Below are 143972 nucleotides of genomic sequence, written 5' to 3'. Positions count from 1 at the left end.
AAAAAAATGTTTTTTGAGACCACAAAATTCCCTAGAGAGAGATTCTACAAATTTCGTTTTTATCTCAAAAGCAAACTCTTTGAAGAAACATCTCAATACAAATCTGATGTAGCGCGATCCGGGCACTCCTAGCTAACTGCTGACTGGCTCTTTGCTAGCAACGGACGGGACCTGAGAAGATGAAAGGAAGGATTCCCGGGGGTTTACCTGGTGGGAATACTCCGATGCTTAAGTTAGTAATGTGTGCGGGAAATGAAAGGAAAAACGAGGGTTAAGAGTGTAGGTCGCGCTGTGTTCCTGTACTCAAGAGATTTTTTGGTCTATATCTCCAGAAGAAGTTTCTCCTCTGCCCTGAGGGCTTTTATAGGGGCACTCCTTGGGGGATTGGGCGTAACCGTCACCGGATCTCCTGCCACAGTCGTTACCTGCCAGGGCTACGCAGGTGGCCATTGGGACGTACTCTTTACCTAGGCAAGTGACACATCTCCAAGGTGACAGGCACGCCTCCACCTATTGAGAGATGTGGGTGCAGACTGCCGAAAGGATAGGGACTACACCATCAGTAGGGGATATGGAGCAGTCTGACTGGTATGGCCTGTCAGATAGAAGCTTCTTGCGGAATGCTCGTACAATCCATTCGCGAGCTACTTTGTAGCGAGCTAGGAATGCTTCAGGAGTGCCATTAGTAGACTTCTTCGGGATGACTTGTCTGCTTGGGAGTTCGGGCGAGTTGGTTTTCTTAGCTTGCGAGCTGAAGTTGCCTCAGAATATTCCTTTGGGGGCCTGTTACTTAGCTATACCGGACCACGATGTTGAGCTGTGGCTTATGTCTGGTCAATGTCCACGTGTCGCTGTTTCATAGATCGGGTCAAATCACCCTTCATCAATTGCCCTCCACTTCTCGGGCTAAGAGTATTGCCTTAGCGTGGGGAGTTTATGAAGCACGATGGCCTGATTTGATCGAAATTCAAACTTGATTGACTACCCCTATTAAATGCGTTCGCGGGAATCAAGAGATCTTCTTGTCTTCCCTAACTTTTCGGATTCTGAAAACGTGCTGAGGTGGCCTTCAATTTCGAACGTCGTGCGGCTGCGTCTACCTCAATTGTGGAAGATGTTCCGCCAATCGCCTTCAGTTTTCAGGAGGCGTGCAGTCAGGAAATCTACGGACCGTTGGATCTGCTTTGATCCGGGCCATTAGTTGAAAGGGCGGGGGCTATAACTAGGTGCCCCCCTCAGGCCCTACCTTCTTCCACGCCATCCTTTGGATTCTGAGGTTGCATACTTCGCCTAGCTTACTTGAGTTCCTCAGCTTCATTCCGTCTTACTCTGGTGAGTCCCAATTGCCGTCAGCCATGTCCGGGTACCCACGTCATGCCTATCGCAGGGGCGATAGCCAAGATGATGATGCTCCCTCGAGTTCCGGGGGAGCCTGGGAGCATGCTTTGGAGGCTTGGGAAGCCTCTGGCGACACGGCATATACTTATAGGGGAAGGGAGCCTGATACTTTTGGCCCCTCCTTAATGACAGCGGAGAGACTTAGGTCTCTGATCCGCTACTTTCGTCTTCGTAGGGACCTGGTTTATAGCCTCCCTACTGGCAACTTCCCTTGGGAGCATGGTCCCAATGACATAGTAATTTTTCAGGAATAGCTCGAGGCCGGTTTGCGTCTCCCCCTGCACCCCTTGATAGTGGAGATGCTAAATCATTTTAACGTCACCATTGACCAACTTCATCCCAACACCATTCGAAACATGGTTGGGACTATATCTTTGTGTTACGAATACTGTCTCCCTTTAGATCTTGATATTTTTGCTTCTATCCTTTGTATAAAGAATGCTGCTCCTAGGGTTCCTCCGGAGAGGCGTTTTTATTACCTCTCCCCCATCGGGCTATAAGCTCTTATACGAGCTGCCGAATAAGATTCCCGCTTGGAAGCGGGACTATTTTGTGTTCCGTAACCCCGAGGGGTGGCCCTTTCCTACTGCTTGGAGGGGCGCTGTCCAGGACCCCGGGGCTGAGCTGGACCCTGAGACTCGAAAAATGATGCTGTCCTGGGCGTCGGTAGGCTTCCATTGCTCAGACTACTTAGGCGAGGAGAAGCTCGTGCAGGTAGGCTTGAGCCCGGGTAGGTCGGTCTTTTAGGTCGCATAGTGCCTTGCGACTTGTGCACACATGCATTGTCTTATTATCGGACTAATACCTTGTGGTCTTGTGGCAGCCATCATGTCTAGTGCTGATTTGTGCCGCTTTCTCTCGAGCAGCCAGAGATGCCAAGCGAAGAGGACGCGCCTTGACCGAACCCCGCCTTTGGGGAGCACTGAGTTCAGGTCCGCCGAGTCGGTCCTTCCCTCTCCTTCGCCCGAGGTTCCGATGCCCCCCTGAGGGGACTAGTGGGGCTAACCGTGGGGGGAGCAAACTCCCTTAGTCAGGGAAGGCATCCTTCAACCCCCTTTAGCCCCGTCCTTACCCCCGATTCCCAGTGGGAAACTGGGAGGGGATAAATGATTATCTGGTAGCTCGATGGAGGAGCCGGAAAGAGGTTACCAATGATGAAACCGCTCAGTGGGGAAACAAGGAGCCTGGGGATTTATCTGCGTTCGCCTTTGCTCACTATATGGTGGTAAGTGACCTTCCCTCTTCTCTTCTTTTTCCCTTTTCCGCTGTCTTCTGATCTTCCTTTCTTGCCGACAGGTAAATTTTTCCATTCATGCCATGGCTCTCCAGATGCACATCCATTGCGTTGACGCTCTCGACTAGCGTGCTACTAACCAGAGGCTCCAGGTCAAGCTCGACCGGGTCCGGGGCGAGCTCCAGCACACACGCAAGGGGAGCGAGTCTCAGGAGCTGCTTGTCCATGACCAGGAAGCTCAGATCGCTCGGCCTACTAAAGAGAGCGCACGCTACAGGGAGGAGTCATCGAGGATGGCGGGGGAGAGGGAGCTTCTCAGGCAGCAGGTGCGGGACTTGGAGTCCAGTCTTCTGAACCGGACCCGAAACTTGATCTGATGGTGGAGGCTGAGCGAGAGAAAGCGATCTGGGATTTTAAAGACTCCCAGGAATTTCATGACCTCCAGGCGGAGTATGGTTCGGGTTCATACCGCTCGAGGTTTAAGCTCTGCCGGTGGCTGGTTCGGAAGAAGTTTTCCGGGCTCAACCTCAATGGCATTACTATGAAGGGTCTGTCTCCTGAGACAGCGGACCAGGCGGATGAAATCGAGTCCGATTCCCTGGAGGATGAGGAGGCGGATTCTTGAGGTGGCGTTTCTCTGGGCTTCTGTGGCCCCTGGGTGCCATAAACCCTGTCTTTCACAAGTTCAGTTGGGCAGTTGTGCCCTATGGTGATGGAACCTTGCCCGAGCTGTTTAGCTCGGTTATTGCACTTGTCATTCATTTTTTTTTGAATGAATGAAAGTTTCTTCCTTCTGAGTATGATGGACTTCCTTTATTTTTACTAAAGCAATCTCATCACTTGAACTATTAAAGTTACATACTTGAAGTAGTGCCCTTCGGTAGGCGTTATCCCGATTTGTCACTTTTAAGGCCCGCGTGCTATATCACGGAGTGATTGCAGCATATGCCCAAACTAAGCATCGGTTGGCTGTTTCTCAGTTCAACCAACGTATCGGGATGAACTATGCTTCGAGGGGTTTAAACCCGAACTACTTACGCTTTAAATGTTTCATACCTTTCCTTTGCCATTGTCGTTTTTTCACGCCGAGGTCTTTGTCAGCTCGGCGTTTTGGCCCTTAGGCTTTGGGAGGGACCCGTAGTCCACTCCTGGATTTCTCCTAGGCCGAAGTGGCAACTAGGTTCTTCTTGTGCCAAGGTCATGTTAGCTCGGTATTCTGGCTCTTAGGCTTTGGGAGGGACTCGTGGTCTGCTCTTGAAGTTTTACAGGTAATATTGCCTCAGGTTGACAATATTCCATGCCCGAGGTACTTGTTTCCCTTCGAGGGTCTCGAGTTCATATGTTCCTTCCCCGAGCACTCGTTTCACTCGGTAAGGACCTTCCCAGTTGGACCCAATCTTGCCAGCACCGGGCTTAGGCACCATAACTTTACGAAGGGCCAAGTCGCCAACACGGAGGTTTCGCCTCTTGACCTTGGCGTTATGGTACCGAGCTACTCTCTGTTGGTAGGCTGCGGTCCTAATGTACGCGAGGTCCCTCACTTTGTCGAGTAGGTCGAGGTTGGTATGTAGCTCATCTTCGTTCGTTTGATCGCTGTATGCTTCTAGGTGCATCGTAGGTACTTCGATCTCTGCGGGAATCACTGCTTCAGTGCCATAGGTGAGATTGAAGGGTGTTTCTCCCGTGGCGGTCTTCTCCGTGGTTCAGTAGGCCCATAAGGCACTAGGTAGTTCATTTGCCCACAATCCTTTAGCTTAGTCCAGCCGTGCTTTTAGTCTGCGGAGGATGGCTCTGTTCGTGACGTCTGCCTGACCGTTTGCTTGAGGGTGCGCGACTGAAGTAAAGTTCTGTTGGATCCCCATGTCTCTGCACCAATCTTGAAATTTGATGTCCTCGAACTGTTTGCCGTTGTCGGAAATCAATACCCGAGGTAGTCCGAAATGACATACGATGCTCTTCCAAAAGAAGTTTTGGACATTTCGGGCCATGATCGTCGTGAGGGGCTCGACTTCTACCCACTTGGTAAAATAGTCCACCGCCACTACTAAGAACTTTCTTCCTTCCGTTGCTGGCAGGAATGGCCCGAGTAGATCGATGTCCCACTGCGCAAAGGGCCACGGGCTGGTGAGATACTTGAGGTTGGTAGTAGGTTGGTGGTGAATATTGGCATGTCTCTAGCATTTGTCACATTTTTTGACGAACTCAATAGTGTCTGCTTTCATTATTGGCCAGTAGTACCCTTGTCGGAGTGCCTTTTGGGCGAGGGCCCTGCCCCCCAAGTGCCCACCACAAAGACCTTCATGTATGTCACGGAGTATGAGCTCGACTTCAGTGGGTCGCAAGCAACGCAGATAGGGGAGCGTGTAGGATCTCCTGTATAGCCGCTCGTCTATTATGACATATTTGGCTGCCTGGCACTGCACCCTTCTGGCTGCATTGCGGTCTGCAGGGAGGTTCCCGTGTAGCAAGAAGCTCGCGAGCGGGTCAATCCTGTTCAGCTTTGCTTGAACGACGGGAGCGACCTCCTCTGCCCCCCTGAGAATGCTAGGCCGAGACAGGTCCTCTATGTATACGGTTCTCATGGTGATGTCGCTAGTGCTGGCTAACTTGGACAGGGCGTCGGCCTCAGCGTTCTTCGACCTAGGGATCTGTCAGATGAAGTGTGACTGGAAATTGAGCAGGGCCTCTCTAACTTTGGCTAAGTAGGCGATCATAGTTGGCTCGCGAGCTTCGTACTCGCCGGTGACCTGGTTGACCACAAGCTAGGAGTTGCTGCAGATAACGATGTACTTGGCTTTTACTTCTCCAGCTAGAGCTAGTCCAGCTACCAACGCCTTGTATTCCGCTTCATTGTTGGATGCCTCAAATTCGAAGCATAGCGTGTACTCCAGTTTTATGCCACTTGGGCCGTATATCACTATTCTGGCACCGCTGTCCTGTTGGTTCGAGGAGCCATCTACGTAAAGGATCCAAGGCTCCTCATCCCAATGCACGGTTGGCCAAGCTAGGAGAGGTGCCACACTGGCTACTACTACACGGGATTCGTACTCGACCGATCCGGGAGCTCCGGGCTCACCCGAGGGGGGAGCCTCGCGCTCGACCGGACTGGGAACTTCGGAGCTGAATGTGCATTCGGCTATGAAATCTGCTAAGGCTTGAGCCTTAATGGCAGTCCACGGCTTGTACTGGAGGTCGTACTCGCTGAGCTCAATGGCCCACTTCGTCAATCGGCCAGAGACCTCGGGCTTAAGCAAGACTTGCCTCAAAGGTTTGTCAGTAAGGACGATAAGAGTATGAGCTTGGAAGTATGGGTGGAGCTTCCAAGCTGCAATTATCAATGCGTATGCTAGCTTCTCCATCTTTGGATATCTCATTTCTGTACCCTGCAATACTTTACTAACATGTTAGATGGGTCATTGAACCCAATCTACTTCTTTTATTAGTACTGACTGACCACTTCGTTGCTCGCCGAGAGGTACAGTTCTAAAATATCGCCCTCCTCGGGCCGGGTTAAGATCAACACACTAGAGAGGTAATTCTTGAGCTTGTCAAATGCGAGCTGAGAATCTTGGGTCCACTCGAACCCTTTGCTCTTGATTGCCTTAAAGAACGGCAGACAGCGGTCCGCCAATTTGGACATGAAGCGGCTCAGGGCGGCTATGCAGCCATTCAGCCTTTGAACCTCTTTCAACTTACGGGGCGGTCTCATGTCTAAGATGGCCTTAACCTTATCCGGGTTGGCTTCAATGATACACCGGTTAACAATGTATCACAGGAATTTACCTGAGGTCACGCCGAACACACACTTGTTTGGATTTAATCTCATGTTAAGCTTACGTAAAATTTCAAAAATAGAATGCAAGTCTTGTATTAATTCATATGAGAATTGAGTTTTGACGACCATGTCGTCAACATAGCATTCTACTTTTCTGCCGATTAATGGCGCAAACAATTTATTTACAAGTCTCTGAAAGGTTGCCCCTACGTTCAACCCGAAGGTTATAACCTTGTAACAGTAGAGGCCAAACTCTATGATGAAGGCAATTTTTTCTTCATCTGTCGGGTCCATCTTGATCTGGTAATAGCCCGAATAGGCATCCAAGAAACTGAGCAACTCATGCCCTGAGGTCACGTCCACCAAACGGTGAATTCAGGGGAGTGGGAAGCAGTCTTTTGGGCAAGCCCGATTCAGGTCGGTGTAGTCGACGCACATGTGCCACTTGCTGTTGGCCTTCTTTACCAGGACGGGGTTGGCTACCCAGCTCAAGTATTGGACTTCTCGCTTTCCACCGTTCTGGGGCTAGGTTGCGTTTCTTTTGTCTAACGTGCCTAACTACAGGATCAGTGTTCAACTTGTGAGTTATGAGTCCGGGGTCTATACTGGGCATTTCTACTGCGAACCATGCAAAAATATCTAAATTTTGAACTAAAGAACTTACCGGTTTGGATCGTAAGGGCTCCTGGACGGAAGCGCCGATCTGAAGCTTCCGAGTTGGGTCTACTGTTGAGGTCGGGACTGCGACTGTTTCTTCCGTGGGCGCGGCTCGCTCATCGCCTTGCTCCGTGGGTCGTTCCAGTTCGAGGTCATTGGCTACCTTGGTTTTTCCCTTTAGGGCGGCAACGTAGCACTTGCGGGACTCGAACTGGTCGCCCCACGCTACTCCCACACCGAAATCTGTTGGGAATTTCATAGCCAAGTGGTAAGTGGAGACCACCGCCCGTAGGACATGTGTGATTGGTCGACCTATTATGGCATTGTAGGGAGAGGGGGTCTCTACCACCAGGAAGTTGTGTTCGAATCTAACCACACAAGGCCACGTGTCGATCTCTATAGGTACTGCTAGGGGGTGGACTTCCTCCCTGCTGAAGCCCACTAAGGGGGTGTCCGTAGGCCTCAGATTGCTTCTCTGCAACTGTAGCTGGTCGAATGCAGCTTTAAAGAGGATGTTGGCCGAGCTGCCTGAGTCCACGAGTACATGCCTGACCTCGAAGTCGTTGATCCTTAGCTTTATCACGAGTGCATCATCATGGGGGTAGTGGACCCCTCGCGCATCGTCTTCTATGAAGAGAATTGGGTCTCCCATCTTCGGCCGCTTTGGGGGGTTCTGCTCTTCCCGGGCGACCTCACAAACTGACGCCCGAGCTGCTGCTGAGGTGCAACCCGCAACGATAAAACCTCCTACTATCATGTGGATGGTTCCTCGAACCGACCTCTCCTCCAGAGGCTGCCTCTGCGGTTGTTTGGCCAGACTGCTGCTGGATTCCGGAGCGTCTTTGTCGTGCTCCCCTTGCCGATGTGCTCTACTACTATTATTATTATTATTATTATTATTATTATTATTATTATTATTATTATTATTATTATTATTATTATTATTATTATTTGTACAAAGTTTCTCAAATATCCACGACGGATGAGCTCCTCTATCTCATCGCGGAGGTTTTTACAGCTTTCGGTGCTGTGACCGTGGTCTCAGTGAAAACTACAATACAAACTCTTATTTCTTTCATTGGGGTTCCCTTTCAGACGGGGTGGCCACTTCACATATGGGGCATCCTTGATTGCCATCAAGATTTTGGCCCGCTTCGCGTTCAGTGGGGTGTAATCAGCTCGGTCCGGTGTAGGAGCTCAGAACAATTGACCCGGCTTCGCACCTCGAACTGTTTCCTTTTTTCTTCGGGTGTCTGCTTGACTGGATGACTCTTCTCTTTTTCTTTTTTCTGGTGCGCCCTCCCCCTTCTGGTTGATCTCTTCTTCAGTGGCTATGAATTTATCCGCATGCTTTAGAAACTCGGTTATAGTCGCGGGTTGGTTGACGACCATGTGCCACTTGAACTCCTTGTGCTTCACGCCCTTCTTGGCCACTGCTAGGCGTACGGCGGGATCCGGGTGCGGTATCTGAATACAAGAGTCATTGAACCGCTTGATATAACTCATGATGGACTCTCCCTCCCTTTGTGCTATGTTGAAGATGCTTTCTTCAGTTCGCGGGCACTGCTTGCTGGTGACGAAGTGCGACGTGAACGCTTGTGCGAACTGCGCCCAACTCTTTATTGACCCGGGCGCCAAGTTCTGGTACCACGTGCTGGCTGCTCCCCTAAAAGTAGTGGAGAAGACCATGCACATGCACGACTCGCTGGCTCGCGCTAGGTGCATTTGTGACTGAAAGGCATCTACGTGATCATTTGGGTCAAACGACCTGTTGTACTTATCAAGAGGAGGGAGCTTGAAATCCTTGGGCATCGAGACTGCCAAAAGTTCGGAAGACAAGGGGGACGGAACTGAAAGAAGGGGAGTTTCGGCTTCGGCCGAGCCTACCTCCTCCTTGCCCATGGGCTCAGGCAAATCGCAGGTGACAGATCGACGAGCTCGATGTCGGCGCTTCTGCTTCCTGACGGGCTTGGCATTTGTGCTGCTCACTTCCGTGTTATCCAGGACTGTTTGCATCGGGGGTAGCTCGGTTCGCTGGTGATGGCTATGGATGGAAGGAGCTTGCCTGGAGTCTGCTGCTATGATTTCGAACTAGTTCTCTAGGATCGGGGTCCCAAGCTTCGACTGCCGGGGCGACGTAAACCTGCCCAGCCGGGGTCCTCCTGACCTATCCGCCCGCGATGAGATCGGGGTAGCCGGTCTCTCCCGTCTGCCGTGGGCGGAGGCCTGGTTTTTTGGGTGGTTTTGGGGGGCCTCTCCTCGGCCAGAGTGCTCGTTCTAGTGGTGAGATTTGGCTTGTTGCGAAGCTAGGCGCTGAGGCGAGAGCTGAGGCTGCTGAAGTTGAGGTTGGGGCAGCTAGGGGAACTACTGCTGGTATTGATACTGGGAGACCTGATGCAGTACGTGCTGCTGATAGAGTTGAAGTTGTTGGAACTGTTGCATTTGAGCCTGAATGGCCCTCATGCACTGCACCACGTCCTCCAGCTGGTTCGGGTTGTCCAATAGGGGCATGACCGAAGGTTCGGTGAAGGTTGTCCCGACTGTAGCAGGAAGTGGGGCGATGACAGGTGCCATTGTGAGAGGCACGCTTAAGCTGGGGATTCCGTCCGCTGAGAGGGGGACGGTGAACTGTCCGATACAGATAGTAGGAAGCTGGGTTATTCCCTGGAGTTATCTATCTCCGTGCTTCGTCCTACGTTGCTAGAGGAGGCCATGAGCGTTGGACTGTTTCATGGAAGAAGAAAGGACTGAAAAAGTTTAGATAAGCTTTTTGAAGCTTTTCCCACAGATGGCGCCAAATGATGTAGCGCGATCCGGGCACTCCTAGCTAACTGCTGACTGGCTCTTTGCTGGCAATGAGCGGGACCTGAGAAGATGAAAGGAAGGATTCCCAGAGGTTTACCCGGTGAGAATACTTCGATGCTTAAGTTAGTACTGTGTGCGGGAAATGAAAGGAAAAACGAGGGCTAAGAGTGTAGGTCGCGCAGCGTTCTTGTACTGAAGAGATTTTTTGGACTATATCTCCAGAAGAAGTTTCTCCTCTGCCTTGAGGGCTTTTATAGGGGCGCTCCTTGGGGGATTGGGTGTAATCGCCACCGGATCTCCTGCCACAGCTGTTACCTGCCAGGGCTGCGCAAGTGGCCATTGGGACGTACTCTTTACCTGGGCGAGTGACACGTCTCCAAGGTGACAGGCACGCCTCCACCTACTGAGAGACGTGGGTGCAGACTGCCGAAAGGATAGAAGCTTCCTGCGGAATGCTCGTGCGATCCATTCACGAGCTACTTTGTAGCGAGCTAGGAATGCTTCAGGAGTGCCATTAGTAGACTTCTTCGGGATGATTTGCCTGGTTGGAAGTTCAGGTGAGTTGGTTTTCTTAGCTTACGAACTGAAGTTGCCTCGGAATATTCCTTTGGGGGTAGCTCGGGGGACCGAGAACTCGCGTCATGGTGAGCTACTTTAGGGGCCTGTTACTTAGCTATACCGGACCACGATGCTGATCTGTGGCTTATGTCGGGTCAACGTCCATGTGTCGTTGTTTCATAGATCGGGTCAAATCACCCTTCATAAATTTTTATAGGGAAAGGAATTCCCTTGAATTTCTAAAAAACTGAGGGATGGCAACATCTTTCAAAAATTAGATTAAAGCTAGACCAATCTTGGGATTTGGATCTCAATGGATTAATCCATAGAAAGTTAACCACTGAGGAGGCGACTGAAATGCTAATACTCCCAATAGGGGATGGAATTGAGCATGTGGTCAAAGCAATGGAACCTTTATCTGTCATAGGTCTAGATGGATTTAACCCTTTCTTTTATCAGAAATAATGGTATGCTATAAAATGGGATGTGTGCAACTAGGTAAAAAATGTTTTTTGAGACCACAAAATTACCTAGAGAGAGATTCTACAAATTTCGTTTTTATCTCAAAAGCAAACTCCCTTAAGAAACATCTCAATACAAATCGATTAGTGTCTGTAATGTCTTATATAAGGTTATTGTTAAATGTCTAGATATGAAAATGCAAAAATACATCAATAAATAAATTTACCCAAACCAATATGCTTTTTATCCAAGGTAGACAATGTGTCGACAATGTAATTGTGGCAAATGAAATCAAAAATAAAATGAAAAAAAAAAGATGAAAGGAGTGGGATGGATAATTCTAAAATTAGATATGTGAAGTACTTATGATAGAATGAGACAGGATCTCCTGGTGAAAATGTTAAAGGAGATGGCCTGTCCTAAGAAATGGTGCAAATTGTGGAAGATTGTATCAAAACACCAAGGTTTTCCGTGAAGATTAATGGAACATAAAATGATTTTTTTGAGGTAAAGAATCAGTTAAGGCAAGGAGATCCATTATTCCCATACCTTTTCATCATTGGAATTCAAATGTTATCAAATTTATTAGAAAAGACAGAAGATTTGGGAGAGATTAAGGGTTTCAAGCTTTGTAGGAGGGGAATTCCAATAACCCATTTGCTCTTTGCTGATTACTGTATAGTCATGTGCAATGCAGAACTAAAATAGGTTGACAAAAAAAAATCTAGCATCGGTTTGGAACGATATTAGGACAAAGGATAAACCCGAACAAATTGACTACTTTGTTTAGTTGGGAGTATATAAAAGGAATAAGAAAATGCTCATAAGAATGTTGGGCTTTTAACATATGTCAGCAGAAGAAAAATATCTGGGAGCTAAACTTCAGCTTGGGAAAATAAACATATCAAGGCAGTGGGAAATTATACACAAAATGGAAATAGATTGACACCTTGGAGAGCAAAACTATTATCCCAAGCAAGAAGAACTACCTTAGTGAAAGTAGTAGTTCAAGGCTTTCCTACATGCACCATGGGCACCACATTTACACCATCAAATATTCTCAAAAAAAATGGAACAAATCCAAAGAAAAAAAAGTAGACACAGTATTGCTGCCAAATCTGGATCCGAGGGTAGCTGGGTAACTTTTGAGGTCTGATGGCCGAGGCTCTCACCTACTAAGAGTGAAAAGATGTCAGAGGCTTCAAGAGTTCCCAAGGGCAAGGACTCTAATAGTCAAGTCAGCCAAGGGCTAATGGAATCCAAGGTCACAATAAGAGAGTAAGGATTAGCTTAAGTGTGCATGCGTAAGAGTATAACTTAGCCTTTGGTGCCCTTTTATTGTTGGATTTACCTAGAAGAAGAATATTGGGCAATCGATAACGATCTCGTGAATCTCGGTCATGAATGTGGATGTTATAGGGATAGCAACTGAGTGTTACCCCCTCATAAGTGCACTAGGAGGAAGTTCAACCAAGAACGTAACATTTGTAATAAATGCTCCGTATTTAATGATTCATGGGAGTTATGAAAATGCCCTTGGCCGAGGTCAAAATAATGACTTGGGTGATGCCACCCGTCGTCATCTAGTAAAGTGGTTGATTATACCCACATCACTTGGCCCCCACTCTTGACATTGAGATCAAAGCCATCATTTGATTATTTGCTTAGGCCTTGGCATTGACCGATGGGAGTAGAGAGAAGCTTAAAAAATATTCTAGTCTTTGACCATCAAGAAGTTGGTGTTGTTAAGGAAGTGTGAGCATCTACTGTTAGATGGTTGTGTCCAAGATGGGTTTCTGCACCAGTTCATTGGAGGCAATGGGTTGTCTTGCGGCCGCGATTAGGACAAATGAACGCATTGGTTTTGAGGAGCCTAGGCCAATGAGTTTGAGCAAACTAGGGCTGGGCCTTGTGGTGTCGCTTCGCATTTTGAGGTCGATGCTACGTGGTGGCCATCAATGCGGGTAGTTAAGGTGGTGCATTGGTGACTGTTGGATGCAACAGATTTTGGTTGTCTGCTTTTCTTTAAATGGATAGGAGAAGGAGGGGAGAAGACCATCATTTGTTGATCGTGCATTTTCTTAGAGCTTTCAAAACACCTCAACTAGATATTCACTTTGCTTAGGCTTAGTTTAGTCGGAGTACAAATACAAATATGTACTGTGCAAATGTATACGAAATAATACAAAATACAAGGTTTTGCACTCTACAAATTTGTATTTGTATTCCTCCCAAACTAAGCCTTTGGTAAAACCTTGTCTTCTACCATGTCTACCTCTGATTCCAAGCATGTGACTTATTCCCTCCTTGATTGGAGAGCCCCCAATAGTACTCCTACCTAGGATAGTATTAGTAGTAGTAGTAGTAGTTCTTGGAGCTCCTCTTAGCCTTCTGAGGTGGAGGTTTTATAGGCCGAGCATGACCAATGGAGTGAGGGCTCCATTGATGAGAGTACTGGGTCCTTTAGGCTAGGGTGCAATTCCCAAGGTGGTCCCGCAATGGTGCCTTCGATGGGTGATGCATCAGGTGGTGCCTTGGTGGTACATTTGTTGGTTTGTCTATGAAGAAGAGACCGAAGGGGAGTCCGGTGTTGAGGAACAAGGGGCTGAAGGATGAGGTGTGAGGCGTGAACGTCCAATGCACTTCGATTTAGATAGTGTTCTTGGCAAGGAAGATATTAGGAACCTTGCTAAGAAGTAATTCATCCTCAAGGATTACAGGGTAGAGTCCTTCGGGTTGGCAACAGGTTGTGGTTTTGTCGGAAGTGTGAGGTGTACGCCCACGAGCACTACTTGTAGTTGGGTTGCACTTCCTGTTGCATCATCTGATCTCTGAGCTATTGAACCATTACAAGATTACCCCTAGTCAACTTTCCCCCAACACTATTAGGACCACCGTGGCCATCCTGGTAGTAGCCCGCAACTGATGATAGTAAACTTCTTTCAAAACTTGTTTGCTCTTACGAAGCACCCTGAGGGCAAGGGGCTATGGTATTTCTATGGCCGAGAAGGTAAAGTGGTGGATAACTCGTTGTCTATCCACAACTGGAAGTAGTTTTTTTTTCATGAGGTGCCCTGAGGGTTGTCTATCCAAGAGGATCGCACTACATTGTAGTGATGTAGAGAAGGCACTATTGAATTGACTTTGGTTGGGTGGGATGATCCACATCGGACCCTTGGTGAAGGAGGAAGACTTGGTGAAGATTGGCCTTAGTCTTGCCCCCCTTTGTAGGGGAAATACCATAGTCTATAATTTGGTGACTCCGATTTAGTTTTCTTTTGTTCACTAGGTGTTTCCCTTATCTAGAGATGGATAGAGGACAAAAGGTGTTTCTACTGGAGATAGCTGCCAAGAAGGTGAAGACTATCAAGAGAGGAGCAATAGTCGAGGGGACGCCTTGGAGATGTTCTAAGGAGGAGGCAACGAAAGGGAAGGTCGTCACCGGTGTTTCTTAGAAGAAGGGCACTACATAGAAATGATCTATCGAGGGGGGAAGGACACTAGGCCCCTAAAGAAGGCAACAATGAGGGACTACTGAAATGAGGCCCTCAGATGTCCCCTCGCAAAGTTATGCCCTACCGTAGTGATTCACCACAACTTGCAATAGGGATGGCCCTCCCTGGAGATCGGCAATAATGGACCCATTAGTTTTTAAACTTTATCTGTAAGGTGTTGCTGGACAAGGCGGTCAAGGTAAGAGTCATATTTCTTTGTAGAGTTCACTTTGTGTAGTGACCCTTGTGAATCTAACTTGTCCTTTCTGTAGATGGTTTTAGCTTCCATCAGCCTATGTGACAAGGTCCAGGTCCTATTTCAATAGCTAAAGCTAGTGAAGGATGACATCGATTTATCTAAGCATGAGATGGCTGAAGCCCAGTCGATGAGGGAGGAAACCGAGGCCTGCATGAGTATAATAGCCGAAAGAAGGCTGAGGCTGAGGTTATGGCCAAGAGAGACATGGTGAAGGACTTGAAGGCGTCCCTTGGGTCCATGGAGTGAAAGCTCGTGGAGGCGTCCACCAAAACCATCACTGAATACAAGGCCTCAAACCAATACAATAAAGACTTGGCCAATTTCACCACCTTGTCCTATCAGGAGGGGTTTGATGATTGTAAGGATCAAGTGGCAAAGACCGTTCCAAATTTCAGCATCGAGTAGTTGGGTCAGTTCAGCAAGGGCCAGAAGATGGTTGATATTGTTTAGACAACCGAGGTATAAGGTGGTGACACTCTTCACCAGGCCAATAGACAAGAGGTCGCTGCTGTAACAATGAAGACTGAGGTCGAGGGGCAGGTTGGGCTTACCTAGTGTTGAAAAAAATTTCAAGTTGTTGATAGTTGGGCTTGCATTGGCTCCATTCTTTATTTGCTTTTTACTTTTTTTTTTTTGTAAGGGCTGAAGTGCCCTCTTTTTGTTATACTTGTACAAAACATTTCTCCATTAATACAAAGTTTTTTTTTGCTTAATTTGTGAAATTGTGTTTGGTGAAATAAGTGGTTAGTCTTGATTTTTCATATTCTATCGAGATGTTTAACCCTGGCTGAGGTTTGTTCAAGGCCTTTAGCTACTAATGTTTTAACCCAATAGTCAAGGTCCCATGTTTAGATGAGGGGTTTATAGGGTGTGTAACCTAGAAAAGGTTGTATGCCAAAGACCGTGACTAGCAATGGATGGGATTCTTGTAAAATTGAAACAAGGCAACCAAGTTGGAAAAAAGTTGTGGAACAAAGTAGTTGAGAGGAATATCTGCTTTCATTAACAACAATAGAAGGTTTTCTGAGTTCCAAGTACGAGGTACTGCTCTTCCACTAAGGTATTTGAGACAAAAGGTTCCCAATCGCACTACTTGTTTGATCTTGTTAGGCCTTTCCCAATTGAGGTCAAGCTTCTCGGCCTCATTGTATGCCTCTATTTGATGCATTGGCTAGCCAATTTCTACAAGGGTGACAACTTTTATTCCATAGGCCAAATTGAATAGGGTTTCTCCAATGGCCATCCGAGGTGTAGTCCTGTAGGCCCACAACACATTGGGAGTGGTGAAATTGGACATTTTAAAATCTTACGATACTCCAGAGTGGGACTACCTTGGGTGGGTGATGGAAAGTTAGGGTTCTCCTCCACTTGATGTGATCATGTGATCTAATTTGATTTTGTATCTCTTCAATTAGTTTCTCACTTGTTATTTATGGATTTATTGATGGTCATTTCTAGGCAATCGGTGGCATTAGATAAGGAGATCCATTATCTCCATACTTTTTTGTCTTGGCAATGGAAGGATTTTCAAGGTTTATGGGAAAAGCTAGTGATGAAGGAAATCTATAGGGGATTAAAATTGCTAGGGAGGCCCAAAAATTTCTTGTTTGCTCTTTGTTGATGATGTCATAATTTTTGGCAAAGCAAATAGGGAAGAAGCAATAAACTTGTTGGATATACTCAAGGAGGTTCAAGATGTCTCTAGACTAGGGATATATTTCTAGAAATCAGGTTTTTGGTTTACTAAAACTACACCATATATAGGGCAAAAGATGATTGGAAGACAATTGAAGATGTCACCCCTTAATCGAGACTATGAATAAGGGGTTTCTTTATTACGGAAAAAGATTAAGGCTGACTCTTTAGAAATTTTCTTGGATAAAATGAAAAGTAAATGGGTATACTAGAAGGCTTCCTATTTGTCCTATGCTTAGAGAAGGTTGTTAGTCCACTCCATGTTGCAATCTATCCCTCTTTATAGTATGAGTGTTACTTAATTCCCCAAAAAAACTTTAAGAAAATGGAGAGAATATAAAATAAGTTTTGGTGGTTCTATTATAAAAGAGGTTTTTAAATCAATGTTTAAAGTATCGATAGGATACTATTGATATTGGGTGTATTGTATCCGTATCCATGGCTATGGATACTTGATATGTTGCGACTAGGTACGTATCCCAAGACTTGTGCGTATTGGCATTATACACTTCTATATTAGTGCCTAGTTTGATAAAAGTGTATATTGACCACTTTTGTTTTTTGAATTTTGATAAAAATTATAAAAACTGAAATAAATAATTTAAGATTTAATTTTCCCAAAAAAATTAATAAGAACTAAAAACTTTAAAAATAGTTTATTTCATCTATCTTAAATAATTATATGTTTTATTTTACATTTAAATTATAGGTTAAAAATGAAAACATATTTATTATTTGAAAGAATAGAATTATTATTTTTATAAAAGTAAACTAAGTAAATAAATAAAAAAATTTAACAAAATTAATAAGAATTGAAAATTATAATTATAAAAACTGAAATAAAGTTATAATTTTAATAAATAATGTAAGATTTAATTTTCATAAAGAATTTAATAAAAACTTAAAATTATAAAAATAGAGTTACTAATGTTTTATTTTAATGTTTTTAAAATGTTTTTAATGTTTTGTTTTACCATTACATGTTAAAAGTGAAAACATATTTATTAGTTGAAAAATAGAGTTACTATTTATATAAAAAAATGCTAAATGAATAAAATTTCCCAAAAAGCTAATAAAATAAAAAATTATAAGTAATAATTAGTGTGTGATGTGTACATGTTTTATTGTCCCAATATTGCTAATTGCAATGTTTCTCTTCATATAATCTATTAAAGTGTGTGTTTCTCATCACGTGTTTATATTTTATTCACAAATATTTTAACTTTAGATTTATTATTATTAATTTGCAATTAATACGTATTTTCTAAGAATACTCGTATCCATGTCTATATCTGAGTTGTTCGATACAATGCTCAAAACCGATACTTTCATCCTTGTTTTCAATGGCCAAGCTGGGGTAGGTTATGTGACCATTTTAAACAAGAGGCTTAGGTTTTAAGAGAATTGACTTATTGAATAAATCTTTACTAGGTAAATTGGCTTGGAGGTTTCTTAAGGAATCAGATGCTCTTAGGGATAAATTGTTGAAGAGTAAATATTTAACTAGTAATGGCTGGCCAAAAAGGTTCACTTCTACTCCCTTTCATAGTTGGAAAACTCTATGCAAAGCTTGTGGGATTTGTTTCCTTAGTTAGGAATTTAGTTGTGTCAAGATCAAAATCTCACGTTTAAAGATGTTCTAAATGCTATTTTGGGGCTTGGGATAGAAACAAATTGGTTCAAACTTTCTCTGGTGATTTGGTTAATGATATAATGGATTTTCATATCTTTAGAAATTTTTGAAGAGATAAGATTTTGTGGATAGGTTCAAATAATGGTCTTTTAATTAAAAGAGGCTTTTGAGAGTTTTGTTTTTACTAAAAAGGGACTTGAGGTTGTCAGCTGATGTTATGATGAGTCATTTTGTGATGTCGAGGAAGAATCAACCATTCATATTTTTGGGTTCTACCCTTTTATTTGTTTTGTTTGGTAGTCCTAGGAATCTTTGAGTTCCCTCTTCTTTGTCCATTTCAAGATCTTTTTGTAGAGTTTTTCACAAATTCTCTATGATTTATATGCAGATTCAAGGTTTTGGTATTTTTTACGATTTCTGTGTTCTTAATAAATCTAACAATTTTGTACTTTTTCAAACTTTTTTTTAAAGAATTACTCTTTCAAACTAAGTCTTAGTTTCTTGTTTTTCTATTATTAAATTCTTAATTATATACTCTTAAATCGATTAATCAAGCTATTCATCTTTTGGCCCAATTTGCAACACAAAAAAAAAAAAGAAAACTTTTTGAAGATTCTATCCAAAAGAGAAAGCCATGGTCCATTAGAATGCATATTTGGTGTGTAGTGTAGTTTTCTTTTGCTTATTGAAAAAACCCCAAAAGATCTATGATACAGTTAAAAGATGCAAGTGGTTAGGTGGCAAGCAGCTTGACTATTTTGCTTATGCAAGCATAATAAAATCATGAAGGGTCATGACAGTTATACCGGATATTCGTACTAATAATTGTAATCATTATTACCAGTATTCGGTTGAGACATGTGTCATGTACCTATATATTTCCCTTTCAATGAAGAATAAGCATGAGTATTTTCTTACCAATTGTTTACTGTGTTCAGTTCACCCTCTATGAGCAGTGATCCTTGTCACCATAGCTCGAGGAAATGCTAAAACCAAGGCATCTTCTCGCTTGTGAGAAGAGTTGGATAACATTCTAGTATCAAAGCTAGTAGATCTGACGGAAATAGAGATAACGGAGATGGAAGAAAGGGTGTCTAGCATGGAGAAAAGATAAGAAGGCATGGATGCAAAGCTTAATGAAATCCTTGCTCGCCTAAGTCCCTTTCCTCTACTGAAGATCAACTAGGAGTAAGGGAGTCGAAGGACCACCCTGGGTTGCTTCAATGAAAGGAGGAAGGCTCTAGATGGCTTGCCACCATCTTATGTCGCCCTTGGAAATAGACAACTGAAGATCGAGATACCCTGTTTTGGGGGAGCAACCTCGAATGGTGGATGGTGTTAATACAACAATATTTTGAGGTGTAGGGTGTTCTTGAAGAAGAATGGATTGCGATTACTAGCTTAGGTTTTGAGGGAACTGTGATTGAATGGTGCTGCTGGTTTAAAGATCATTACCCTCAACCTAATTGGAACCAATTTGGGCACGTCATTAACACCCGATTCAATGGCCTTCAGAGAGCTAATGTGGTAGGATGATTTTCAAAACTAACCTAAACCTCTTTGGTACAGCCATACATGGAAGAGTTTCAGAGGCTTGCCAATTGGATCAAGGGCCTCTCTGAGGATTTTCTGGTGGGATGTTTTATAGCGAGGCTTAAGCCAGAAGTGAGAGTCGGGGTGGAGAAGTTTGAACTAACCTCCACTACCCGTGCTTCCCACCTAGCCTTATTAGAAGAGGAGGAGTAGGTAGTGAAGCATCAACAAGTGAGAGGGGATCTGGTGAAATTCAAGGTAGCTCTACCTCGGCCATCTATGGTAAGCAATTAGGTTGACACTAGAAATTAGAAAATTTATGCTAGTTGAAGCGAATGAGAGAGAGAGAGAGAGAGAGAGAGAGAGAGAGAGAGAGGCTCTACTTCCATTGCGATGAGTGGTGCACCCCGTAACATTAATGTAAGAGCTAGAAGTTTTTCTAGATTCAAGAGATTCTCGAGGAAGAAGAATCCAGTGGTGACCTTCAAGAAGATGTGGGAGGGGAGACCGAACCAAAAGGCACGCCAGAGATATCATTGCATCCTATCTCTGGAACTCAATCACCTAAAACCATGAGGGTGTTAGGTCACCTCCACCACTAACCTCACAATTTTGGTGGATAGTGGCTCCAACCACAACTTTCTAGATCCCAACATGGTTGAGAAGACTAGCTTACATATCAGCTCCAACCGATGTTTTGAAGTCCAGGTGGCTAGTGGTGAACGCCTCCAAGGGAAGGGAAAATGTTGTGGAGTGGAAATTTAGTCTCACGGAACCAAAATCAATGCTAATTTTCACATTTTGAATCTTCTTACGTATGACATTGTACTATGAGCTCAATGGTTGGAGACCCTAGGCCTTGTTGTTTGGATTTCTCTTCAAAGATACTCCGATTCTTTGACAAGAGAGGCATACATACATTATGGGGAACAAAGGCATGAGAGCCTAATTTACTAAAGGTCGAATCTATGGCAAAACCACTACACAAGGCTCGATAGTTTTTCCTATTTTAGCTAGTCATGGGGTAGACAAAACAATGGTACCTCCTGAAGAAGACATGTAGAAACTATTGGAAGAATTCTTTGATGTGTTCAGAGATCCCATCAGGTTGCCTCCCCCTTGCTTCCAAGATCATTCCATTCCATTACTTTGAGAAGGAAGTGCAGTTAGCAACCAACATTACAAGTACCCTTTTTTTCTTTAGAAAAAAGAAATTGAAAATACAGTTAGCTAGATGTTGAGGGATGGCACTATTAGACCCATTCAAAGTCCCTATTCCTTCCCTATTTTGCTAGTACAGAAAAAAAGATGGAGGATGAAGACTTTGTGTGGATTATAAAGCCTTGAACCAAGTCACTGTGAAAAACAAATTCCTTATGCCTGTCATTGACAAATTGAATGGGGATGAATTCTTTTCAAAGTTGGACTTAAGAGTTGATTATCCTCAAATTTGAGTGAAAGAAGGGGATATCCCAAAAATGACTTTTAGAACCCATGAAGGGCATTATGAATTCCTCGTCATGCCTTTTGGGCTTTGCAACACACCAACCACTTTTTAGGCTTTGATGAATCAAGTGTTTAAGAACCATTTAAGGAAATCCATGCTAGTTTTCTTCAATGGTATCTTGGTTTATAGTAAGAGTAGAAAAGAGCATTTAGTTCACTTGAGACAGGTCTTGACCATCCTTCATTCACACTAGTTCTTTGCGAGGGCTAGTAAATGTAGTTTTATGTAGAGTAATATTTATTACTTGGGGCACATCATATCAGCCCAAGGTGTGGAGGTTGATCTTGCCAAGATTGAAGGAATGCTGGAGTGGCCTAGACCTTCGAATGTGAAAAGCTATGGTACTCTGGCTCGAACCCTTACTTAGTTACTCATGTAGGGAGAATAGTATTGGGGAGAGGAAGTCGACAGGGCTTTCAAGTTGCTGAAAGAAATCATGACTACAACACCTGTATTAGCTCTTCCCAACTTTCAGAAGCTTTTATAGTAGAAAGAGATGCTAATGGTAGTGGAATTGGGCAGTGTTCTCTTAAGAAGGAAGACCGGTAGCCTTCTTCAGTAAAGCATTGTATGGACGAGCACTAGACATGTCCACATATGAGAAGAAACTACTGGTGGTGGTCTCCGTGGTTCAACAATGGAGGCCTTATTTTCTAAGAGGAAGGTTTACAGTATTAACATATCAGAAAAGCATTAGACGCCTTCTACAACAATGAATTTCCACTCCTGGCCAATAAAGACTACTAAGCAAGTTACTTGGGTATGATTTTAAAATCAAGTACAAAAGGGGGATAGAGAATATAGTAGTTGATTCATTGTCACTAAAGGAGGTAGAAGAACTATTGGGAATCTCCTTGTTGGTGCCCGATTGAATAGAAGAGTTGAAAATGGAACAAAGTATAGATCCTTATATTCAGAATTTAGTCAATGAAGTCAAGGATGGGAAGATGAATAGAGATGCTTATCAAATTTAGAATGGCTCATTGTGGAAAAAGGGGAGGCTAGTTCTGGAACCAAGCTCAAAATTTTGCCACAAGTTGTTTGATGAAGCTCCTACCTCACCTGTAGGAAGACATTCCGAGTATGATAAGACCATGCACCGCCTTAAGCATGTTTGTTGTTGGGAAGGGTATCACAGAGAAGTTAAAGAGTGGATCAAGGGGTGTGACATCTGCCAAAGGCACAAAGTTGAGAATGTGCCTACTCCAGGTCTGTTACTACTTTTATCCATCCCTGACAAGGCTTGGACTGATGTACCATTAGACTTCATAGAAGGACTACTTGTTTCATAGAGGAAATATGTCATTTTAGTGATGGTGAATAGAATGACAAAATATGGTCAATTCTTGGCTCTAGCTCACCCCTATACTGCTAGAGAAGTGGCGCTTGCCATTCTATGAGTCTTTAAACTACATGGAATGCCCCGATCAATTGTAAAGTGACAGAGACCCCAAATTTACCAGTAATTTCTTGTGTGAGCTGTTCAAACTTCAGGGAACTCAACTCAACATGGGATCTTCCTACCATCCCACAATCAGATGGGCAAATTGAGGTCTTATACGGGGAGCAGGTGGTTTTGTAAGGTGCTTTTGCAACTCATAACCTCATAGGGGGAGCAGGTGGTTACCCTTGGTAGAATGGTGGTACAACACCACCTATCATTCAACAACTCAAATGACTCCATTTGAGGCTTTATATGGATTCCAAGCCCCTACTCTACTATCCTTTGTTCCAAGTACTACACATGTACAAGCAGTAGAGCAAGAGCTCAAAGATAGAGAGATCATATTAACTCTGTTAAAGGAAAATTTGTGATTTTCTCAAGCCCGAATGAAGAGAATGACTGATAGGGACAGGATTGAGAGGACCTTCAATGTGGGAGACTAGGTATTCTTAAGGCTACAGTCATACCACCAAAGTTCAGTATCCTCCAGCTAAATTCTATGGGCCATTTATGATAACCCAGAAAATCGGTCCAGTGGCTTATCGTCTCTAGCTTCCAGAGGGATGCAGGGTTCACTCTGTATTCCATGTCTCATGCTTCAAGGCCAAGGTGGGAGAACATCATAATGGTAGCCCCACCCTTCCACCCTTAACTAAAGAAGGAGCCCTTAGACCTTACCATGTTGCTGTGCTAGACCGGAGAATGAGGAACTACTCCGCTTGTTGCTTGATGCCACTTGGGAACGGGTGGACTTCCTCTACCGCAACTTTCCAAATGCTCGCCTTGTGCCACTCGGGATGATACAGCTCAAAGATGTAGGTGGCTAGCTGGCAAGCAACCTGACTATTTCGCTCATGTAGGCGTAACAGAATCATGAAGGGTTGTGACAATTATATTGGATATTCATGCCAACCATTGTGGCCATTATTATCTATATTCGGTTGAGACACGTATCATGTACCCCTGATGAAGAATAAGCATGAATATTTTCTTTGTCTAATTCACACTCTATGAGCAGTGCTCCACAACATCATATTATCTTCTCGCCCAGAAGAAGAGCTCGATAACAATAAAAAAGCTGCAGCTTTGAAACGAGTAAGGATTAACTGAATGCAATGGTTATTCAGCGAGTTGGCCAGTAATAAAATACATGGACCTGTGATCATTTAATTTCTCAAATAATCCGAACCAGTTGCACCATATTTTAGCAAATCCACTAATACTGTCTTTACCACATGGGTTCCACTAAGTTATTATTTTTTTATAAGTTCACCGGAATCATTATCATGTCCATCAACATCATATGAAATTATCACATGCATATATATAATAATCAATTATTTCACAATTTTAGCTCTTTTAATTTTTTTAATCCAATTAATCAATCATGGATTCATGGAACATGGGCATCTTTTTTAACAATAGGTGAATAATCATACGGTCTATTTAACAAAGAACATACTCTAATTAATGACTCGTCAAAGCAAGACTTAAGAAACAGGTTTGTCTTTATTCGTCAATCTCTTATCTTTGATCAGTCCCAGTGTAAGCGTAATTGCCACGTGGCAAACTGATTGATCCTTGCTTTTTCTTTTGTAAAAATTGATTCTTAGGGTCGCGGGCTTTGACCGACTAGCAAAGATATCCATCAGGTTCGTGTTCGTTCCGAATTAGTTGGCCCGCGCGTGTTGCCCACACGTTTCCTATTGGTCGGATTAGCACAAAACCCGCAGAAAGCTGTGGAGCCAATTACAGTCTTACACGTCATATTTACACGTGAATGCTTCTCGCATGTGTGAGTCTTGACGAGAGATCTGAGATGTCACGAATCCGTTGTTTCCGCCGGTGCTCAGTCCGTCTTCATTCGAAACTCAACTATCATTTTCCCGGTTTTCTTCATTTCGTTAAGTCCCAAACGCCCCAGAAAGGCTGAAACTTCTCCGATTCCTCCCAGTTGTCTTCATTCGAAAGCATTGGTAATAACTCAATGTAGTTACAGTGAAATGAAGACGGGTGTTCACCACTAAGATTGTTGAGGTTGTTTACCGCCCAAATAAGACAACACTTCTGTATCTTCGGAGGCGGTGACAAAGGTGAGAGTTAAAACGCCGCTGGAAGGAAAGCGTGGTGGCCAGTGACGATTGGCGGTGATAGGTCAGTTTTGCCTTCCAGTTTCTTCGCTTCGTTTTTGATTCTTTTTAACGAGGAAGGAGTTCGGCTTCGGTCAGGGCACCCACGTTCGAGCAGCCTTTACAGTCTTACATTCAGAATATCTCCCTCCTTATCTAGTTATGTGCCTAATTGCCTTCTTTCATTGGGGGAGATATTCTCACTGCAAAATTGGAACGCTGTGGGTACGGATTTGCTCTGACGGAAGGAAGAGGTTTAGAGAGGAATCCGGCTTCAGTCCAGACACTTTTGGTGAAGGCAAAATTCGCGCAAAAAGAGGATGCGCCACGCGTCCTCCACATACTTTAAAATGTTTGAAGCATGCGGAATGTTTGTCGTGTTTAACGCCGTTAGCTTGCAAATAAAATCAACTTTTTCGAATCTTCTGACCTCCTCTTCTCTCTTGCTCGAGTGTTGTTTGCAAATAAAATCTACTGGCTGACCCGTGGGCCAAGTTTTGGGTCTGATTGCGCCATGATCGAGCCAAAGTTACTTCTTTAAAAATTTGAAAACAAACTTAAATTTTTAATTTATATGAGTTTTGATGTATAGAATTGCTTATATATACAATAATTAAATAAATTAGTATAATAAAATTAAAAACAATTATTTATTTTATTAATATATTATATAATATATCGTATAATTATAATTTATATAAATATTATATAAATAATATATATGGGTTGTGTTGGGTCGTGCCAACACACTAGTCGTAGACGGTTTGGATGGTAGTCATCGACGATTGTGACATTGGATACCGATGACCGGTGACAATCAATTTCACGCGTTTTGGCCACCGTTTCCGAGTTGACAGTCCAACCGTTCAGTTTGGATAGACGACTCATTCAGACAAAAATTTTAAAAAATAAAAAAATAATTAAAAATAAAAACAGTAACAAATCGTTGAATGGGTCGACGGTTTGACCGCCTGAGTCAATAGGTTGTTGGCTTTTTCAACATTTTTTGGCCAAAGACTGGATTTAGAGTAAAACAGAATCAATTTCCTAGACGGTTCCCAGGTCGAACGGTTCTATTGTTTAGATAAACAACGGTTCGAAAACCATGGTTTTAGGTATGTATATCTTTTTATATATTAAAAAAATTTAACAAAGATAAAAAAACAAATGTTATAGCATTTTATACATTTAAAAACTAACCCTAACTAATTTGTTTTGTACATTAACAAGTTTTGGTTTTGGAGAAAAACAAAAGGAAGGAAGATGTACATATCTACAAATTGATTTATCACTGGTTGTCGGTATCCGATGATGATGTTGCCATTCAAACAGATTAGGGTTAATTTTCATGGAAGATATGCGAAGGAGAAGAATTAAAAAAAAAAAAAGACATTGCCTGAGGTTGACCCTGATTGTTGGTGATGGTTGTTTGTCGCTGCTAGAAGTGTAAATTGAGCCATGCCACCTGTGGCCCGGCATGGCCCGACACGATGGCACGCAGGTTGTGCCAAGACCGGCACAATCATGTGGGTTGTGCTGGGCCTAGGGTTTTAGGTCCATGGGCCAGGCTAACACGGTACGATCGAGCGGGCCGTGCTGACCACAACATGTGTGCGAACCCAATCAAGAACAACCCATAATTATATAATATATTAATAAAATAAACAATTATTTTTAATTTTATTATAATAATTTATTTAATTATTGTATATATTAACATTTATATAAAATTAAAAATATAAGTTTTTTTTTTATTTTTTTAAATAAATAACTTTAGCCATTGGCCGTTCCGTAGATTTTATTTGCAAGCAACACTCGAGCGAGAGAGAGAGGAGCGAACTCGAAAAAATGAATTTTATTTGCATACTCACGGTATTAAACATCCCGCATGCTTAAAACATTTTAAATTAAGTGGGGTACCTTTTGCGCGAACCTTGCTCTCACCGAAACTGCCACTGAAGCCGGTCTCCTTAGAGAGAGAAACTGTAATTCCACAAATTTTCGCTAGCTGAGGTAATTCGCACATGCGGATCATTTCGTGTCTATCTCTCACAGTCCGTCAGTTTCTGGAGGGACACAACAGCCCACCAGTTACCTGTGACCTTTCTATCTGTATCCTTTGATCATCTTCCAACTTTTCTATCCACTTTCTATTATTAACAAGAGGATCGTCTTCGTCTCTCTTTTAAGTTGTCAGTTTCTGGACACAGCCGCCTGCAACCTTTCTGTATCTCTTATCTTTCTGGTCATCTACCAACTTCTCCCCCCCTTCCTACGGATTTCTGGGCTTTCTGCTCCTCCTCTCCTCCCAAATTTCACTACACTTGGAAATCTGAAGCTTCGGTCAAAGTTTATTTTTCTTCCTACTGGTTTTCAGATTTTGTTCGAACTTCATCGATGGGGTCTTTGAAGAACGAAGAGGATTTAAGCTTGGAAGAGTCCAATGAAGCTATCTTATATGTTAATGGTGTCCGGCGAGTACTGCCGGACGGATTGGCTCACCTAACGCTTCTTGAGTATCTTAAAGGTAATTTGGAAGGACTGGATTGATGCCAATGTTTAGTTCGGGTTTTCCAGTAATAGGATTTGAGTGCAAGTGCACTAATTAACGGATCAGTTCGCGGCTGATACATATTAAAAATATTGGAATTGGATCATTTCCAATGTTTCAAGAGACGAAATCATTTTCCAATTTCCTCCATACCAACTTGAAATGTATCCATTCTAGATGACGAAGTGTGGATTCAAGTTCTATGGAATATGTTTTCCTTTTCTTTTCTTTTCTTTTCTTTTCTTTTTTTAAGTAGAACCGATTCATTTGTGATTTTGTTGCAGCATTTGCTATCCAGATACAATGGTTCATTTAAATATATAATCCCTGAGACTATTAATGATTGAACTCTTTTCTTTGCAGAATTTGATTGAGGTGACTCAATTGAGTCAACCATGATTATTAGGCAAGTAGGGCATTGAGACGGTTGTTACTTCTTTGCAACAAAAACATAAAAATATAAAAAAAAAAGAAACAACACCAAAGTAGACTCGATGAATGACCCGTGAACATTGCTAATGAGTGCTGCCATTATGGGATGTCATAATTCTATCAAGTAGATGATAATTTCCTCTATTACTAAAAGATGATGCTTCAACACGCTGAACTCCTCCTTAAACGTTCAGTCTCCCCTTCAGCTTTATAATTTACAGATTTGATAACCAAATTTTGATTAATTTTCTCTATTTTTCTTTAAATGTTCCGGACTTTATTGTTGCTCTGTTCTTCTATAAACCGTGTGATTATATTTACTTCTAAATTAGTTGCCCCTATAAATTGCATTTCATTGTCAAGCAGTATCTAATGTTGTTTCTGAATGCAGATATAGGCTTGACAGGAACAAAGTTGGGCTGTGGTGAAGGTGGTTGTGGGGCTTGTACAGTAATGGTTTCTTATTATGATCAAGTGTCAAAAAGATCAATGTGAGTCTCACAGTTTGTTGTTTTTGAATATAACATATATCAAACATTTACAGAATATCCAAGCTACTTCAATAGAATGGTTAACCTGGTGGGATCCCTCCCTCTCTCTCATTCTTATATCAAAGAACATATATACAAAATGTGTACGAAATTACTGAATCAATGTGAGCCCTTTGTGGATTAATCTGATTGTGTTCACCATTGGAGGGGTCCAAGAATGTATGCATTCTTCAAGGGACTGGAAGATTAGTTGTTGTTTAGTTATTATAGGGGACCAAATTGTAAACCATGGAAACAAGTTGGTTCTTCCAAATTTTATTGGATTACAAGAGTTACTTGTTGTTTAGTTATTATAGGGACTTATGGTTTGTTTCAGTTGGCAAGCCAGTGAAGTTCTATAAATCCACTTTTTTCTCATTTTATGTGATGCATTTTATGTTACACACACACACACAATCACTTATTGTATGATTTATTTGAAGCACGTATTCTTCTTTGTCTTACTTACAATTCTGTTTCATAAGTTGTTAATATTTGTTTTGTTGGAAAGCTTAAGCCTTTACATAATCATCAACTATGGAACTCTCCGACTGTATTATGAATTTAATTATGAAAACATATTACAGGCATCATGCAGTCAATGCATGTTTGGCTCCTTTATATTCTTTAGAAGGGATGCATGTAATTACAGTGGAAGGAATTGGGAATCGTCGGAATGGTTTGCATCCAGTCCAGGTGACATATGATTATCTTGTATTTTTTCCTTGTACAATGCTTTTAAAATGATTTTCCCATTTCATTGAAGTATTTCCAGTAATTCTTGTCAATAATTTCAGTCAAAAGACCAAAAAACTGATCCCTATTAATGTTTGAAGTTAGGCACTTATTGCTATAAGCTTCTCTTCAGTGAGATACTTTTCTTATCTTCTTGGTGTTTTAGGATTTTAAGTGCAGCCCTCATTGTATATCAAAATCTTATCGTAGCACCAAGTTTGAAGTTTTGATATTGCTAGAAGTATAGCCCATGCACAATGTATTGTGTATTTCTCAAAATGTTATAGGATATGGGAAAATGATAAAATTGCCTAGGCCATTGTTATTTTTGGAGTATTCAGACTGTTATGCATCTGTGGAATGTAAGTACTTTAGGAAGGAAGTTTATATTCAAGGACTTCAATGTAACATTAGTTTTTTTTTTTTTTTTTTTTGTAATTTTGGATAGTTCTAGTATTAATATAAATTGTGAGAGAAACATAGGCATGTGCTATTATTAGACCAAGTATCATTGATAATGGAGAAAGTGCACGGAGGAAGGTGATGAGTAATCACCTGAAGAAAAAGAGGGAAAAAAACAAAGAAAACGTACATCAACCCCCCCCCCCCCCTTCCAATAGGGGTGTAAATGTGTAATTTTGATGAGTTGAGTTGGGTTGAAGGTCAACCTAGGCCTAACCCTAAAGGTGAAAACCTTGGGTTCAGGCCTAGCCCAACTTGAGGTTTGGCCCAAGTTTATCAACCCAGGCCCAACTTAAGTTTAACCCGACACAACTTGGGCTGGGTTGGGCCTAGCTTAGTTGGACTTAGGTGAGTAGGTAGGGTTTGGAAGAATTTATGAATATATTTTTATATAGCCATCTTTTATTGGGCTTTTTTTGCCCAATTATGAGTAGAATTGATTGAAAATATGTACAAAATTCATCTACAAATGTACATATACATATTTTATACATATCTACATGTATATATTATTAGAAAAAAAGATAATTTTATATAAATATAATGCTTGTATGTATGTATTTGTTCCGGATGTCCTAGGTTAGGTTTTGGGCTACGGGCTACCCGAGGCCTTGACCCAACCCAACCCAAGTTTAGGTTAAACTCAAGTTTTCTAGCTGAGGCCTGGCCCACAGCTTGAAAACAAAGGGCCCAACCCATGTGAAAACTTGGGTTGGGTCAGGCTCAGGTTGAGCCCACCCAAATTGGACCCCTACTTTTGAGACCCAAAAATGATCAGAATTCTGATCCAAAATACTTATCAAATTGTCAACTTGCTGAGAACTATTTCAGATTAAGAGGAAAAACTGGAATAGAAAAATTGACAAGAAAGATTAAGTAGAAGAAGGGAGCAGGATAGAATGCTCTGCCGCTCCAAGTAATTGTATTTATATATGAGAGGTTTAAAAACTGTACAAAGACCAAAATACCTTGCCACCCTAAGAGAAAAATAAAAACAAATATAAAACAATATAAACAGACCCATAATTAATCTATTACAACTCTAGACTCCCCCTCAAGTTGGAAATAAATATTCGCTATTCCCAACACGCTGAAATCAATTCACCAAAAAAAAAAGAAGAAATCAGTTTCCAGTTTAGTTCTAGTAACTGCTTTGGTGAAGACATCTGCAAGCTGTAGATCAGATGCGATATATGGCAAACAGGTCTCTCCTGAGATGCAATGAATGTTCAGAGAATATTCTTGAATGTGGTGGATAGATGATACGTTTCTTAATTTTTAAAGCTGTATATATATTGCAGTTGTATAAATATTATATATAATATATTATACAAAATTATATCATTCTTGAATGTGGTGGATAGATGGAAAATTTCTTAATTTTTAAAGCAAATGACCAGGGTTCAAGTCTCTTAATTCACATTTTCTACAAAGTATTTGTGTAATAAAGTAATATATATATATATATATATATATATAATAAAGAGTAATTAATTAACAGAAATAAAGAAATTGATCAATGGTAATTGAGCAATACACATAAATAAGAGGTCATGGGTAAGATTCAAAATTTGGATATGATGCATCGAGCATATTGAATCGTATCGGGGGCTCACTGAAATGCCTTTTCTAAGAATTTTCTATAAACTCTCTTTTTTAATTGTTAAATAATAGTTAAGCAAGCCCCTTGTAAAAATCTGAAGTTAAATTTTTTTTTTGACAAGGTCAAAACACCTGATATGCATGTTTGTGCATATAGAGTGTATTGGTACCTTAAAGTTTAACCCTTAGTCATGGGTTCAAGTCTTGTCATTGCCATTTTGAAATTTCATTTTAGTTAGTAACCCAGGTGGCTTTATGAATTGGAACCAATTCGGTTTGGTCTAGTTTTCTATTAAGTCCGGTTTAGGGTATGATTGAACCAGCTAGTGTCCCAGGTTACGGTTCAACCTGTTTGATCGGCCAATTTGGTCTGGTTTTCTAAACATTGGCTGCAAATCTCTCCTCGATAAAGTGGTAACCACCTCAGTGTGTTTAGTATGGCCATGCTATATTGGTTTGTGGACAATATTGATAGCTTCTTGGTTATCACAATACAACATCAAGGTTTTCTTGTAGGACACCCAACTCTTCTAGTGAAGACCTCTGTCACAAAACTTTTGACACCCCATGAGCCATTGATTGATATTCTGCTTCAGCACTAGAATGAGCTACAACATTTTATTTCTTGCTCTGCCAAGATACCATGTTTCCTCAAACAGAGGAAATAGACCTCTGATCACCAATGCACCCAGCCCAGTTTGCATCAGTGTATTGTTCAATCTTCTTATGGCGATTTTTCTAATAAAATATAGTTCTTCAAAGACATCTCTTCAAATAAGAAAGGATCCTTTCAACATCTAGAAGGTGCGTACTTGTAGGAGTGTGCATATTATTGGCTAACCACATTGACAACATAAGAAATGTTAGTGTCACACAATCAGTTCGTACAAGAGGGCTCAACAGGTTTAGGGTGAAAACAGAATGTTGATCCCACCCCAGAGAGTGAGAATATATATATGAAATATGTATATTTATAAAAGGCCCTTGTGGGGCAAAGAAGAGAAAATAAGAAAGAAAGAAATCACAAGTTACCTCAGCCTACAACTGTTGGTTTCTCTCCTTGTCGGATTGACTGGATCCCCTTGTTCACCTATGTATGATGTAAGGCTCCTCAAGCTGGACTATAGATGCCATGCGTATTGAGGTTGCTAAAATATTCCCTTTTTGGTGTTCGTAAAGGGATTGAATCTCAATTTACCTCAGCCTACAGCTGTTGGTTACTCCTTTCTGAATTGACTGGATTCCCCTGTTCACCTTTGTATAGTGTAAGACCCTCCCTTAATCTGGACCATAAATGTCATTATATTAAGTCGTTAAAATATTCCTTTTTTGGGGATTGGCAACAAAAAATAGTAAAAGGTTGTTTTTCAGTGCATGCAAAGTGATATTAAATGAATGATTTCCATAGAAAATCCTATTTTTCAGTCTTTGGTTGACATCAAAAACAAGTGTTTTTGGAAATTTAGAACTAGTTTTAAGAAAATAATGTTACTTCAGTTTTCCATAAGTTATTTTCCAAAGAGAGGGTTCCTCTTGATACAATTCTCTTTGATTTCCATTTACTTCTGACCACTCAGGTTTATTTCCCAAGCTAAACCATAGACCAGTAAAATTAGGAAGAATAAGGAGAAAGTCATTATATTTAGTTTTCATCCTTCTTGGCCTAGGTGTCTTGCCTGTATAGAGTTGTATTTCTCTTTCTTTTTTTTGTTTTTATTTCTTGTAGGCTACCTAGGGCTAGTGCACAAGGCTCCTGCCAATGTGGGGTCTGGTGAGAGACAGATGTACATAGCCTTACCCCCCCCCCCCCCCCCCCCCCCCCTGCAGATACAGAGAGAAGCTGTTTCCAAGATTTGAACCCTGGTCACCCATGTAACAATGTAGCAACCCAGCCATTGTGCCATTTTATTTTTTGATCAGCAACCCAACCATTGGCTTATCTGTTCTGATCTGGGTGTTCTATCAGGGCTTGGGAGGTGTTTTTTCCTTTCAAAAAGGGAAAAAACTAACCTGTCCATGTGATGTACCGGAAATTAGCATCTAAGAATCCATTGATAAATAAGTGGCTATCTAGACAGCTCCATAGCCCTTTATGGAGAGCATCTTTCAAATATCTTAGGATTCCTGTAAATATCATCCTGATATGGTTGGGAAGGGGAATGCTTGAGAAAATTTATAAAACCTTCTGGAAAGGCAATATCTGGGTGCCATAGTCAAAATGATTAGCTTCATGATCAATCTCTTCATCCTTGATCATCAAAGTAGTCAACTTGCTCTGCTTCAGTCCTCATACTGTGATCCATTGGAATGTAGAATGGCATAAACCTAACATATTCCTTCCCATTAAGAGACACTATACTTTTCTCAGGTTGTGCCACTTATGGCTCAGAATGTACTTCATTAGCCCATTTTTTTCATAAAATGTTTGATCAAATGAATTTACAAATTTAATGATCCTATTGTGATCATTTCCTTCGACAATTATATCATTCAAATACATGTCAAGAATGACCACACTAGATTTTGTACGACACAAAACACAGAATACCACTTAACTGGATTTGTAAAATCAGCCTCTAGGAGATTGTTTGAACCATAGCCTTCTTAATCCAGGAGTTATGATATCATATCTGAAGCCGCCTCATTGATATGGGCTTCAAAAGGTTCTTTACTGGTTTGAAATGATTCATGCAATGAGATCTTGTCTTTCATTTTTTTTCCTGATATACAGATTTTGCTGGTTGAGATATTGAGAAAACTCTTTTTATGCTCTGTATAATATCTGATTTCAAGATGGTTTGGTTTCTGACAAGATATGCTAATTTATAAATGAATAGGATGCAACTATTTCATGTTGTTTTGGGTCACCTTGGAAATTCATACATAGCTTAGGATGGAGCTGTGTGTCCTAGTGAATTGCAGTATATGTATAACTCCTGTTTGAATTTGTTGACTTTTATTTCATGATTTATGGTGTTTCATTTCTTGTAAATTTAACTGCTATGAGCAAACAAGAACTCATGATTTTTCTTTAAATAACAGTGACATGAATACATTCTATCTGATTTCAGCAGCATTTCAATGAATAACTTCTGTAAACAGCAGTTTGCAGTTATACAATTATCAACTATATTTTTGAACTTCTAATTGATTTGCAGGAGTCATTAGCACGTGCTCATGGCTCACAGTGTGGATATTGTACTCCTGGTTTTGTTATGTCCATGTATGCATTATTGAGGTCCAGTAAAACACCTCCAAATGAAGAACAAATTGAAGAATGCCTTGGTGGAAATTTGTGTCGCTGCACTGGTTACAGACCAATTATTGATGCTTTTCGGGTTTTTGCCAAAACTGATAATTCCTTATACAATAACCACTCCTCTGAAAGGCTTCTAGAAGATCAGTTTGTTTGCCCTTCAACTGGGAAACCTTGCTCCTGTGGATCTAAGCTTGTAAGTGTTAATAAAGATTTTGTAAATTGTCACAACAGATATATTCCTCTCTCTTATACTGAAATAGATGGAAGCTCATATTGTGAAAAAGAGCTTATATTTCCTCCAGAGCTTCTGTTGCGGAAGATAAAACCTTTGCATTTGAATGGATTTGGTGGACTTAAGTGGTATCGACCCTTAAAACTTGGACAAGTATTGGATTTGAAGTCTAGGTACCCAGATGCTAAATTGATCGTTGGTAATACTGAAGTAGGTATTGAGATGAAGTTGAAGAGAATCCAGTACCAGGTATTGATATCTGTTGGTCATGTACCTGAACTTAATACTTTAAGAATGCGAGATGATGGGTTGGAGATAGGTGCAGCTGTAAGATTGACAGAACTGGTAGAATTTTTAAAAATGGCAGTAACTCAGCGTGCTGCTTATGAAACTTCATCTTGCAAAGCCTTAATTGGACAGATAAAATGGTTTGCTGGGAAACAGATACGAAATGTTGCTTCTGTTGGTGGGAATATCTGTACTGCCAGTCCAATATCAGACTTGAACCCACTCTGGATGGCTGCAGGAACAAAGTTCCAAATAATTGATAGTGAAGGTAATATCAGAACAGCCCTAGCCAAAGAATTCTTCCTGGGTTACCGTAAGGTAGATCTGAAAAGAAATGAGATTTTACTTGGTATCTTTTTACCTTGGACTCGGCCTTTTGAGTATGTTAAAGAATTCAAGCAGGCACACCGAAGGGATGATGATATTGCAATTGTAAATGCTGGAATGCGTGTTCTTCTTGAAGAGAATAGTGGCCAATGGTCTGTTGCAGATGCATCATTTGTTTATGGTGGAGTTGCTCCTCTTTCTATTTCTGCATCAAAAACCCAACTTTTTCTTTCTGGAAAAACATGGAATCAGGAACTTATGCAGGGTGCATTGGGAGTATTAGAAAATGATATTGTTCTCATGCAAGATGCACCAGGTGGAATGGTGGAGTTCCGCAAATCTTTGATGTTAAGTTTCTTCTTCAAATTTTTCCTTTGGGTTTCTTATCAGATAGATGGAGAACAGTCTTCTAGAATGGGTCTAACACATTCCTACCTATCAGCAATTCAACCCTTCTGCAGACTGCCATCTACTGGAAGACAGATTTATGAAATTAAAAAACATGGAACATCTGTTGGGTTACCTGAGGTTCATCTCTCATCCAGACTTCAGGTATGTGCAACTTCTTCTCTTATCTAAAGAAAGATTAAGAAAAGGAATGGAAGTACATCATAATGTTTATAAATTATAATCTTCTGTGAGTTGTTAGTTGGTAATTGTGGGTTTGGGTGTTGATCTATATTTGTGACAAACTGACATATTGCAAAAATGTACTAACGGATAGGTTTCCATAATCTGTAACTTTTTATATTATAAAATATTGTCTTTAATTATGTTACCATTCCCTACCATGCAACTAGAGGAATGGTGTGAAAAAGTGCTTGAATAACTATTAAACCCTAGATTTCTTAAGGGAACAATAGAAAAACTTCTCGCAAGGTGTAGTGGCAAGCAGCTTAATATTTATTGAGAACTAACATAAAAAGAATATGTCATCTTCTAGTTACATTTTGATATTGTAGATATGCCAGTACTCTTCCCTTAATAAATATGAATATCAAAACAAGAATCCTAGAATCCTGGTCAAGTGAAAGAGACAGAACCAATCAAAGGGAACATGCTGGCTACCTACAAAATATGGAGAAGACCCTAATTTTTGTTGAAAGAACACTATCACAAGTTGCTATTTATGTCACCATTTGCAGGTCCATATGAAAGTAAAATTTAACTCAATTGAAAACCCAGTAGAGCATTTGTTGAATCCCTTCTTTGCTGAAAAGATTGTTGAAAGCCTAAGGACATTTATGTCCTTCTATGCATGTTTGTATTTGGGCACCTATTCAAGGGCCACTTTGTAATTTTGCTCAGGAGGTTCAATGAAGAGTCTCTTGCTGTGAACAATAACACACCAAGCATTCTCGACACAACCCTTCTAACTTTTTCATCATTAATACTTCTAACTTGGTATCAGAGCATCTCATCGCTAAAACTTCTGACTTGGTATCAGAGCATCGTACGATCAAGGAAACCATCTGCTGCTGGTCGCGACAGACCTGCTGACGTCAACACATCGCTGACTGACGTCAGCAGTATGTACAGTTGGCAACATTCTTATGGGTTTTTGATGTTCGTTGATTTGCCCTGATTTTAGGGGATTTTTGGTATAGGTTTCATGGTGGTTTGAAGCTGTTCTAGATTTTTCTTGGATTTTTCATATGAAAATTGGCAAAAAATCCAGATCTAGAGTTTAGGGTTTGCATCCTTGTATGGTGGGTTGGTTGCTGATGAAACCTCTTGTGTTTGAGTCGCGGTAAACCCCTGGGACTGTAGGAAGTAGATCTGGATTTTGCGGTCCTAAAACATTTTTGGGAAATTTTTATCTTCCCCTGTTGCCGCCAGTACATATTTTTCCTGGTTTTACTATTGTAGCTCATGTCTAACCTTGTGAGAAAGGTGTTTAGGAGTTCAGATGGTGTTGGGATACTGTAGTGCTGGTGAGAAGGTGTTTCTGGAGGGGTTGTGATCGATGGACTCACACAAAGATGCTCATGTACCGTCCTTATAAGAAGTAATGACAATGCCAGAGGGCAGATTACTACTGCAAAACTTGATTTTACAAATTTTCTTGAATGGTCTCAATTAGTGGAATAGGTAAGCTTGGATTTGTTACCGGTAAGGAAGCTAAGCCAAAGCCTAAGGATCCAAACCATTCCAAATCAGTGGGAACAAGATAATCTACTGGCTATGTCATGGCTTGTGTGCTCTACGCAGCCATACGTCGCCTGAAACCATATGTTCCAACCGCTAAAGATATTTGGGACAAATTAATTGCAACTTATTCTCAAGTGAAAAACACTGCTAGAATCTATTAGTTGTGAAGAGAAGCATGTAATATGCGATATGGGGAGAAATCGGTGGCCATGTCTCTGTGGGCTCTAGGACTGAAGTATCTGGACCTGGAGCTGCAGATGAGATTGGAGCTAGTCTGGACTGCTGATGATCAGGATCAACCTGCCTGCACCGACTGTGATAAACCCTCAACTCCTGATCCCTCTGACCACCCTCACCATTGCAGCTTTCCCTCAACTCCTGATCCCTCTGACCACCCTCACCATTGCAGTTCTCATCACCCAATGGAATAGGTAAAGGAACTGCCCCACTCTCACTGCTCTCCCCCTGAAGACAAGAACTCAAACCCTCACTCTCACTACTCTCCCCCTGAGGGGCAACCCGAGGATAATAGGGTGTCCCCTCAAAGAAAGTGACATCCATGGAGACAAACTTTCTCCCGGAGACAGGATCATAACAGCAATAACCCTTTTGAGTTTGTGCATAACCAAGGAAGATGCATTTGGAGGCTTTGGGTTCGAACTTGGAGGGATGGGGTCCGAGAAGCTGAACAAAATAGGTGCAACCGAATGTCTTAAGGGGAATAGAAAACAAGTCCTCACGTGGGTGTAGAAGCGAAAAAGGAGATCACATATCAAGGACCCTGGAAGGGGCCCGATTAATAAGGTATACTCCCGTGAGGATAGCATCCCCCCAGAAGCGAATAGGGACATTGGAAGTAAACATGAGGCTTCTAGCCACTTCCAAAATGTGCCTATTCTTCCTCTCGACAACTCCATTCTGCTGAGATTATGAGGGCAAGAGCTCTGGTGGATAACCCCATGATGAAGAAGATTAGATGTCAATGATTTAGCAAAGTATTCCTTTGCGTTATCAGATCGGAGAACTTTGATCTTGGCATCAAACTGAGTTAGGATCATTTAGTGAAAATTTTGGGTCAGAGAAGGTACCTCATCTCGTGAACGCATGAGATAAACCCAAGAAAAGCGGGTGTGGTCATCAACAAATAACAAAAAATATCTGTACCCACCCATGGAAGGGATATGATAAGGCCCCCAAATGTCAGTATGCACAATATCAAAAGAATTATCACTCTTTTTATTACTCAATAAATAAGGCTTTCTACAATGCTTAGCAAACTCACAACTTTCACACTATAGCTGAGACAACTCAATAGACTCAAATAAAGTAGGAAACAAACTCTGTAAAGATCAAAAAGACAAATGACCTAATCGGTTATGCCAAAGCATAACTGGACTCACACTCTGAGAAACAAAAGACAACTTCTCTACTGACTCTCCCTGACGGAACCGCTCCCCGAGCAGATAGATCCCATTCGTCTCACGGCCAGTCCCAATCACCTTCTGCGTCTCCAAGTCCTGAAAAACACATCGGTCAGGGAAGAAGGTTACTGAGCAGTTCATATGCTTGGTAATACTACTGACTGAAAGAAGGTTAGTATCAAGCTTAGGCACATGCAAGACAGATGATAGGGACATAGTATCTGAAAGCTTGATGTCACCCTTCCCAGAAATAGGAACCAGGGAGCCATCAGCAATAGATACCTTATCTCTACGAAAAGACAAATGGTAAGTAGTAAACAGTGAAGGCAAGCTAGTCATGTGATCAGATGCACTTGAGTCTATTACCCAACAAGGTTCAATAGTACCTGGAGCTGAGGCATGGTAGGCTGAAGCTCGAGTACCTGAATGGGTGAAGGCAGATGTGACAGGGGCTGATGGAGGCTGCGGTGGCTGAGCTGAATTTCCAACCTCCTTTTCTAGCTGTATTAGGGCAGCCCGAACTGCAGCTAAGGTCTCCAAAGATGTTCCTTTTGTGACAAATGAGGATGCTGAATCAGTGTTCATGGCTACATGAGTAGTGCCCTTCTTGTTTCTTAACTTCACAGGAACCAAATGGGGATGCAGTTTCCAACATGTCTCTTTTGTATGTTTGGGTTTCTTACAATGTTCACATACTACATCCTTCTTGTCTTCCTTCCTCCTGTCCTTCTCTGAATCACCCCCTGATTTGGGTGCAGCTGCTACAAAGGTTGATATGGGTTGCATCATAACCTTCCTTCTGGTTTCTTCACTGTGTACAAATGAGTAAGCCTGAGAGAGAGTCACACTGTCTCTAGTCAAAATCTGCTGCCTCACAATATCATATTCGGGGTTCAGTCTCGCTAGGAACTCAAACACTCTGTTTGTCTCGATGTGCTTTCTATGGGTCTGAGGATCTTTGGGACTCTCCCACTCAAGAGTCTCTAAGTGATCAATCTCATGCCACAGGGACTTCAAGGTAGAGAAGTAGACTGATACCAGTTTCTCTCCTTGTTTAAGGGTGTTCACTTCACATTTCAATTCATATGCTCTGGCAACATTAAGGGGTTGGGAGTAAGTTTCTTTCATAACATCCCATATCTCCTTAGCTGTCTTTGCCCACAAATAATTCCGGCTAATATGAGGCTGCATAGAATTACACAGCCATGTCATAACCAAGTAGTTTTCTTGTCTCCCTTGGAAGGTTCTTTCATATCTCCCAGGAGGTACCCTAATTTACCTCTTCCACCAATAGCCATCATGGCTGATTGGGCCCATTCCAAATAGTTTGATCCATCAAACTTTACGGTCGTAATCTGACCACCCATCTCAGGAAATACCACCACAATTGATGTTCCCAAGACTGCCTTCTGCCTGAATTTTAGACTCCATTTCTGTGAAGTCTCAAAACAGTACTTGAATCACCAATCACAATCAAAACAATATAGGTCTGATCTGTATTCTCAGTGTATGTGCACAAAACCGAAGTAATTCTTATCTAAAACCAACTAGCCAACACAGCAGTAGCTGTCCGTAGATCTCTAACCCCCTTAGAACTCTGAGAACAACTTTAAAAACAAAACTGATATGCTAGGGAAAGTTAGGGTTTTAATCAGTTCTGAAAGGAAGCAATTCAGTCGCACAATCCAAACTGTATAGATGAGCTTGCAGTAGGGTTAATAAGAAACCCTAGAATCTGATCGGACCTACCAATCAACTTAAGAATGGCTCTAGGTAGATCACAGGGTTCAGTCAACCACTAGGGCTTGCCGCAGATCACTTTCAAACCCTAGAGTAGAGAGAAACACAGTTCGGTCCAGGGTTTGCTGTAAAACCCTAGGAAAACGAAGAGAGAAAGAGCTAAAATGGTTCGGCCTTCCCCTCTAGATAGGTCCAACCTTTCTTCTCTGAAAGAACTTCTATTAAAAAAGTAACAACTTACAAGGAAAAAATAGTTCGCTGCCTTCTAGGGTTACCTGAACCCTAGTCTTCTTTGATCCTTCCTGACCACCAACACTCTGCAACCCTAGCAAGTTTCCAACAACTGCTAGTACCTCTGGCAATCTCCAAGAATCATTCTGCGAACTCCTCTTTTTCAGCTTTCAGTCTTAGGAGATTCTCATGTGGTCGGCTGGTATTAGACTCACATGAAAAACCCTAACCTTGCTCTGATACCATGTAGGTTTTCAAGACTGCTATTCAGTCTTGATCACTAAGAGATTTCAGGTTCGATGAGAAGAGAAAGTGAAGATGTAGAAGAAAAAGTGATGGAAGAGCAATAGAACGCAGATTTTGAGGAGAAGAACAGAATGTCAATTATTCTGCCGCCGCCACTTTAAGTTAATATATATAGGTTATGCTAGTTACATGAAAGGACATATCTGCCCTTGGTGTTTACATCATAACTACTAACAAATAACAAACAATATAAAACTGAAAGTAGAAATAACAGAATAGTAAAATAACCACAGCTGTGACTAGATACATTCTACCCTACGGACAGAGTGGGACCACAGCTGTGGGGCCCACATCACTGTTCTCTATAGTATCTTGGAGAAGTAAGAAGCAATCAGTTGCGGCTCGATCTAGTGCAGAGGCAGAGTATAGAGCTATGGCACATGGAGTCTCAGAATTGTTGTGGCTGAAGAACTTGTTGACAGAAATGGGAATGTGGTACTCCAATGATATTATATTATGACAATCAAGCTGCTATAAACATAGTTCACAATCCTGTTCAACATGATCGTACAAAGCATATAGAGGTTAATTGACATTTCATTACAGAAAGTTGCCAGTGGAGAGATTTGTTTACCTTTTGTGAGTGTTAGAATACACAATTCAGGGGTATTTTGGTCATTTGGGTTTATCTATTTGAGAGTGAAAGGTCTATTTTATTTAAGTTATGTGTCCCATCACTTATGAGGGACAATATGGTCTTTCTTGTAACAATATTATTTGAGATAAATACAAGTGGGTCGGCTAGAGGTGGACTGGTTTTTCCTAATCTGGCCGAACCCTTCTCCTTCTTCTTCTTCTTTTTCTTTCTCTTATTCTTTTCTACTTTAACCTAGAATTGTATAGGGATTTTACATGGTATCAGAGCAATAAAACCTAGTTCTCTTTTCACTCTTTCTTCTTTCCTTACTATTTGTCTTCTTCCTGGGTTTGCCGCCAACCATTTCAGCCTTCTTCGATTTTCTGATAGCCTAAGTGGAAGCTTGACAAGGGGCCAAAAAGGAGTAGTTTTGTGGTTTTGGAGGTGAGTATGCCTCCAGTTACTGTGGTGGTGATCGTTGAGGTTGTGTACTAGATGCCCTCTATTCTGTGATACGAAGAGGGCTGTTTGTGGACAGGTATAAACAGTTCTGTTTTTTGCCCAAATAGTGGACTGTAAATGCTGTGTTTTGGTTCAAAATATTTTTTTGTGGAGGTTTGGAGTGACTAGCATGCATATCAGCCTTGTTCTCCTCTGTTTTTACCTCATATGTGTGCTGAAAGTAGGGTGTTTCAACTGCTGAAGTTCACGACAGCAGTGGTGTGGTGGTAGTTGTATTGTGTTGAATGGTGTGTGGATGATTCTGAATAGTTGAAAGTGAACCCTTGTATCTGGTGTGTGAATAGTTCTGCAGTGTGTAGTACAAGTGTTTGATTTAATGACTGAGTGACTTCAGCCCTTGTATTTGGTGTGTGAATGGTTCTGCAGTGTGCAGTATAGGTGTTTGATTTAATGACTGAGTGGTTTCAGCTTTTGTGTTTGATGTGCAATGTGTATTTGAAGAAGTTGGTGGTGCTGAAAGTGAGATAAATTTGTGGAAGTGTGTAAGTGTGCTGAATATTTGAAGGTGAATTAGTTAAGATGGCATCGTTTGGAGATGGAATGACAATAAAACAAGCGTTATGATTTCTCCAGATTACCTAAATGTTCAAATGACATCTATTAAGTTGAATGGTGAGAATTATGTGCCGTGGGAAAAATCTGTGGAAGTATTTTTAAAGGCCAAGAAAAAGGTAAAACATGTGAGAGAGGAGAAACCTTCCTCTGATTCTCAGGGGTTTAGTGACTAGGAACAGGAAGATGCACAAATAATGACATGGCTGTGGAATAGCATGGATCAAAAAATTAGTGTGAACTTTATGTTCCTAGGTATAGCTAAAGAAATCTGGGATCATGCTAAGAAACTGTACTCCAGACAAGACAATACAACTAGGGTGTATCAGTTGTAGCAAGAGTACTTTAATCTGAAGCAAGGCAGTTAAAGCTTGGAGGAATACTATGCAAGTCTGAGGAATATCTGAAATGAGCTCAATGTGTATCATCCTCTGACACAGGATGTACAGATTCAACAACAACAGCGTGAGCAACTTGATGTGACAAGGTTTCTGGTGGGTTTGAAGGCTGAATATGAGCCTGTCCGAGCACAAATACTGGGGGGGTCTGCTCTTCCCTCACTTGAAGTTTTTGCCCGTCTCAGGAGGACATCTATTGAGTCTATAGAGCATTCTTCTCTTTTGTACAGATCTAGTTTTGTGGTGACTAGAGGGGGAGGCCGTGGAAAGAGAGGTGGTGGTGGTCGTGGACTTCCAGGTAACCGTGGTGGTCCCATGTTTAACCGTGCTGGTGGTCGGAGTGGAGGTCGGGACTCAGGGGAAGGTCGTGGTAAAGGAAGAAGTAATGTCCCTAGGAAGTGTACACACTGTGGATTAGAGGGGCACATGGTTAATTTCTACTATGATTTACATGGTCCACCCAACACTTGGGCTAACCATGCTGTGACTAAGGGTAGTGGTACAATTACTGAAAGTCAGCAAACTGACACGATCCCCTCCACATCTACTGGTGCTTCTGGGAAGGAGATGGTGAGTGTACCCCGTGCAGTATATGAGCAGTTCCTTCAGACATCTCAGCAGAACACCGCTACCCTTGCCCATTCAGGTATGGCTTGCTTGGCTTCCAAGCCTTCTCCTTGGATCATTGACTCCGGAGCATCAGACCATATGTCTGAGACTCCTAATGTATTCTCTTCTCTTTCTCGGTCCTCCACATCTCAAACAGTTACTCTTGCTAATGGTTCTACATCTCCTATCTGTGGTGTTGGTGATGTTGATCTCTCCTCCTTGTCTTTATCATCTGTTTTATATGTTCCCAAGTTCCTTTTTAACCTTATGTTTGTTAGTAGATTAACCAAGTCACTTAATTGTTCCATAAATTTTTATCCCTCTTCTTGTGTGTTTCAGGATCTCAAGACGGGGATGAAGATTGGTGGAGGGCATGGGGTAGGTGGATTGTATTACCTTGATGGTGGTGGCCCTCCAATAGCTTTTCAGTCGTCTCTTACTCATCTTCAATGGCACTACAGACTTGGTCATCATTCTCTCAAGGCTCTGAAGTTGCTGGTTCCTTCCTTGAGTCATCTTTCATCTTTGGATTGTGAGTCATGTCAGCTTGGGAAACATCATAGAGTCTCTTTTAGTTCAAGAGTTGAGAGTCGTGTCTCGATTCCTTTTTCTTTAGTTCATTCTGATGTCTGGGGTCCGATCAAAGTGATGTCATACAATGGCTATAAGTATTTTGTAATTTTTGTTGATGACTTTTCAAGGATGACATGGATTTATCTTATGAAAGATCGTAGTGAATTGTTTTCTATTTTTCAAAAATTTTATGCTGAAATACGTACCCAATTTGGTGTTCATATTAAGATTCTTCGCTCTGATAATGCCAAAGAGTACACCTCAATACCATTTCAGCAATACTTAGAGCACCATGGGATAATTCATCAAACTTCTTGTGCCTACACCCCTCAACAGAACGGTGTAGCTAAACGGAAAAATCAACATCTCCTTGAAACTGCTCGGTCCTTGATGCTTAATATGAATGTTCCAAAACATTTTTGGAGTGATGCCGTCCTCACATCCTATTTTCTCATCAATCGGATGCCCATGTCCATCTTTGGAAGTCAATCCCCCTTCTCGGTGTTGTTTCCCACCTTGTCTCTGTTCCCTCTCACCCCAAGAGTCTTTGGATGTGTTTGTTTCGTTCAAAACTTGGGGCCTGGTTTAGACAAGTTAGATGCACGAGCTACTAAGTGTATCTTCCTTGGCTACTCGAGGACTCAGAAAGGGTATAAGTGCTATAACCGTAAATTCCATAAGTCGTTTGTGTGCTCCGATGTCACTTTCTTTGAATCAGTTCATTTTTTCTCAGATTCTATGGTTTCTTCTCTTTCCTCCGTAGTTCCTCTTCTCGTCCCTGTTGCGGATCCCATTCCTGTGGCTCTCATTCCAATTGTAGATTCACTTCCCATGCCAGTTACTACTGAGAGGCCACCAATCACACAAGTGTATACTCACAGAAGAGTACCGGTCCCTCCTCCAATTCAGCCTCGTCGACACATCCTGTCATTGCTTCTTCTCCCTAGATCTTGATCTTCCTATTGCCCTGCGGAAGGGTAAATGCACTTGTATCTCTCATCCTATTTCACACTATGTTTTTGCTGCTCACCTTTCTGCTTCTCATCGCAACTTTATATCATTGCTATCATCTGTTTCCATTCCCAAGACTGTCTAGGAAGCCCTTACCTCCCCAGGGTGGCGGCAAGCCATGGAAGAGTAACTCTCTGCTCTACAACACAATCACACGTGGGAACTCATTGCTCTTCGTCCTGGTAAGCATGTTGTTGAGTGTAAGTGGGTCTACACAGTGAAGTATCTTCCAGATGGCAGTGTGGAGTGATTGAAGGCCAGGTTAGTGGCCAAGGGCTATTCTCAGCTGTATGGTGTGGACTATATGGAGACATTTTCTCCTACGGACAAAATTGGTTCAGTTCGGGTGTTGATTTCATTAGCTGTTATGTATGATTGGCCTTTTTTGCAACTTGACATGAAAAATGCTTTCCTACATGGTGATCTCATTGAAGAAGTGTATATGGAGCAACCCCTAGGGTTTGTTGCTCAAGGGGAGGATGGTCAGGTTTGTAGACTCAAAAAGGCAACTTATGGACTGAAACAATCTCCACGTGCTTGGTTTGGCAGGTTCAGTGAAGTAGTGAAAGACTTTGGGATGAAACAGTGTCAGGTAGACCATTCGGTGTTCAACCATGATTCAAGAGATGGGAAAATCTTGCTAGTGGTGTATGTGGATGATATTGTCATAACTGGGAGTGACAGTAACGAGATTGACAGGTTGAAGAAATTCCTACAAGACTACTTGAATATGAAAGATTTGGGTAAGCTGAAGTACTTCTTGGGAATAGAAGTTGCAAAGTCAAGGCGTGGAATTAACTTATGTCAAAGAAAATATGTTCTTGACCTACTTAAAGAAATAGGATTGTTAGGTGCTAAACCTGTAGAGACTCCTATGGAACTTAATGTCAAGTTGAGTGTTGATGCAGGTGAAGAGTTTGATGATCCTGGAAGATACAAGAGGTTGGTGGGAAAGTTGAATTATCTAACTATTACCCGACCAGATATATCGTTTGCTGTGAGTATGGTGAGTCGGTTTATGCAACATCCTCGGATTCCTCATTGGGAAGCAGTTCTAAGGATTGTTAGGTACCTGAAAGGTGCTCTAGGTCGTGGTTTGGTATACCGAAGTGGAGGGACCTTTGACATAGTAGGGTATACAGATGCTGATTGGGCTGGTTCTATATCTGACAGGAGATCAATCATAGGGTATTGTACCTTCCTTAGTGGCAATCTTGTAACTTGGAAGAGCAAGAAACAAACAGTGGTGGCAAGGAGTAGTGCAGAAGCTGAGTACAGAGCTATGGCTCATACCACATGTGAACTAGTATGGTTGAAGAACTTGCTACAAGAGATGGGGTTCTCGGTTGACAAACCAATGAGGCTATATTGTGATAACTAGGCTGCTGTTCACATCTCTTCCAACCCAGTCTTCCATGAGAGAACGAAGCATATTGAGGTCGATTGTCACTTTGTGAGAGAGAAAGTGATAAGTGGAGTGATAACCACATCTCATGTGAGCTCAGGAAATCAGTGGGCAGATCTCTTTATAAAGGGATTGTCTCGGGGCAGAGTAGATTATATTTGTGGCAAGTTGGGACTATATGAGATATACTCTCCAGCTTGAGGGGGTGTCAGAATACACAATTCAGGGGTACTTTGGTCATTTGGGTTTATCTATTTGAGAGTGAAAGGTTTATTTTATTTAAGTTTAAGTTATGTGTCCCATCACTTATGAGAGACAATATGGTCTTTTTTGTAACCATATTATTTGAGATAAATACAAGTGGGTCAGCTAGAGGTGGACTGATTTTTCCTAATCTGGCCGAACTCATCTTCTCCTTCTTCTTCTTTCTCTTCTTCTTCTCTACTTTAACCTAGAATCGTATAGGGATTTTACAGTGAGGTCTGAGGATTAGTTGGCTGATTGTCTTATTAAAGGTGTCACCCAATCAAAGTGTAAGGGCATTTGTCCTTACTGTTGAAAGTGTTGGCTGATTGTCTTATTTGAGATTCTCTTCTTCTTCTCCTTACTGTTGAAAGTGTAAGGGCATTTGTCCTTTTATGTATGTATTTGGGTGCCTATTCAAGGGCCCCTTTGTAATTTTGCTCAGGAGGTTAAATGAAAAGTCTCTTGGTGTGAACAGTAACACACCAAGCATTCTCGACACATCCCTTCTTCTTCTTCTTCTTCTTCTTCTTCTTCTTCTTCTTCTTTCTCATCACTAAAACTTTGAACTAAGATCAAGAAAGAATTTATTACTTAAAAGTGAAAAAATGTAATGGAACAAGAATAGGAAAGAAGCCACCCCAAAACCCCTATGTTGTGCCAAAGAAGCCTCCTCACACATGTACATCCCATATGGACTGAAAGTTGCCTTTATTAAGGCAGGGCTGAACCCTTATACAACTCCTTCCTACTCCACTTCTAGTCAAAGAATTGCCTAGCTCATTGGCTGATCTCCCAATCCAGTTGGACAAGATATTACCTGTGGCCTCTAATGATTTAGATTCTGTGGTACAATACCACTGCCACATGGCAATCCCCCTCTACCTCTAATAGGGAATGATCTGGGGCATACATTAGATGTAATTCACTTGGAAGTGACAGCTTTTCTCATATAAAATATTACTTCCACAGTTCCACTGGTTCAAAGAGTAACTCTCAAGAACCTCCTCCATGTGGCTTCAGAGTAACCTGCAATGGTAGAGTGCCACTGTTTTCCCACAACAATATCAAACTTCAGCTTCATTGTTCCATGGGGAAGGGATTCCAAAGCTGACAAGGAATCTCTATAGTAGAATTCTAAGAGATTTGATGAGATATATTTGTGTACTCTTTTCATTTTTCAATTTTCTCTAATATATTATTGTTGTTGGTCACCTGTTCAAAAAAGAAAGATGGTGAAAAGAAATGTATTCATCTATCCATTATCAGTTGACTTCTCTTGTATCTAGCTTAATGATTATGCCTTTGTAAAAGTTAAATTGGTTGGAAATGAGTATATTATTACTTGTTGCTTCTAGCCTAGAAAGAGGAGTGACCTGATTGTCTGTTTGTGTCATACTGTTCAGGTTACAGGGGAGGCGGAATATGTTGCTGACTTGCCCTTGCCTCCAAATGGTTTATATGCTGCGTTGGTTTTGAGTAGTAAGCCTCATGCTCGTATACTCTCTATAGATGATTCAGGGACTAAATCTTTACCTGGATTTGAAGGTTTGTTTCTTTCTAAAGATGTACCTGGTGGTAATAATATTGGAGCAGTTATTGATGATGAAGAACTTTTTGCTTCAGAGTTTGTAACTTGTGTAGGTCAGGTATGGGATTTCCATATAGTAGCTATGTGATTCTTACTGTTGCTTTAGTTATTTCAGTAGAAGCTTTTGTTTGTTTTGTGCAGGCTATAGGGGTGGTTGTGGCCGATACACATGAAACTGCGAAATTAGCTGCAAGAAATGTCCACATCCAGTATGAAGAACTCCCTGCAATTTTATCCATAAAGGATGCCCTCAAAGCTAATAGTTTCCATCCTAATTGTGAGAAAAACTTAGAAAAAGGGGATGTGGAAGCTTGTTTCCAGTCAGGTTCTTGTTACAATATTATAGAGGGAGAGGTTCAAGTAGGAGGTCAGGAGCACTTCTACTTTGAGACACAAAGTACTCTTATTTGGACTATGGATGGTGGCAATGAAGTTCATATGATTTCATCAACACAAGTAGGGTAACAACTTCAAAATTCACATGTAGTTGTTCTCATAGTTTTTCCAATGCACAGGATTTGTTTGCATAAATCTTGAGATATCCTGTCAGTGGTTTATTCCTGTTTTATTTTTTGCATAGTAAAACAAAATATTTATTAATAGAAAATAAAAATGGCTAGTACATTTGAGAGAAAGGTGTTAAGGCAACATCTTGATACAACTTGGTTTTATATACACAAAGGTGCAACATTTGAAGTTTAGTGGTCTCCAAACTCTGGTCTATATATCTGATGAAAATCTGGAAGAACGAACGTCCAATCTATAATCAAAGGTGCCAGCTAGCCTGCCTTCACCCAGGTTGGGGGGGTCTAGGGGTTTGGGGGAGGGCTACCCCTATTGTGTAGCCCATTACCAAAAAAAAAAAAAAAAAGAAAAAGCTCCCAATCATTAATCGTTTTACCAATATTAGCCACAATTCTTTCATTTCTACAATATTTCTTTTTTAAACAATCTCCTATCTCTCCTTCCAAATTCCCCAATAAAATGCAAAAGGAAAGCAGCTCCAAAAGATTTTGGATTTCATAATTCATACTGCCTGGGATTTTTGGCCATTTGCGAAAATCTCTTCCAGAGTGTTAGGCTGAAAACACCTCAATTTGAAAAGAGATGACTAAAACCTTCATGCAAAATCTGTCACCTTGCAAGAAAGAAAAAAGATGTCTTACATTCTCCTCTTCTTTAAGGCACATATAGCAAATACTGTTCATGCCAATTCCTCTTTTCTTTAAATTATTTGCTGTCTCAAAATACTGTCCCTCACAACTATCCAAGCAAAAGCCTCTATCCTTGGAGGGATAAAGTTACCCCACATAGCCTTAATACTGTAAGGCTCTATCTAATTTTTAGTAGCATCCAAGGGATTTAACTGTAATCTGCCATTTTTTTTACATTCCTTCCACCAAAGCTCATCTCCTGCTTAACTAGAAACTTTTACCTTCTCTATAACCTGGTCAGCCGCATGAAACCCTTTTCCACTTCCTTATCTAGTAAAGGTTACTTAAACTTTGGACACTATATTGAATGCTCTCCATTCAACTCATAGGATTGATTAATCCAAAATTCTAAATATCATGTGGACTAAGTTTATATAGCCTTGGACAAAGATCATGAAGCTTTCCAACTTCAACCACTCATCTTCTCAAAATCTGATACTTGGTGCACCTCCACTGAAAACCTTGTAAGATTGACACCTCCCTAGGATCCCACTCAAATCTATCTGCCTCCCTATATTTACCAAGAATCACCTTTCTTCTCTCTCCTTAATCCAAAGCTCAAACCGTTTTCCTAATAATGCTTTGTTGTAAATTCTCACTTAACTCCAAACCTCAACATTTCTTTGGTATACATGACCTTACCATAATTAACCAAATGAAATTTCTTCCCCTCTCTATTCTAAATAGAAAACTGAATTTATTATGTCCTGAGTCGGTTAAGCAAGTTAAGGCTGTTGTCTATAACCCTGTTCTAGTTAATGGTTTAATGCGACTTGTATTAAACCAAAGTGTAACCCTGTTCTAACATTTAGATTTGTTTTTAGACTAAATATACCTTTCTTGTATATTTCTGAGGGTGCAATTTTTGGGATGGTCCAGTTATGCAAAGATTTTTCTATATTATCTGTTAGACAGTTGTATGCCCTTAGCTCCAATCAGAATAATGTACATTATGACATTTATTGTAAATGAATAAAGTACATATTTGATTTGTGTTCCTGTGGTGTGTTTCTGTGTAATACCCTTAAACTCAACACTTATAAGACTCGTGTTAGTTTAGAATGTTCACAGCCGTTGGATAAGTCTGGGGAGATTTATCTTGACAAGGCTGACATTGGTGTGCTGCCAAATGTTGAGGTCGCCTGTCTCAGCCGCTAGGGTGAGACCCAAGGCGCATGTAGTGTAGGATTAGTTGAATCTTTGAACCGGACCAGATTCCCAGTATTGCCCTGGACTTTGGAGATTGATGGGCAAAACTGGAAAGTTACACCTGACCCCAAGACTCGATTATGATACTGCACTAGGTGTCGGATTGGGCTGTCTTTGATATGCCAATCGGTGAGATCTTTAGTGGGGGTCAAAATCTGGGTATGTTGGGACAATCCGAGAATTCATCTGAGTGGGTGATCATAGTGACAGGATCAGCCCCTTTGTTGGACAAAGGTAATGATCGGGGATGCACACTCTCTGATGGAAACCAAACTGTCGGCAGTTGATTTCAATCGTTGAAATTTTGTTTTGCAAAATATATTTATATATATATATATATATATTTTTTTTTTTTACTGTTTCTAAATGTTTGCAAAATGTTTTAATTCCCAGGATCCATGTGAGCAGAGAGTGTAGCACTGTTCCTTGCAGCCGAGGGAGAGGCCCTCTCTTGTCGGGTAGTGTTTGATCATTATGGGCTGAGAGGTTAAGTGTAAGACCATTGAGGGTAATACCTGATGGGCTAATCTTGCATCTGCCCACAGTCCCTGGGTGTTACAAGGTGGTTTGGCCCAAGGACCACTTAGGGTAAGTGTTGGGCCCATTAGGAGTCTATGTGATGGGCTTCAGGGGGTGCACTGTCCATAACAGTGTATTCGGGCAGGCCTTGTAACTAAGGCTGGGCTGAACCCATGTGGCTGATGTGTAGATCAATGTTTGGGTCCCACGCCATACAAGGAAGCCCAACTTGGCAGCAGTTTGGAAGGCTAAGTGAGCACATACCTTTATTGGGCCTAAAGCCCATTTCGAATTGGGCTGATTTGATCAGTTAAATGAGGGGCGAAATCTGAGATTGGATTAGCGGATTTAGAAACCTCTTAATGAGATTAGGAGATGGCTGATCTAATCTGTAGATAAGATAAGGGTTTACCTTTATCACTTAAAGGGAATTCTGATCCAAATATGATTTGGATCAGCAACTCCTAATAGGATTAGGAGATGATCCCTTTAGGGTTATAAAAGGAGGAAGGGGGCGGCAGCCTTTAGAGATTAATAGAATTTCACATTCTCTTCAGAGCTGAAATCACAGAAGAAAGAATTCAGCACCTCTGCGAAAATTCTTTTTTGCCGCCTCCTTCCTGCCGCCGCCATATCTGCCAGTTCGATCTCCTATTCTCAATAGGAGTGATCAAGATTGGATCATGATATCAGTTCTTTGTGAAATGACTGATTGGAAGCTGTGCTCACGTGCCATCCTGCTGATTTTTGCGAAGGATCTGGTTGTTTGGAAGAACACTACTGATTCTGCTCCATCCTGCACTGCGCCATTTTCAGTGAGAGCAGTTTTTGGTTCCTTGGGCATGAACACCTCCATTGGGAGATACTGTTTCTCCGTATCAGGTATATCCCTCTCCTACTGTTTTGTTCAGATCCGGTTCAATTCATCGTTCAAGAATGATCCTTGAAAAATATGATTTTTCTAAAATAGGGAATGCGATTCCCAGTGGGAATGGGAGAACTTCTTGAAATTCACCCATTCTATTCCTCAAGATTCGGGCGTCCATACGATGGATCTCTCATCCCTTCATTATCATAGTTCATTGCTTCCGTATTTTTTATAGACATGGACTTAGGGAGGTGCTATTGCTAGGCTCACCAGATTCTTTTGAGTACTAGAGGGGGACCTAAATAATTTCATCTTATCCTTTTATTTTACCAAATACGGTCAGTCAACTTTCACGACCTTCACTCTCTTTGGCCTTCAATTCGACTTCGACCTTGGCTCAAGGGTTCTAGCCTTGGTAAAACTGGCAGGTGTCTATGCTGTCCGATTGGGGTTCTAGCCCAGTTATATCTCCGAAGAAGTTACAGTCTTTGGGTTCTAGCCGAAGGTTCTTGGTTGCCAATAGCAACTAGAGGTTCCGGCAAGGTATCAACAGGTGATGGTGAAGTGGGGGGAAGCAAGTAAGGAATCAGACTAGAAAGAATGGAGAAGAACAGTTCTGGATTTGAACAAAGGGGTTAGGATCATGGCTCTGATACCAAATGGATGAGAGAGGTAATGAACAGTGTGGTGCGAGGGTGATGAATAGTGATCTGTTATGTTAATCACTGTTTTTAAATATGATATTAGAGGACTGATTTACATCTAATATAAAAATACAAAAAACTAGTGAACCGAATCAATGGTTAATCGATCGGCTTCAGTTTGGTTTAGTTGTTGGTTTTCCAATAATTGGTAATCCTAGTTCAGTTTCAAAAATAGGCCCACAGTTCGATTAACCGAACCATGAGAACCCCTAACATTTAGTAGCAATATATAGGGTTTTGTTAAGAGAGCAAAAAGAAGAAGAGAAGAGAGGGGAGAAGAGAAAATAATGATTGGAGGGTAGAGTGTTTTTTATTCACTCTCAAATATGAAGTTTATATTTTGAGAGAGAAATTACATAAAATCTCTCATATGGGAACCCAAATACAAAAGGAAGTTACCAAAAAGGACCTTACCTCATACAATCTTAACAATCCTCCTCAAGTTGAGCATATATGTTAATCATGCCGAACTTGTCTAGGTTCTTAGCAAACTTTGGATGATGAAGGCCTTTAGTGAGACAGTTAGCAAGTTGGTCTTCTGACCTTACAAAAGGTAGGCAAATCTCACCACTAGCTCTCCTCTCTCTAGTAAATTGTCTATCCACTTCAATATGTTTTGTATGATCATGTTGAATAGGATTGTGGACAATGCTTATGGAATGGTTCAAACTTTCGCAATGTATCAGCCATATTGGCCGGTACATATCATTTATTTAAGGGCTTGGCACAGGAAACCAGTGATTTAAAAGGCGTGCTTAGGCGCACAGGTGAGGTGCATTTTAGGGTAGGCGCCTCACCCAGGTCCTAGGTGTAGCCCTTTCAGAAGGTGCACACTTGGTGTGCCTAGGTGTGCGCTTGGTGTGCCTTGCGCCTCAGGCCAGGCACTTCGCCTTTGAGAACCCCCTATTTGGTAGTATTGTTCATTCATTCATCCTAATAAAATATCTTCTTAAAAAGCAATTAAAACTATAAAATCATTATTTTTTTTTGTGTGAGAATTAAGAATTTAAGACCTAACATGGACTTGTTTGGGCTTGCCTCGAGGGGTGTGGCACAAAGGCAGCTCGTAGAATTAGGAATGTAACATCACATTATCTACCTGAAGTAGTGCAATTTAGAAAAAAAGAGATAGTGGTTTTTATATGCTTGAAAATGTTTTATATATGTGATTTTATTCTTAAATCTCTTTTAAATATGCTTTACATGTTATATTTATGTATTTTAATTTTTTGTAATAGGTTATTGGCATTTTTTGATTTTTTGACATTTTTCTTGATTTTTTAGTTTTTTTTTTAATTTTTGCACCTTGCTTAAAAAGGCATGTGCCTCACCTTGCACCTTGTGCCTCAGGTACAAATCGACCCCTGCGTTTTTTTTGTGCCTTGTGCTTTTAAAACAATGCAAACAACACTGCAAAATCCTCTGTGTCATGTCTTTTTGTCGTGTTGGCTCCATATTGTGACTGTATCAAGGCGTATTGAGACCGTAGTGGGGTGTATTAATGCCATATTGGGGTGTATCATGCCCGAATTGGGGTAAGTTGGCCAATACAATATGACTTTCTCATAGGCGAAAAACAAATTAAAAATCTTTGAGAAAAAAGGCTTGAACTTCAAAAGCCTTTTTTTCCTCCCAAACTCGCCTAATCATCCCTGCACATTCATGGGTTGCAAGATCTTTATAAAACCCCCCAAAACAATCTGTAGAACTTATGATTTTTGAAGTTTTTTCAACATTTTTCAAAAATTACAAAAATAGGTATTTTTTTTTTTCAATTTATTTGATAATATGCCATAATATTGTGTTTTTTGTTTTGATGCCTGGAAATGCTTCTATGTACATTGATATATTCTCCTTGTGTTGAAAATCCTATAATGTTTTGTGTTTCAAATAGATTTATGTAATTTTTTGAAGAAAATGCAGAAAAATATAAAATAACAAAGAAAAGAAAATTTTATATTTTGGTGTAAGATGATCATGAAGAATAATTGTGTCATAGATCTATGGATGATCTACCATATCCATAGATCTATTGAAATTTCTTGTAAAATATTCTTTTTTATTTTTTGTAATTTTTGGAACAAGCATTTATTTATTTATTTTTTCATTTTTAGTATGAAAAAGGTATTTATTTTTTTGTGAAATATTTTTTAAATATTTTTATAATTTTAGAATAGAAATTATTTATTTGTTTTCTAATTTTTAATTCATATATCTATTGATTTTTCATGTGAAATATTTATTTTTAATTCTTTGCAATTTTTAGAATAAAAATATTGATTTATATTTCTAATTTTTGGTGTGGTCTAACCATAATGTTTACCGTGTAAAATTCTATGGATGATTTATCACATCCATAGAGTTAGTTTTTTTACATTTTAATTTTTTTAATTTTTGTTAGAATTTTTTGGAATAAAAAATAAAATAATTGTTTGTATAAGAAGTAAACAATTGTTAAAATTACAGAAAATGTTTTACTGTATAATTATTAGGCTTGTATTTTGTAGTTATAACCTTATTAGGGAATACCCTTGTGTTCTCATATGTTGATTATGATATATGTTTTTCATAAAAATCACAAAGGATGTGACTTTTATGTATATATTGGCTCATTTAGGACTTATATTTAATGTTATTGATGTATTTTTATGATTTATTGATGTATCTATAATGATTCCATGCATATCTTATTTTTTTTGTCTGTATCCATGCATATCCAAGGTGTATCGTAACATGTCTCTTAAGTTGTCTTATCGATAAACTTACTGTTTTCAGTAGTTTGGACCTTGGTTTATGGGTGCTTGGTTGTCACAATAGAGTCTCATTGCTTTGTATTGTATCTTTGCATTAAATTGAGCAACAAATGATTGTTTCTTGCTTCTCCATGAAACCATGTTGCCTTCAACTAAGACACAATAACCTAATCGATTTTCTATCATCAACAAATCCTACCCAGTCTTTATCCGTGTAGGTCTCAAATTTTAGATATCTGTGGTTGGAGTACAACATTTTTACCATGGTATCCCTTCAAATAGGCCAGGATCCTACTATAGCTTGCATATGAGAGGTTTTAGGCTCATGCATATATTGGCTAACAACTCCAACTGCATATGATATATCAGGTTTAGTTAAACAGAGATAAAGAAGGCGACCAACCACTCTCTAAAACAACCCCTTTGTCCAGAAGAACATCCCCTTCAGTGGCACTCATGACTCAACTTGTGGTTGGGATCAATTGGAGTTTTTGCAGGCTTGCATCCCAATTTCCTAACTTCATGAAGCAAATCAAGAACATATTTTTTTTTGAGAGATGAAGATTCCCTTCTTGGATCTTGCAACCTCAATTCCAAGAAAGTATGTGAGATCACTGAGATCCTTAATCTCAAATTCAAAAGCAGGAAGGATTTTAATTGAGATTCTTATGATGTCATCCCTAGTCACATAAATGCCATCAGCATATACTGTCAATATAGACAACCGACCATCAAATTTCCTTATGAACAAGGTGCGATCAACCCGAGACTGAGAGAATTTAATCTTAAAAACAACAGTTCTAAACCTATCAAACAGGCTCTAGGAGACTAGTTTGGCCCATAAAAAGACTTCTTCGGACAACAAACTTTCCCTTCATTGTTAGGAAAGCTTACTCCAGGAGGTAAGTCCATATACACTTTATTTATTTATTTATTATTTGGCAAATCTCCATTAAGAAAGACATTCTTCATATCCATATGATATAAAGGCCAAGAAAAGTGGGCAGCAAGAGACAAAATCGCACGAGTAGAATTCATCTTAGCAGCTAGAGCAAAGGTTTCCAGATGGCCAATGCCATAGGTTTGGGTATATCCCTTGGCTACAAGCTGAGCCTTATACCTCTCAATTGAACTATTGGCCTTGAGTTTAATAGTGTATACCAATTTATACCCAATAGGAACCTTATCCTTGGGACAAGGCACATTCTCCCAGGTTTGGTTCTTTACCAAGGCCTCCATTTCTTGGTTAATAGCTTCCTTCCAATGAGGAGACTACATTGTTTCTATTACACTGCAAGGAATAGAAATAGAGGAAATGGCAGGAATATAGACACAATAAAAGAGTGAGAGAGCATCATATGACACATAATGAGTAATGGGATACTTGGTCCATGTTCTCTTTCCCTTTTGGATAGAAATAAGATCTTGGTTAGAATCAATAATAGAAGTACTGGGGAGTTTGGGATTACTTGAGTCTAGAGGATAAGATTGTGTTGGGCATTCAGCTTTAGGAGCCACTCTCTCACTACGCTGAATGGAAACCTCCTCCGGAAGGAAGGGTTAAACTGAACTTTGACGGGAGTAGTCAAGGTAATCCAGGGCCTTCAGGCATAGGAGGGGTTTTGAGAAATAATGATAGCAACATATTATCCCTATACTCTGGATCATTGGGTGTTGGTGACTCTACAAGGGATGAGATATTTGCTACAGTACAAGGAATACAAGTTGCAAACCAACTTGGAGTGGAACACTTTATAGTTGAGGGGGACTCTAAGGTGGTAGTAGGTTGGTTGTCAGATCCAGACACTGTTTTTTGGGGTTATAGGGACCTTCTCAAAAAAGTTTAGTGGCTGACAAGAAACATGACTGTAAGCTTTCAGTGGGTTAGCAGATCAGCAAATGCTATGGCTGATTCCTTGGCTAAACAAGAGGCTTTGAGGGGTGGTTTGTTCTGGTCTACTCTATAAGTGTATTTCTGTTAGGAATGTGTTTATATTCTTTTTCCTAAGGGGAGGTAACGTCTCGTGCCTTCTCCTAGGATGTCGGTACACCTTTTTCATCTAATTAATAAAATCATCTTTCATTTATCAAAAAAATGTTTTAATAACTTGTCGATGATGACACAAAGCTTAAGGTAAACAAAAAAGCTGTATGGAAAAAAAAGCAAAAGAATCACTTAAATAATATATTTAATAGTCATTAGCGTATAACTGCATGTTATGCATATTTGTTGTCAATTTTGTGTATTACCATGTATTTTCTTTCAAGTATATGAATTTTCTTCAAAATATCTATGATATTCAGAAAATTCTATATTTTATTGAAATATTCTGCATTTTTCAACAAATTCTATACAAATGTTTATCATAACTATCATTTATCTTAAGTAATTATTAGTAATTTTCATTAATTATTAACTCAAAATTATTTCTATAAGCATTCTCTAATAATCATTTCTGTAATTATCACTAATGATAAATAAATAATTAATGATAATTATTTTAGTAATAATTTTCAATGATAATCTCAGTAAATAAATAAATTTATTTTAATAAACTAATTTTTAGAAATTTGTGTATTTAAAAATTAAGTATAATATTACTGCAGTTAATTTTAAAAATTATTATTGTGAAAATTAAAAAACAACAAATTATTTTGAATTTTCTATTATTGTCTTATTTATTTATTTTTCTCTTATTAGTATTTTAGATATTTTTACACATGTTATTTCAGTATTTGAGTTTTAACTGAAACTGTTCTTTTAAAAAAGGTTTGGCTTAAAGAGAGAGAGAGAGAGAGAGAGAGAGAGGGGGGGGGGTTAGGTTCTAGTTGGATCCCTAGATTGGGGAGAATTCCCTTAATTTGTTATTTCCCACCCTATTTAATCTGGCAGAAAATAAAGAGGCAATGATAGCTGATACCTTTGTGATGAGGGACAATGCTATCTATTGGGTTCCATCCTTTAGAAGGGATTTCAATGACTGGGAGATTCAACAGGTAGGAAGTATCCTAGCAATGCTTCATTCTTAGGTGTTGAAATGGGAAGTTCTCAGTAAAATCCTTCTACATCTCCATAGTGGGAGGATTTGAAGCCCTCTTCCCTAGCTGAGCCATTTGGGGGATAGTGGCACCCTAAAACGTTAAGTTTTTAGTATGGGACCTATGGGTGGCAGCATTAGAGAAGTGCCTTTTCTAAGAGCTATTGGTGAAAAAGGTTACAATTGTAGTGACCTTAGGTGTGAAACTTAAACCACATGGCTACCTCTTCCTCTGAGCAATCCCACTTTGTTGTTTGGAGTATGAATGCATTAGCTTTGGAGAATAATTCTCCGTTCTTCAAGAAACATAAGAAGACTCTTTAGCATTGTCAGATCTTATTATCTTATCTCTTATCTCAAATTATGTTTCCACCATATTCATGAAATTTTGAACAACCATAGGAACTTCATCCCAAATTTTCATCAAGTAGAGCCAATGAGCCATGTATGCCGAGTATATTCATCAATGAAAAGAATGAAGTATTTATACCTACTCATGCAAGGAATGGTATATTGTCCCCAAACATCAGCATGGATCAAATGAAAAGTAACGTTGCTTCTTCAATTACTTGCAAAATATGTGGTTTTACATTGTTTGGATAAATGCCAAACTTCACATTGAGGATCCAAGTTAGATGCTAAACAAAACAAATTTGGAAACAAAAATTTTACAGAATTAAAGGACATATGACCAAGATGACAGTGCCACAATTGCAAAGACTCAATTTCTCATTGGAAAATAACTCATCCTGGCTTAGCAATTCATATTTTAAAGATTGATAAAAAAGTTAGATTTCATTGACTTCATGCTTAGTTCCAATCATCTTCCATGTGTTCAAATCTTGAAAAACATATTGTGTAGGAGAAAATGCTATAGAGCAATTGGACTTGGTAAGAGAACTAATAAACAAGTTTTTGTGTAATTGAGGTATATGAAGAACATATCCAAGGGAAAGGTTGTGGGTAAGTTTGACTTCTCCTTGACCTGAGATAGGAGTCTGAGATCCATCCGCAATAGTAATCTTACCCTTCCTAGAGGTCAACTTATATGGAGTAAAATATGAAGGCATACCTAGTCATATGGGCATTAGCCCCAGAGTCGACAATTACGTGTAACACTTGTTTTAGCTAATGTACTGGATGGATTACTAGAACTAGATGAGGAGGATGCCCCATTCTTTTCCAAGTGAAATAGGAGACCACTAAAGTTTATCCGTCATATTGGAGGAGTCACGAGAGGGGTGGACACACCAGAAGATTGATCATTACCAATTGTAACCAAATGAGCATTTCCTTTCTTTTCGGTTTTAAACTTTTCAAGTTTCAAGTGAGGATTGAGTTTCCAACATCTTTCCTTTGTATTCCTTGGCTTCTTGCAGTATTCACAGATGACATCTTCAGTCTTCTTAGTAATAAGCAATGTTTTAAAACACAGAAGTGTGACATGATGCATTCCACTACCTATAGGTGTGAGGCGTAGTTCAGAATGTAAGAGGCGTAAGCCTCCGGAATACAAAGTGGCATAATCCTCCTTAAGAGGATGGGGATGAGGAGGGAGGAGGAGGAAGGGGAGGGGGAAGAAGAGGAAGGAGGATTTCATTTAAGATTATTTTAATAAAAATCTTTTATATTAAGAAGAATTAAGATGTGTAGAATTAGTTGAAAGGGGGTGTCTTGTCGAAGGAGGCTGTATCATTGCTGCCCTTCTACTTTCTTCCCATTGCACAAGAGAGTAAGCAGCAGCTATAGAGACAATACCGACATTAAGAATATGCTGCCTAGTGAAATCAAAACTCTAGATTCGGGATCCTTCCATTCTAGAGCCTTCAAGTGGTCTATCTCTTCCAAAGAGAATGTAGAGAGGAGAAATACATGGTCATTGTTCTTTCCCCCTAATGGATACTACAAACTTCCGTCCGAAGTTGATATACTTTAACAATATTGTTAATCTGTGAGTAAGTGGTGACAACCCTATCACAAATATCTTTGGCAGTTGAGAGGAAAATGTTGTTACGATCAATGTGAGGTTGCATTGAATAGACCAACCAAAACATTACTAGTTACCACTTTGCAAACTTAGGATCATCAATTTTCGGCTTCACATCCTTGCCTATAATGAATTCCAACTTATCTCCCTATGGTGGCAGGATTAGCCAATTGGGACCATTCCAAAAAGTTGGTCCCATCAAGTTTTACAATGGTTATCACCACTGGGAACATTAACATTTCCTAGAAACACATTGGAACCCATCTATACATCGTTTGATGATTCCATACTTTAACAACTTTCTTGATAGCCAAGGGGAACCCCAACACCCAACCGAAACACAAACAACCCCAAAAAGTGGGTCAAACTTAGTTGGAGGCCAAAATAGGGGCCAAAAAGCTAGCTGGCAACAAAATAGAGGGATAAAAAGCTCTCAAAAATATTTTAGGGTTCAAAATACGGGATTACTTCTCGTCATTCCCAAGATATAAAACGACCTAAGAGAATCAGGTTTTGTAGAATAAGAACCTATCAAACAAGAGAAACAAGCCTAAACCAGATCTAGAATTTCTGCAATTTTCTACTTGGAAAATCCACAATAAATCATAGAGGCATCCAATAGAAATGAGACATATACCAAAAATTCATATAAAATCAGAAAAAATCGAACCATATAAATTTTAGGGATTGCTGCCATCACCTGTATGGACTGCTAATGTCATCCGATGGTGGTCTGACATCAGCAGTTCATCCTTTGAGCAAAGATCAACATAAGATGGTTTTCCCAGTAACTTGTTTTTTTTGATACCAAGTTGCAATATCTAGGATTTTGTTGGGAGAGCAGAAAGAAGATAAGATAAGAGAAGAAGAGAAAGTAACGAATGGAGGAGAGTGTTTTTTGTTCACTCTCTCAAACATGAAATTTATATTATGACAGAAATTACATGAAAGCCCTCATATGGGTGCCCAAATACAAAAGGCATGAAATGACCAAAAAGGACCTTGCCTCATACAAGCTCAACACATTTGTACAGTGATGTGCAGTATTTAAATTCTTACTGCATGCTTGCTAATTTTTCTGCATATGAATTCCTCTTATTGCTGATGATACGAGTGATGAATCCTTGCATTCATGGGATTTCTGTTCAGGTGATTGAATATGTTCATAGAAGCCTTCGTGTTTATTAATGCTGGTATCATTACCGTATTAGTCATGATCATCTGTTTCTTAACTATACCATCTCAATTGTCCTTGAATTTGCTGTTCTTTCCTGAACTTTTCTTTTCATGTTTTTTATCTTTTTACATGCAGGCCCCTCAAAAGCATCAGAAATATGTGTCTCATGTTCTTGGTCTTCCACAGTCAAAAGTTGTTTGCAAGACAAAGCGAATAGGTGGTGGATTTGGAGGAAAGGAAACAAGGTCAGCCTTTATTGCTGCTGCAGCTTCTGTGCCGTCATATCTTCTAAATCGACCTGTAAAGATCACATTAGACAGAGATGTAGACATGATGATAACTGGGCAACGGCATAGCTTTCTTGGAAAGTACAAGGTACTACTTGTCTTGATGTATCCAAATTGTGGTACAGGATTTATTTGTGATATTTCCGATAAATATGGCATGGAATTTCCAGCTCCTACTTTTGTGCTATCTTATCCCTGCAACTACTTAATGTTTAATATATTTTAAATGTCTTTTTTCCCAACTTATCAAAAGAAAGTCTTTCTTTCCCATCCTGAGAAATAGATGGCTAACTTACCAATCTATTTCCTTTTCAGCTTTCATATACTGGTAAATGTGGCAACTGGCATGGAAACTAGAGAAGTACATGAGGGATTTCTTATAGGAATTGGGGGAGAAGAAGGACCATTTGGTGAAGTGGGACTTGGTTTGTATGTCTAGGGAACAAGGCAATTTGAGGATTAGAAATTTTATTCTTAGGAATGTAACTTTGCTTGGTAAGAGGTTGTGGTACCTACCACTAAAAAGGGATAGATTATGGCACAAAGTTATTATGAGTATTCATAGTGGACAAAGTTAGGATATAAAGGTGGCTTCTCACTCTCCTTGAAATTCTCACTGGAAATCTATACAAGGTGCTGTCTTCTTTCATGAGCTTTGTCAGGTATATTGTGGGTTTGTAAATAGAGTTCTTTTTAGGGAAAATATTTTTTAGGTTAATTCCCTCCCCTCTCAAGGAACAATTCTCATTGCTTTATTCTCTTTCTACTTACAGGAACGATTCCTTTTCTAAATTCTGGTCTGCTTTTTTCTTTGTTTTTTTTTTCTAGGTTGGATTGGGATTTTGGGTTTAGAAGCGGTCTAAGAGAAAGGAAATGTGAATTTGACCTCTTGACCAAACTTGGTACTGTATTCTTGGACACACACACACACACCAATGACAGTAGAATTTGGTTAGTCTCTCTAACAAGGTTCTTCTATTGTGCTTCCTTCTTTAGCATATTAATTCGACCAAATAGCTTGGAGGATGACTTCTGAATGAAAGAAATTTGTAGTAGACCTATTGTAGGATTAAGGCCTTTCATTGGGAGGTAGACTTTGGCAAGATTAACAACTGTGATGTTCTCCAAAGGAGAAGGCCTGACAAGTGCCTTTCTCCTCATATTTGCTTTTTTTGTACAGCAAGCAATGAGATTATTCCCAACTTGCTAATCTCTTGTTCTTTTTTAAACTGTGTTTGGATGTGATTTTGTTATATTTTTGGTTACAAGTGGGATGCACCTCAAGATGTGGCTAGCTTTTTTAGTCCAAGCTTCCTAAGATTGCCTAAAAAGAGAGGTAGAATCATATGGATGGCAACTAGAATAGTAGTTATTTAGGATATATGGAGTACAGAAGAAAGGATAAGGAAATGATCAAATCTATAAAGGAGATGGTACACAATATAAAAGTAAAGGTTGCACATTGGGTAAAACTTATGGAGGCCTTTAGAAGTTTCTCGGTGGATGATATAGCAAGAGCATGGAGATAAGTGGTAAATTGTTCTTCTGTGAATGGTAAGGCTGTCATGGAGCGGAAACCACTAGTAAATAATAGAGGAAGCTGAATTTTGATGGGAGTTAGGAAATCCAGGCTTGACAGGAATTGGGAGATTATTTAGGGACACATAAGGTATCACTGTGGCAATATATCCAGGTCCCATAGGTGTTGGAGATTCCTTAAAATCTGAAGTAATGGTGTTGCTACATGGGCCAAAGACCCAGAGATAGGTAAGAAACTTGGGTTTTAATAGGGGCACGGTGTCACAGGTGACTCCTTCGTCGCGCCATCAAGCACATACAGTGAGCCATCCGAGTGCCAACCGCGTGCCTTCATGGTGTCAACATGTGTGTCATGGGTGGGCTTTGCTTGTACTTTGTAAGGGGGACCGCCAATGGCGTTATTGTAATTACTTAGTATGCTTTTCCATCATTTTGATGTCTCCTATTGTCATTGCCCCAAAAGCTTAACGTACTCTTTGAAGGGAGGTAGGTAGTCGAGTGAGCTCATAAGCGTGTAATGGTTAAGCACGAGATCCCCTCGACACTGTGCTGTGTGCTTGTGCTTACCACTGATTAATGCAATACAAATAGCCTTTTGCTAATTCGTGTGCCATCTTGTTGCCTTTGTGTGTGTGTTTGCTTTGTGTCGTAGGCTTACTCGCCCATTTCGAGTGCCGCACGGGGCCCCAACGATTACCCCCGTGACAGTTGGTATCAGAGCCAGGTTCTCCTACAAACACTCTGGACCTTGTCTTCGTCCCTACATCAACCCAATGAAGAGCAATCAGGGCATTTCCGATGACACACCACATGGGCGGATTCAAGCCCACGACACTGATGAAGCTCCACTTGACGAACCTACCAAGACACAAGCCCCAAAGGGGCGTACAACCAAAGCTAGCAAGCACGACAAATCAGTCGACCAACTAGCTACCGTGGACATGCGCCTCCTACGTTGCGAGGTGACAGTGGGAGAAACCCGAGATCGGGTTGATGAACTCCACCTCAACCTAGAGACGGTTGAGAATGCAGTGGTGGAACTAGAAGGACGGTTCAATGGCGCCTTCAGAGACATGCACACCACCATACAGAATTCGGGAGCTGGGCCTTCCCAAAGCAGCCTACAGGGCTTGCTAGACAGATTCCAAGCGCAATTGGATGAGATGAGAGATGAGATGACTCTCCTAAAGAGGGCAGTGGCCAACACACCAAGCACTCCCTCCACCCTAGCTTCCATGAACATCAAGATTCGAGAGCCAACACCTTACTCGGGTGCTCGGGATGCTAGGGAGCTTGACAACTTCTTGTGGCGACTGGAGCAATATTTCTCTGCCACTGGCATCATTGACAACCAAACTCAGGTACGTACAGCTGCTATGTATTTGACTGATGTCGCAATGTTATGGTGGTGTAGGTGTTGCCAAGACATTGAACGTGGAACTCGTACCATCGACACTTGGGTTGGATTTAAGCGTGAGATCAAGCGGCAGTTCTACCCAGAAAATGTGGAGTACTTGGCGCGCCGAAGAATGAAGAATCTCAGACATCAAGAATCACTACATGACTATGTCAAGGAGTTTTCGGCCTTGACGCTGGAGATCACTGACATGTCAGACAAGGATCTTCTGTTCAATTTTATGGACGGTCTCAGGCCATGGGCTGAGCTCGAACTCCAGCGACGTGGGGTTGAGGACCTCGCCACCGCCATGGCCATAGCTGAACAACTTGTTGATCTGAGAACACCTAAGGAAGATGTGCGAAGACCATCCAGCCCAGGTACCATGAGTTTGAGTGGGGGAGACCCACAATCAGCCCCTACAAAGGAGAAGCCAGTGCCGACGAACAAGCCCTACAATTACCAACAAGGGAAGAAGCTACAAGGAGGCCCAAGCTACTAGGGCCACCAAGCCACCAGGAGACCTCCTCCTGCGCCGTGTTACCTTTGCAACGGGAAGTATTGGACGAGTGGCTGTCCAACCCGAAAGAAAATAACTGCCCTCATCGCCAAACTCAACGATAGTGAAGAGAGCGATGAGGAGAAACCCACAGCGGCGCCAAGAGTAGGCACCCTCCAACTCATCAATGCCATGGTCAAGAAAGAGGCCACATCAAAGCGGCCCACCAAAGCCCGCAAGGGGCTGAGTTATGTAGACATCACCCTCGGCGGGAGGCCGACCCAAGCCTTGGTGGACATTGGGGCCACCCACAACTTCATTTCGCTTGCGGAGGCAAAGCGACTCGGCTTGACCACCACCAAACAAACTGGGTGGGTCAAGGCTGTCAATTCTGGGGCCAAAGCACTAGAGGGCACGGCCCGTGGAGTAGAACTCTGAGTTGGACCATGGAAAGGACCCATCAATCTATCTGTGGTTCCCTTGGATGATTTTCAGGTGGTTCTTGGAGTGGAGTTCCTCAAGCAGGTGGAAGCAGCACTTATGCCCCACATCAACAGTTTGCTTATTCTGGACGAACACTCCCCTTGTATGGTTCCTGTCTCATCAGCCTTGCAGATACTTGGGAAGTAGCTTCCAGCCTTGCAGTTGTACCAAGAAACTATCAACCATGAAGACAGCTCTGCGTCAACAAGGAAGAACCCTTGTCAAGTACCTCACATCGACACTAGAACTGGTTGGGAAGTTGTCACCAGGAAGAAGTCACCCCCCAGACAGTTCCATTTTCAGCGCCAACACCAATGCCAACGCCCAAGTCAACACCAGCAGCAGCATCAGCTTCAACGCCAACCACATTAGCAGAAGTCGACTTCGCAGCAGAAGCCACAAGTGCCCGCAACTGGTGGGCCCAACAGAAGAAGACCCAAGGCCGTGTCAAACCTTGCCCACATCTACTACCACAACCACCGGGGAGAGCGAGTGCCACCCAAGCCATCTAGGGACCACATTCACATCATCCCTAAGGCTAGTTCCCGTAGTAGCCCTGTGAGTTACCCTTGGGGAAAAATGCATGGGAATCCACACCTTAATAATCCAAAACACCATTTTGATCCTTACCTGGCCCAAACCTACCCCTTAACCAAACAGAACCAGCCACTAACATACCTTGAGGCTGCCAGGAAAGGACTTAGCCATAGGAAACCCCAACAGAATGAGCCAACCCGACCATGCCACCAAAATATGCACCTCGGCCTTGGACGACAGCCGGTTCAGGGAGCAGTAGAAGAACCCTCCTTCCGCAACAGTGACTCTAAGGGACCAGGCGAAGCTGATCTCCGAGGACGTAGATCGAATTGAGTGGGGGAGAATGTCACAGGTGACTCCTTCGTCGCGCCATCAAGCACGTACAGTGAGCCATTCGAGTGCCAATTGCGAGCCTTCATGGTGTCAACATGTGTGTCATGGGTGGGCTTTGCTTGTACTTTGTAAGGGGGACCACCAATGGCGTTATTGTAATTACTTAGTATGCTTTTCCATCATTTTGATGTCTCCTATTGTCACTCCCCCAAAAGCTTAACGTACTCTTTGAGGGGAGGTAGGTAGTCGAGTGAGCTCATAAGCGTGTAAAGGTTAAGCACGAGATCCCCTCGACACTGTGCTGTGTGCTTGTGCTTACCACTGATTAATGCAATACAAATAGCCTTTTGCTAGTTCGTGTGCCATCTTGTTGCCTTTGTGTGTGTGTTTGCTTTGTTTCGTAGGCTTACTCGCCCATTTCGAGTGCCACACAGGGCCCCAACGATTACCCCCGTGACAACGGGGCATTCTAAATTAGTCATTTGTTGGCTAAGTAGCAATATTTTGGATGCTTACATTTACAAGCAAACACTAATGGAAATTGATAAATTAGCTAAGGAAGTGGGAGTTGTATTTAGATGGATTAGGAAGATTGCAATGGAATGACATATTCTTTAGCCAAGCAAGGAATTCATATGGATTTTTTTGGACTGAGTTGTAATTGAGATGTGTCTATGAGTTTTCATTTTTCTAAATTATTGAAAATTTATGTTATTGATAAAAAAGAAAAAAAGAAAGTAGATCTTATATACTAAGTGCACACCATATATTTAGCACTACTTTTCTAGTACCAACAGTTTCTCTACTTTGTTAAAATGCTAACAATAGTATATAATTTGTACATGAATAATAGATTTAATCTTCATGTGCTGGTAAGCCATTGTTGGTCATGCCACAGATCCTATACTGTACAGGTGCCCTTGTTGTATACTTGTATTGTGCTTTGTTAGTATTTTCACCCTTGATTGTAGTTGAAAAACAGTCCTAGAAGTATGAGACTGTGCAAGAAAACCAGAAAAACTAACAAGAGAAGATTAGAGAAGAAGAAAGAGAGAGAGAGCTGCGGCAAGGAGAGTTAGAGGATGAGGAGTTTGAACTAATCCTCCCTCTAACACTCTAATACTCTTTTATTAAGTTAATCTTTGAGTAATTACAAGAGAGGTCCTTAGTTGGACAAGAAATTACAAAAAAAAGAACATAGAAGAGTATGGGCCCAGAATAAGGCCCATTACAGAGAAGAACATAAAGATAATATAAAGTAACAGCCTATGGGCCATTCGACCCATCTTCTCTACTCTCCCCTTCAAGCTGAACATAGATGTTAATCATGCCCAGCTTGCCAGTGTCATGCTGAAGCCTTGCCTTGGGAAGACCTTTGGTGAGGAAATCTGCCAATTGTCCTTCAGAGGTAATGAATGGAAGACACACTTCACCTGAAGAGACTCTTTCTCGAATAAAGTGTCTATCAACCTCAATATGTTTAGTTCTATCATGTTGTACGGGGTTGTGGGCAATGTTGATGGCAGCCTGATTATCATAGTACAACATCATTGGCTTGTCATAATCAATCCCGAGTTCTTCCATCAATGACCTTAGCCACAACAGTTCAAAGACTCCATGTGCCATGGCCCTGTATTCTGCTTCTGCTGAGGATCGAGCCACAACTAATTGTTTCTTGCTCCTCCAAGAGACAACATTACCAGCCACTAGACTACAATACCCTAAAGTGGATCTTCTGTCATCAATATTTCTAGCCCAGTCAGCATCAGTATAGGCTTCGAGTTTCAGATGTCCATGCTTGGTAAACAGAATCCCTTTTCCCGGAGAGCCTTTCAAATAACACAGAACTCGTTCTGCAGCTGCCATATGAGTATCTCTAGGTGCATGCATGTACTGGCTAATACAGCTAACAGCATATGCAATATCTGGCCGAGTCATGCACAGGTACAGAAGCTTCCCAAGAAGCCTCTGAAAAACCCCTTTGTCTTCCAACAATGTCCCATCTGAAGCAGACAGTTTGTGACTCATATCAATAGGAGTTGCAGTTGGTCTAGCACTCATCTTCCCAGTTTCAGAGAGCAAGTCAAGGACATACTTCCTTTGGGAGATAAGAATCCCATTCTTGGATCTAGCAACTTCTATGCCAAGGAAGTATCTCAATTCCCCTAGATCCTTAATCTCAAATTCTGTACGAAGGAAAGACTTAAGAGCACGAATTCCTGAGGCATCATTACCAGTCACAACAATGTCATCAACATACACAATGAGATAGACTGCCAGGGATTTACTTCTCTTCACAAAAAGAGTATGATCTGACTGTGTCTGAGTGTAGCCAAATTTAAAAAGTGCCGTTCTAAATTTCTCAAACCATGCTCTAGGAGACAGTTTGAGGCCATAAAGAGATTTCTTCAATTTGCATACCTTTCCTTGCATCTCATTTTCATACATTCCTGGAGAGAGAAACATATAGACTTCCTCATGTAAGTCACCATTCAGAAATGCATTCTTTACATCCAACTGATAAAGGGGCCAATCAAAGTGAGCTGCCAAAGATAAGAGAACTCTCACAGATGTCATCTTCGCAACAGGAGCAAAGGTCTCCAAGTAATCAATCCCATACGTCTGTGTGTACCCTTTGGCAACCAGTCTGGCCTTATACCTCTCAATAGTCCCATCAGCCCAGTATTTAATGGTAAGGACCCACTTGCAACCAACCGGATCCTTCCCTTTAGGCAAATCCACCACTTCCCAAGTATCATTTTTGTGTACGGCATCCATCTCAGATTGCATGGCATCTCTCCATTCTGGAATCTCAAGAGCGTTTGACACAGATCTAGGAATAGGGTTAGAAGCAACTGAAGAGAGATAGGCAAAGTATGAAGGAGAAAGTAGGTCATAAGAGAGGTGTTGGGAAATGCAGTGTGCAGTGCACTTTCGTTTTCCTTTCCTGACAGCAATAGGAACATCAAGATCCGGGAAAGATGGTTCCAAAGAGGTTAAAACAACACCTGTTGTCTCATCTGCGATTGGAAGTGTATGAGGCTCATCTGTTGTAAGAGAAACAACCTGCTCATTCCTGGACCTTTGCCTTTGATACACCTTGGGATTGTGGGTAGGACGAGGAGGTAAAGAGATAGGAGTACTAGGACAAGAAGAATGAAGTGACTGGTCCTCCCTTGATTCATTTTGTGAGGACACAGGCCCATCAAGAGACTCAATTGGGACAGGGAGAGGAAGAGCAAACACTTGTGACAAACTCTCCCCTTGTTGACAATGTCCTTCTTGAGAGGACCCATAAAAAGGGGAAAGTTCATCAAAGGTAACATCCATGGAGACATATTGAGTGCCAGTCTTTGGATCAAAACAACAGTAACCCTTTTTGTGTGGGGGAATAACCAAGGAAGATGCATTTGTGGGCTTTTGGTTCAAACTTATGTCTCTGGACACTTGGAATGTGAACATAATAGGTGCAACCAAACACACGGAGAGGAATCGGGAAGAGATCATTGTCTGGATGAAGAAGACTGAAGGGGGATTTAAACCCTAGAACCCTGGATGGCATACGGTTTATGAGATAGGTAGCAATGAGAACAGCATCACCCCAAAATCTTGTGGGAACATGTGAGGCAAACAAAAGGCTCCTTGCAACTTCAACAATATGCCTATTTTATCTTTCAGCAACTCCATTCTGTTCAGGGGTTCTAACACAGGAACTTTGATGAACAACTCCCATGTCAGAGAGATACAAGGATAAACTCTTCTCAAAATACTCTTTTGCATTGTCAGATCAGAAAATCTTGATTCTGGTATCAAACTGAGTTAAAACAAATTCATGAAATTGCCTCACAAGTCTTGGAGCTTCTTCACGAGATTTCATTAGGTATATCCAAGTGAATCTAGAAAAGTCATCAATAAACATGATGAAATATCTGTAGCCCCCCATAGAAGATAAGTGGTAAGGCCCCCACACATCAGAGTGCACAATATTAAAAAGAGAAGATGATCTTTTATTGCCCAAAGGGTAACTGTTTCTACAATGCTTTGATAACTGACAAGACTCACAATTAAGACTTGACACATTGACTCCCTTAAACAGTTCAGGAAATAGATGACTTAAAGTAGAAAAAGAAAAATGACCCAAACGACAATGACTCAATATGATTCGACTGACAGACTCTGACAAGGTAGATCCAAAAGCAACATTCTTAGGATGATCAATGCATTGTCCAGGAGTGTCAAGCAGGTATATTCCATTCGCTTCATGGCCACTCCCAATCACCTTCCGAGACTCCAGGTCCTGAAAAACACAATGAGAAGGAAAAATGTTACACAACAATTCAATGATTTGGTTAAGCTACTTACAGATAACAAATTAGTATTCAATCTAGGTACATGAAGGGTGGAGGATAGGAGCAAGGAGTCCATAGCCTTGATAGTAAGAGAGCCATCAGCTAAGGTGATTTTGTCACGACCAGGAAGCAAATCATATGAAACAAAGTGGAAAGATTGGTCATGTGATCAGAAGCACCTGAGTCTATGATCCAAGGGATCTTAGGATTACCTGAGGTGGTTGCATGGTTAGCAAAAGCCCTTATATCTGAGTGAGCGAATGCAGTGGTGCCTGAATTTTCTCAAGGGTTGGATGATGAGGTCACTCCTTCAAGATGGCTGATCATCTTTCCAAACTTTTCATACTCAGCCTTCATGGCTGCCAATTGTGCACAGGCAGACTCAATTTCAGCATCTGTACCCGTGGTTGCATTTGCACCCCCTGTCTTCCTACCATCATTTTTTTTTTTCTGAAATCGAGCAGGAACAAGTCTAGGATGTAATTTCCAGCACTTGTCCTTGGTGTGCTTTGGCTTCTTGCAATATTCACAGACAACCTCTTTCTTTCCAGTGCCACTGGGAGCCCCTATAACTCCTTTGGGTTTAACCCCAATATTTGCAAATGCATTAGTGCCAACTCCTTGTACCTGTACCTGTCTTCTGCTTTCTTCACTACTGACTAAAGCATATGCTTGTGATAGTGAGACACTTTCCTTGGACAGAATATTTTGTTTTGTGATGTCATATTCAAGGTTTAGCCTAGTTAGGAATTCAAAAACCTTGTTCCTTTCAACTAATTTCCGGTAGGTCTCTGCATCATTGGGAGTATCCCATGTCACTGCCTCTATTAGATCAATTTCTTGCCACAGAGATTTCAAGGTGGAGAAATATGCTGGAAGGGATTTCTCCCCCTGTCTCAGATTCTTCACATCACTCCTTAGTTTATAGGCTCTGGCAACATTCAGTTTCTGGGAGTACGTTTCTGCAACACTATCCCAGATTTCCTTAGCCGAATTCATCCAGAGATAATGCTGACTAATCTGTGGCTGCATTGAATTCACAAGCCACCCAATCACTGTGTAATTCTCTTGCACCCATTTCTCATAAGAGGGATCATCCACTGGGGGAGCTTTTCTGCTCACAGAGATAGACCCCCACTTTCCTCTATTGCAAATATGAATTTTTACGGATTGTGACCAGGCCAAATAATTGGTTCCATCCAGTTTAACTGTAGTTACAACCAACAAGGAATCAGTTGTAGTTCCCGAAGTATGTCCATATTCAGCAGTACTCTTGTTCTCAATTTCTGAGAAGTCTATTATGTAACAACTTCAATTAGGGTTTCGGCAAGCCACCAATAGTATACTAATTTTAAAGAGCTCATATTGAGTTGAATCAACCACGAACACAGCAACTCACAAACTCAGCTCAGGCCTTACAGCCGTGAGAACCAAGTTCGGTGGCAGCACTTTCAAGAAGAAGGCCTGATTCAACCTTCAAGGAACAATCAGCCGACCTCCAAACACTATGTATTCTTAGTTCCCAACTGTAGAGAAGATGGGCCGAATGGCCCATAGGTTGTTTAGTCTTTCTTGTTATTTATGTTTCTTTTCTGTAATGGGCCTTATTTTGGGCCCATCCTGTCTATATTAAGTTCTGTGTAAATTCTTGCCCAATTAGGGGCCTCCTTGTAATTATTCAAATATATCTTAATAAAAGAGTGTTAGGGTGCTGAGAGAGGAAATGTTCGAAACTCTCATTCTCAGACCCTCATTGCTGAACTCTCAAGCTCTCATCTCTTCAGTTTTCTTCATGGTATCAGAGCATATCTGAACTTGAATATCCTAGGGCTGGAAGCTTAGTCACGTACTGCCTGATTCTTGGAGGTCATTGGATGAGCCCAAGACTAGAATCTCTTGGTGAAGTGGTTCGGTGGCCGGGAAGAATCCGAGAAAGAAAGAGGGGAAGAGGAACAACTCGGTTTTGTTTTTGAAGCTCGACTGTGTTTGGACTGTTGGAGTTCGAACTGTAAGTTGTGCTCAGTTTTCTGGTTGTTCTGTTTTGAAGCTCGACTGTGTTTGGAGGGGAAGAGGAACAACTCGGTTCTGTTTTTGAAGCTCGACTGTGTTTGGACTGTTGGAGTTCGAACTGTAAGTTGTGCTCAGTTTTCTGGCTGTTCTGTTTTGAAGCTCGACTGTGTTTGGGCTGTTGAAGTGTCCGAAAATCCTAGCTGTTTTGTACTATCTTTGACTGCATTAAATCTGGTTTAACCCAGAAATTTCTGGGCTGTTTTTCTCTTGTTCTTGGACTGTTAAAACCTGCCGAAACATCCTTGTAACAAGGCTGTGTATTGTTACTCATATTTTGGCTGTTTTAGGGGGCTGTACGAACTGTTTTTGGGGTCTTTTCTCTTCCTTATGGCCCATAGGTTGTTTAGTCTTTCTTGTTATTTATGTTTCTTTTCTGTAATGGGCCTTATTCTGGGCCCATCCTGTCTATATTAAGTTCTGTGTAAATTCTTGCCCAACTAGGGGCCTCCTTGTAATTATTCAAATTTATCTTAATAAAAGAGTGTTAGGGTGCTGAGAGAGGAAATGTTTGAAACTCTCATTCTCAAACCCTCATTGCTGAACTCTCAAGCTCTCCTCTCTTCAGTTTTCTTCATGGTATCAGAAGTGGCTCGATCCAAGGATGGGATTCTTATCTCCCAAAGGAAGTATGTTCTTGACTTGCTCTCCGAGACTAGAAAGATGGGTGCTAGACTAGTTGCTACTCTTATTGATATGAGTCATAAACTCTCAGCCTCAGAAGGGACATTGTTAGAAGACAAAGGAATCTTTCAGAGACTTCTTGGGAAACTTTTGTACCTATGCATGACTCGGCCAGATATTGCATATGTAGTCAGTTGCATTAGCCAATTCATGCATGCTCCCCGAGACATTCATATGGCAACAATAGAGAGAATCCTATGTTATTTGAAGGGCTCCCCAGGAAAGGGTATTCTGTTTACCAAGCATGGTCATCTGAAACTTGAAGCCTACACCGATGCTGACTGGGCCGGAAACATTGATGACAAAAGATCTACTTCTGGGTATTGCAGCTTGTTGGCTGGTAATGTTGTTTCTTGGAGAAGCAAGAAACAATCGGTTGTTGCTCGGTCTTCGGCTGAAGCAGAATACAAGGCCATGGCACATGGAGTTTCTGAATTATTATGGCTAAAATCATTGATGGAAGAACTTGGAGTTGAATATGACAAGCCAATGATGTTGTACTGTGATAATCAGGCTGCCATCAACATTGCTCACAACCCAGTGCAACATGATAGAACCAAGCATATTGAAGTTGATCGACACTTCATTAGGGAAAGGGTCTCTTCGGGTGAAGTGTGTCTTCCTTTCATCACATCTGAAGGACAGTTGGCAGATTTTCTCACCGAAGGCATTCCCAAGGCAAAACTTCAGCATGATACCAGCAAGCTTGGCATGATTGACATCTATGCTCAGCTTGAGGGAGAGTGTAGAGAAGATGGCCGAATGGCCCATAGGTTGTTTAGTCTTTCTTGTTATTTTTGTTTCTTTTCTGTAATGGGCCTTATTCTGGGCCCATCCTGTCTATATTAAGTTCTGTGTAAATTCTTGCCCAACTAGGGGCCTCCTTGTAATTATTCAAATATATCTTAATAAAAGAGTGTTAGGGTGCTGAGAGAGGAAATGTTCAAAACTCTCATTCTCAGACCCTCATTGCTGAACTCTCAAGCTCTCCTCTCTTCAGTTTTCTTCACCAACAATATTTTCCCAAAGAGAACAAAAAATATAATCCACAGTACTTAAGAGGCCTTTTTACAAACGCTATGTATGCAGGAGTCAACACTTCACTATTAACTAGCTGGAATCACTTCAAGAACACTCCGTATAGGTCCAAGAAGTAGCTGAACAAAAGTAGAGACTCGTACCACTGAGCCCAAACAAGTGTCGGCCACTTGGCAGACCAATAAGATGAGAAAATAACCCAGAAATCTCTGAGTAAAAATAGTCCAGCAATAGTCGACCAGTAGAGCAGATATAGAGGAGTTTCGAGTACTTTAATAGCTCCCCAAATCAGAAAAATAACCTAGCAACAACTCAACAATAACTGAAGCAACTTACAGTCGTATGAATCTCTGATTTGAGCTTCAAATCAGGCTGAACAATCTATCTCTCTAATTCTTCCTGGTCACCGAACTAGTCTCCAAGCGAATAGAGTCTTGGGCACCCTTCAATGACCTCCAAGAGTCAGGCAAGTGAGTCTAAACTTCCAGCCCTAAAACACCCTCATGCAGTCGGCTGGACTACAACCACATGAGAGCCATGCCAAGCTCAGTCCCGCTCTGATACCAAGTTGAAAAACAGTCCTAGAAGTATGGGACTGTGCAAGAAAACCAGAAAAACTAACAAGAGAAGATTAGAGAAGAAGAGAGAGAGAGAGAGCTGCGGCAAGGAGAGTTAGAGGATGAGGAGTTCGAACTAATCCTCCCTCTAACACTCTAATACTCTTTTATTAAGTTAATCTTTGAGTAGTTACAAGAGAGGTCCTTAGTTGGACAAGAAATTACAAAAAAAGGAACATAGAAGAGTATGGGCCCAGAATAAGGCCCATTACAGAGAAGAACATAAAGATAATATAAAGTAACAGCCTATGGGCCATTCGGCCCATCTTCTCTACAATTGTTTTTTGAAGATTCCAGGCAATATATGAACCTACAAATATAGATTTGATACATGGACCTACAAATATGTATATTCATAACGTAGGGTGCAAACTCTCATGGGTTTTCTATCATAAATCCGATAAGGTTACCACTCTATTTCAAGAATCAAGAATAGGCTGATATCCGATCTTTTGATATTTGTTTGACCTTTTTAAGGAACCCACATCATTGTTAAGGGTGCAAGCCTCATTTTTTAGCATTTAGGGTGTTGGAAGTTATGAACACGATATGTGTACATTCTGAATGAGTGAGTGCCCTACAGGTGTTGATTAAGAGAATTTATAAATTTTACCATATTGTCTTATGAGTTGAAGTTGAATTGCTGCTTCTAATGTCTTTGATTATATAATGTTTTTCTGTTGGGGTGAAATTTATATTTAGTGTCTCAACTTGTTGGATCAGAAATGTTCTTGATGCTTCTTTACTGAAGGATGTTAAATTCAGTAAGTTATAGATGAAACTCTAATTACTTGTTTCAGGTTGGATTCACAACTGAAGGCAAGATTTTGGCATTGGATCTTGAAATTTATAACAATGCTGGAAACTCATTGGACCTATCTCTGGCAGTTCTTGAGCGTGCCATGTTCCATTCAGATAATGTATATGACATGCCAAATGTCAGGATTAAGGGAAATGTCTGTTTTACTAATTTCCCAAGCCATACAGCTTTTAGGGGATTTGGTGGTCCACAAGGTATGCTTATTGCAGAAAATTGGATCCAACGAATAGCCATGGAACTTAAGAAGAGTGCTGAAGAGATAAGGGTAACTGTCCTCTAATTGCAATTCTTTATGATGTGCCAACTTTTTTTCTTGTTCTCATCATCTTTTCTTAATTCATTCAAAAATGAATATTTCAGGAAATTAATTTTCAACATGAAGGATATATATTGCATTATGGTCAAAAACTTCAGCATTGTACCCTAACCTCACTTTGGAATGAATTGAATTCATCTTGTAACATTTCAAAGGCTTGTAAGGAAGTTGACCTTTTTAATTTGCACAACCGTTGGAAGAAGCGTGGAATTTCTATGGTTCCAACTAAATTTGGGATCTCCTTTACAACGAAGTTCATGAATCAGGTAATGCTTAGATGAAGCTATGTAGCAAATCATCTTATCATGGTGATTTTTGCTGCATTATTGGACAGTAATTGTCAAACTAGCTATTTGCCTTCTGAGATTATCATGTACTAATTTGTAAGCTTTCCTTAAATTTGTTTTTCTCAACAAGTGTAGGCTGGTGCTCTTGTGCAAGTCTATACTGATGGAACCATTTTAGTGACACATGGGGGTGTTGAGATGGGTCAAGGTTTACACACCAAGGTTGCACAGGTTGCTGCTTCATCATTTGGTGTTCCTCTCAATTCTGTATTTATCTCAGAGACAAGCACTGACAAGGTAAATATCTAATCTCAGTCTGTTCCTTTATATGATTGAACTTATGGTTGATGTCATGATCTTAATACTGAATGCCATAAATTGCTGTTTATGCCACAAAATTGGCTGGTAAGGTTATATTTCTATGAGTATTTGCACTTTGTTGAAGATCTAAAGTGGAAATTCACATTGTGTTGTTTTTTGACCAGCAAAGAAAGATTAATTTTATTAACGAGTCAGGAATAAGTACCGAATTACAATACAACCAATATATCAACAAAACCACAAAAGTTACAATAGTCCCCAAAACAACTACTGCCTATGGATCCCCTGCTTGTATAGTGAGTTGGCCATCCATTTGCAGTCCTGATCCAAGTGAAAGAAGTATTGAGTTCCCTTGCCAGGCTTTCTAATTTATCTCAGGGTATTTCTATAAATCCAGGGAACTTTACACCTTGTGGTAATGCAAGAGATAACCAGTTTTCACTCCCCTTCAACCTCCAAATTTTGAAGGTTTTCTTGCTCAGCTCGTTTTAGACCTTGTAACAGCACTAGCAGCTCAGCCTTTATTAAGTCTCCTACCCCTAAAGGTCCTGAGTACATTGCCAACACTTTTCTTGAAGAATCACTAAATACGCCACCAATGCCGGCCAGTCCCAAGTTTCCTAAAGAGCTCTCATCGAAGTTCAACTTGACGTTATTGCTAGCTGGGGGGTTCTAATCCATCTCCTTTTTTATTTCTCTTTAGAAGAGTGTGCTACTTCATTCCATGCTCTTATTATGTCAGTCACTGAAAAGCTTTGGAAGAGTTCTAGTGTTTTTAGCCGGTGTGCAACTTTTATCCTTATAGATTCCACAATTTCTTCCTTTGACCTATGCTTCTCATTGAAGATCCTTGCATTTCTTTCCTCCCAAACAGTCCACACCACTGCCACCATAATTGTTTTCCACATAACTCTTCTTTGCATTGACTGCCTTAGGAAGTTTGGGTTGAAGAGACTCACTACATCCTAAGGAGCAATCCACTTGCAACCAAAGAGAGAACAAAAAGATTCCCAAAAGAGCACAACAGGACAATAAAGCAGTAAACGTGGTAGGGATTCACCATTTGCAAAGCAAAGAAACACACACACACACACACACAAGGGAGAGGCATTTATTTGGCCTCTTCTTTTGAAGCATCTCATAGGTATTCACCTTTCCAAGAAAAACTTTCCAACACAATGCTTGAACTTTTGGTGGAATGAACGAAATGCAAATAGTTAAAATAATATGGTCATAGATCTTAGGTTGTAACCAGTGTTTTAAAAGGCATGGGAAGCGAGGTGCTTCCAAAATGCCTGAGGCGTATGCTAGAGGCACTGACACCTTTGAGGCGTACGCCTCATGCACTTTTTTCATGAGGCGTGCTAGAGGTGTACGCCTCATGTGCCTCATGCACACCTCATATAAAAAGGCTGAAAAAAAGAAAAAAAGAAAAAAGGAAAAAAGAAAAGGAAAGGAAAAGAAAAGAAAGGGAAGGGGCAAGAAAAAGAAAAAAAGAAAAGAAAAAAAAAGGGAAAAGGAAAGGGTGTCTAGATGACCTTTCTGAAACTCAATGGTGTGAATTACATACCCTTTCCAAAATTTGTGGAAATGAACTCAACTGGCATTGGAGAAATTAAAGTATATTAAGGATGGTAAACCAGATTCAGGCTATACTAGATATAATGAGTGGGTGCAAGAAAATGCACCAATTATGACATATTTGTGGAATAGCATGAAACCCCAAGTGTGAATTTGATGTTCCTAGATACTGCAAAGGAAATTTAGGACCTTGTAAAGCAACTATATTTCTAGACATGATAATGTTACAAGAATTCATCAACTTTATTAGAAATACTTTTAGTGGCAATAGGGTGATAAAACTATAGGAGAGTATTTTCTGGTCTCAAAGAGTCTACATAATGAGTTGAATTCCTATAAACCATTGTCTAATGACTTGAAGGTACAACAACAACAAAGGGATTGGTTGGATGTTGCCTGGTTTCTTTTAGGATTAAGAACATATTATGGACTAGCTCAGACACAATTTTGGTAGCAGTAAGATCCCCACTTTGTGAGAAGTCTTTTCTAGGGTGAGAAGGGTTTCCAACCCATAAATGGATAGTTCACCTATCTTGGAGAAACCTGCTTTAACAGTTTAACCACAGCTAAGAGTGGTAGAGGTGGTATATGTGGTGGTCATGGAGTGAGAGGAGGTTGTAGAGGTGGCAGAGATGAAGATAATGCTAGAAGTCATGGTATAGTAAGAGTGTAGCCATTGTGGTTGGGAAAGATGTATGGTAAGTTTCTGTTATGATTTGCTTGGCCTTCCATCTACTTGGGCTAATCATGCTGTGGTAGGAGGGGATGGTGGTACTATTGGTGATGACCACTGTTTTAAGTTTTGGGAAGGAGGAGATGGTATCCATTACCTTTGTCGAGTATGAAAAGCTTGTTTATCCTCTCTTTTTTTTTTTTTTTATAAATAAAATCATTTCGATTAATTCAAAGATTGGTTACATGAAAATCCCCTTAGAGGTGCGGGGTGCCGCCTCTCCAAACAGCAAATACATGATTGCAACAAAGAATACGTGAATGTTGATGTTAAACAAGAGTTATAGTTGTGTCTAGAACAATGTTTCCCTACTTATCCCTTGTTTTGCCAAGACATCGGCAAATGCATTAGCTGATCTCCCAACCCACTGTACTTATATAGACTTATTTCTTGTCAGCCATTTGAATTTCTTTAACTCATTTTTGTAGCCCCAAGTGACACCCTCCGATTTAACCAACCCACCACTATCTAAGAATCCCCTTCAATCAGAAGCTGCTCCACACCCACTTCTTTTGCAAGTACTCCTTGTATTGCCACTAATAGCTCCACCCAGATAGAGTTCCCAACACCTAGAGGGTCAGAGTAGAGTTAAGACAACCTCTCTGAGGAATGACCTCTCCAACCTCATTGCTCAGTACACCTCCCATCTCAGAGGGACCTGGGTTACCCTGGCTACTCCCATCAAAATTCAGCTTCAAAGAACCAAGAGGAGGGGGGCCCAGCTAGACAATATCCTTACCTTGGAGGAGGAACAACTTGCTACCAACCTCCAATCCTTCCACCAATCAGTAAAAGAGAAATGGTTAAATAATTCTAGAGTCTTTAACCAATGTATTGACCAGTTCATAATGCAGCCTTTTAAGGCTTGATTGCTCCTTCCTTTTTCTTTGGAAGATCTTGGCATTCTTTTCTTCCCATACTGTCCATAACAATGCTACTTGCATGCACCTCTACATTTTCCTTCCTCTTTTATGGGGTCAAGAGAAAAAAGAAGGGTTAAAGATTGTACTAACTTCTGTTGGCATATCCCAACTACACCCAAACAAAGATAAAAGCCAAACCCAAAGCTCTGCAGTTACACTACAAGATAAAAATAGATGATTACAATCTTCACCATGAGATATGCAAAGAATACACCAGTTTGGTGAAATACAAAGGACGGGTCTTCTCTTTTGTAGGTTATCCATCGTGTTCACTTTACCATGCCACACTTCCTAACACAAAGCCATAACCTTGGGGGGGGGGACCGTCCTACACCAGACTTCTTTGGAAGGGAAACTTTGTTGAGAGGATGTTTGGCAGAGGAAATTGAAAGTGGAGCCTCAAGAAAAAGACCCATTGGGGTGAATGGCCCAAATCCTTTTATCGGATTTCGAGGAATCCATCCAAACCTTATCAAGGAGACAAGAAGAGTAGACAAGCACTCAATTTCCTCATCCCTTAACCCTATACGGAAACCAAAATCCCAAGATAGTGCTGGCAAATTTAAGATCGACGGAAGGAATTTTGAGATAACCTCTTTTTTATATAAAGAAAGAGTACAAATAAGCTTGTTTATCCTCTTCTTCCTCTAGTAATACTGTTACCCTTGCAAAACTAGGTACAACTTACATTGTTTCATCTTCTAAGTCTTCGGTCATTAACTATGGAGCTTTAGATCATATGACCAGGTTTCTAGATTTGTTTATTTCTTTATCCCTCTCTCGACCTCCCAAACTATTACCCTAGCCAATGATACTACCTATGCTATTTTAGGTACTAATAATGTTGCCTTACACTCTGATTAGACTCTACCCATTGTCCTTTATGTTCCTAAATCTCTCTTTAGTCTTATGCCTATTGGTAAGTTGACAAAAACACTTAATTTCTCTGCCTCCTTTAATCCCTCTTATTGTGTGTTTCAAGATATCAAGATGGGAAAGACGATTGGTGGCGGGCATGTGATTGGAGGATTGTAGATGGTGGTTCGTAGAGAGCCCTTCATACCACTACTACTACACCTTAATAGTGGCATTGTTGGTTTGCACATCTGTTTCATCTTGCTCTCCAAAAGTTTGTTCCCAATTTAGCATCTTTTCTTGAGTTACAATGTGAAGTTTGTTAGCTTAGTAAACATTACCATGTGTTTTTTTTTTTGTTCCAAGGGTTAATAGAAGTGTTTCGGATCTTTTTGAACTTGTTTATCCAGATGTTTGGGGTTAATGTCCAATTGAGTCTTATAATGGTTTTAAATATTTTCTCATTTATTGATGATTATTCAAGGATGACTTAGTCTTATTTAATGAAATATATTCATAATTGTTTAATATTTTTGTTTCCTTTTATGTTAAAATTAAGAATTATTTTGGTGTATCCATTAAGTTTTTTGTCACCCAAACAATGCAAAATAATATTTTCAACACCGTTTTTAGATATTTTTTGACTCCCATAGCATTATAGATAAGCCTTCCAGCCAACGTTCAAAGAATCAGATTGGACATAGTATTGGTAAAAGGAAAGGTTTAACTGAGGTCAAACCGTGATATAATGGACTCTTTGGGGTGGGGGTCAATTCATTCTTCTGCCACCCCTGACTTCTGGTGTTCTCTCTTTTATGAAGTGGCAAAGTGAAAATCTTGCTATCCTTACAATAAGATTTTTTTTGTAAGCAACAATAAAAATTTATTAAAAAGAAAAATTGGACACAATCTTAAAGGCAGGTGTTAAGACAACACCCCCCCAAGCCCAACATCTCCTACTACTCTCCTACATCAACACAACAAAATAAAACACAGAAAGAGAAGCCACAAATACACAACCACCGCAACATCACGCAACAATTACCAAGGATCAAAGTATCGGTATCATATCGTATTGAACAACTTGGATACGGATACCGATATGGATACGCTTAGGAAACACATGGATACGGACGAAAAATATAGAAACATTTGGATACACTAGGGAAATGCACAAAAATTCCATAAACATATTAAAAATATTAAGTTTAATGTCAAAATAATTATAAATAATATATAAATACATAGGAGCTTTATTTTTAATGGTATATATGATGAAATATATTACAACTAATATAGTGAGATGCATAGATATTATGCAACTTTATTGATAATGCATCAATCAAGAATCTAAGACATATTATATAGATTCCTAGAAATTAATACATGCACAAAGCCATTATTATTTTATTTTCTATTAAAGTTCAAGGCACAAAACATATGCAACTATTCTATTTGAATTACTATATCAATATTTCTATTTTACTATTGAGAATAAATATGTTATTATAAAATGTAAAGTAAAGTATTAATTAATAATTTATAAAAATTATATAATCTTAACTGAAAATATATCAAATCTATTAAAACTTTGAAGATATATATCATATGAAAATTCATAAATTTTAATTACTAAAATAATTATTCCATTATTAATATTTTATTTTTTAAAATTTCTAAAATACAAAATTATTTTATTTTCATATAAATGTTGGTTAGTGGAATTGACCAATTCAGTTTATATTATATTCTCAAATATTTTGTAAATAATATTTTTATTTATTATATAGTAAAGACATTATTATATAATGCAAATTAAAATATTATTTAATAATTTATAAAAATTTGAATATACATATAATGTGCAAATTTATAAATTTTAAGTATTAAAATAATTATTCTATTAATAATAATTTTATTTCTATAAATTTCTTGAAATTAAAAATCAATTTTTGGTATATATGTAGATTTGATAAACTATTTATTCCATTGTTCATAAAATATTAATTTTATAAATTATTCTTTTTAATTTATTGTTGGAGTTGTTGAATATTAGTATATATTATTTATTTGGGTTGTGTGTAGTCCATTAGACTTTAATGTTGATAAAGGTTAATATGTTTCTTTTATAATAAAAAAGTGGTAAGTGCCTTGTTTGTTGAAGAGGCATATGCTCTTGGTCGTTGGGTGAGACGTGGTTCGAGTGGCGCTATCCTCATTTTTTTAAAGTGAGACATAGTTTATAGTTGTTAGATGAAGGCATGGACGTGCAGTACGCTGTTGTATCAATGCGTATCGGATCGCATTGCTCGATACTATATGATATGTGCCGGTACAGTAGCGTATTGGACTGATATGTGAGACGGGAAGGTTAAGTATCCAGTTGTGACGTATCCTGTGCCAGTGAGGTCCGATACCGATACGATACGCCCTGTATCAGGCGTATCATATCAATTTTTTAATCATTGACAAATACTACTAAACATAGATCAATCTTCCTCCCCACCAAATTCTTCTCCGTCTCCACCCTCATCCCAAATTTCTCCCCCTAAGGCTTCAAAAGTCTTTCTCATATTCTCCTCCTTTCTTTTTCTTTTGAGTTGTCCAAAAGCTCTCCTGGCAAAGCTTTCTCCTCCTAGGAAAAACAGTCCCAAAGCCTTGTCGACTTCCACCTCCTTATCAACTAGAGTCTTCACATCCACACTTCTTTTCTTCATTTCCTTTTGCTCCAGCAACAATTTACCAGAGGTCTCATCTACATCATTTCCCTCCCTACATGTAGGCCCCGAATAGTTGGTCTTTTTCGACTTCTCCCATTGAGGAGCCACAACCATCGGAATAATCATCTTACCAGTCCCTGTAGAAGACGGAGTACATTCCAGACTAGGAATCACAAGATTTTGGGTTTTAAATTTTATTCCCCTCCTATAAATTCTTTTGTACTTGTTGGTTGGCCCTACTCCCACCAGACCATCTTTAAACCTAGAAAAAGCCTTTGTGACATGAACTACACCGAGCTTGCTTGAAACTCTGGGCTTCCTACGAATCCCCAAGACATCACCACTTCTGGCCAAATTAGACTCTTTGTTCTTTTTGCCTAGATCAACTCTCAATCTTCCAACAATCACTTCGGTAACCATGTAATCAGAACCATTCACCTTCTCGCCCTCACCTTCTTTGTTTGCCTCCTTTTTCCGTCACCTCCACCCTAAGCTCACCCTCATTCCCTTCTCTTGACTCTCTCTCTTTCTCTAAGAGTTTGTCCGGGTACTTGGCAACGGGACCACTACTCTCATGTCCCAACTCAAAGAAAGAAGCAACATGATTCCGACCTTGCGAATCTTCAGCAAGATCGGGGAGAAGGACGCCTGTTGTTTCCTCGCCTTGCTTTCCATTGAAGAGCTCCCTTGAAGTCACATCACCTGCCCTAGTCTCCGAGCATGACCCTTTTACTCAAGCTTTAAGATTAGCAAACTTCAAGTTGCCAGTAGTTGCACCACTCTTATGCTGAAATCGAACACCCACCCATATCTTCCTCTATACCCTTCTCTTAAAATTCTCCTTTCAAATTCCGAAGGGGCTTTTATCTCTCAGCACATTTTTACTCTTGCCGCGGGCCCCACACTTCGTAAGATCTTTTATAAATAATTGACTCCTGAAACCTAACCTTTAAGAAATGATGGCCCCTTTAATGTATATTCGACACTCCATAGACAATAACGATCTACAAAGATTGTACTCAAAAGAGAAGGAAGTTCATCCATTGTGCCCATTTCAGCCTCCCTTAAGCCTCTCTACAAACCCAAGTCCCAAATGTCCCCAAAGAAATGAACAAAAGCAATTACTTTCCTCTTATTCAAAGAAAGGGACTATAAGGAAGGGAATAAATCCATGTGAGGGACTTCCTCTAACTACACATATTCTCAGAAAAGCACTTTATTTCCAAAACAAGCATCATAGTTGAGAAATGAACAAAGGGAAGGGATAGTTCCATGTATGGCTTTGCAAGGGGATAAATAGGAAGCCCTAGGGTCAAGACGAGCTTCCCATCCATTAGCTTCCCTACCATGAAGACATTGGTATCACTCAAGTCATCCACAAATTGCAAATGAGTAACCACTACCTCTTCCCTCCTAGCTTTCCAATCATTTATCAAATTACTAGCATTTACTCTTAAGATCAAGCCACTCAGTACATCTGCAACTAATCTGAACAGAAAAGGAGATATAGGGTCTCCTTGTCCAAGGCATCGTTTTACCAGTAAAAATTCTTTAGCCACAACATAGAAAAGGAGATACACCCTTTACCAATTTACACCATCTCTCTCCAAATCCCCTACACCTCAAAAATTCTAGAAGAAAATTCCAATCAACTATATCAAAAGTCTTTTCATTATCAAGTTTGCAGATTAGCCCTTTTAGTAGTGTGTTGCAACATTTTGGCTTGAAACAATGTAGTGTTGACCATTCTGTGTTTAGCAGGGACTCTTCATTTGGGAAAATCATTTTGGCAATGTATGCTCATAATACCATTCTCACTGGTGATGATGCACATGGAATTAATGAGTTGAAATAGCTCCTACAACAACGCTTTCAAACTATAGGTGTAGGAACCTTGAAGTACTTCCTTGGAATTGATATAGCTTGATCGAAATGGGGAATCTCTTTGTCCCATTAAAGTTTGTGTTGGGTATGTTGGATGAAGCTAGGTGGTTGGGATCCAAGCCGGTTGAAACTCCTATGGATCCCAATGTGGAGATGATTGATAGTTAGGGGGAGCGATTAGAATATCCTACAAGTTATCAAAGACTGGTAGGCATGCTGATCTTTCTTACCATCACTAGGCCTGACATCTCCTTTAGTGTTGGAGTCCTCAATCAATTCATACAGAATCAAAATACTGCTTATTGGGATGGTGTTATGAGGACGTTGAAGTATCTAAAGGGTGGTCCTGGTCGAGGGCTTTTGTATAAGAAAGGAGGAGATGTCTTTGGTAAGGTATTGAAATACAGATTAAGCAGGGTCTCCAATGGACAGCAAGTTCTACTATGGGTTGTTGTACCTTCTTGTGTGGAAATTTTGTTACCTGGAAGAGAATGAAGCAGAGTGTGGTTTCTAGGGGTAGTGCTGAAGCTAAATACAGGGCAATGGCCCATGCTACCTATGAGCTAGTTTGGTTGAAGCATCTTCTTTAGGAGATGAATATCACAATTTGTCAACCCATTAAATTCTTTTGTGGCAACTGAACAATTTTGTGAGAGAGATAGTAACAAGTGGAGATATTGTTACTCCCTATGTTAAATCTAAAGATCAAGCATCTGATATTTTTACTAAAAGTGTGGGTCGCTTAAGGATGGATTATATTTGTAACAAGCTGGTACTTTATGATATATATGCTCCAGCTTGAGGGGGAGTGTTAGAATTGGTTGACAGGGCATTATTGTCTTTTCCTTGTTTTTTTTTTCTCTTATATCTGCTGTATCTTATCTAAGGGCATTGTTGTCATTTCAGCTTAGTAAAATGTTAATAAAAGCTGGATTGACAGTAAGGAGAGTAGAGAGAGATTTCTCCTTGCTTATCTTCACTCTTTTCTTCTCCTTCTCTTTTACTTCTTTTTCTCTCCCTACCTTCTTCCTTTTCTTCTCTCTCTTTTTCTTCCACTTTACTTTTCTTTATTGAAGTTTGAACACCAATTAGTCAATACTTTGAGAGGAGGGGAAGTGCAGTTTGGATCTAGACAACAGCAGCCAGTTGTTTAGAAAGTAGCGGAGAATATCTTTTAATTCCTAAAATATTTGTAATCCAAGGTGTGACTTCTTATAATCGCAGAGTTATTGGTTATAGATGAAAACAGAAACAAAAGTTTTGGCAATAATGTCCTGGACTTAATTAGCTCCAACTGAAATGGTTTTGTATTTCCTCTTTGCCCATAAACTCTATTGTGCTGATGCCAGAACATATATCCATGGTCTTCCCCTTTGTTTTTAGGAGGTGGAAAGGAATTATACTTCTTTCCTTTCACTTTGTGCAGGGCCAAATGCACTTTTATCTCATCTAATGTATTTGGCTCTTGTATTTTGCATTTCATGCTAACAACTAGCTCTGTTTTTGTTTAGATTTTCTAAGAACAACCAGGAAGACTGAAATGTTCTTAGACCGTTGTCAAGCATGAAAAATATTGTTCATCCACTGGAATGATTATGGAGAAGATTGCATGGTATGGTTTCTTATTACTCTTTTCAGTCTTAACTTCTATATTCTTTTCTTCAATTCAGGTACCTAATGCATCACCAACAGCTGCTTCTGCAAGTTCAGACATGTATGGAGCTGCTGTTTTAGATGCTTGTGAGCAAATAAAAGCGCGCATGGAGCCTATTGCTTCAAGAAATAAGTATAGTTCTTTTGCTGAGGTAATCATTCTTGACTGCTACTTTTCTTTCTGACTTTTTTTCTTCTTTTTTCTGCATCTACCTTGATTATTGGGAATGATGGAAGACATAAGTATCATTTTCTCATGAAGCAGTCTTATATTCATGTTATGCATATTATTTTTCTTTTTTCCTTCTCCTTTCCTTTTGCTCTAAACGTAATTAGTGACCTCACAACTTCATGTGGCCTTACTCCCTGCTGTTTCGGGTCAGATGAAGCCTGTAATACCATTTCTGCTCTACAAAGAACTGCCATGTTTTCTGTCAAATGAATTTTACCAGTTCAAACCATGTTTTCAATGGTCTTTCCCTTGTTCTTTCAGAACCTTCTACTTGCATCAAGTCACTTCTTGTTGGTGTAGTCATTAATAGCCCATACAGATGACCAAACCATCTCAGTTAGTGTTCCCTAATTTTGGCACTAATTGGATTTATTGGTATTTCCTCCCCAACATGCTCATTTCTAATTCTATCCATTCTATTTTTTCCACTCATCCATCCATCTCAATATCCTTAACTTAGATACACTTGTTTCCATAATATATTGTTTCTTCATTGGTTTTTGTTTGTGACACAACACATTGGATGCACTTTCAACTTTACCTATCCTGCTCTATCTATCGCAACACCCATTTTCATTTCTCCTTCATTATGAATGATTGATACAAAGTTGGGAGTGGTTTATTATGGGCATTTGTGATCATCCATCTTAATTACATCACCTTTATTACTAATAATTCCACTAAACTTGTAACTTACGTTTCCTGCCTTAATCTGCTTTATCTTGAATCCTTTTGATTATAAAGCATATTATTTATTCATAAAGCAACATACACCATGGGAGCTCTTTATAGTGGATCCTGTCCAAGAAGCTACAGAATCTCTCATTTGACCATTGCAGTCCCCGAAGTGTCAGATGTAGTCAGTTAGAAATGGAGAAGGAAGACTACTCCAAGGAGGAGCATTTTTCTTCAGAGTCTAACACAGACGACACAGTCAGCCTTGGTAGTATCGATCTACAGCTGTCAAGGTCAATCTTAGAGGATAAAAGATTTCACACAGACTTGCTTTTCTTAGAAGATGATGCCTTGGGTCCATTAGAAGATGTCCAGGAGGAAGTTTTGCAAACTCTCAGGTCTCCAAAATTGGCGGTAAATCCAGCAGAGCCTACAAAGGAAACACAAGGGACGCTTAACCCGGAGCCTATTCCCTTTTCCACAGAGCAACATTCTTCATCGAATCAGAGGAACATGAATCCTTCTGTTCACAGAACATAGATTCAGCGGTTGGGGGCAAAATGCTAAGATGGATTTGGATGTTACAATTAACATGACATTAATAGAACCAAATACACTTCCACTTTCTCCTCAGACACAAGATTTGGTGGCAGCCCCTGATTACCTTTCTGGGACTTTAGAACCTTTGTCCTCATCTCGTACTGGTATAGGTATGTATGTTCATTTGGTTTTTGGTACTGATGTAGGTTCTGTGCTTGAAACAGGTATCTCAGCTTCTCAATTGGAAAGAATAACTTTTAGAGGGGAAGGTGTAGGCATAACTAATGGTTGTGTTGAAAAGGAGAAAGAGCTTCAGTTGAGAAAAAAGCAAGAGTAGTAGTTAGAGAGAATCTGGAATCTAATATGTGCTCTTCTTGAGGAATACACGCAAAGGGAGGGGTTGGGTGTGGTTTCTGAGAATGTTGACAAAAACTATGAAAAGGAGGGGGGAGAACTGCTCTTGAAAAAATTGTAGGAAGAATTAGAGAGGATATGGGGGCAAATTTGTGAACTATTGGAGGAGTATAAGATCATAGAGGATTATTCGGAGGAAAACACAAATGAGAGTGGGAACCCAAAAAACTGTCCAAGCACCCGGGGAGTGGGAAATAACAGAAAGAAAAAGAAAAGAACTGAAGTAGAGAGGCTGATTTCAGATATAAAAGGGGACATTGAGTTTAGTGGCAGAAGGGGAAGAAGAAAGACTCCCAAGTAGGAACCTTTAACCTTAGTTGGGCTCTAAAATTTTGTTTCCCATGAAAATCATCAGTTGGAATGTGAGGGGCTTAGGGAGCGCAAGGGAAAGGAGGTTAATTAAAGATATGCTTAGAAGGAATAGGCCTGATATAGTGATGCTACAAGAGACAAATTAGTCGATTTTGACAAAAGATGGGCCAAAAGTGTGTGGAAGTCAAGAGGAATAAGTTGGGCCTTTGCACCCTCTTGGGAGGCTTCAGGGGGTATTGTCACATTGTGGAGAGAGGATGTTGTAGAGGCAGAGGAGGAGTTAATAGGAAACTCTTCGGTGTCTGTAAAGTTCAAGTCGGTGAACGATGGTTTCGTTTGGGTGTTGACCAATGTCTATGGCCCTAATATCTATAGAGAGAGGAATGGATTTTGAGAAGAGTTATATGGAATCCAAGGGCTATGGGTGGGTCCTTGGTGTTTGGGTGGCGATTTTAATGTATTGCGCTTTGTTAATGAGACAAATAACCCCCAACAGCTCACTACAAATAGTATGAGAAAATTTAATGATTTTATTAGTTGTAGTGAGCTTAAGGAGCTTCCTCTTGTGCGGGGCCTTTTTACTTGGTCCAACTTCCAAGAAAGCCTAACTTGCTTGAAGCTTGATAGGTTCATTTTTAACGAAAGTTGGGAAAATCATTGGAGAGACTTGCTATCCAAAGCTCTACCTAGAGTTACCTCCGACCATTGTCCCATTGAGCTAGGACAAGAGCCTTTTAGGAGTGGACCCAAACCCTTTAGATTCAAAAATATGTGGATGACACACCCTGATTTTGTAAAAAAGATTGAGGAATGGTGGAATCAAGATACGAGGGGGGGGGGTGAAGTGGAAAGGGGTAAGGTTTCATAAGAAGTTGAAAAGCCTGAGGGGGAATTTAAGAGAATGGAATAGGGACCTTTTTGGGAGAATAGAGGAACAAAATCCAATCTGATGACCCAAATAGAGGACCTGGATGAGAAGGAATCTCAACGAACCATGAATACTCAAGAAAGAGAATTAAGGTGGATGTTGGAAAAGGAATTATAGGAGGTTCTTTTGCGAGAAGAGATATATTGGAGGCATAAATCTTGGCATAAATGGATAAAGGAAGGGGATAGGAATACCAATTTTTTTCATGAGATGGCCAATGGAAGAAGGAAAAACATGGTTACCAAACTTGAAGTGGCTGGTGTGGAGTTGGACTCCCAAGAGGAAAGAGCCAATTGTTTTATAACGCGCTTCAAATCTATATTAAGGAAACCTCTAGCTAGTCGAGTGGAGTTGGCTGGGTTGGATTGGCCTACACTGTCTGAAGAGATGAAATTATGGTTGGAAAGGAGTTTGAGGAGGAAGAAATATGACAACTAGTTTTTTCAATGGATAGATCTAAGGCACGAAGGCCAGATGGCTTTACTATGGCTTTCTTTCAAGATTGTTGGAACATAATTAAAGGAGACTTGTTAGAAGTTTTCAAAGAATTTGAGGAATAGTCTATTATTAGCTGTGGAGTAAATGCCACTTTCCTAGCCTTGGTCCCAAAGAAGAAAGAGGCCAAACATCCCAAAGATTTTAGGCCAATTAGCTTGATAACAAGCATCTATAAGATACTGGCAAAGGCCTTATCTTTGAGGATCAAAAAGGCTCTTCCCCGCATCATAAGTCAAGCTCAAGGTGCTTTTGTTCATGGTAGACAAATAGTTGACCAAATTTTAATAGCAAATGAAAGTGTGGAAGAAATGAGAAGATTGGGTAGGCAAGGTTTTGTTTGCAAATTGGATCTTGAAAAGGCCTATGATTTAGTATATTGGAGTTTTCCGCTAGAGGTGCTCAGAAAGTGTGGTTTTGGGGATAGATGTGCAAGTGGATAGGTGGTTTTCTGACGTCTTGCCATTACTCAATTTTAGTAAATGGAGTAGTAAATGATTTTTTCTCTACATGTAGGGGCTTGAGATGAGGTGATCCATTGTCCCCTTTCCTTTTCACATTGGTTGTTGATGTTTTTAGTAGACTTTTGTCAAAAGCAGACACAGTTGGATTGATAAGAGGATGGAGATTAGGAAGAAATCAAGTCCCAGTTACCCACCTTCAGTTTGCAAATGATATCATAATCTTTTGTGAGGGATGTGATTTGTTGAGGCCAAGAAATTTGAGAAATCTAATAACCCTCTTTGAGAATGTCTCAAACCTGAAAATAAATCTTGAGAAGAGTTGTGTGGTGGGGCTAAATGTGGAGGGAAGGAGTTGGAGTCTATTGCTGCCTGCATAGAATGCCCTATTTCTGCTTGGCCCTTGACCTATCTAGGACTTCCCCTATGTGCAAATCCAAAGGAAAGTAGGTTTTGGATCCTAGTGGTAGAGAAGTTTGAAAAAAGGCTAGTGACCTGGAAAAAGAACTATATCTCTTTGGGTGTAGAATAACTTTGATTAGGGCCACACTCACAAACTTACCCTTCTACTTTTTATCTGTTTTTAGGATACTTGTTAGGGAAGCCAAGAAGATAGAAAAGTTGACGAGGGATTTTTTGTGGGAACCAGGTGCAGAAAAAAAGGATCATTTGATTAGATGGGAGGTGGTGAGTCGAAGCAAGGAACAAGGGGGCTTATGGTTAGGGAACCTAGTAAATAAGAATGAAGCTCTTTTGGGCAAGTGGTTATGGAGGTGGCCTCTAGAAAGAGAGAGATTGTGGCATGAGGTGGTGGCTAGTATCCATGGCTGTTCTGAATTTGGTTGGGATGTCGGGATATCTCAATGGGCCACACTCACTACACCTTGGAAGGTGATTTTTGGCATCCTCCCAAAATTTCTCAAGTTCGTAAGATATGATGTCTGCAATGGTAATTCTGTGCTTTTTTGGGAAGATGTTTGGGTGGGCAACCAACCTTTAAAAGACCTCTATCCTTCCCTTTTTTCTATTTCCCTCTATAAAAAGGAGTCTGTTTCGAGGTTTCTTTCTCCCCCCATTCTCCCATTGTCTCTTAATTAGGACTTTGGGTTCCGTAGAGGGTTGAGAGATGAGGAACTGGTTTCTATCTCTGAGCTCCTACTTTTACTTGATTCTGTTTGTTTGGACCCTCCTAAACCAGATAGAAGAATTTGGTCTTTGACCTTAAGTGTCTCCTCTTGTTCTTCCTTCTTTAAGTCCCTTTGCTCTACTCCTTTCCCTTTGTTGTTCCCAGTTAAAGAAGTTTGGTCAAGGCCAATTCCACCTAAAATTGCTGGTTTTTGTTGGGAAGTGTATCATGGTAAAATTAATACTGTGGACAATGTACAAAAAAAGAAACCTTTTTTCATTCTTGTCCCCCAATTGGTGCATTTTATGTAAAGTGCAGTATGAGGACTGTTATCACCTATTGATTTCTTGCTCTTTTACAATAAATATTTGAATTGGGTTTTTATGCTGTTTGGGTACAGGTGGAACCTGCCTCCCGAGGTAAATCTTCTTTTTGATCCGTCTTTTTTTGGTTGGCCAACAAAGAGAGGGAAAGAAATGTGGAAATGTATTAGGGCAGCCCTCATATGGACCATTTGGGAGGAAAGAAATGCCAGAATTTTCCAAGAGAAGGAAAGAAGCATTGCTGAAATAAAGGATTGTATACTTACAAGGGCAATCCTTTGGCTAAAAACTACTGATCTCTTTGTGGATTACTCTAGTGATGACCTTCGAAGGAGTTGGGCAGCGATGGCCTCCACATCATCTAAGAAAAATAGAACACAAGCAGTTTAGTTACCCCCTTTAGGAGTTGTGAAGTTGAACTGTGATGGGAGTAGTCAAGGCAATCCAGGACCTTCGGGTATAGGAGGGATCTTGAAGAATAAGGATGGCAACATTCTATCTTTATTCTCAGGTCCAGTAGGTTATGGAGACTCTACAAGGGCTGAGATATTAGCTGTGGTACAAGGACTGCAGATTTTCCACCAACTTGGAGTGACTAATTTGATAGTTGAAGGAGACTCTAAGGTGATAGTGAGATGGATGTCGGACCCAAAAGCTGTTGTTTGGGGATATAGGGACATCATCAAAAAAGCCAAATGGCTTACGAGCACCATGTCAGTTAGCTTTCAATGGGTTAGTAGATCGGCAAATGCTTTGGCTGATTCTTTAGCTAAACAAGGGGCTTCAAGGGATTCTCTATTTTTGACTAATTTGTAACTGCAATCTGAAAAGAGTTGGGTTTGGAACCACCTTTAAGTGGAGGTAACACCTCATGCCTCCTCTTAGGGTGCTTCATGCTTGTACTATTTCTATCTCTATTTAATAAAGTACCATTCGTTCATCAAAAAAAAAAAGTCTGGTTGTTCATCTCTAGCTAATGCAAAAGATATGGACTTAGTGCTGGCCCCTGTAGTAAGCTCACTATGATTAGAAATTATTTCGTTTCTCTTCTGATTTCTTACAGTAGTTACTACCGTGTCATACGAGGATACCAATATACCTACTTGAAATTCTCTTCTTTCCTAAAACATACCAAATGACTTCTTTGGGGACTCTATCATCTATATCTATCTATCTATCTATCTATCTATCTATATCTATCTATCTATCTATCTATATATATTATACTAAATGTAAATCTCTTATTTGTCTCCTAAAATTTTCTTAACTTTCTAAGTGTTTCTTCCAAGCATGAATCTGAATTGGTTTTTTTATAAACCAGTTTCTTTGTCTTAGGTGTTCCCAAAGGTTCAAAGTATCAATACACCTTTATGCATTGACAGAAGTGTATTGGTGCTTTACACTATTCAAAATTTCATTTTTATTAATATTTTTATATTATTTACAAACAAAATGAATAGTTTCCTCAAAACAACTTAGTAGGTGTATCGTTCCGATACGATACGATACACCTGATACGGAGTATATCGTATCAAAATTTTGAACCTTGCATGTTTTGTAATTTCTTATCAAAGATATAAAAGAGACTGTTAGGGTGTGAATAGTAAAAGAACCCATTGTTTCAAAGAATCTTCTCTTCTCCCCTTTCTCTTCTTATTCTTCCTCTTTCTTCTCTTCCCTCTTTCTTTTTCCTTTTCTTCATTTATTTCTCATTCAACCTACTTGGAATCAGAACAGAGAGGTCCAAAGACTTCTTACTATGGTCATCTCTCACATTTAAGGTTGCATCAAATTGAATAATCAGGACATGATTGCAATGTTTTCCTGCCCCCACTTATTTTTTGATTGGAAATGTTAAATTTGATGCCTGTGTTACAAAGTGTTGTTTTAAGAAGATATTTGGGTTGGACAGAGTCCCCTTAGTGATAGGTTCCCTACTATTTTTTTCATTGTCAGAAAACATAAGGAGAGTGATCTCTTTTGTTTTTATTGATAATTCTTGGGACTTGGGTTTGAGGAGAGGTCTAAGGGAGTTGGAAGTGACAATGGTGGATGAATTAGTTAATCTTCTAGGATCAACCTATCTAGATCAATCTTTTTTGGACAATAGAATTTGGAAACCTTCCCCATCTGGTGTGTTCACTTGCTCCTCTTCTTTGATGTATTCAGTCAACAAATCCTACAAGAAATTTTCCTTCAAGGGAGGTCTGGTGTCGGCTTGTACCTCCAAAAATTCGTGACATTTTGTTGGGAGGTGGTTCTCCAAAAAAATCAATACTCCAGATATGTTGCAAAGAAAAAACCAAATTTTTGCTTGTCACCTCATGTTTGTAGCCTTGGCTTGGGTTCTAGTGAGACAATCACACACCTCTTAATTTCTTGTCCATTTGTGTGGTTTCTTTGAACCAGGTTCTCTTCTATCTTTGGTTACAGGTGGGCACCTCCCTCGGACGTGGTAAACCTCTTTGAGCCAAGGTTTTTCAAGCAACCAAAGAGGTGTGGAGGACCACAAGAGTAGCTTTTCTATGGTTGGTCTAGGAAGAAAAGAAACAATAGGATCTTCCAAGGAGTGAAGAAATCCAAGGAGGAAACTGTAGAAAGAATAACCATTATGACTACTCAGTGGTTGAAAACTTTGGATTTATTTAATGACTTCTCAGCTAAGGACAATTACAGGAATTGGGGAGTGGTGGTATCTATAACCTCCATAAAACCTACTGTGCAGGAGTTGTGATCCCCACCAACACAATAAAGAACGAAACTGAAGTTTGATGGGAGCTCTAGAGGTAACTCGGGCCCTTGAGGTATAGGGCGAGTATTCAGAGATGAAAATGGTAAAATTGTGGCTATGTTTTCTGGGCCAATAGGAGTGAGGGACTCATTGAGAGCAGAGGTGATTGCCTTGCTTCAAGGTGTAAGATATGCCAAACAATTGGGGTAACACCAAGTTGAGATAGATGGAGACTCTAAATTGTTAATTGATTGGCTGTAATGAGGTAAGTTGGGAGCCTGGATTTATAGATAGCCCACAAGGGAAATCCTCAATATAACAAGGGATATTGGTGCTTGCTCCAAATGGACAAGGAGATCAACTAATGGCTTAGCTGATGTGTTAGCTAAACAAGGGACTGTGAGGGAAAGTATGTCCTGGGAAGTTTTAATAAAGATTACTGGGGACTACCTGTTTTAGGGGTTGAAAGTTGTACTTAATTTTGTATTAATGAAGTTATTGTTTCCAATAAAAAAGCCCAACTTTCCACATCCTCCAATATATCCTAACTGATTTGGGTTGGCAAAAGGCAGTAGATAGGTAGATCCACTACTAGAAAATCTTATTGTGTCCTTAGTGTCATTAGATTACATTAGATTAGTTACCTATAGTCATGATTACATTAGTTCTTCACACAAACAAGAATAAGCCAAAGTCTGTATATTGTTCATGACATATCAACCACCTAGTCAATTAATCAATCAAGATTTCAAGAGAAGTAACAAATTGCACCACCAATATATCCCAACTGATTTGGTTTGCCAAAAAGCAGTAGTTAGGTAGATCCACCTCATTCTTCTATTTACAGTTTCAACTTTACAATATGGAGAGTTGAATATCTCTTTTTTAATAAAACCATTTTCACTGATCAAATATATATATATGGAGAGTTGAATGCTGCAAGAAAGAAGCATGCCCAGATATACTGGGAGAAAGAATAGATGATGCATTTATTCCTTCATGCATGCTCCACTTGGCTATAGGGATATAGCTTAGTTGGTAGAGCGTCACTCTTGCAACTGGCTTACTGCAATAATAGGTTGGACATTTAATTGCCCAAGTAATAATGGATATAGCTTAGCCAACTGAACTGGTGGCTCACTTTTTCTACGTAATAGGGAAGAGGACCGGAATATGCCATTGGACTCTACTGAGACATCAACAGTTTGTAATTAGTTTCTGAGTGTCTGGTATTAGAGTGTTTAGGACAGGGAAGTGTTTTGAGTGAATTCCAATCAATTTGATTAAGTACTATAAATGCTGAAAGAACTGATAAGCTGCAAATGTTTTTTCTCCCAAGTGAAATTAGGGTTTTCTCCAATTTGTGATGACTGATATATTTGTCTTTCACATCTTTTTTTTTATTGTTTTTTTCATATATCTTGGTTGATTCATAAATGCTCTAAAGACTGAAGATTTGGCCGATCTACATTGTGAAATCAGGTTTAAAATAAATATGTAAGTTGGGCATGATTTATATCTTTCTCTACTCAATGTGCAGCTATAAGAATATTATATCAAAAAATGTAATGGATTCTACAAAGATAATTTGGCCTTTTCTGTGTGGGATTTTCTTCCACTTCCATCCATAATGGCAGATTAATTGATGTGGTTTTCAGAGTTGGGCACTAATTGACTTACCTTTGTAGACTGTAAAATTTGCTGAAAAAGAATAACACTTCTTAACTTAAAATTTACTGCAAGTTGTACATGTCTGAGAAATGAAAACGAAAAAAAAAATTGCCATCATAAATTTCCATGCTGTTTGAATGAGGGTTTTTATAGAATGGCTCGTTTAAACGAGTACTATCATGTTTAATATCTGTATGAAAGAGATCAATTACATTGGGTTTTCACTTCTTCTCAGCTGGCAAAAGCTTGCCACATGATGCGAATAGATCTTTCTGCTCATGGATTTTATATTACACCGGATATTGGCTTTGATTGGAAAAGTGGCAAAGGAAGTCCATTCAACTACTTCACCTATGGAGCTGCATTTGCTGAGGTTGAAATTGACACATTGACTGGAGATTTCCACACTAGAAGAGCAGATGTTATTTTGGATCTTGGATATTCTATTAATCCAGCTATTGATGTTGGGCAGGTATTCTCTTTCATATCATCTTCAACTATCTACTCTGTGTTTCTCTTTGAATTTAAGTCAGGATAATTGCCATGATACAACTCTGTTAGCTAGCTCTGGCTTTTGGAAGTGTTGTCACTGTAATAGAGTTGTCAAAATAAGTGCCAAATGAGATGTTAAAATCACCCCAAAGTTGTAGAGCTTGACTCCAGAAACTAGGAGATAAGATTTACCCAATGCCACAGTGAAGACAGTTGCACTTGCAGCAAATTTGAACCCCTAGCTACTGAGTGGTTTGATCAGCCTAAAATCTAATTTTGAGTGCTCTACTTAGTATCCAGGGCTTCAGCCCCAGTTATTTCATTCAATCTTTACCTCGTTGCTTACAGTGCCCAAAGTAGATTTCACTGAGAACTCAATTACTTTCTAAGTACAGTCAATTTGACTGATCTCAGAAGTCATACTTTTGGGTAAGGAGTGTTTCCTGTCTATAAAAGCAGTCATGTGCATGTATAAACATCTGCCATGGTATAATTGTAATTCAAATTCTACAGAGGTTGTAAGTATTCACTTTTATATACTCACCTATTTCTACCACATCAAGGGATCCTCTTGACCAAGCCAAATCATCTATGAGATTGGGAATCTCTGGGTTAGTTGCCTGTTCAGTCAGTCTGTGTCAGCCAGATACCCTCCTTGGATTGGTGGTTTTCACAACTAAAATTAGTCATTCAAAGTTTTTGTTGTTTGATAGGAGAGGTAACAGCTCGTGCTTATAATGATTTAACTTCTTGATCTGTTCATTGATAAAATCATTTTCATTTATCCAAAAAAAATGTTATTGTTGTTTGATATAAAATGTATCCATGAATTTTGTCTAGAGACAAAGAGAGCTAAAGTGTTACTTTTTTTGTCCTTTTTTTATGCTTTTGTACATTAGATTCTTTCTTATTCTTTTGTACACTATTTGTATATTGAGGACAGAATGGTCCTTTCACCAATTCAAATACTTTTTCTTATTCTGATCTGCTTGGAGAAGATTCTTAACCTTCGGTCCTACTGGTATTTAGGATTCTTACTAATAGTGTTTGGAGAATCCTTTTGTGCATTTGATTCTTCTGCCTTAGGCTGTTTCGATCATACCTTAACCCTGTTCCTGGAGTTCTGTGCCACCAGCTTCAATCTTTTCTCTAGATTTCTTTCAAGAAGTATCAGATCTGCATGAAACTTTAGATTTGGTGTTGCCCAGAGGAGTACTTTCAATCTCTCTTTGCCTGGTTTGGATTCGATCTGCTTAAGAAGGGTTTTGATATCTCTTTTGGATAAGTTGGTATTTTTTTACTGTATATTGTTTCTAGTTAGCTTTTGAAACTCTTCTAGAGATTTCTTTTAATTGCCTGTGTTGAACGCATGCCCATTGTTGTGAGAAGGCTGATTTGATGTTTTTCCTGTTTTGGAGTACCCTTTTATTGTGTATCTTATGTACCATATCGTTGTATAGTTGTTCTATTCTTTCTTAAGCTAGAGAAGGGCACGATGGTCCTTTCTCACCTATTGTATCTCATTAGTATGTAATACACTTTTGTTTGGCCATGTCACGTGTGAGACATTAGAGACACCCCTCATATGCATACAGTTGATATTCTTTCATCTCGAGTAAAATGATCAAAACACTTTTTGATTGTTGAAGGAATCTGAAGTGCAAAGGGATTTGTGTTCGTTGAGAGGAGTGAGTCATTGTATTGTAATTTTTTTTTTTTTGAAAGGTAAGGTAAAGCTTTATTAGAACATCACATAGATATTACATCAGCTCCCAAGCCAACATGAGACTTGGCCGAAGAAGCTGAGTAGATTACAGATTACAACTTCCAAATGGAGTGTATTCTTAACAACTCTGATACATTCATATTCTTAAACTAAGCATTCACAGAGACCCAGGAGACCAATTTGCAAACATCAAAGTGAATAAGGTCCTCTGAACTCTTCACTTTGTTACTGGAAATCCTATTGTTTCTTTCATCCCAGATGGACCACAGAACAGCAGCAGGAACAACCTTCCACACAATCATTTCTTTTTTCTTCAGACCTTGAGCATTCCAGCTGCACAGCAACTCCTTGACTGAATTCAGCATTACCCAGCTCAGCCCAGTAGCCTTGATAAAATGGTCCCAAACCTTAGAGGTGACAGTACAGTGGAGACTAAGGTGGTCAGTGGTTTCAGGATCACAAAGGCCACAAGACTGATCCAGGACCTGCAAACCCCTTCTCACCAGATTTGACCTTGTGGGGCATTTGTCCAAAGTCATTGTCCAAACTAGAAAGTTCACTTTTGAAGGGGGAATGGGATTCCAAATATGCTTCCAGGGAAAGTCTGAAACTCCATATCTGCTTAACTTAGAGGCCAAAGTTTTAACCGTGAAACAACCATCAGCATTCCACTTCAAACCACTCATCCTCCTTGCTGCAGATAATTTCCTGTCTCTGCAATAGATTCAGCAGCTCCACTACTTCACCTAATTCCCAATCAAACACATCTCTTCTGAAAAGAGGAGCCTAAAGTATAGAGTTTTCAGATAAAGAATAAGAGCCAGCCACAGACACCTCTTGATTAGATGCACATTGAAAGAGAAGAGGGAAGACCTCTGCCAAGGAGCAGTCCAAAATCCAGGGATCTTTCTAGAATTTAATACTGCCCCCTCTCCCAATATTAAGGATCACCCCTCATAGAGATAGTGAAGGCACTTCATAATTCCTTTCCAGACAGAGCAACCCCAACTTGGGAAGGAATCATGAGAGTACCAATCCCCCCAGTTCACACCAAATTTGGCAGCTATAAGGCTTCTCCACCAAGCATTCCTTTCAGTACCAAATCTCCAAATCCACTTGCTAAGGAGGGCTGTATTAAACACTTTTAATTTCCTGATTCCCAGTCCCCCTTCTTCAATAGGAGACAAACTTGTTCCCACTTAATGAGGTGGATTTTCTTTTTCATCTTCCCAATCTCTCCTTTTAGCAGTCTTAGCTGGGAGTGGGAAGAGGGAAAGAAAATAAATGGGCAGGTTAGATAAAGTACTTTTAATGAGAGTCACTCTGCTCCCTCTGAAAGATATTTAGCTTTCCATGAGAAAGTTTCCTCTCTAACCTCTCAACCACAGGGTCCCATACTGCAGCCGAATTACATTACACCCCCAAAGGGAGACCCAAATACTTAACAGGAAGGGGTTCTCCAAGTTAGCAACTTGACCCATTGGACTAATCATGCTTTTACTCAGGTTGACGTTTAGACCTGAAATCACTTCAAACCAACACAGAATTCCAAGTAACACCTCTAACTGCTCAGGAGCAGCATCAAGAAAACAAAGTGTGTCATCTGCAAACTGAAGAATATTAACTTTTTATTCACCCGGAGCAATTGCAAAGCCCTCCCAAAGCCCAGCCTCAGCAGACCTTCTGGCAAATTGGGTAAGGATGTCCATTAGACAAATGAAGAGGAGAGGGGAAAAGGGGTCACCCTGTTTCAGGCCTCTACTGCTTTCAAAAAAGCGTGCAGTCTGACCATTTACCAGAATAGAGAACTTAGGAGAAGAAATGCAAACTTTGGTCCAATTTCTCCACTTTTGACCAAAGCTCATCTTTTCCAGCACGAAATCCAGACACCTCCAGTTCACATGATCATAAGCTTTTTCAATATCTAATTTGCAAATCAGGCCAGGGGGTCTTTTCTTCTTGAGTCAATAAGTTCACTGGCAATAAGGACTGAATCAAGCATCTGCCTTCCTGGAACAAAGGCACTTTGATTACTTGAGATCACACTACTCATAACTCCTTCCATTCTCTCTGCCAACACTTTTGCTAGGATTTTGTAGAAACTATTCAAGGGGTTTATAGGTTTAAATTTGTAGCTCCTCTACCTTTGGGATTAGAGTAACAAGGGTGGCATTTAGGCTCCTTTGCAGAGAAGCGTTCTCACAAAAAGCCTGAAAAACATTAATTACATCTTGCTTAATAAACTACCAGCAACTAGTATAGAAGAGATTTGTCAGCCCATCAGGACCTGGAGTTTTCTCATTTTCCAACATACTAACTGCAGCCTTCACTTCCTCCTCTATGAAGGGTCTCTCAAGCAACTACTTTTGATCATCACTCAGGTGCTTGAAGGGAATGTCTGATGGAAAGGGTCTTCTAGACCAATTCTCTTTGTACAGCCTCTTGTATTGTAAATAGGAACTTATGTTTGATTTTGGGTGGTAAGTAAACTGTTTGGAACCATACTTGTAACTTCCTGTATATCATGTTGTCTTTGTCAATGCTTTCATAATCCTTGGTAGGTATTTACACATGAAGACCAAATTATGTCTTTGAAATAGTTATTTGATCTATAAAATCAGTGCATTGATGAATCAAAGTACTTCAAGGCTCAAGTAAGCTGGAACCATTTTTCTTGCTTTGATGCACTTGGTATTACTACTGATAGCTCAAATAACATGAATAACTATTTTCACCTAATGTCATATGACTACATTTTTTTTCCTTTTTTTTATCATAGATTGAAGGAGCCTTCATACAAGGTCTAGGCTGGGTTGCTTTGGAAGAGCTAAAATGGGGTGATGCAGATCATAAGTGGATTAAACCAGGTTATCTCTATACGTGTGGACCTGGAAGCTACAAACTTCCTTCTGTGAATGATATCCCTCTTGAATTTAATGTTTCACTTCTAAAGGTAAATACACTTCAACTTTGTATTGATTTCTTTTGTTTGGAATTAAGTTATTTCTGTGTTTGTCTGAAATTCAGCCTTTTTTCCCCAAGTTGGATTGGTTTTCTAGTATTATAAATGTCTTTAGAAAGTATGCCGTAAGATATTAACAAACTGTTGTTTGTGGAACCAATGGCCACAAATCCCCATATTCACTTCGAAATTTTTTCGTAAATATATTCACTTTGAATTGAATATCTAGAAAATGTAATAATAATGACTGAAACATCAGTAGCATAAATCACTTGAGAGGTTTCTGTCTTTCTCAAGTTCTAAATTCAGTTATGTACTATGAAAACCTCAAACATAGCCTATATACACTTTTCATCACTATATGCAACTTGTATTGTGCATTTTGCACATGTCCCTTCAATTTGAATGGGTATTACTCAAATGGACACATCTAATGGTGTTTGTATAATGTCCAGAATATATTATTCGGTTTTCCTAATAGCCTTAAAAATTTGAATGCATGTCCTTTCAATTTCATGTCTAGGCTTAACATTTAAATATATGTCCCCTCAACTTGAGAATGTATGCTTACATGCATTCAATTTCATGTACAATAATTCCATCATATATATCTATTTGATTAGTTTTGTTTTGAGTTGTTTATATATTTGTTTTTATAATAGTGTAAGGGCATGTTCTATGCACATGTGCAAGTACAGCAGGTACAATCATTGAAATAACTAATAGAATAACAATGTTCGAAGACAGAACTAGTTAAGATAGGACATCAAAGAACTGTATTAGTACTCAAGGATAGGGAAATGTTTAGAAAATTCAGACTGTATATTTAGTATCCAAAGAAGATGATTCAACCAAAGGAGGTAATAACTTCTCTAAATAAGAAAAGAGACATGACAAATCCTGAAGTGCCTATATATCAGTTGGTCTTGCTTTATTACTTTTATCATGCTACCAAGTCCGGTGGACAGAATAGATGATATGGATGAAGCTTTGGTCCCAAAATATACAAGACCGGTATTGCATTCTTCTTCAAATCCAGGTTCTCAAGTATACAACAATGAGAAAAATAACTATAGTTCAATAATTTTTTTATTTTTTTCATAGATATCAGTTTAGTAGTCAAATTAAGAACATGCAACATCGTTAGGAACACAGGTGGAGCTGTGACCAAGCCAGCTATACAAAATGTGTATTCAAGAAAGAAGAAAAAAAGCCACATGATAAGTTGAAACAGATTACCTGAAAATTGTAACTACCAATCTTGATTCTTGATCTTGATTAAAGTCTATAAAAGGCCATGTAATAAAGAGAAGAACAGAATCAAATTCCCATCATTCCTTCTCAAATATCTCTCTCTCTCTCTCTGAATATTAGGAGGTTCATCCCCACAAAGTGGTGGCTTTAACAAAGACTAACATAATTGGCATCGGAGCTAGCAAAGAACTTGGAGAAATGCCCAGCACTCGGTCAGAAACAATGGAAGACAGGATCGATAAGATGGAAGTGGGGTTGCACAAGGTATCTGGTGACTTACAGGAGTTAAAAAATAACACTTACAGCAGTGATGGTGCAGCTGGAAAAGGAGCCACCAACAGCAACTAAGAAGGCGAACAAGAACAACAGGAGGTGACAGCGGTAGGGGTGGTGGCATTGATCAAGGAAGACCTTTCCTACCCAAACTGGACTTTCCAATCTTCACCAGAGAAGACCAGTGTTGTGGATTTATAAGGCCGAAAGGTTTTTCTAATTCCATGAAATCCCAAGTAACCAACGGGTCTTGTTTGCCTCATTCCATTTAGATGAAATAATCCATTCTCTGGTTCCAATGGCTTTGTCAATCACACCCCAAATATCTTGGGCTGATTTTAGAGAAGCATTATGTGTGCATTTCGGACTGACGGCATAGTTGTCAAGGCGACGCCTAGGCGACTAGGTGGCTTTCAAACTTCACCTCGCCCAGATGCCATGCAAAGTTCGTATAAGGCGCACACCTAGTCAACTAGGTGGGTGCTTAACTCCAAGGTGCATGGCTAGACTAGATGCAAGACACATTAATACATGATATACATCATTGCATCCCTTAATACATTGATCCTTTAATATTTTTATATTGTTTTTTACTTTTCTTTTGCTGCAAATAGTTTTTATTGGTTAGATTTTGTTATTACAATTGAACCTATCACACATTGTCACTCTTTTTATTAGAAGAAGAGTGCTGTCTTTGTAGGGTTTTATTTTCATGGCAGAACTGAACAGAACAGGGAGAGCTGTCCAGTCAGGTATGTTTCACACACAGTCCAACTCCAACTCTTGCTGCAAAGCTGCATAACCAACTAGAAGTCTAAACAACCTCGAATATGCCAGGTAGTCTAAAAATGAATCATCTTCTTCTTCTCAGTTTTCAGTCCACCTATTCTTCCTCCTACCCACTTCGTTTTCTTCCTTTCTTTTCTTTTTGTTGGTTCTTCCTGTTTATTTTGTCCTTTCCATACGTTTTTGGTATCAAACAGGGCCTCCGTTATCATTTTCCTGCAAACTTTTCACCCTTTTACCTGCACTTTTGTGATATCTGCTCTTTTGTGATATCACTTTTGTGATATCAAACAGGGGTTCATCTTTATTGAGATCGACCTTAAAAGGAACAGTTTTTTAACCTTCTGGAAGCAGTGGTTAACAGAATTCTGTCTCCCTTGCCATTTCTTTAGGGTTTCTTGACAGAGATCGACCTTAAAAGGCGTAGTTTTGACAGTTTTTTGACAATTCTGATTTAAGTCAATTGTTTCTGTTAGTTTTCTGATATATCTGCTCATTTCTCTGAGTTTTTTGACAGAGATCGACCTTAAAAGGCGTAGTTTTGACAGTTTTTTGACAATTCTGATTTAAGTCAATTGTTTCTGTTAGTTTTCTGATATATCTGCTCATTTCTCTGAGTTTTTTGTGAAATCTCACGGTCAACTATTGCTCCCACTTTTTCTGTGACTGTGACTGGTTCTTGGGCAGCTACAGTAATCTGATTTTTAATTTCTGGGTGTTCTTGTTGACTGAGGAGTGTTTCTTGGATGTTACCAATAATCTGAAGTCGATTTCTGGGTAATTCTTCCTGACTGAGGAGTTTCTTTGTGGTGATTCTCAGCTGAGAGTTTCCTTTTTTTTTTCCGATTCAGCAGAGACGATTTTTTTACAAAAGAGGTTTTTTTTTATCAAAGTAGTGACTGTTAACATCCTCTTTAAAATGGAAAAAGTTGGAAGTGAATTCAAGACTCCCGGGGAAGGTATTTTAGGGGCTGGAAGTATGACTGAATGTTCTTTTCAAATTACAACTGTTAGGTTTGATGGAACAGATTACTTGGAGTGGGAACCAGCCATGATGGCTATTGGGGGTAGAGGTAAGTTAGGCTATGTAACGGGGGATATAAAGTAACCAGCCAACGAAGACTCCAGGGGAAGGTATTTTAGGGGCTGGAAGTATGACTGAATGTTCTTTTCAAATTACAACTGTTAGGTTTGATGGAACAGATTACTTGGAGTGGGAACAATCAGCCATGATGGCTATTGGGGGTAGAGGTAAATTAGGCTATGTAACGGGGGATATAAAGTAACCAGCCAACGAAGACACATCACTTGCCAAATGGGTTCAAGAGAACTATTTGGTGATGACATGGCTGCAGCCCCACATTTGTCGAAATTATTTATGGGCCAAAATGGTTAAGGAAATCTGGGATAATATGAAAGAGACCCACTCCCAAACCCTTAATGTTGCTAGGGCTTATGAACTGAAGTGTGAAGTGAAAAATCTCAAGCAGGGGGAGAACCTGGTCTCCATTTACTTTGTTACTTTGAAATCTCTGTGGCATGAAATTGACCATTTGGAAACCATTTGAGTGGGAGAGTCAGAGAGATGCAGCTACCTATAGCAAGTTGGTTGAAACAAACAGAGTTTTTGAATTCCTAGCAGGTCTGAATTCAGAATTTGACATAATAAGGCAGCAACTTATTACTAGGGATAGGTGTGACCTTGTCTCAGGCTTATTCACTAGTGCACAGTAAAGAGAGTAGAAGAAAAGTGATGTTACAAGTTCAGCCCATGGAATCAGCCCTAGCAGCAACAAAACAGAAATTTGGGAAAGATTAGGAAAAGGAAATAAAGAAGGAGATGTTTTGTGATCATTGTAAGAAGCCCAAGCATACTAGGGATAGTTGTTGGAAGTTGCATCCCCATCTTGTTCTAGCTAGATTCAGAAATAAGAAAGGAAGTGCTAATATGGCAGTCAACATTGACAATGCATCATCTTCCAATACAAGAACCACATCTCTAGATGCCTTAGCTGCTATCTAGGCTGCCTTGACACAATTAGAGAATGAATCTGGTATTTCCGGGTCATCATCACAGTCTTCAACTGCCACTCCTGCCATTCCTACTTCAGCTTTTGCTTCCTTAGGTACAAGAGTTACAACATATCACACTTCAGCCCCAGGTAACACTAGACCCTTCTGGCTAATAGATTTAGGTGCTTTTGACCATATGACTAGTTTGTCCACCTTGTTTACCACCTATTATTTATCCTCAGGCAGAGACAAAGTGTCTATTGCTGATGGCTCTCTTGTTCCTATTTCTGGCAAGGGAGACATCAAACTATCAGATGCCATCTCCTTGTCCTCAGTTTTGCATGTCCCTAAGCTTAGTGCTAACTTGCTTTCAGTTAGTAGTATTACTAAAAATCAAAACTGTTTAGTTACTTTTTTTCCCGATCGTTGTGTTTTTCAGGATCTGGAAACGAGGAAGGTGATTGGGATTGGCTGTGAGATGAATGGAGTCTACCTGCTTAAGCATTCACAGGGGAAGGAAAATGAAGTTGGGAGATTGTTTGTTTCTCAACCTTTGGGTCAGATTATTCTTTGGCATAACAAATTAGGTCATTTGTCTTTTGGGTCTTTGAAGAGTTTATTTTCAAGTTTATTTGAGTCAGCCAAGTGTCTAGTTTGAGGGGTGAAAGCTGTGAACTTGCAAAACATTGTAGGTGAACTTATTCTTTGAGCAATAAAAGAAGCAATATTCCCTTTGAAATTGTGCATACTGATGTTTGGGGGTCATATCATACTCTTGCCATGTGGGGGGGGGGTACAAATACTTCTTGTTATTTGTTGATGATTATACCCGTTTCTCGTGGATTTACCTTATGCACTCTCGAGATGAGGTTCCTTCATTGACCCAAGCTTTCCATCAGATGGTATTAACTCAATTTGAAATCAAGATCAAAATTCTCAAATCTGATAATGCCAAGGAGTATTTTGCAAAACCCCTGGCATCATATCTTCTTGACCATGGAGTTAATTATCAGAGCACTTGTCCCTGTACACCTCAACAGAATGGGGTTGCTGAGAGAATAAGCAGACATATTTTGGAAGTTGCCAGAAGTGTGATCTGATTGTGTCCTACACAAGTGTGAATTGGGAGTGGTTGTAGCAGTCCTGTTGGAGACTGGGTATCTACCTTATTTTTCTGGCAAATGACGCATTTGGCTATGAATTTTTGGACCGAATTTCACATGCCTTTCCAGTGGAATTGGGTGGCTAGTCTCTTGTACGTGCGCAGGATCCCTGAGTGCCCTCTTGCTGGTGATGAGTGGAACACTTCCAGAAGCTGCTGAATATGGGCTGAATCCTATGGTATCACCATTCGGCGTTTATATAGCAGCAAGTTATTCTCCACTGTGTACCCTGGGTGGCTAGTAGGGTCCTCTTGGACCTGTGAACGCAGCTTGCTCAGTTGTTGGTGCCTTTCAGCTTCTTCCCTTAGCTGATCCATGATGGAACATGTTGGGCCCGTGAGAAGTAATGGAAATAGTTGTGGCTGGCGTGACAGTGCATCTGCCACCTTGTTAGTGTGCCCTGCCTTGTATTTATTGATATAATTGTAGCCGAGTAATTTGGCTATCTATTGTTGCTGTTCCGGGGATAGTATGGACTGCTCCAACAGAAATTTCAGGCTCTGGTGGTCAGTTCGTATGATGAACCTCCTTCCTAGAAGGTAGGGCCGCCACCTCTGAATTGCGAGAACAATTGCTACCAGTTCGCATTCGTATACTAACTTGGCCCATTTCTATGTTGTCATTGCTTTGATGAAAAATGCTAGTGGCCTTTCATCTTGCATGAGGACTGCACCAACTCTTTGGCTTGACGCATCACATTCAATGATGATGTCCTTTGAGAAGTCTGGAACTGCGAGTGTCGGTGGGGATGAGACAATTGTTTTGAGTGTCTTGAAGGCCTGTTGGGCCTCCCTAGTCCAGCAGAACCCATTCTTCTTAAGTAAACTTGTCACGGGGGCAGCAATCTGTCCATACCCTCTGATGAATCAGGCTAAATAGTATACTTGTGTCTGTCCAAATGCACACTGACTCCTTTGCGAGAAGTTTATGAGTCCTTAGCAGTTCCAAGGTGATTTGTAGATGTACTAGGTGTTTGTCCCATGTAGTGCTATATACAATATATCATAAAAAAAAGTGAGTATAAATTTGCGCAAATGGGGTCGAAATATGTCATTCATAAGGGCTTGGAACGTAACTAGCGCATTGATCAACCCAAACGGAATGACTAGAAATTCATAATGCCCTTCATGTTTACGAAAGGCAGTCTTGTGGATGTCTCCCTCATGGACCCGTATTTGATGATATCCCGATGTCAGGTCTAATCTAGAGAATATGGTGACCCTGCTGAGTTCATCTAGTAGTTCATTGATTACTGGTATGGGAAATCGATCCTTCATAGTATTGTTGTTTAGAGCCCTATAGTCTATACAAAACCGCCATGTCCCATCCTTCTTTTTCAAAAGTAATACTGGCGAAGAGAATGGGCTTTGGCTAGGTTGTATAATTTTTGTCAAGCATATCTTGCACTTGCCTCTCAATCTCTAGTTTCTGAAAATAAGGGTAACGATAGGGCCTTACATTTGTGGGTGCAGTTCTGGATAGCAATGGAATGCAATGATCATGGGCACGTTTCGGTGGTAGTTCCTTAGGTTCTTGGAAGATCACCTAGAACTTCTGAAGTAGCTGCTGTAGTTGTGTGCGGCCTTCTTTGGATCTGCTTCCTTGGGCTAGAATGGGGCCGTTTCCGTGGGAGTCTATTTGCATTAATATGATGTGGGCTGGGTCTGCTGCCTGTTTCCTTGGGGAGGCGAGACTAATGGGTCGTAGACCCTTGGACAACTGCCCTTGAATATGCACCTGTGAGCTGCCCACTTGAAAATCCATGGTGAGATGGGCCCAATCACATATCACCGACTCTAGTTGCCTTAACCATTGGACTCCGAGAACTACATTTGCTCCACGATTTCCAAGGGGTGCAGATCTACCTCGAACTCATGTCCTTGTATCTTCATCTTTAATTCTGTGCACATACTGTCGCACACCAGGTTGCTCCCATTAGCTACATGCACCCAGAAGGCTGTATATGGTTGGACCGGAACCCCTAGTTGTCTGACCAATGTTTGGGTAATGAAATTGAGAGTGCTGCCACTGTTTATCAGAACCGACACATGGCGCCCTTGTACCAATCCAGCTACTCTCATGGTTTTAGAAGAAGCAAGACCGGTCAAGGCTTGCAGGGATACTTCCGTGTATTCCTTTGTCCATTTCCCCCATTCTTGGTTGTCCATTGGCTCTTCAATGTCTGTTGATTGCTCGACATATTCGGTTTTAGGTTGAAGGAAGAATACTTGAGGGATCTTACAGCGATGGCCCGGCCCGAATTTGTCTCCACATGCATAACAAAGGCCCTTTTCCCATCGGGCTTGCATCTCAGCCTAGGTTAACCTCTTTGCTGAGCCGGGGCCTGAACCAGAGTTGGCGTCCTTGCCTGTGATTCCTACTCCTGATCTGGGCTCCAGTTTACCCAAGATACCTTGTTCTGGGTTCGATATACCTGGTCTGATCGCAGCTCCCAGAGGTTGATTAGTCCTTCTTGCCCAATTCAGTTTGTCTTCATGTAGTCGAGCTAATGCTACTGCTTCAAGAATGGTGGTGGGTTGCATGGCTTTTACCTCCAGCCACAATTCTTCCCTGAGTCCACCAACAAAACTGCTGACAAGCGCATTTTCTGGCCAGCCTTGTATGCGCACAGCTAATCTTTCGAATGCCATCTGATAATCTTGGGACGGAGACGGTCTGTCGTAGCTTAGCAAGGCTTTCATCATAGTTCTCAAAGGCCGAGACTCCAAATCACATGGTTAAGGCGTCGGTGAAGTCTGCCCATGTGGCTCTTGGGTGCCGTCGCCGGTATCACTGGTACTAGACGGTCGCCTCTCCTTCCAGGTGTGCAGAAGCTAATGGAACACGATCAGGTCCCTGTGTGCCGTGGTAATCGAAGTATCTTTCTGTTTGCAGAAGCCAGGATGTGGAATCTACCCCTAGGAAGATGGGAAACTCGATTCTTGTTGTTCTTGATCCGCTTCGATGACTGGTGTCACTGCGCTCTTACTGATTCAGCGCGGGTGGTGCTTGTGCCAGTTGTTCAAGCAAGGATGCAAAACTTTCTTTGATTTCCTTGATGTTAGTCGATATTCTTTGCATTTTTCCTTCCATGTTGTTGACTCTGTTCTCCATTGCCGACGACCTTGTGCTGGCATCCTGGCTCTGATACCAACTTGATTGGAATTGCCTAACTCAGGGACTCTTTCGAGGAAGCCTGCCTCCTGAATGAGAGAGAGAGAGAGGGAGAGAAATAGTGATTCTCACAAAAGAAATAGTATATGAGCAGTGATTTTATAGAAAATAAAGCATAATAAAATAGTGGTTTTATAGAAAATAAAACATAATAAAACAATTTAAAGAGAGCTTGAAATCAGTACCTACAAAGGTATACACATCACATTGATAAATGCCTTGGATCGGCAATCTCTGACAAACACAACACTCGCAAAGTGATTCTCACAAAAGAAACTTACAATAAAAGAAACTCACAAACGCTCAAACTTACAAAGAAGAGTATTGTACAAGACTAGAGGACTCTCCCAATTTTTTGCACACCTCTTAAATGAGAGGAGGTCGGGATTTATAGAGGGCGGGGAGCCCTTGAAAGACTTCCAAACGCTGGCGGAAGCCCTAAGATAAATTGTTCTTTCCAAAAGTTTTGTCTAGAACTAGTTAGTCTATGTACTTTAGACAAAAATACATCTTTGTACCATCTAAAATCAGATAGAATTTTACATCTAAGATTTATCAATTTCTCTCTTAATCTTTCCCACATATCTGATGAATTTCTTATAAACTGGGTTAGGATATTCAATATTAGGGTCATGACGTCATCCGATACTGGAGATCCTTGAATTAGGATTCTCTCTCCATCTTCATCTCTTTTTACAGCATTTAGGACGTCTCTTTCTCCTTCTGTAAGGTAGTTATTCTACCATCCTTTCAATTGTCCTATGAAGGACTCAGTGATAATAGTGGCTATCACCTTCTCATCATTACCAACTAACTTACCAGCGCAAGCATACATAGTCATATGCGCGATCATATCATGAATCTGGTATTTAGATATTCCATCAAGGTTTCATTCATAGAGCATGCTCCAATTATATCCAACTTGAGGTTTTGGTGGCTCTTCAAATAAGAGGTCAACTGGGGTATGCCTAGGGTAATAAGGCTTTTTGTTTTGATAGGAGAGTTTGTTTATTTCCAAATTTTCCATGGATTCATTTGATATTATGGATTCGTCATATGAATCCTCTCCTAAGAGGTTTATTGATTTAGAGTTCGATACATCATCTTTCTTGGTTTTATTTGATATAGAAGTTTCTCCTTTTCCCAGATTGAAGGAGATATTAATTTGGCTGTTAACTCTTGGTAACTTACCTTTGATAGGTCTAGTGGATTTGTTTTGATTTTTATATTCCTAGGAAGACTTGGCATGATTTCCATTGGTCTCTCTTTGATTATTGTTTTGGATTTAGAGATTTCTAATGAACTTATTAGAGACTCTATTCTATTGGTTTGTTTGCCTAATACATTTAAACAAATTTTTGTATAACTATTTTGTTCTATTATTTGAGAACAATGTTCTGGATCTATTTTTTCAGATTCTTTTATTATTGTTGAATTTTTTATAGGGCTGGCTATGAGCTCATCTTTCTCTATTTTTACCGCTTCCAGCGGTGGATGTATTGACTCTACAATTTTCCCTGTGGCTGTTGTCTTTTAGACTTTAGATAGCTTTTCCTTGACACATAATTCTAATTCCTCAATGGGAGGTTGTATGAATTGGTTTTGTTTCGTAAACCAATCCCAGAAAGGAATATTTTCCTTTGCTTGCATCATGTCATTATACTATGTTTCCCTGATGCAATCCCTTTCTTCCTTTGTGAATCTCTTGAAAAACCATCTTTTCTTTAAAGGTTGTGAATTAAAACCTTACCTAATAATGTCTTTATCTATTTGGAAGTCTTCTTCTATTTTTAAGACATTAATTTCATAATCTACCTCTGTGGGTTCATAAGATTTTGTCGAGGGACTTTCTCTTCGGGTTGAAAGGTAGTTTGATGGTGAGTTATTGGTTGACGGCCTACCGATCTTCTGGAAGTAGCTTCCATTAAATCGGTGTCTCTTCTTGACCTTGTTTCCATTGATTCGGCGTACGACATTCGTGAGGATGTCGAAGCTCTTCTAAACCTAAGTTCTATAGTTCCATAGTTCCATCTTGTTCACTGATAATTGAGGCTTGTTTAGTAGATTCAATAGGACTTGGGGGCTCTGTTTTAGCCCGTGACCAACTTTCCAGCATCTTCACTTCACTCCAAGTGATTTGCCTAGGAATTGTAACATTATTCCAAGTGTTGGTCAAGAAGAGGGTAGTCATTCCCCTGCTTTCTGTAATCCTGGTATTAGGACAGATTGTATTCATAGTCTTAAAGTATACTCTGTATAGTGGCGTTATGTTCTCAGATCTTGGTTTCATGTTGAAACCTTGGGTCTGAATCCTAAGAGTTAACGCTTCATGGATCCCTGGATCTGTCAGTGAGACTGAGAAATTTGGATAGGCATTAAAATAAATTGGCCCTTGGTGGAGGCTTCCTTCGATTACTCCTAATAAGGAGTCACTGAATTTATTATGTCTTGAGTCGGTTAAGCAGGCTAAGGCTATTGTCTGTAACCGTGTTCTGGTTAATGGTTTAACGCGACTTGTATTAAACCATAGTGTATAAAATGACAGTCACTCTTTCTTCTTTAGGTCTCTATTACCTTCTTATCTACTAGGGAAAAGCTCTCTGCTTCGTTACCTAGGGCAATGGTTCTTTCTGCAGTTCTAACATTTAGATCTGTTTTTAGACTAAATATACCTTTCTTGTATATTTCTGAGGGTGCAATTTTTGGGATGGTCCAGTTATGCAAATATTTTTCTATATTATCATAGTTCATTGCTTCCATATTTTTTATAGACATGGACTTAGGGAGGTGCTACTGCTAGGCTCACCAGATTTTTCTGAGGTACTAGAGGTGGACCTAAATAACTTCTTCATCTTATCCTTTTACTTTACCAAATACGGTCTGTCAACTTTCACGGCCTTCAACGCGACTTAGACCTTGGCTCAAGGGTTCTAGCCTTGGTAAAACCAACAGGTGTCTAGGCTGTCTGACTGGGGTTCTAGCCTAGTGATATGTCCGAAGAAGCTACATTCTTTTGGGTTCTAGCCATAGGTTCTAGGTTGCCTAATAGAAAATAGAGGTTCTAGCAAGGTATCAGCATGTGATGGTGAAGTGGGGTGTAGCAAGTAAGGGATCGGACTAGAAAGAACGGAGAACAGTTCTGGATTTGAATAAAGAGGTTAGGATCATGGCTCTGATACCAATTGGATAGGATGATGAACAGTGATGAACAGTGCTAGAACCCTTCATACACTATTTCTGTAAACAATGTTCATACACTATTTTTGTAAAATCACTCTTCAGACACTATTTCTCTGCATACTCCGCCATCCTCTTACACTGTTCATTGCCAATCTAAGGCATTTAACTCTGTTCATTACTATTCATCACCCTCGCACCACACTGTTCATTACCTCTCTCATCCATTTGGTATCAGAGCCATGATCCTAACCCCTTTATTCAAATCCATATTTGTTCTTCTCCATTCTTTCTAGTCGGATCCCTTACTTGCTTCCCCCCACTTCACCATCACCTGCTGATACCTTGCCGGGATCTCTAGTTGCTAGTAGGCAACCTAGAACCTTTGGCTAGAACCCAAAGACTATAGCTTCTTCGGAGATATGACTGGGCTAGAACCCCAATCGGATAGCCTAGACACCTGTCGGTTTTACCAAGGCTAGAACCCTTGAGCCAAGGTCGAAGTCGCATTGAAGGCCGAAGAGAGTGAAGGTCGTGAAAGTTGACTGACTGTATTTGGTAATGTAAAAGGATAAGATGAAGAAGTTATTTAGGTCCCCCTCTAGTACTCAAAAGAATCTGGTGAGCCTAGCAGTAGTACCTCCCTTAGTCCATGTCTATAAAAAATACGGAAGCAATGAACTATGATAATGAAGGGATGAGAGATCCATCGTATGGACACCCGAATCTTGCGGAATAGAATGGGCGAATTTCAAAAATTTCTCCCATTCCCACTGAGATTCACATTCCCTATTTTAGAAAAATCATATTTTTCAATGATCATTCTTGAACCATGAATCGAACCAGATTTGAACAAAACAGTAGGAGAGGGATATACCTGATACGGAGAAGCAGTATCTCCCAATGGAGGTGTTCACGCCCAAGGAACCAAAAACTGCTCTCACTGAAGATGGCGCAGTGCAGGATGGAGCAGAATCAGCAGTGTTCTTCCAAAGAACCAGATCCTTCGCAAGAATCAGCAGGATGGCACGTGAGCACAGCTTCCAATCAGTCCTTTCACAAAGAACTGATATCATGATCCAATCTTGATCACTCCTACTAAGAATAGGAGATCGAACTAGCAGATATGGCGGCGGCAGGAAGGAGGCGGCAAGAAAGAATTTTCGCAGAGGTGCTGAATTCTTTCTTCAATGATTTCAGCTCTGAAGAGAATGTGAAATTCTGTTAATCTCTAAAGGCTGCCGCCCCCTTCCTCCTTTTATAACCCTAAAGGGATCAACTCCTAATCCTATTAAGAGTTGTTGATCCAAATCATATTTGGATCAGAATTCCCTTTAAGTGATAAGGGTAAACCCTTATCTTATCTACAGATTAGATCAGCCCTCTCCTAATCTCATTAGGAGGTTTCTAAATCTGCTAATCCAATCTCAGATTTCGCCCCTCATTTAATTGATCAAATCAGCCCAATTCGAAATGGGCTTTAGGCCCAATAAGGGTATGTTCTCACTTAGCCTTCCAAACTACTGCCCAATTGAGCTTCCTTGTATGGCGTGGGACCCAAACATTGATCTACACATCAGCCACATGGGTTCAGCCCAGCCTTAGTTACAAGGCTTGGCCAAGTACACTGTTATGGACAGTGCACCCCCTAAAGCCCATCACATGGACTCCTAATGGGCCCAACGCTTACCATAAGTGGTCCCTGGGCCAAGCCACCTTGTAACACCCAGGGACTGTGGGCAGATGGAAGATTAGCCCATCAGGTATTACCCTCAATGGTCTTACACTTAACCTCTCAGCCCATAATGATCAAACACTACCCGACAAGAGAGGACCTCTCCCTCGGCTGCAAGGAACAGTGTTGCACTCTCTGCTCACATGGATCCCGGGAATTAAAACATTTTGCAAACATTTAGAAACAGTAAAATATATATATATATATTTTGCAAAACAAAATTTCAACGATTGAAATCAACTGCCGACAGTTTGGTTTCCATCAGAGAGAGTGCATCCCTGATCATTACCTTTGTCCAACAAAGGGGCTGATCCTGTCACTATGATCACCCACTCAGATGAATTCTCGGATTGTCCCAACATACCCAGATTTTGACCCCCACTAAGGATCTCACCGATTGGCATATCAAAGACAGCCCAATCCGACACCTAGTGCAGTATCATAATCGAGTCTTGGGGTCAGGTGTAACTTTCTAGTTTTTCCCATCAATCTCCAAGGTCCAGGGCAATACTGGAAATCTGGTCCGGTTCAAAGATTCAATTAATCCTACACTGCATGCGCCTTGGGTCTCACCCTGGCGGCTGAGGCAGGCGACCCCAACATTTGGCAGCACACCAGTGTCAGCCTTGCCAGGATAAATCTCCCCAGACTTATCCAACGGCTGTGAACATTCTAAACTAGCACGAGTCTCATAAGTGTCCAGTTTAAGGGTATTTCACAGAACACACCACAGGAACACGAATCAAATATGTACTTTATTCATTTATAATAAATGTCATAATGTACATCATTCTGATTGGAGCTAAGGGCATACAACTGTCTAACAGATAATATAGAAAAATCTTTGCATAACTGGACCATCCCAAAAATTGCACCCTCAGAAATATACAAGGAAGGTATATTTAGTCTAAAAACAAATCTAAATGTTAGAACAGGGTTACACTTTGGTTTAATACAAGTCGCGTTAAACCATTAACTATAACAGGGTTACAGACAACAGCCTTAGCTTGCTTAACCGACTCAGGACATAATAAATTCAGTTTTCTCTTTAGAATAGAGGGGGGAAGAAATTTCATTTGGTTAATTATGGTAAGGTTATGTATACCAAAGAAATGTTGAGGTTTGGAGTTAAGTGAGAATTTACAACAAAGCATTATTAGGAAAACGGTTTGAGCTTTGGATTAAGGGGAGAGAAGAAAGGTGATTCTTGGTAAATATAGGTAGGTAGATTGATTTGAGTGGGATCCTAGGAAGGTGTCAATCTTACAAGGTTTTCAGTGGAGGTGCACCAAGTATCAGATTTTGAGAAGATGAGTGGTTGAAGTTGGAAAGCTTCATGATCTTTGTCCAAGGCTATATAGACTTAGTCCACATGATATTTGGAATTTTGGATTAATCAATCCTATGAGTTGAATGGAGAGCATTCAATATAGTGTCCAAAGTTTAAGTAACCTTTACTAGATAAGGAAGTGGAAAAGGGTTTCATGCGGCTGACCAGGTTATAGAGAAGGTAAAAGTTTCTAGTTCAGCAGGAGATGAGCTTTGGTTGAAGGAATGTAAAAAAAATGGCAGATTACAGTTAAATCCCTTGGATGCTACTAAAAGTTAGATAGAGCCTTACAGTATTAAGGCTATGTGGGGTAACTTTATCCCTCCAAGGATAGAGGCTTTTGCTTGGATAGTTGTGAGGGACAGTATTTTGAGACAGCAAATCATTTAAAGAATAGAGGAATTGGCATGAACAGTATTTGCTATATGTGCCTTAAAGAAGAGGAGAATGTAAGACATATTTTTTCTTTCTTGCAAGGTGACAGATTTTGTATGAAGGTTTTAGTCATCTCTTTTCAAATTGAGGTGTTTTCAGCCTAACACTTTGGAAGAGATTTTTGCAAATGGCCAAAAATCCCAGGCAGTATGAATTATGAAATCCAAAATCTTTTGGAGCTGCTTTCCTTTTGCATTTTATTGGGGAATTTGGAAGGAGAGATAGGAGATTGTTTATAAAAGAAATATTGTAGAAATGAAAGAATTGTGGCTAATATTGGTAAAATGATTATTGATTGGGAGCTTTTTCTTTTTCTTTTTTTTTTTTTTGGTAATGGGCTACACAATAGGGGTAGCCCTCCCCCAAACCCCTAGATCCCCCCAACCTGGGTGAAGGCAGGACTCGATCCCAGGTCTCCACTACAACCAGCTAGAGAATTTACCAGCAGGCTAGCTGGCACCTTTGATTATAGATTGGCTGTTCGTTCTTCCAGATTTTCATCCGATATATAGACCAGAGTTTGGAGACCACTAAACTTCAAATGTTGCACCTTTGTGTATATAAAACCAAGTTGTATCAAGATGTTGCCTTAACACCTTTCTCTCAAATGTACTAGCCATTTTTATTTTCTATTAATAAATATTTTGTTTTACTATGTAAAAAATAAAACAGGAATAAACCACTGACAGGATATCTCAAGATTTATGCAAACAAATCCTGTGCATTGGAAAAACTATGAGAACAACTACATGTGAATTTTGAAGTTGTTACCCTACTTGTGTTGATGAAATCATATGAACTTCATTGCCACCATCCATAGTCCAAATAAGAGTACTTTGTGTCTCAAAGTAGAAGTGCTCCTGACCTCCTACTTGAACCTCTCCCTCTATAATATTGTAACAAGAACCTGACTGGAAACAAGCTTCCACATCCCCTTTTTCTAAGTTTTTCTCACAATTAGGATGGAAACTATTAGCTTTGAGGGCATCCTTTATGGATAAAATTGCAGGGAGTTCTTCATACTGGATGTGGACATTCCTTGCAGCTAATTTCGCAGTTTCATGTGTATCGGCCACAACATCCCCTGTAACCTGCACAAAACAAACTAAAGCTTCTACTGAAATAACTAAAGCAACAGTAAGAATCACATAGCTACTATATGGAAATCCCATACCTGACCTACACAAGTTACAAACTCTGAAGCAAAAAGCTCTTCATCATCAATTACTGCTCCAATATTATTACCACTAACCACCCCTGTAACCTGCACAAAACAAACAAAAGCTTCTACTGAAATAACTAAAGCAACAGTAAGAATCACATAGCTACTATATGGAAATCCCATACCTGACCTACACAAGTTACAAACTCTGAAGCAAAAAGCTCTTCATCATCAATTACTGCTCCAATATTATTACCACCAGGTACATCTTTAGAAAGAAACAAACCTTCAAATCCAGGTAAAGATTTGGTCCCTGAATCATCTATAGAGAGTATACGAGCATGAGGCTTACTACTCAAAACCAAAGCAGCATATAAACCATTTGGAGGCAAGGGCAAGTCAGCAGCATATTCCGCCTCCCCTGTAACCTGAACAGTATGACACAAACAGACAATCAGGTCACTCCTCTTTCTAAGCTAGAAGCAACAAGTAATAATGTACTCATTTCCAACCAATTTAACTTTTACAAAGGCATAATCATTAAGCTAGATCCAAGAGAAGTCAACTGATAATGGATAGATGAAGTGACCCAGAGAGGTCTTTATATCTCCTTTACCAGAGATAGGAGCAAGTGACCCATCGGCAAGGGATATTTTCTCTTTCCCAGAGAGGAGATGATATGAACAAAAAAGGTTAGATAGGCTGGTCATATGGTCTGATGCCCCGGAATCTATAATCCAGGGGATTTTATGATTACTTGATACTGAAGCATGATTTGTTGAGGCATATGTACCTGAGGGAGCAAAAGCCGATGAAGAGGATGCACTGTTGGAAGGGTGGGCTGAAGAAACTGTAGCTTCCAAGTGATTTAGGAGCCTCCCATACTTCTCAAAGTCTAATTTCATTGTGGCCAACTGCTCAATGGTTGATTTTTCCTCACTCTCCTTACTTCCCCCTTCAGGTACTGTAGCAGCTTTAGCAGTGTTGGGTTTTCCCACTTGACTGCCCTTCTTAGGGTTGTTATTAAACCTCTCAGGGAGTAGTCCAGGATGAAGTTTCCAGCAGGTATCCTTGGTATGCCGTGGTTTCTTGCAATATTCACACACCTGCTCCCTTTTTTCAGTAGGCCCCTTAGATTTCATTCCCGCATGTGCAAGGTGTTCAGTAGGTGGACTCTGCAACTGAACCTGTTGTCTACTATCCTCACTACTTATCATGGCATATGCCTGTGATAGAGTAACCTCATCTCTGGTCAAAATATTCTGTCTGATAATATCAAACTCAGGGTTGAGTCCAGTGAGAAATTTGAACACCCTATTTCTCTCCACCAGCTTTCTGTACATTTCAGCATCCTTTTTACTCTCCCATACCACTGTTTCCATAACATCAATTTCCTGCCATAGGGACTTTAGTATAGAGTAGTAGATTGCCACACTCTTCTCCCCCTGTCTCAGGTTCTTCACATCACTTTTCAATTTGTATGCTCTGGCTACATTCAGTTTCTGTGAATAGGTCTCAGTTACACTGTCCCATATCTCCTTAGCCGAAGACATCTAGAGATAGTGTTGGATTATATGAGGTTGCATAGAGTTGACTAACCATCCTATAATAGTATAGTTCTCTGGCATCCATCTTTCAAATTCAGGGTCTGTCTCTTTGGGTTTCACCTTGCTGCCTGTGAGATACCCGAGTTTTCCTCTACTACAAACGTAGATTTTTATAGACTGTGCCCAAGCAAGATAGTTTGTTCCATCTAGCTTAATTGTGGTAACACCCGTCAAAACAGAATCTACTGGAGCAGGTCCAGAAGCTGGCACCTGCTTGAACTCACTTCTGTATGTCTCCATTAATCAAACGAAAATCAAAGAACAAAAAATTTTGACTATGTAAACTTACTTGAAGTCAAACCAGAACTTGGGTGCTTGAAAAGCTAAGGTTTTGCTTCGTCCAGCAGATGGGCGGGAGAGAGAAGACATAGCCGCACCTACCAGAGTAACCCAAACTCTTCCAAACCTGAACCGCCCTCCTTTAGCAGTCACAAGACACCTTCCAAGCACAGAGCGCCACACCCAAGTTTCACCTTTCCTGGTAACTCGAAAATCTCCAATCGGCTAGGGTTTTGGGCAGCAGCAAAACAACATCACTTCTTGGCATAATCTGGCCAGGACTAAACTCTCCAAACCCTTCTACCAACTAGGCAAGTGATTCTCTATACTATGGAGAACCTATCTCTCCATACACTCTTGATTTTAGAGTGTATAGGAACAAAGAAAAAGAAGAAAGAGGAACGGAACCCGCTCTGATACCAAGATGTAAATCAGTCCTCTAATATCAGATTTAAAAATAGTGATTAACAGAACAAATCAGAGCTGAATAATAGTGCAAGAGCTGTGTATGTCGAAGAGAAGAGGTAAGAGAAGGAGTCGAATAATCCACCCTTCTACCCTAACCCTATTTATTAATCTCCAAAGATTAATGATGACAAGTATGCCCTTAAGTGGGAGGCCAGTTTGGCAATTACATAAAGAAAATAAAACAAGAATAAATAACAGGCCCATTAAGTGAGGCCCATCAACATAAAATAAAAGATAAAAAAGGATATCTCTTTACAATATGATCGCACATATGACTATGTATGCTTGCGCTAGTAAGTTAGCTGGTAATGATGAGAAGGTGATAGCCACTATTATCATTGAGTTCTTCACAGGACAGCTAAAAGGATGGTGGAATAACTACCTTACAGAAGGAGAAAGAGATTGCATCCTGAATGCTGTAAAAAGAGATGTAGATGGAGAGAGAATCCTAATTCAAGGATCTCCAGTATCGGATGTCGTCATGACCCTAATATTGAATATCCTAACCCAGTTTATAGGAAATTGATCAGATATGTGGGAAAGATTAAGAGAGCAATTGATAAATCTTAGATGTAAAACTCTCTGATTTTAGATGGTACAAAGATGTATTTCTGTCTAAGGTACATAGACTAACTAATTCCAGACAAGACTTCTAGAAAGAGCAATTTATCTCAGGGCTTCCGCCAGTGTTTGTGAAAAAGGTTAGAAACTACCTCAAGCAAATAGGAGGTGGTGGAATCTTGTATTCCAATTACTCCTATGGATATTTAATCCAGATAGTAAATCAAATGGGATTAGAAGTATGCAATGATATGAAACTAAAAAGACAAGTTAAAAGAGAAAAACTTAATTCCAAGAGAGAAAGAGGAGACTTTTTTATCAAATTGGAATGGCTCTGGATCCTCCGGCTCTACGAATAATTCACAAGAAAAAGAAAAGGCAAATAAATTTTTACAAAAAAGAGAAGAAGCCCCATAAGAATCCTAAAAGGTTTTCTAAAGTCAGGAATCCAGCACCCCAACCTGTTTTAAATGTGGAAAAACATGACATTATGCTAACAATGTTTTAAAAATAAAACCACCACTAAAAAACTAAACGAGTTGGAAGAAGGTGAGACCGAAGTCTCAATAAGAGAATCTTCCACCTCTTCTGAAGAAGGTTGCACCAAAGAAATTTGCACCTGCAAAAGCGAATCAGATACTTCAGAAGAAGAATCAGAAAAAGAAATCAATGTACTAACCCTAGATGAAGAATATCTGCCAGAAATACTCAACGAAATTCCTAATGAGGAATTAAGAAGAAATATTTGCTAACAACCTTACAAAGTCGAGCTGAAAAACACAATAAAGAAAACCAAAGATCGATGATAAGAAATCAATCAGAGGCCTCTCGACCTCCTACAGTCCAGGATTTGCGAGAAGAAATTAATTTGTTAAAAAAGGAGCTAAAAACCCTCAAATTAAGGGTAGATCAACTAGAAGCTGAAAAATTTTGGGAAAATCAATTAGATAAATCCTCAGAACAGGTTTGTACAGACTTTATAGGAAATGATGAAGAATTCATATACTCTATAGAAGAAGTTAGATACCAAAAATGGTACTCTAAGATCACCAGTAGAATTAAAGATTTTAATCTCTCTATAATAGCCTTAATAGACTCAGGCGCAGACATTAATTGCATTAGAGAAGGAATCGTGCCTTCTAGATATTTTGAAAAAACAACCCAACAAGTTAATGTCGTAGATGGAAGAAAGCTGGAGATAAGGTATAAGATCCCTATAGGTCATATCTGCACTCGAGGAACCTATCTAAAGTCTACATTCCTCATGGTAAAAGACTTAAGACAAGGGGTCATCTTGGGAACACCATTCCTATTATCCATCCTTCCCTGTCAAATTGACCATGCAGGAATTACAACTACGATAAGTGAAATCCCAGTAACTTATAAGTTTTGCCAAAAACCCAGAACTTCTACCATCAATACTCTCAAAGAGAAAGCAAAAGGTAAAGTGAAGTTTATAGCAGAGCTACAATATGAAATAAAAGAAAAGCAGCTAATCAAGTAGCTTGAAGAACCCAAAATGCAATTAGAAATTGAAAATTTTTAGAAAAGGCTGACCAAGGAAATTTGTGCTGAGATACCCAGCGCATTCTGGTACAGAAAAAAGCATATGGTAAAACTACCGTATGAAGAAGATTTTAGGGAATCAAACATCCCCACAAAGCCAGGCCAATCCAAATGAATAAAAGACTATTAGAAATTTGTTAAAAAGAAATCCAAGATTTATTGAAAAAAGGTCTAATTAGAGCAAGTAAATCTCCATGGAGCTGTCCTGCGTTCTATGTAGAAAACGTGGCAGAAATAGAAAGAGGGGTTCCCAGGCTTGTTATAAATTACAAACCTCTTAATAAGGCACTCAGATGGATTAGATACCCCATTCCTAATAAGCAGGACCTGATAAACCGACTATATGATGCTGAGATATTTTCCAAATTTGACCTAAAATCAGGTTATTGGAAAATTATAATAGAAGAAAAGGATAGGTGTAAAGCTGCTTTCATAGTACCCTTTGGTCATTACAAATGAAATGTAATGCCTTTTGGGCTAAAAAACACTCCATCTAAATTCTAGAGAATCATGAATGAAATATTCATACCCTATACTCAATTCATAATAGTAGATATTGACGATGTATTAATCTACTCTTCTTCATTACAAGTTCACTAAAGTCCACTGGAAACACATAAACATATTCTTTAGAGTGATAAAAGAAAACGGGTTAGCAGTGTCTGCTAAAAAAATGAAATTCTTTCAAACGGAAATTAAATTTCTGGGATTCCACATATCCAAAGGAACAATAACACCTCATCCAGGGTACCCTAAAATAGTAGAAACTGATGCTAGTGAAATAGGATAAGGAGGAATCTTGAAACAAAGGAGAGATGGGAAGAATGAAATAATCCGGTTTGCCTCGGGAGCTTGGAATGACACCCAGAAAAAATACTCTATGGTTGAAAAAGAAATGCTTAGTATTGTCCTCTGCATCACTAAATTCCAAAGTGATTTAATAAACCAACATTTCACTTTACAAATTGATTGCAAATCCGCCAAAGAAATTTTGGAAAAGGATGTTAAAAACCTGGTTTCAAAACAGATTTTTGCTAGATGGCAAGCTATTTTATCGGTATTTGATTTTGATATTAAACATATTAAAGGATCTGATAATGCTTTGCCAGATTTCTTAACCAAGGAATTTCTACAAGGTTATCTAATTAAAGATGGCCGACAGAAGACTCCGTCTTCCCTTAAGTCCTAATTCAAGGCGCCCAAAAAGGTCAAATAAGTCCATTCCCAGGTCTAATTATGAGACTGGAACAAGCTCAAGGACTAATCAGTCCCAATAATGTCTCCCTTAATTAGGGAACCAACTCCTACCATGGAATAGGCTAATTCTAGCCAGTATCTACTCAACTCATCAGAATTTGTAACTACAATCTCAAGAGAAGAAGCCGCCTCCGTCTCCAACCATGTCAACCTAGAAGGAGCCCTCAACCATCTTGCCCTTTCCATTCTAGACGGGCATCATTTCATAGTTTGCAGACAAAACAAAGACTAGAAGTACTATGAAGAAATTCTCCTCTACACCGGGTTTGCCAGAATTCAGCATTATTTCAGGGACCCAAACAAGACTGAAATAGATTATTCCAAGCTAGTAATTGTTAAATTTTTATCCCTATCTTCATGGGGTCTAGCTAGCAAGCCGAAGTTCATCTCCAAATCCATGGACAAGAGGCTCAAAATATTTAACTATTGGGGTTATCAAGATGCTTGGTACAAAGTCTTCTTATTTCAGAATTCCGTCTTCAGACATTCTTGGTTCATCGGGTTCTTAGAAGACTTCCAAGGTCCATACCCTGACTGGGCATATATTTGGTGAACTTCTTGGGGAGCTTCCGATGATATCTTTCCACAACAAGAGCTCTAAGACAAATATAGGGCTTTTGGTAAAGGAAGATCTTATCTGGAATACGAGCATATAAAGCAGTTTGAGTTTTTCAAGACCTTTCGCCTCCCTTGGATTCTGAAATGGAGCTATCATCTGGACATATCTTGGATGTCCCCAACCATTGAACGCAAGATAGTAATTAAGTGGTGGGATAAATTTGATGTTTCGGCCATTCTCAAGCCCTCAGCTGAAGAAGACGATATCTTTCAATCCATATTCGACTCGTATATGGATAAGCTCCATAACAAGTTTCCGGACCTAGACCCTCTAGAGCTTGAAGAGATGTCTCTTCGCATGACTGAAAGGATAAAGGAAAAAAGTAAAGGAATCTCTAAAGACATCGAGACAGAGAGCATCCGTTCTCTTAGCCCATGCCAAGACTCGATGTAAAGATTCTTGCCTAGCCAAAACAGTGAAAAGCGTCGACAGACAAGATGAAAAGATTCCTTCTTAGCTAAAACAGTGAAATGCATTGACACTTGTCCGTATCAAGACAAATTAGCATCTCAATAATTAAGATGCGTTGTCAAAAGGCATCTCAATCATAGACGCCTCCAAGATAAGACCGAATATTGGAAGTCTCTCAAGGGCTCCCCGACCTCCTCTCATTTCAAAGGTGTGCAAAAAATTGGGAGAGTCCTCTAGTCTTGTACAATACTCTTCTTTGTAAGTCCGAGCGTTTTTGAGTTTCTTTTATTGTAAGTTTCTTTTGTGAGAATCACTTTAAGAGTGTTGAGTGTTTGTAAGAGATTGCTGATCCAAGGCATTTATCAGTGTTGTGTTTACCTTTGTAGGTATTGATTTCAAGCTCTCTTTAAATTGTGTTATTATATTTCATTTTCTATAAAACCACTGTTTTATTATGGTAAGGGCCTGGAATAGGATCTCGTCACGGGTCGGTCCACGGGGAAAACCTCCTGTTTTCCCTTGTCCCTTCCTTTTCTTGAGGTACCTATCTTGGCGCCTTAGTGGTGATTTGTTCAAGAGATCACCAACTCTCCTTACTCTTTTCTTGACTGAATTTCGATACCTTTTAATGAATAATATCAGCTCCTTAAATAGGAGATTACAAGAGGTAAGAGTCCTGATTTTAGGGAGACTCCTTGCTTATTAGGAAGACTCCCTACTACTCTATCCTGATAAGATAAGACTGAACTGATAAGATAAGATAAATATCCCTTACTTCTAATCTACTGACTAATAAGATAAGATAATCTAATCTACTAATAAGATAAGAGTATTGCTGCTACCGAATTGATAAAAATACTGCTGTGCCGAATTGGATTGGATGAGAACCCCAGATCACTGTTGCTACCGGCGGTGATATTTCCTTCCGATAAACGCGTCCATATCATATTATGCTTTATTTTTTGTAAGAGATTGCCGATCTAAGGCATTTAACTGTTCATCATCCTTTCACACTATTCATCATTGTTCATATCCTCTCACGCCACACACTGTTCATCACCCTCGCACCACATTGTTCATTACCTCTCTCATCAATTTAGTATCAGAGCCATGATCCTAACCCCTTTGTTCAAATCCAGAACTGTTCTTCTCCATTCTTTCTAGTCCATCCCTTACTTGCTACACCCCACTTTACCATCACCTGCTGATACCTTGTCGGAACCTCTACTTGCTAGTAGGAAACCTAGAACCTTTGGCTAGAACCCAAAGACTATAGCTTCTTCGGAGATATGACTGGGCTAGAACCCTTGAGCCAAGGTCGAAGTCTCATTGAAGACCGAAGAGAGTGAAGGCTGTGAAAGTTGACTGACCGTATTTGGTAAAGTAAAAGGATATGATGAATCTAGTACCTCAGAAGAATCTGGTGAGCCTAGCAGTAGCACCTCCCTAACTAAGTCCATGTCTATATAAAATATGGAAGCAGTGAACTATGATAATATAGAAAAATCTTTGCATAACTGGACCATCCCAAAAATTGCACAGTCAGAAATATACAAAAAAGATATATTTAGTCTAAAAATAGATCTAAATGTTAGAAGTGTAGAAAGAACCATTGCTCTAGGTTACGAAGCAGAAAGCTTTTCCCTAGTAGATAAGAAGGTAATAGAGAGAGAGAGAGAGATTGTATTCCCCGAATCGATAATCCCTTCCTAGCTTCCTTTCCTTATTTATATATTGTTGTTACGATTCTGTTATACCAGCCTCTCCACTTGTCCAGTTTGTTAGTTAGTTTGTTCTAATGGTTGTTAGTTAGATTCTTTAAAGGCTGGCGTGGCCTTTTCTTGTACACTTGTATTCCCTGTATTTGTGTCTCAACAACAGATTCCTCTTTGACCTTACTTGTTGTCTATGTGGATGATATTGTGGTGACCGGAAGTGATATTAATGAGATAGATGCTCTTAAGCGGAATCATCACGAAGAATTTGAAGTAAAGGACTTGGGAGAACCACACTACTTCCTGGGAATTGAGGTGGCTCGATCTAAGCATAGCATCTTCATCTCTCAAAGAAAGTATGTCCTTGACTTATTGGTAGGAACTGGAAGGTTAGGAGTAAAGCCTGCTGACATACCCTTTGAATTGAACCATAAAATAAGTGTAGCAGGTGGAGAACCTCTCGAGGACAGGGCTATGTATCAAAGGTTGGTTGGGAGACTTCTTTATCTCTTCCTAACATGACCAGACATTTCATATGCTGTCTGTGTTGTCAGTTAGTACATGCATTATCCTAGGACCACTCACCTTCTGGCGGTGGAAAGGATACTTGCTTACTTGAAGAGATGCCCAGGGAGAGGCATACTTTTCAGGAACAGTGGACACATGAAGATAGAGGTGTATACAGATGCTGATTGGGTTGGATCCATTGATGGTAGAAGATCTACTTCAGGGTATTGTGCATTTGTAGGGGGGAACCTTGTTTCTTGGAGAAGCAAGAAACAAAATGTTGTTGCTCGCTCCAGCTATGAAGCTGAATACAGGTCCATGGCCAATGGTGTTGCAGAAGTGTTATGGATGAAATCTTTGCTGGATGAACTTGGAATTGACTATGAAAAACCTTTAATGTTGTATTGCGATAATCAAGGAGCAATTAACATTGCCCATAACCCAATACAACATGATAGGACTAAACATATTGAGGTGGACAGACATTTTATCTGAGAGCGAGTTGCATCTCAAGAAATGTGTCTTCCCTATGTTACCTCCAAAATGCAGCTAGCTGATCCTTTTACTAAAGCAGTCACAAAATTCAGGTTGGTGACAGATTTACGCAAGTTGGGTATGACAAATATCTACTCCCAACTTGAGGGGGTGTGTAGAGATAGCTGATAAGCTGTTAGTGTGTGTGGGGTTCCAACTCCACATTTTATACCTGCTGTTTATTTTATTTTTATTTAGAATAATTGGGCCGGCTGGGCCTTGTTTGTCTTTCTTTTATTTGTTTTAAGTAAGGTTATTATGGTAATTAGTCATTGTAGTAGTTTTCAATATAAATACAACTTAGTGGAGGCTAGAAACATAATTTTCTGCCGAACCCTTCATTTCCTTCTCCTCCTCTTCCTCTCTCCCTTTCCTCTTATATTCGTCGCCCTTCTTTTTTATTTTCTACTGTTTTAAATCAGAAAACAACTATTTGCTGGTTTAATTTATTCAAGTGTATAAAACCAAGTAACTAGCTCATGAAGGGTAGAAACACGTAGGCTTACTATTTTCTGATTTCATCGCCTAGGCGAGGCCTAGGCACCTTGGCGCCCCTTGGTCGCCTAGCCTTGCCTTGGCACCTTGAAAACTATGACTGACAGTTTAGAAGACTTTGGAAAATCCTTGTCAAAACTCCGGCAGGTGGGATCGGTATGAGATTATCAACTTGAGTTTGAGAAGTTGGAAACCAGAGTGCAAGGATGGCTGGAAAAGGCACTGTTGGGTTGCTTTATTGGAGGATGTAAAGAAGAAATCCGAGAAGAGGTCAAGGCATTACAGCCAACCTGTCTCAGCAGGTGTGGGTATTACAAGACTGCAAGAATAAAGACTTAACAGATCAAGGAGAATAGGTAGGACCAACTGGGATCAACCCATTCGAGTTGAACCAATCCAATATCGACCAGAACCTGGACCAATTCAAAACTGAAAAACCCACCAGTTCTACCAAAAGGTGAGATGGGCCAGCCCAAGAATCAGAACTCAATACAGGCTTTAATTTCCTACAAATGATTGACAAGGGCCGAAATGCAATCTCGTCATGATTGTGGTCTTTGCTATAATTGCGATGAGAAATTCAGGCTGGGTCATCGATGCAAAGCCCAGCAAAACTATTTGCTAGAATCTGAGGAAGGTGATGATGGAGGACCAAAGGATTGGGAAAACCCGATGAACTTCGAGATACTAACACCAGAAATATCACTACAGGTCCTAAATGGACATCCCAACCCCCAAACCATGAGGGTAGTTAGAAGAATAATGGGCCAAGTTTCAATAATAGTGGCAGCAGCACCTTAAGCTTCATAACAATAGGCCTATTGGCCTCACCCATAAATTGGGCCTACAGCCACATTATATACCAACCATTGATGTGTGTATAGCTGATGGTAACCACATTAAGTTTGACAAGAGTTTGCTCAGTAGTCCCCATAAAATCCAAGACTACTTGGTCCATGCCGATTTGCACCCGTTACATTTCAGTGGAGCAGATGTTGTACTGGGCGTCCATTGGTTAAAACAATTGGGTCCAGTGCTGTGTTATTGGCAGCGAATGACAATGGTTTTTTCATTGGATGATAGAGTGCATCACATTGAAGGGATACAACAAGCCACTCTACAGGTTGAAGGCTTGGTAGCCCTCTTAAGGGACTGCCGAACACAGAATTAGAATCCAGTGTTGCTACCAATGTTCAGAGAACCAGACCGAGCATAGAACTGGAGAAGGGAGAGGTTCACGGGTCAGAGGTTCGACCGGGATCGAACCATGATGATGTGGCATATACATATATATAGTTTTATACTATGGATCATATAAATACTATATATAATATATTTTATAACTTTTAATATACTTAAATATGGGGATGGATGGTAAGCTTCTTAATTTTTAAAACAAATGATAGGGTTCAAGCCTTTTAATTTACATTTACTTTAAAATATGTGCATAATAATGTAATATATACAATAAAGAGATTAATTAGCATAAGTAAAGAGGTGGATTACTGGTAATTAGGTAATCTTTGAAAATAAGAGGTCTTGGGTTCAAATCTTTTTCTAAAATTTATCAGAACAATCATAACGAGTAACATAAGATGTCCAAAAGGACAAGAACAAGCAGTCAAAAACGGGAACTCCCTTTGAAGAACCTAGAACATTAAGAGCTCTAAAAGCATCTATGGAAACCCATGAACACACAACAACCCAAACTCAGACCTAAACATCTTCGGCACATCAATTCCTCCAGTTTATGTCAGAAGCCCCATCACCCCTCCAGTTTGTCTTAGGTTCAAATCCTGTTAACAACATTTTTGTATGGACCCGGGTGGTTTCATGAACCAGGGCCAGTTCACCGGTTTTCTGGTTAAACCAGCCAGTCATCCAGTTTTCACCAAGTTCTGAGCAATTCCGGTTATTGGGGTGTAACCAAACTGGTCGGTCCCCCAGGTCACAGTTCAAATGGTTTGATCAGCCAGTCCGGTCCAGTTTTCTATACACTGGTTGCTACACATGGGTATGGAGCCTAGCCCAGCATCACAATCAGCCCAGCCAGGCCAGTTTCCAGAAGGTCAGAACCAACTCAAGCAAGTGTTGGTCAATTTTGGAGATGTTTTTCAAGAGCCACAACAGCTACCATGACATTGTTTCCATGATCATCATATTCAGATTGTTCCAGGAGCACCATCAGTGAATGTGAAAGCATCTTGTTATCCATAAGTCTAGAAAGAAGAAATTGGAAAACAGGTTAAACAATTGCTCCAAAAACAGTTTGTCCAGCCCATTCTCCTCATCAGTGCTTCTTGTCAAAAAGAAAGATGGCATGTGGCAATTTTGCATTAAGTGTCGAGCACTCAACAAAATAACCATGATGGGAAGTTTTCCAATCCCCATCATTGAAGAGCTCTTGGATGAACTAAGGTCAGCAACAATTCTCTCTGAATTGAATCTTAGGTCCGGATACCATCAAGTAAGGATGAATTTTTAGTGATGCCATTTGGACTCACCAATGTGCCATCTACCTTCCAAGCACTAATGAACAAGGTATTTTGCCCCTTTCTCCGCCAATTCATCTTAGTATTTTTTGATGATATCCCAATATATATTCTTGATTAGCGCTTTCGTCTTCATCATCTCACCATTGCTTTCTATCTTTTGTGAGAGCACAAACTCTATGCTAAGGTCTCAAAATGTGAGTTTGGTGAAACCCAAATCCATTACTTGGGCCATGTAATTATCAATGGTACAGTAGTGGTAGATCCAACAAAACTGGAGTGCATACAGCAATGGCCACAACCTACTTCAGCAAAATGTTTGAGGGCATTCTTGGGCCTCACAAGATGCTATAGACAGTTTATTAAAAATTATGGGATGTTAGCAGCCCCATTGGCCCAACTCTTAAAGGACTCCTTTTCATGGTCAATAAAATCCCAAGAAGACTTTGATAACCTGAAAACTGCTGTACACCCCCTGGAACTAGCTCTAACAAACTTTTGCAAGTCCTTTGTACGAGAATGTGATGCATCAGGGGGAGGTATAGGAGTGGTGCTAATGCAGGAAAACAGGTCCATTGCCTACTTCAGCAAGGCCCTCTCAGGACGGGCCTGTGCAAAATTAGTTTATGAGATGGAGATTATGGCATTCTGACAGCTATACATTCTTATGTATAGGAACAATACCATTTTCAGCAATGGAAGAGAATGATCAGCCAATAATTCTTTTTCTTTCCTACCAAAACATTAGAACAAGTAGGGAAATAAAAGAAAAAAAAAAGCTGAGAAAATATCGATCATGTGGTTTGAATCAGATCACACTCCCTAGGTGCACGCGTGAGGCGCATTTTAGGGTATGCACCTTGCCTAGGTCCCAGGTGTAGGATGCAAACGGATTGGATCGGGTTGGAATCAGGTTTTATTCGAATCCGATCCAACATTGTTCATATTGGATCCGATCCGTTCAGATCTGATATGCCACGATTTGAACTCGAATCCTATCGGTAAGTTGGACCTTCAGATCTGATCCGATCCGAATTGTTTTCTTTAAAAATTTAATAAATTATTAAAATAAAAATAAAATATACCAATTTAAATAAATAAAAAACAAAAAATGTAAGTATTTTTTAATTATTTTCATCATATATATACATGCGTTTTATAAATAAATAAATAAATAGTATAACAAATTTATAAAATACAATATAAATAATATATTTATAAATAAATAAATAACATATATATATATATGTATTATATATATGTATATATTTATATTTATAAATATATAACATATATCGGATTGGATAGGGGGGTGATTCGAATTTGATCAAATAGGATCGGATCTCGGATCAAATTGGATCATGATCTGATTCATTTGCACCCCTAGGTGTAGTACTTTCAAAAGGTGTGTGTCTAGTGTGCCTAGTTAGCCTTACGCTTCAGCCCTTGGCTTATGGTTAGAAGATAAGCCAAGGGCTATGCCCTCCGGCCCCCGACCAGGCCCCTCAAGGCAAGCCCAAACATGTCCATATTAAGATCTTAAATTCTTAATTCCTAGAAAAAAGTCTTTATAACTTTAAGTATCTTTTAAAATTATCTTTTATTCTGATGAATGAATGAGCAACATTAACAAATATGGAGTTTTTGGAGCTTTGGTGAGCGAGCAAAGGGGCTTGGTACAAAGGTGGCTTGCAGAATTAGGAATTCATAATGTTTAAGTTTTCCTTTTAAGTATCTTTTAAAATTACATGCTTGAATGTTGTATTTAATATTTTTAAGTTTTCATTTTAAATATGTTTTACATGTTGTATTTAATATTTTTAATACTTTGCATTTTTTTAAAATTTTTTGCCTTTTTTGAACATTTTTACTATCTTTTGCTTTTTTGTATATTGCTTCAAAATGGCACACGCCTCGCCTTGCGCCTTACACCTTGGATGCAAAATGGCCCTTTCACTTTTTTTGCACCTTGCACTTTTAAAACACTGGATACACAAATACTTGAGTGGGCAAATTCTAATGTGGTGGAGCTCTCCTGTCAGAACTCTTTCTATCATGGAATTTCCAGCTTCCCCTTCAAAATAGTATCTATCCTGTTCTAACCTCTGGGTATAAATACTTTACGAGGAACACCTTGAGATGATGGAGTAGGACCAAATGTAGTGGAAAATTATGTGGTTGATCCATTATTGATTGTAGTGTTCTTTACATTCTAATTAAATCTGGTACAGATGTCCACGAAGCCTCCAACAATGATCCCTATTGTGTCCCTCAAACAATTTACTTTTCTTATCCACCTTGTCTCCTTTGTCTCTGGTATATCTTTATAGGGAATTGAGTTCTCTTAAACCATAATCTGGAACTGTCGAGGTAAATATGTTTAGGAAAATATTGGACCTTCGAAATTTAACCAAATCAGGTGGTTGAATAATCTCTGGATCCGGGAAAAGAAAATGAACAAATGCCTTCCATTCTTTTATCACAAAAAATTGTCCATGTTATCCTCCAAATGAACATGGAAGTGCACAAGGGCAGCAGTGATATGGACAATATGGGAAGAAAGGAATCTAAGGATCTTTGAGGAAAAGAGAACTAAAGAATCGTTGATAGAAGGTATTATGGTGAAGGTGATTCATTGGGTAAAATCACTAAAATTATTCTTAGATTTAAGGTTTGATGATATAAGAAGGGAGTGGGCATAATTGCAGCTTCTTCATCTTCAAAAAGGAAGGTTTCTAGTACCTGGGACCCACCTGAGAATGGCAGTAGCTTTGGCAATCCAGGTCCCTCTGGAAAGGAGTTATAAGGAAAGATAGTCGAGCTATTTTAGGCCTGTTTTCAGGGCCTATTGGGGAAGGGCACTCTACAACAGCAGAGTTAAAGGCAGTAAGGCAGTGTTGTATGGACTACAAAAAGCTGGGGAACTGGGGGTAAGGAAGTTGATAGTAGAAGGAGATGCAAAAGTAATCCTGAGTTGGTTGAACCAGACTGAAAAGACTCCCTGGTACTTCAGAAATGGAGTCAAAAAGCTGAGGAGAATTGCAAGGGATATGCAGCTAGTATTCCATTGGACCCCAAGGTCAGCCAACAGTCTGGCAGATCAACTAGCAAAGCAAGGGCCAAGGGGTTAGCAGAGAACAGTTCTTCTGGGCAACTTTTTAAAGCTGAAAAGAGAAAACTTCTTATGTTTTCTGCTGTTTTCTGTTAAGTTGTTTGGGGTAGCTGAGGCTACCTATAATCTGTATTACTCTTCTATTATTAATAAAATTTCGTGTTGCTGATTAAAAAAAAAAAAAAGAAGAAACTTTATGAGCAACACCTTGAGATGATGGAGTGGGACCAAATGTAGTGGAAACTTATGTGGTTGATCCATTAATGATTGTAGTGTTCCTTACATTTTAGTTAAATCTGGTACAGATGTCCACGAAGCCTCCAACAATGATCCCTATCGTGTCCCCAAACAATTTAGTGCACTAACTTTTCTTATCCACCTTGTCTCCCTTGCCTCAGGTATCTTTATAGGGAATTGAGTCCTCTCTTAAACCATAATCTGGAACTGTCAAGGTAGAAAAAAAGCAACCCAACCTTCAGAAACAGACCTTAAAGAGGGTGGGGCAGTAAATATGATTAGGAAAATATTAGACCTTCGAAATTTAACCAAATCAGGTGATTGAATAATCTATGAATTCAGGAAAAGAAAACGAACCAAATGCCTTCCATTTTTTGTCCATGTTATCCTCCAAATGAACAAAAAAGAAAAAAATGGCAGACTACAATAAATGCTTTCGGAAGAAATTCTTCAAGAATCAGTAGATTTTCTCCGACCTGATCAAAATCACTTCCAAAAAACCCGAACTTCTTGTTCTCTTGGCTCCCATACAGTCCAAACCAATTTTTCTAAAAGGAATTTCAGTTGCTACCATTGTCTGTGAAGTTCTTGGGCATTTGAGTCCTAAGGTGGACTCCTAGATCCCGTGTTGATAAAGTTTTGCTGCCACAACAGAGCACTGGTTTTGTCATTCAGTGCTTGGTGAGTTTCCAATTAAATTGGAATGATATCTCAATGGAATGGGAACATGGGATGGTTGGGATCATCAAGACATCAAGTTCACATGATTCTTGCCAAGATGTAACATTAATTGAATTGATTTCAAATTAGTGCTTGGTGGAAGTTACTTTAATATCAAATGTACCGAATACTTAAATACGATGGTTGTATTTATGCTGGAGTTTTTGGTATTGCTTTTAAAAATATTGCAATTAAATAACTAAATGCTGACCTTTATCCTGTTTTGGGTTCTATGCTAATGGACAGGGTGTTCCAAATGTTAAAGCCATACACTCATCTAAGGCCGTAGGGGAGCCACCATTCTTTCTTGCTTCATCAGTTTTTTTCGCCATAAAAGACGCAATTATAGCTGCAAGAAGAGAGGTTGGATGTAATGACTGGTTTCCACTTGATAATCCGGCAACCCCTGAAAGGATTCGGATGGCTTGTACAGATGAATTCACCAAACCATTTGTTGGTTCAGAATTCCGCCCTAAGCTTAGCGTGTGACTCATTCTTAATTCTTTTCTTTGTCTCTATCCCTTTTCTATGTGAAACTCGAACATGTGCTTCAAAGTTCAAACATGTATATTCTTTAACTATAGAATTCCACCTTGTAACTTATTCTGTATAAAAATTAAAATGATATCAATATAATTGCAATCTTGATTTATATACGAAACTGTCATTATTGAATAAATGCGAATGCCTTTATGTAATGCTGTGCTAAACTGCTAATTGTTCGTGCAACTATTGATTTATATACAAAATTCAGCTCTGCTTTAATCTGCAACTATTGATTTATATACAAAACTCAGCTCTGCTTTAATCCAAATCATTTGGTGGTGTCTACACCCTACGTGAATCCTGCCTTGCCATTGTGCTCTAATATGTAAATGTTCGATGAGGGGGATGTCTAGTAGTTTGGGAGTTTACACGCAAGAGAGAATAGTTTGTTCTCTACATTGGTTAGGCAATACCTTCATAACACTTAGGCGATGTAAGACGTATAACATTCACTATCGAGTGTATTTAGTGCGTGCTGTCCCATGTCCCATGTTGCTTAGGAGTTGGAATGAAGGTTTTGCTTTTTAAGTATCAGACATGTATGAGCATATCCAAAATATTGCAATGTATTATGAATATCAGACATGTATCAGTTTTGTAACCCAAACCCAATGATACACTAAGGCCCTGTTCGTTTTTCAGCGGGTAAATGCAGTTATTTGGGTAAGCTTTTTCTGAGAAATATTTATCCAGTTTAGTATATTTTCTTATGTTTTTTTATTTTTCATGTAAATAAGGCAATGACCATTTTAACCATAAAAATCCATTATTAAAAGGGGTATTTTTGTCTCATTCAAGTGTTGACAACTTTCTTCCTAGGTGGCAAAGTTTTTTACCCACCTAGGAAATGGGTATCACTTACCTGGGTAAGTGCTACCCAAGAAAATAAACTTTCCTTGGTCCCCACATAAATTTGAAAAAAGAACATAGGATTCTCGGTCAATGAGAATCAAAATCCCATAGACCAATTTTCTCCCCTCTCAAAATCGGGAAAAAGAACACCCCCTAAAACTGACAGTTCACTTCTTTTATTTGCATTTTATATTACTACATGATGTGACATTTGTAAACTTGTAATTTACAAGTTTGAAGTTGTAAACTTGTAATTTATTGCATGGGCCCAATGCCATTCCAAACCCTGCCCACCCTGGGCCTAACACTATTTTTTTCATCTATTATTTATTATATATCATGCCCAGCCCGACCCAGTCTGGGCCCATATGAGTCGTGGGCCTGGGCTATAACTCTTATCATAGGTGCTAGGCCCGGTCCATGATCACTCCTAGTTACATGTCCCACATTGCCAAAGTAGTAGTCCTGAGTGCCATGTACAATGGTAGTCAGTAGTCTGACCTTCAGATTCCGTTGCTCCCTTTTATGAATCTTGTTCATATTAGCCATTGGTATGGCATTTTTTTTTTCTGGCTAAGCGGGACAGTATCAATTCCTTATTCTCTGTTGTTTACACATGTTCCTTTGGATGATGCTATGGTGATAATAAAAAGACCATTTTATCTATAAGACATCAATATCATTTAGGAGGAGAATAAGGGCTTAAATTTCATAGTGGGAGTTTTGTAGACCAAACATTTTCACTCTCTCGGTTGGCATCAATGGTAATGGATTAAATTGTTAATTTGTCTATCATTATTTATTTGTGGAAAATCTATAATGCCAGAAAGACATGAGACTGGAAGGGCTTTGACGAATTGAAACCCACATGAATTTTGATAAATACCACCTGATTGGTTATCATTTTTATGATATTGATTCATTGATTATAAACTTTTCTGGTATGATAGTCAAAGTTTGACTTGATTAAAGAGATATTTGGCCCACCAATGGAAAAAGGTGGTCATTGACCCATCAGTTCAACTGGCTGGCTAGCTAAATAAAGATCAGCACATCGTATGATATGCATGTTCCTAGAGCAATAGTTTCAGCTGGCTGCAAATACAGGGCGGATGATTGGTTACATGGGCTGTTATCACATGTTATGGAACACTGGCATGTTCATTCAAGTATCTAAACTAGCAATGAGTGTGGAAGAAAGAGAAAAGAAAAAAAAAAAAAAAAAGAGATTCAATGACTTAGTGCGTATTCTATATCATAAATGTTATTTGTATTCATTTGTTTTTAAAACAACTGTCATAGAAAAAATAAATAAATATATTCTAAAACTGTGTTTTTATATCCTACGCAAAGATTTAGTTTTACTTCAAGAAAATTATGTTTTTGAGACCATCAAAATAATAATTTTAAAAACAAAACAATTTTTTCTGTCCAGATATTATATGCTTTTTGAAACATGATATTAAATTGTCAGATGAAAACATTGTTTTTAAAGCAGAATATCAGAAACATATATTCTTTTTTTTTTTTTCAAATGTAGAAATAAAAAGCATATATATATATATATATATATATATATATATAACCAAAAAAGTGTGATTTATTTTAACTCAATTTGTTTTCAAACAACATGGCTATCATTTGTTTTTAAAATTCATAACATGGGTTGTGTTTAGAATGCCCTCTTCTTTTCTCTTGTTTTGTTAATCCTAAACCCTAAATTTTACTCCACGGGTAGTCACCTTAAAATTTTATTAACCATTGTCAAAAAAAGGAGATGCAAAGGTACAGAGGATGAGACAGCTAGCCTTGCTTCATGCCTTCTTGAGTTCTTGGTGAATCCATAGGCTAGGTTTGGCACGAGTTCATCCCAACTTAAAATCGACCTTACCCAATGCCTGATCAAGGCCAACAAAAACCTAATTCGCTTGAAAGTGGTTTTCACTATTTTAATATTGTATCACTAAATTTCTTTTTCATGATTTTAACTTTTATTGGTGGAATTTTCATGATTATAATTATAAAAGACCTTTCTTTCTCTGTTTTTCTTCTCTAATCTGAAAATTTTAACTTCAAACAACCCTATGCTCAAAAGCCTCTTTATTATCTTTTTTCTTCTATTTTTATTTCTCAGCTACGCCATATGAGTTTTACACCAAAGCTCAATTCCTAAAGGTGTTCTTTGTTAATTTATTATGATTTTGTCATGGGAAAATCTATGATGCGGAAAAGATATGATATGGAAAGAGTTTTGACCAATCAAAACCCATCCATGAATTGATAAATAACATCTTATTTGCTACCACATTTATGATTCCAGTTATTGTTCGATTATTTTTCGGATATCATAGATTTTCTATATCATAGTCGAATGTAATTCTATTTATCATTTTGATAAATTATGTGATTATATATTAATAGCAGATGGCACTTTAAACTCACGAAAAGAAGATATTATAAATATATGATATATGTGATATATCATAAAAAGGACCCAAAATAATTGGATTAGCAGAAAATCAAATTTAACGAGGCAGACCAGATTTCAAGTTTCTTATATCATTATATTATTGGGTTTAACCCAAATCTTGTACATCGACACCCATACTCTTCTATCAATGGATCCGATGTTAATCAATATAAATCTTTTACAGATGGATCAGGGCCAATCCAATCCAAAAGGGGCAGAGCCAAGTTATTGGGTGGGGGATAGCCCATCACATATACCAACAACCAGGTTGGGCTAATGTTTGGACACCCAAAGCATTTTAGAGAAAATGCTATTGGGTAGGCGGAGTCACATTAATACTGATTTATCTCAACCATGACCCAATTTGATTTCTTGATATCTTAATTTTAACTTTAACAAAATTCATTATTTTTTTCCTATGTCAATCCAATTGATTTGAATTTGATTTTTCAGGTTTGGACTTGAACTAGAATGACTTATATGTTATAGGGTCGGATTGAACAATGTCTCAATCTTAACATAGCCTGAAATTTAATAGGGTTCAACTTTGAAGTTAACAGTTTAAACCAAACTTTCTGATTGGATTTTAGTTGTAGAATACATCTCATAGGTTTACTTTTAGAAATTTTCACCTAGTCTCCATTCTCTATTCTTGCTCATCTCTCATTCTCTTGGCCCCCCTAAGAGAAAACTCCTGGCTCCGTGACTGCAATCCAATAAATGTTTTGAACCATTAAGTCTGGAATGGTGTAATTTAATATGTTTCATCGATATGTCCAACCCGTTCAAATTGATTTTGATTTGTAAGGAATCCAATCCAAACCAGGTTCATTGACATCCCTACGAGCAAATGGGCTGAGGGTAAATTTTGGTTTACTTTTATTTCAGATCTGAATTTCATTTGGGTTGATGTAATATATGGGAGTGCAAATGGGTTGTGAGTAATTCTGGTTTATTTTTATGATCAGATTTGACTTTCATTTGCACTGATACAAATGCATGAGTGTACAAACAGGTTTAAAGTAAATTTTGGTTTACTTCTAATTTAGGTTTGACTCTATTTTTGTTTGTTATAGCGTGGTCTCCGCTTATATATTGAAAGTTGGCTGGCTGGGCGTGGGAGGAATGTTTTTTGTTTCGGCAAAGTAAAACAAAAGGAAAAAATTATATAATATTATGAGAATGAATTAATATATGAAAGTGGGATGCAAAATTTATAATGTCAATGAGTGCAAATTTGACATAAAATGCAGTTTGCATTAGGTAAGAGTACAAATCATGATTAGAAGCAAACATATGTTAATCTGAACCCAGTACAAAATTTGCTTTAAATTTCCACTGTAGCCTTGGATTATTCATACACACCTGCCACCAAAATGTTGGTAGCACTATGACGATCTTCAGCGTCCAACTGATGGGCTCTAAAGAAATTGCAAAATTGGGCTCTAACCTTTCAAATTCTTTTTTGAAAGGCGGGATATATTTGGAAATAGTCTAAGGCATAAGGTATTCATTGGAAGGTTTATGGCCTTAAAAATAATGCATATACATGCTTATTATTTCACGATTTTCTTCTTCCACTTCGGAGATCTATATCTTGACCACCACTAAAGCTTTATTTTTTGGAAGATTACGCAATAAGATAATATAGATCATTTACTAAAACCTATTCTATAGTTTGTTTTTTACTAAAACATCCCCTATAGTTTGTAATCAATTTATTTAATTGACATTTTATTAGATGAAAGTGAGAATGACAGTTTTAACCTTAACATCCATTCAAATAAATTTAATCAAAAGAAAATGAAAGTCTAAGTGCCATTTTTACCTTTAATAAAACAAAGACAACCACTCTATTTTTCTCCATTTGGTCAATTTTATTTTCTGTACAAAAAAGTGTGGGATAGTACTTTTGGAATAAACAACCATGGATCCATATCCTTGAACATCTTCCACTGAGTTTCAGTGATTATGTTACTATTTTCACATGGCTAAACAAATAATTCTTAATGAAAGGTCGATTAAATAAATAACTAGGTTGCAAACTATAAGAGGTGTATTAGTAAAATGCAAACTATAGGATACATTGTTTTAAGTAAATCTGTGAAACTATAGGGAGTACTTTAGTAAATGGCCCAAAAGGTAATAATCTTAAAGGGGGCATCATTTTTCTGGATTTTGAGAGGGGGGGGGGGGGAAGTTGGTCAATGGGATTTTGATTCCATCGACAAAAAACCACATGTTCTTTTTTCAGATTTATGTGGGGACCAGGGAAAATTTATTTTCTTGGGTATCACTTTCCTAGGTAAATAGTACCAATCTCCTAAGTAGGCAAATAACTTTCCCACCTTGGGTGATAGTTTCCAACACTTGAAAAGGGACAAAAATGTCATTTGTAATAATGGATTTTTGTGAATAAAATGGTCATTGCCTTATTTACATGGGAAATAAAAGAACATGAGTAAATGGACTTACCCGGGTAAATTTTTCCTGGTAAACAAATACCTAGGTAAGTGCATTTACCCGAACAAGTAGATTACCAAAATGGAAACAAGGCCAAAATGACAGAGTTGGTTGAATACTTTTTTACCATAAGAAGTGACTATATTCCTTATTAAGCTGGACTAGCTTTTGTACTATGGATACACCAGTAGTTTGATGAGATATTTAAGTTCAGTTTTGTTTCATTTTCTTGTTGTTGAATGTGGTTATTATTAAAGATTTTCTGATAGAGTTCTAAAGGTTTTCTGTGGAGGATCCACTACTTTTCTTATCCCCAAAGACATGTTATTCGTTGTGTATGCATTTTTTGTTTTCAACACTGAAACCAAAAAATGTTTTCAAAAACATGTTTTCACCTCGTTATTTAATATTGTGTTCTATAAATTATAATTTGTTTTTGTTTTAAAAACCATTATTTTGATAGTTTCAAAAACATAATTTGTTTTATTTTTGTTTCAAAAACATGTATTGTTTTTTGAAACAGAACCAATTTATTTTTTCGCTTTGAAAGAAAAAGCATAACTCAAGAACATGTTTTTATTTTTCTTTTGATGTGGTGATTCTGAAAACAATGAAAACAAAAACATTGCAGAACACCACCTTAATCTTTAGCTATAAGTCTACAAAAGAGGATTTATCTTGACCATGCAGCAAAGTCTTTTGGCCAAAATTTTCTCAATGAATGATTGTGGGGAGTAGACCTGTTCACGGGCCAGGCTTCGCACCCAACCTTATACTATTACAGGCTTGGGCTTAAGGCTAGGCCCATTCAAATTTTGACAAAAGCCAAGCCCAAGCCCAACCCATGAACAGGTCTAGTGGGGAGAGGAATACAGACATTTCTTTTGAGTTCTAGAATAATTTTTCAATGTGATTCAGAAGTTACAATCTCTCGTACTCATACCATGCTTCTCATGCAACAAAAGATTGGATCCATTTGGATATCCATCCCCAACAATATAATCATAAGAAACGATAAGCAGCATTTTTTCTCGTTTTCATTTTTATGGTGGAAGAATCATTTATCTATATATATGATGGAAAGAAGAAAGAAGGGAGGCGAGGGTCCTCTCAACACAAAGCTCATGCATACTCCTCTTCCTCCTCTCCTTTCTAATACGTGAGTATTTATTTTTATATTAAATCATGGGACTCTCATAAAATCCACATATATATATATATATCCCACACACACACATGCAGACTCCTTAATAGTCAATGTTTGTAGCATCTATCCTCCCCAATAATTATTTTCCACTTAAATATCTCTTAATCCCTTTTGACTCTCTCTAATAAAGTAGGGTGTAAATTAGATGGGTTGGGTTAGATTAAGGGGCAACCTAAATATGAACCTTAGATTGAATCCAAATTAATTTCTAAAAACCCAAATTTGACCACCAATACATGGGGTGAACCAATTTAAACAAATCATTACTACTTTCCTTGGATTATAAGCTTTTTCCCTCTATTTTCCTTCTTTTCATTGGGTTCATGTTTTTCTCTTTGTTTTTATTAGTTTAATTTAATGTAGATTTGTTTAATGGACTGTTCGGTTCAATAATAAAATATCTACACTACTTTAAAAATCAAGAATAGCCTTCAGAATATTTTTGGACTTTTTGATGACAAAATTTACCCTTTCATATTTAAATTTATTGATAAAAATGAGGGCAAGAGAGTAATCAATTATTGATATTAAATGAGTTGAGA

The 143972-nt window shown here is 39.6% G+C and overlaps 1 protein-coding gene across 2 annotated transcripts; it reads left to right on the top strand.

Annotated features, from left to right (window-relative positions):
• Positions 1-26654: 26654 nt before the first annotated feature.
• Positions 26655-136548, top strand: LOC148872553 (xanthine dehydrogenase 1-like). 2 transcript variants are annotated; one of them, XM_088973922.1, is made up of 14 exons: positions 26655-27110; positions 27958-28057; positions 28684-28792; positions 34054-35553; positions 48147-48389; positions 48473-48787; positions 61936-62175; positions 76430-76714; positions 76810-77031; positions 77188-77349; positions 87740-87874; positions 97866-98102; positions 102628-102801; positions 136139-136548. In XM_088973922.1, exons 1-14 carry the CDS (start codon positions 26981-26983, stop codon positions 136379-136381), a joined length of 4095 nt encoding a protein of 1364 aa, XP_088830048.1. In that variant the 5' UTR covers positions 26655-26980; the 3' UTR covers positions 136382-136548. The 2 variants fall into 2 exon arrangements, with proteins under 2 accessions (XP_088830048.1, XP_088830049.1); XM_088973923.1 differs by lacking the exons at positions 87740-87874; positions 97866-98102; positions 102628-102801; positions 136139-136548 and adding an exon at positions 87581-87686.
• Positions 136549-143972: the final 7424 nt, after the last annotated feature.

This window comes from Nelumbo lutea, chromosome 2, assembly GCF_056320005.1.
Source record: "Nelumbo lutea isolate HS-2025 chromosome 2, American lotus-T2T, whole genome shotgun sequence".
In the NCBI taxonomy this organism is placed as follows: domain Eukaryota; kingdom Viridiplantae; phylum Streptophyta; class Magnoliopsida; order Proteales; family Nelumbonaceae; genus Nelumbo; species Nelumbo lutea.
Note: the sequence above shows the minus strand (reverse complement) of the source record. Positions and strands in the feature narration are given on the sequence as shown.

Bases quoted from the DNA above. Each gene is read 5' to 3' on its own strand.
- LOC148872553 (XM_088973922.1), top strand. From the start codon at position 26,981: ATGGGGTCTTTGAAGAACGAAGAGGATTTAAGCTTGGAAGAGTCCAAT. The intron at 48,390-48,472 runs GTATGGGATTTC...TGTTTTGTGCAG, and splicing joins TTGTAACTTGTGTAGGTCAG to GCTATAGGGGTGGTTGTGGC. The intron at 77,350-87,739 runs GTAAATATCTAA...TCTTCAATTCAG, and splicing joins CAGAGACAAGCACTGACAAG to GTACCTAATGCATCACCAAC.